This window comes from Acinonyx jubatus, chromosome B3, assembly GCF_027475565.1.
Source record: "Acinonyx jubatus isolate Ajub_Pintada_27869175 chromosome B3, VMU_Ajub_asm_v1.0, whole genome shotgun sequence".
NCBI lineage: Eukaryota > Metazoa > Chordata > Mammalia > Carnivora > Felidae > Acinonyx > Acinonyx jubatus.
The window spans coordinates 119,491,332-119,633,137 of record NC_069386.1 but is presented as its reverse complement, the minus strand read 5'-3'; the positions used below and the strand labels follow the sequence as shown (position 1 = coordinate 119,633,137).

At 48.9% G+C, this 141,806-nt stretch overlaps 3 protein-coding genes and 3 long non-coding RNA genes across 34 annotated transcripts in view; 4 read left to right on the top strand and 2 right to left on the bottom strand.

Annotated features, from left to right (window-relative positions):
• The window catches only part of TMEM63C (transmembrane protein 63C), an 82,914-nt gene extending 39,300 nt beyond the window's left edge, over positions 1–43,614 (bottom strand). For 2 of the 12 annotated variants that reach the window (XR_008299557.1, XR_008299558.1), the window contains exons 1-3: positions 29,279–29,660; positions 14,092–14,235; positions 1,742–1,804 (exon numbers count right to left, since the gene is read on the bottom strand). The gene's annotated coding sequence lies outside the window, so the exon portion shown is untranslated. The other 10 variants (XM_053224770.1, XM_053224772.1, XM_027066252.2 and 7 more) reach the window with 10 other exon arrangements.
• An 18,868-nt stretch (positions 43,615–62,482) lies between these two features.
• Positions 62,483–72,689, top strand: ZDHHC22 (zinc finger DHHC-type palmitoyltransferase 22). Of its 4 annotated transcripts, none has more exons than XM_027066265.2 (3): positions 62,483–63,063; positions 64,957–65,496; positions 70,427–72,689. In XM_027066265.2, exons 2-3 carry the CDS (start codon positions 64,971–64,973, stop codon positions 70,690–70,692), a joined length of 792 nt encoding a protein of 263 aa, XP_026922066.1. In that variant the 5' UTR covers positions 62,483–63,063; positions 64,957–64,970; the 3' UTR covers positions 70,693–72,689. The 4 variants fall into 4 exon arrangements, with proteins under 4 accessions (XP_026922066.1, XP_026922068.1, XP_026922067.1 ...); XM_027066267.2 differs by lacking the exon at positions 62,483–63,063 and adding an exon at positions 63,210–63,479; XM_027066266.2 differs by lacking the exon at positions 62,483–63,063 and adding an exon at positions 63,500–63,652.
• An 8,002-nt stretch (positions 72,690–80,691) lies between these two features.
• Positions 80,692–87,512, top strand: LOC106974378 (uncharacterized). The gene is made up of 3 exons (XR_001430138.3): positions 80,692–81,043; positions 83,522–83,600; positions 85,037–87,512. It is a non-coding gene; the product is annotated as an uncharacterized LOC106974378 (long non-coding RNA).
• Positions 87,513–87,662: 150 nt separating this feature from the next.
• On the bottom strand, positions 87,663–107,531 carry CIPC (CLOCK interacting pacemaker). 6 transcript variants are annotated; one of them, XM_027066258.2, is made up of 4 exons: positions 107,327–107,531; positions 100,787–100,976; positions 94,890–95,059; positions 87,663–91,338 (listed from the first exon to the last, which is right to left on the bottom strand). In XM_027066258.2, exons 2-4 carry the CDS (start codon positions 100,920–100,922, stop codon positions 90,445–90,447), a joined length of 1,200 nt encoding a protein of 399 aa, XP_026922059.1. In that variant the 5' UTR covers positions 100,923–100,976; positions 107,327–107,531; the 3' UTR covers positions 87,663–90,444. The 6 variants fall into 6 exon arrangements, with proteins under 6 accessions (XP_026922059.1, XP_026922062.1, XP_053080751.1 ...); XM_027066261.2 differs by lacking the exon at positions 107,327–107,531 and adding an exon at positions 106,937–107,292; XM_053224776.1 differs by lacking the exon at positions 107,327–107,531 and adding an exon at positions 99,080–99,237 and having other exon boundaries at positions 100,787–100,915.
• LOC128316085 (uncharacterized) lies at positions 95,049–98,636 on the top strand. The gene is made up of 2 exons (XR_008299562.1): positions 95,049–96,155; positions 98,541–98,636. It is a non-coding gene; the product is annotated as an uncharacterized LOC128316085 (long non-coding RNA).
• Positions 107,532–107,679: 148 nt separating the features above from the next.
• Positions 107,680–136,746, top strand: LOC106974399 (uncharacterized). Of its 10 annotated transcripts, XR_003422649.2 has the most exons (11): positions 107,680–107,829; positions 111,266–111,456; positions 120,047–120,157; positions 127,390–127,546; positions 128,706–128,823; positions 129,424–129,769; positions 130,813–131,024; positions 133,885–134,301; positions 134,987–135,327; positions 135,669–135,775; positions 135,877–136,746. It is a non-coding gene; the product is annotated as an uncharacterized LOC106974399 (long non-coding RNA). The 10 variants fall into 10 exon arrangements; XR_003422648.2 differs by lacking the exons at positions 133,885–134,301; positions 134,987–135,327; positions 135,669–135,775; positions 135,877–136,746 and adding an exon at positions 131,425–131,752; XR_008299560.1 differs by lacking the exons at positions 133,885–134,301; positions 134,987–135,327; positions 135,669–135,775; positions 135,877–136,746 and adding an exon at positions 121,547–121,612 and having other exon boundaries at positions 130,813–131,752.
• Positions 136,747–141,806: the final 5,060 nt, after the last annotated feature.

Sequence of the window (141,806 nt, the reverse complement as noted above, 5' to 3'; positions counted from 1 at the left end):
GGATGGTGACAGGTGCTGGGGGTCCACGGAGGTAGAACTGTCAGGTACCACAGTCTGTGAGCCGACACGTAGGACGTGGCTGTTGGAAAATGAGCTGTGTGGCACTGAGATTAAGAAGGGATCGGTTATGGGTAGAGAGAAGGTCTAGGGCATGAAAATAGAGTCAGTGACTGAGTCGTGTCAAGGAACTGGGAGGCTGGAATGTCCTTTACGGACAGGTGGATCTTGAAATCGGTAAGAATGAAGACGGGAACAGCACTGACGTGACGGTGAGGCAAGAACTGAACTCTTCTGGGAAGGAGGGGAGTGATCTGGTGGGGGGGGAGTCAGCGCCTGTACCAAAGACGGGGAGCGAGATGTCTAGGCTGACACCTTGGGTCCAAGATGGGAGCTTCAGCAGGAAGGAAGGAAGAAGAGTCTGGAAGATGCACAGAGGAGCAAGGAATACATCTCTCTTGTCCCCAGGCCTGAGAGGGTGGTAAGGGAGGCCCTGTCCTGGGTAGTCTGTTTCAGTTCCCAGTGGGCAGGCGAGGTGCTACAGGAGCTGGGGGTGTTTCTGGGCATCTTGGGCTCTGTGGCACTGAATGCCAGTTCCAACACTTACTAGTCACCTCGAGCAAGCTACTTAAGGTCTCCCTGCCTCATTTACTCATCTACAAAAGGGGAGTGGTGTTAGTAACTAGTACTCACTTTGCAGTGCTATTAAGAGGGGTAAGTGGGGGCATCTGGGTGGCTCAGTCGGTTAAGTGTCTGACTCTTGATTTCAGCTCAGGTCATGATCTCATGCTTTGTGAGGTGGAGCCCCATGTCGGGCTCTGAACTGACAGCATGGGGCTTGCTTGGGGTTCTCCCTCTCATTCTTTCTGCCTCTTCCCCCTCAATAAACAAATAAACATTTTTTAAAAAAAGATGGATAACTGGGTTAAGATTTGTCAGTCATGGAGAGCAATGCCTGGGACACAGAAGTATCACACAGACACTTGTCAAATGAAAAGTGGGCGCAGAGCTCCAAGGGGCACAGCGGAATGCTGTCTGGAGTTGGGGAGGCTTTGGAGATGGGGACAGAGAAGGGAATAAAGAAGAGGGTGGTGTGCAGGACGGGTCCGGGGCTCCCTGTGCTAACTCACAAAAATAGGGAAACACACGAACTCATCCTTCTGTTCCCCTCTCTTTCTGCAGGGGCTGCCCACGGTTTTACTACTCCAGGTCACTGCTTAACTCATTGACACAAGCATGTTTAGCTAAATATAAACTTACAAGGATTTACACTGAACATGGTACCTTTTTTTTTTATAGTTTTTTTAAAATGTTTACTTATTTATTTTGAAAGAGAGAGAGCGCATGGGGTAAGAAGCAGAGAGAGAGAGAGAGAGAGAGAGAGAGAGAGAGACAGGAAGAGAAAGAATCCCAAGTAGGCTCCACACTGTCAGTGCACAGCCCTGACACGGGGCTCGATCCCACGAAGCGTGAGATCATGACCTGAGCCAAAACCAAGAGTCGGAGGCTTAACCCACTGAGCTCCTGGGCGCCCCTGAACGCGCTACCGTTTAACAGCAAGCCTTCTGCCGGAAAAGCCAGAGTAGCCCGAGGAGCGTTTCTCTTGGCATCTCTGGCAGCTGCGGCACCAAGGTACAGTTCTGCTGGTGGCCACCTGGGGGAGCCCGCGCTGAGAAGCCGCGGGGGAAGGCGGGGCGCGGGAGGCGCAGGCGTGATCTGAAGGCCTTGGAGGGCCGTTCCCTACCTGCGTCAGTTCTCCAGAGAGGGTCTAAGTCAGGCCTGGGGGCTTCGCTCAGCTACCCGGAAGCTGCAAAAGAACAAATGCAATCTAAAGACCACAAGGCCTAGGGGCCCAGGCCATCTGCCAGGGCGGCATCATCTCTCAGGGCTCCTGAACATCTTTATGTTCAGGATATACGTCCTTTATCATGTGTATTTTGCAAATACTTTTTCCCAGTCTGTTGCTCGTCTATTTGTTTTCTTCATGGTATCTTTGAAGCTCCACCGTTTTGGATTTTGACAAAGTCCAGTTTATCAAACGTTCTTTTATGGACATTTGATGCTTTGGGGATGCTTTGGGGTGCTTTGGGGATGGTGATGGTGTCTAGGAAATCTTTGCCTACTCCTATGTTTTCTCCTAAAAATCTTATAGTTTTAGCTCTGACACTGAAGTCTATGATCCATTTTGAGTTAAAGTTTGCAGACGCTGTGACGTAAGTGTCTAAGTTCATCTTTTGGCGAGTGGCTATGCACTTGCCCAGCACCCTTTGCTGGATCTCATCTTTAAAACGAGGGGAACAGCTGGGAAGCCCCTGTCAGGGCTGTCTGGGGGCCTGGAACCAGGGCAGGGATGTGCAAGTGCTTGGTGACCAGCAGCACAGCCAGAAGGACGTGTGACTTTTATTTGGTTAATACCATACATGATGAGGGAAGGGGGTGGGCCGGGCTGGGAAGAGCTCTGCCTTCCATCTGGCTCTAAGGAGGTTTGAGTCCTGGATGCTGCTCTTTCCCACTTAACTCCTACACACTCATTTTCTCTCCTTCCAAAAGCACCCCCCTTCCTCCCTCCCTCCTCCTCCCTTCCTTCCTTCCACAAAGAAGGGCTGAGTACCTACCATGCACCAGCCATCATGAGAGGCCCTGGGGGCCTGGCAATTCCGTTTCTCACCAATATGAGTCTCCCAGACTCACTGGGGAGACCTGTAAGCACGCCAGGCACGAGCCACCACACACTCTGGCACACTTTGGTAACCCAGGTAAAGGGGGTCATGGGGAGGGCCCACCTTGAGCGGTCAGAGAAGCCTTCCGCAAGGAAGTCACCTCTGAGCTGAGAAGCGAGGAATTCGAATCAGCAGTGTGGTGGGGAGCATGGACAGAGGGAACCATGTTGGCCCAGAGCCAGAGGGGGCACAGAGCATGGTGTTTTGGGAATGTGAAAACGAGTAGTCATGGCTCGAGTGCAGGATGGATCACTGGTTTATGCTTTCATTTGTTCATTTGTTCGTTCAACAACAATTCGTGGCAAATCTACTCTTCCCAGGAAGTACAAACACAAGTTCCTCTTCAGGGGGTGCCCAGTCTTTGGGGTTTGGGGAGACGACTGCTGTTGGGAGAGGCATGGCCCAGCTGCCGTTCTGCCTAGGAGGGCCTCCAGACACAAGGTCCGAGCCTCTAACCTGGAGTGGGATGCAGTCCATCGGCAGGGTTGGGCAGGTGCAGTCTGCAGGAAGGTGAGGCAGGTGAAGGAAGGAGGCAAAGAAGGAGGTGAGGAAAGAGAAGAGACAAGAGAGCCTCGCCCCCATCTCAGCACCTTCCTCAGCTTCCTCAGCAGCAAGCAGAGGCAGTGTCATGGAAACCCAGAGCATCGTCCTGCCTTTTGTCCTCACCCCTAAACCACGACTGGACCTCCTTTCTGGAGAGGTTTCCTTCTTCCTTCTTTCTAGCTCTTGGGTGTGAAGAAGAGGGGTAGAGAGCTTTCTGGAGATCAAAGTAGCAGCAGTGGAAAGAATGCAACTTGAAATCTGAGGGTTATAAGGGAACACAGAACAGGGGCACCCACCTGCCCGGTGCAGGGGCATCAGGGAATTTCTCTTCAGGCATGGATTTTAGGGAGGCATGAACACAGGGAGGTTATTCAGGGCGGTGGGAAGAAGTGGACTGTCTGCAGCCAGACTGTCTGGGCTTAAATCCCAGGTCCACCCCTGTTCACTGTGTGACAGCACTGTGAGGACAGTGACCTCAGCTCTCTGGGTCTTAGTTTCCACCTCTGGAAAGCGGGGATAATGGCACTGCCTCACAAGGTTGTTGTGAACACGGAATGAGTTAACTCACACAAACCCCTTTGCAAATGCTTGAGAAGCAGTGCCATTAGCCAGTACTACCGTCACTGGCACCAGGTCATCTGCGACGTGCTGGTGAAGGGCCCAGACTGGACCATTCCTGGTCTCCTCCCGCCTACTCTGTTCCTGAACAGACCAGGGGAGGACTGTCCAAGACCCCACAAACTGCAGCCTGGAGGTTGCTGCCTCTGTTCTTCCTATGCATGAAAAACGAATGTCAGCCTGGCTTTTTGGGCCAAGGAGGGGCAGTGAGTGATGGTGGGGATGCCGGCTGGGGGGTCAGGATCCTCAGTCCCCTCCTCAGCTGCACATCTTATCTGACGGGGAAGTGTGTGGCCTTCCTCCCCTCCCATTTCTCCCCGTCCTGGCCTCTAGTGGCAGAAGCTGGAGGCTGGGCAGTCCCAGGCCGCAGGCGAAGTTTGCTTGGGGAAGTGGGCAAAAGCTTCAAAAAGAACGAGTTCTGTCTTTATTAGTCAGTCCCCTGGTCTGGCGCTCACCTCCTTCCTTCCAGACCTGGCCTGGCTTCAGCTACTGCTGTCCTAACCAGCCAGGCCAGCAGGCCAGGCCCTCCTCATCTCAAGGCCAAGTCTTCTGTGTGAGGAGCCCAGATCCCACAGCTAGGGCAGCCCAGGAAGCCCTTGGTGTATGTGGGAGGGGCACGATCTTATTAATAGCTAACATTTATGGAGCACTTACTATAGGAGAAATACTTCCCATTTAAGTATGTAGCTCTCACAAGTACCTAAGGGTACTAAAATCATCCCCTGATGAGAGGGCAATTAAGGCCCAGACAGGTGAAATCACTTGCCTAAGGTCATGGTGCTAGTAAGTGGCATGCCACCTTCTCTCTTGCCACCACAGGTCCCTTGCATATGCTAGACCTTCCACCTGGAATATTCCTCCCTCCCACTAGTTAACTCATTTTCCCCTAGTTAATTGCAGCTCGGTTTTTGCCTCCATAGGGAAGAACCCCAGACCAGGTGAAGCCCCCACATTCCATGCCTCAGAGCATCTTGGGTCACAGACACAGTATGACATTTAAGAGTGGGTCCCAAATCCTGTCTCTGCTATTTATAAGCTCCATGTCCTTGGGCAAATATCTCAGCTTCCCTGTGCCTCGGTTTCCTTATCTGTAACATGGAGATGTTAATAGCATCTACCTTATTGGCTGGGTGTTAGGAATGTATGAACCAATTCACATAAAACACTTAGAACGATACTGCTATATAGCAATGGCTCAATACAGTTAAGTATTATTTTCCTTGTTTGAACCTAGTACATTTGACGTTCATTTACAAGATGACATACTAAATGGCTGGCTCCAACAGTGGATGCAAAGCTCCTTAATGGCTACGTTTGCTTAGTATTTTCTCTGCTGTGCTGGTTAGAGCTTGGTGCTTTACAAATATTTGTGGAAAGGGGCCCCTGGGTGGCTCAGTCGGTTAAGTGTCCGACTTTGGCTCGGGTCATGATCTTGTGGTTCGTGGGTTCGTGGGTACCAGCCCGGTATCGGGCTCTGTGCTGACAGCTCGGAGCCTGGAGCCTGCTGCGGATTCTGTGTCTCCCTCTCTCTCCGCCCCTCCCCACTCGTGCTCTGTCTCTCTGCAAATATTTGTGGAAGAAAGGAATGACTGGCAGCAGGCTGGGGTGGGTCTCACTTGGCCCCCCCGATCTCCAACCCAGAGTGTCTGGCTGGAGGGGCTCCTACAAATTCTCGAATCTAAGCCCTTCCTCCCACAGATGAGCAGAGGTTTGCTGCAGCCGAGTATGTCCTTGGCCTCCAGTCTCACAGGGCTGGGTGGCCCCTGGCCACCCCATCCCCCCTGGAGCTCAGCTCAATCAGTAGATTGAGGGCACGGTGAGATCTCAGGCTGAGCAGCCACACACACACACACACACACACACACACACACACACACACCTGGCACATCTCTTATCTGAGTGTTGTGGAGCGAACACATTCCCTCCACAAGCTGCAGGCTTCACTTCGACCCTGATTTACTGCCGTAATTCCTGTCTCTGTGGTAACAAGCGGGACTGAGCCTTCGGCTAGCAAAGACTGGGCAAAGGGCTCGTCATCGTCAGGCCAGCACTGTTGTTCTCTCCCCAGCCTCCTGCCCGCTGGATTTCTCTGAGGGAGTCCTGAGTGGGCTGGGAGGGGAGGGCTCCGGAGGGGAGGCACAGCCCCAGTTAGAGCAGGATGAGAGTGCCCGGCAGCAGGAGCTAACAGGCAGGAGGCACTGTTGGGTGCCGTCCCCCTCAGCTCCTGCTGCTGCTAGGACGGCCTCTGGTGGACCGTGGTATATGCTGGGGAGACAGAGGGGCTGAGCCCCAGCCCATGCACACCCAACCCACTGTCGATGACTGGTCAATGTGTAACTAGAACCAGCCTTGACTGGACACCTGCTCTGTGCCCGCACTGGGCTAGGAAGTGGGGAGGAAAGCTAAACTACAATAGACCTGGCCTCAGTGAGCATTCCATGGACCCGGCCTAGTGAGCGGTCTGTGGTCCTGGCCTCAGTGAGCGTTCTGTGGTCCTGGCCTCAGTGAGCGTTGCGTGGTCCTGGCCTAGTGAGCGGTCCGTGGTCCTGGCTTCAGTGAGCGTTCCATGGACCTGGCCTAGTGAGCGGTCCGTGGTCCTGGCCTCAGTAAGCGTTCCATGGTCCTGGCCTCAGTGAGCAGTCCGTGGTCCTGGCCTCAGTGAGCGTTCCATGGACCTGGCCTAGTGAGCGTTCCGTGGACCTGGCCTAGTGAGCGGTCTGTGGTCCTGGCCTCAGTGAGCGTTCCGTGGACCTGGCCTAGTGAGCGGTCCGTGGTCCTGGCCTCAGTGAGTGTTCCGTGGACCTGGCTTAGTGAGCAGTCTGTGGTCCTGGCCTCAGTGAGCGTTCTGTGGTCCTGGCCTCAGTAAGTGTTCCGTGGACCTGGCCTAGTGAGCAGTCCGTGGTCCTGGCCTCAGTGAACATTCCGTGGTCCTGGCCTCAGTGAGCGTTCCGTGGACCTGGCCTAGTGAGCGGTCCGTGGTCCTGGCCTCAGTGACCATTCCGTGGTCCTGGCCTCAGTGAGAGTTCCATGGTCCTGGCCTCTGTGAGCGGTCCGTGGTCCTGGCCTAGTAAGCGGTCCGTGGTCCTGGCCTCAGTGAGAGTTCCATGGTCCTGGCCTCTGTGAGCGGTCCGTGGTCCTGGCCTAGTAAGCGGTCCGTGGTCCTGGCCTCAGTGAGTGGTCCATGGACCTGGCCGCAGCGAGTGTTCGTTCCATCAGGTGGGAGAGGCCCCAAAACATGAAAGCAGGTAATCGGAATAAAGAGTAACAGATGCTCTGTTGAGTGAAGAAAACAAGACACGGACGATGGCGCAGGGAAAACGCCCTGCACGTCTGCCTGGTCTCTGGAAGGAGACCCAGGACATGCTTAAGTGGTTGCCTTCTGGGAAGGAAACTAGGTGGAGGCTGAAGCCTCCTGAGGAAGACTTACTTTCATTATATTCTCTTTTTCGCTTTTTGAATGTTTTACTGGGCACACCTAACCAAGCAAAACGAACAAACAAACAAACAAAAACCAAACCAAGATGAAAAGCCGTGCCGGGGTAAGGGCCATAGCAGGGTGTGACCTGCATTGTGCTGGTTCCAGAGGCGGGGACTCTAACATCGAGGACTCTTCTCCCCTCAGGATCTGAGGGTTCTCATCTGCCAGGGCTCTGTGTGTGTGCGTGTGCGTGTGCGTGTGTGTCTGTCTGTCTGTCTCCATACCTGTGCATTTGGGAATGTGTGAATGCACTGGATTGAATTCCTGTCCACTTGGAGCCACAGAATATGACCTTATTTGGAAATAGGGTCTCTGTGGATAGAACTAGTTAAAGTGAAGTCGTACTAGATTAGGGTGGGCCATAAGGCCACCGCCTGGTGTCCCCATACGAAGTCTTCATGGAGACACAGACAAGAAGCCACGAGAACACAGGCCAAGACAGAGACATGAAACCACACAAGTCAAGGTACAGGGGTGCCGGCCACTCCCACAAGCCAGAAGCGGCCAGAGAGGCTTCCCCCCGAGAGCCTGCAGGAGGGCACAGCCCCTGCCAGCACACTGGATGTCACCCTTCTGGCCTCCAGAACTCTGAGAAAATGAATGTCTGTGGTTTGTGGCCGCAGGGTCTGGGGTAATTTGCTACAGCTGCCCTCAGAATGGATCCAGTGGACCTACGCATTTATGTTTGTGTATTTTGAGGTGTATCGGTGTATTGTGTGTGTGCATCTGCGTAGAGGGAGTGGCATTTGGGTGTGCTTGGGAATGTGTTTATGACTATTTGGGTTTTGTGTGCTTGTGTGTGCTTTGGGGAGCATGCATGTTTATGTATTTGTATGTGGGCATGCTGAGTTGTGTATGTGTGTGTGCATGTGTGTTGGGGGGCGGGAGAGAACTCATGGATGTAGCCAATGCTCTCTAGGGTCCTTCTTAGCCCTAATATTCCAGAAGTCTGCCCTGAATTTTGCTACAGGGCTGGCCTCAAAGGGCTGCTGGTCAATGGCAGTGGGGAGGGCCTAGCACCAAGACCCGGTTGGACCCATTCTGGTCTAGTGCCGCTTGGGAAAGGAGAGGTCTGTGGGGACAGTGTTCTCCCCCGCACCTGCCCTGTCAGCAAAAGGGTCTCAAGCTCAGGAGCGTGGGATCAGCAGGAGCTATGTCCTGGGGACCTAGCCGACAGCTTTCTTGGAAGCCTTCAGCAGAGCAGAGACCCCCGAGACTCTACCTCCTATGGACCTGAGTTACTCTGAAACATGAGAGTGGTTCTCACACTCTGGTGCCTCAGCATCACCTGGAGGGCTTGTTTCCCGCAGATGCTGCCTCCCTGCCTGAGTTTCTGATGTGGCAGGTCTGGGGTGGAGTCTAGAAGTTCCCGGGTTCCTGGGTGATGCTGACATTGCTGAATGGGGCTTCGAGGATCACTGCACTGGGTCATGGGACACGGGGCGGGGTGGTCTTCAGCCTCCTCACCCTACCCCCAGGCCTCGGTGTGGGCATCCTGGTCTTTCAGGACAGGCCCTGGAAAAGTCAGGCCTGGAAGGCACAATCCTATTCTCTCAGTCCGTCTCTCCCGGCTGTCTGTCACTCATGAAACCATTCATTCAGCAAAATAATGGGCCAGACTGTTCCTTGCATTCAAGGTGCTTATAGTCAAAGCACAAGATTCTAGTGGGTACAAAGACCCCAAAGAAACTGTGACAGGTCTGCATAAGTGCACTCCAGAGGCCTGGTGAGGGGGTGCCGGGAGCACAGAGGAGGAGCCCTGGACAATCCAGAAAGGCTGCCTGGAGGTGGTGCTGGCCAAGGCGGCTCTTCAAAGTCGGACAGCAGTAGTCACATTCATTGAGGGCTTACTGCCAGATGTTGTGCTCAGAGTCTGTAAGCGTGGGTTCTTTTAATCCTCACAACTCCAAGGTGGGAACTACTGTCACTAAAGAGAGATTTGAGTCCAGCAGCCACATTCCTAACCTTGGGTGCACATGGGGCTTCTGCCCCGGAGTTGGAGCTGGGGTTACAGCCATGGGAATGCCTTCCCGAGGGCACACGACATTCCTGGAGGAGACCCACAAAAGTGGAGAGGAAGGTGGGCTCAGATTACGTTAGGACTGTCCCCTGAGGGAGTTCAGGTCCCCATATAGAAACGCACCACCCCTTGGGGCGGCAGAGATGGGAAGGACACCCAGCTCTGTTCCCATCTGTCTAAATAGGGCAGGAGCCAGGCTGGCTGCTGGCAGGGGTGGTGGGGGGGGGGGGCGGGGGGAGGCGGTGGTGGCAGGGGGAGGGGGTTGGAGAGAGGTAGAGGGAGAGCCCAGAGCGCAGCTGCTCCAGCCATGGCGGGGAGCCAGATGGCAGAGGCTGCGGGGCTGGCTCACGTGGCTTCACGGGACCTGTGGGACAGAGAGGGCCCAGGGCACAAGTGGCCTGAGGATGACGGTGCTGCTGTAGTGGGGGCTCTCTGGTTACAGATTTGACCATGATGAGGGCCAGCCCTGGAGAGTGGCTGAGGAGTGACGGGCTGGAGCAGCCTCCGTGACATAGGGTGGTCCCCGTACTCCGGCCCCCAAGCAGTCTCTGAGAGGGGTCCTGGCCTCCTCAACTAGAGCATAAACTCCCAGGCCACGGGCCAGCCTCATCGTGACCTGGCTCCTGCCTCTTGGACAGGGGAGTCAAGAAAGTCACTCTGATCCTCACTGAATGAAGACTCAAAAGAGCTCCTTGAATTCAGAGGATAGAACCAGAGGAAATGAGCCCCAGCTGCGGTAAGACGTATTCTAGTTAGACACCAGGAAACACTGGTCTGGGATGCTGAAGGAGGTAGTAGCTATTTCTGGGGAAGAAAAAACCCACCCTCTGTCTCTTGACAACCTGCCTCAACTAGAAGAAACATGGTGGGGAACCTCTGTCCCGTTTCTTCACTAGTACCTCCATCCTGTCTCACCTACATTTTGGTTCCCTCTCTCCTTTCCTGCTCGTCTCCCTCTTCTGCCTTCTTTGTGTGAGTGGGACAACCCCCCCCCCCCCACCACCACCACTTGTCCCAGTATTTCTGGGGACCTTTGAGCTTGGCCATACTCAATTCAGCCAATGTTTGCTGAGCCCTACACCTGCCTCATGGAAAGATCACATAGTTAAACCAATGCCTATACCAAAGGCAGAGAGTAACGGCCATGAGAAAGGTAAAGCCAAGGTAATGGGGCTCAGAGACCACAGCTCCCCAGGGTCAGGGAAGTCTTCAGAGAGGCGGCAGGCTAACAGAAACCATTGAGACAGGGGCATTTGGGGCAGAGAGAACAGATGAGTGATGGAGAGAAGCAGAGAGTGGAATATTCCAGAAACGGCAGGTAGACTAGGCTGCAGAGGTGGGGTGAGCAGGGTCTGGTGAAATAAAAGGAAGGTCGTGAATTTCAGAATGAATGATTTGTACTTAATTGCGTAGGCAATAGGAAACTATTGAAGGTTTCAGAGGAAGGGCATGACATTATCTGGGCTGGGACTAGAAGGGTTTCTAGATTTAGCTCCTATCCTGGGATCTCGTGAAGGGCACTTGGCCCCGATTCTGAGCTCACGGGCTTCTCAGAGGTTCCCGAGGGGAGCAGACAATCGGCGTCTCCAATGTCACCTTTTTGGTGAGGCCTGTCCTGATGACCGTATTTAATAATCAAAATCCCCAGGCCCTCCCATCCCCTCTCCTCCCCTGTTTTTCCACTGGATTTATCTCCTACCACCCTTTGCCCATAGTTTATGCTGTTTATTGTCTGTCCTTGCCCTCATTAGAATGAAGGCCCCATGAGGGCAGGGTCTATGTCTATCTGTCTTGCTGCTGAATATTCCAGTGTTTAGCATACCGCTTGGAATCCCAACAAATTCATTCACTTGTTGAATGAATAAAGCCAAACATGCCTCCGTGCAGGAACCAGCATGGTCTACTGTGTTCCCTCTCTGTCACTTCACTCCTGGCTTCCTGAGCATGGCAGCACCGGTGTGGAAAATCTCTGCGAAAGCCAGACAGAGCTCTGCTTCTTCTCCACCGAGCCTCGCGCCCTTGCCAGGATTCGGAGATTTGGACTGTTCTCTCTCCCCTCCCTTGCCAAAGATACCACCGCTTTTCTTCATCTTAGAGTGGAGGCCAAGCGAGGAGATTTTCAATTAAGGAAAGTGAGAGGCTTGCAGGACGGAGGCAGCTGCACCTGGCAGCTTGGAAGAACACCTCTGACGGACGGAGCAAAATGACCACAAGTTACAGGGTGCCCCGCCCCATGTAGGCACTGTACAGGTGCCCCCTGGGCACTTTGATCCATTTTGGCCTCCCATCAATCCAATGGAACGGGTACTGTTCTCCCGTTTTATAGATGGAAAAATAGAGGCTCAGAGAAGCTAACTGACATGGCCAAGGTCTCCCCACCCAGTGAGGAGCCCGGTTTTGGACATGAGTCTGTCCTACTTCAACCCAGTGCCCGCTCCTCTGTGGCACGAGCCTCTCTTCTGCCAGGGAAGCAGTGAGGTGCAGGATGCGGGGCTTGCCAGGTTTCCTGACCAAGGTGCCATGTCGCGGGTGGTTTCTGCTGGCCTTGGGCTTCCCACCTGAGCTATGGGAGCTGAGGTTCTGGCCACTTCCCAGGGATGGATGAGGACAAAGACGTCGCGTCTGCCACCTGGCTGGAACTCATCCGAGTGTGAGTTGTAACTGCGGTCACTGCCTGCTCTGGCCTGTGGCCGGGCATCCCCTCCTCACTCTGACATGTACCAGGAGGGCTGGAGCCCGAATGGCGCCCCCTGCACGTGAGGCCCCCGCAGCTCCGGGGGAAACCAAATCTGCCCCCTGGGCGGATGCAGCAACAGGCAACCAGGGCTGCTCCTGCCGGGGCACGACGGGGGAGGCAGAAGAGCCTGGATCAAGCCCCCAGCTGTGGGGCTGCCAGGGGCTGTGCTTCCATTCCTTAGGGACTCAGTTCACCCACCTTGAGGGTGGAAACCCTCTCTCTCAGCAAACACTACTGATTCCTTATTATGTGCAAGGAAAACAGTAAAGCTTCTGCTTTTGAGGCCCTTAAAGGACAGGTTAGACACAGTCACTGAATGGGCAATGGGGAGCCATGGATGGTTTTGGAGCAGGGCAGAGAGATGACTGCTTTGCTTTAGGGAGGTTAATCAGGAAGCAGAATGTGGCTTTTGTAATGACCAGGGCTAACACAGGTCAGCACTCACTGAGTGCTGGAGGTTGTTCCAAGCACTTTACAGATATTAACTTTAATCTCTACATCACCCTAGGGGACTGCTGGTATCCCCATTACACAGATGAAAAGACTGGCATACACAGAGATCACAAAGCTAGTGGGTGGTGGCATTGGGACCTGCGCTCTCCTTGCTCCCAAGCCTGTGCTCTCCACCACAATTCGATGCTGCCTCTCGGGGCAATCTAGACCAGGCAGACCAGGGTCCAGTGCGGCCTGGGGGGTGCGCATGGCCAGAAAGATGGACGTGAACTACTCGCCTGTAGCTAAGACTCCTTGACCTGGAGAGCTCTCACAGGCCGGGCCAGGAAATTATAAGGGAGATGTGAACATCAAGCACTTTGATCTGCACAGAAAAGAACTCTATCTATGATCGCTTTTATTGATAATGGCAACAATCACAGTGTTCTTGGCCAATAGCTTACACAGCGGTTAACTTCTTTGGTAGAAAAGAGATTTTAGAGACTCTCAGATAGAGAGATCTTATTACTGTGAAAGCCTGTCTTGACTACCCAATCCCTTCTTGATTTGATTGATTGATTGATTGATGTTTATTTATTTTTGAGAGAGAGCTAGAGCACACACAGGGAAGGGGCAGAGAGGGAGACACAGAATCTAAAGCAGGCTCCAGGCTCTGAGCTGTCAGCACAGAGTCTGACATGGGACTTGAACCCACAAACTGTGAGATCATGACCTGAGTCACCCAGGCACCCCCCTTCTTGATTTTATTAACTTACTTAAACTAGGGAGAAAGCCTCACTGCGATGCTAACTTGGCTTTAATGCCCTCTGCTTGGGATGTCTGATCACTGCCAGTGTCCCTGTCACAAAGGGGGATGAGTTGCTACGAGTCACTGGGTAGGTGGAAGGAGGGGAAAGGACTGGGGGTCCTCCTGGCTGAGGCTGGGCAGGGAGGAAGGGGCTGAACCACGAAGGGCTGCCTGAGACCCAGGGGCTTTCGGTGCTGTTTTGACGAGATTACAGCTGGTTCCTTAGACATGTTCATCTACAACATTGTCAACAACACTATTGATACTATGCTTGAGAGGTTAAAAGAGACTGAGGTTGGATTATATCACTAAGATCCCTTCCAGTTCTAAGAGTCTATGGAGATACCATCTGTCCCAATCCCTGTGTCTGGCTGCGTTCTAGGCCTGTCCCAAACCAGGCTCAGCTGGGCAGGAGCCAGTCGAGACCCAGCTAAGGGTTCAGAGTGGGTGTTTCTTCAAGCAGGGGACATCCTACCGGAGCCAGAGTAGCCTTTGGCCCCCTTCCCAGGCTTTGGGAGTCGAGGTCACCTGGGGCAGTGTCCTTTGGAGAGAGGACTGGGCTTTCCTGTACCTCTTTCAGGTTGTGGGTTTAGGAGGGTTTAGGGAGAACCTTCACCCAAGCACTGACTGGAAAGCCACAGGCCATGGGCAGTGGGGTGGTCACATTTCCTGAGCCTGAGAGAGAGTTGGCACGAGGGTGTTAGCACTGCTGGGTGGGATGGCTGCAAGGGCACCTACCTGGACCAGCAGGTAAGGTTTGTGGCTCAGGCAGATGGGTGGTTCACTGGCCCTCCCTCCACTTGATCGGTCCTCAGGTGCTTCTGAGCGGCCCAGCCTTGTCCCTGCTCAGTTCCTGACAACGAAGGTGGTTCCTCCAAGGCTCTGTGGCATAGGGACAACAAAGCACTCTCAGGTCTCCCCAGCCTCCCCAAGCCAAGCACCCTCACCCAACATGCTCGTCAGCATCTTCTCATGAGGCCTGCCTCAGGGGAGTTCTCCTGGAGCGAGGGGCACCCCAGATGAAGCCATGACCCCCCAGTCTGCCCTATCTCCACATCCAGCTGCCCATCCCTGAGGTGGGTGAGCCAGGAGCCACCCTTCATCCCAGGTGAGCATGAGCCTGGGGATGCACTGTTCTAGGAGTCCAAGCACCGAGGTCCCCTCTGCCACTTCCCTCCTGGTGACTTGGAGCACCCCCACTTTCCCACACGGGGGCCTTCAGCCTAGATACCCAGACACTGCCAGCAGCGCTGAGCTGGGGAGCTCAGGGGGGCCCATAAGAAGCAGGGGATTTCAAGTAGCATCGTAGGAGTCCCAGCTCTGCCCCCAGCCAGGGGCCCTGGGCAGCTGCTGAAACCTCACTAGGCCTCATTTCTTTTGGCGGTATCTCTTCAGCCCTTCCAGATTTGAAATTACAGATGTAACAAGAGGGAACCTACCGAGAAACAAATTTAAAGAGATAGTTCAGGGTGAGGCATTTAAATGGTATTCTCCCTTTCTAATTGCTTTCTTTTTCTTTTTAAATTCTGAAAATAACACGGTTGTAGGGGGAAAAAGAATCAAATGCACCATGAAACCTCCCCCTGCGACCCCAAACCCCTGCTCCACTTCCAAACAGAGCCACACTTCCTGCTGTGCATTTCTGCAAAAATGTTCCCATAAATAATGACAAATACATATGTATGCCTGCCTCTTTATTTTAAACTCAGCCAGGAACATATTTCCAGTACTCTGCTTTGTTAACATACACCACACGTCCCCACATACTAGCACAGACAGAGCCTTCATTTTTGCAGCAGCTCATGCCTTCCGCTGAAAAATGCACTTGTAATTTATGTGAATCCACCCTCGTCGATGGATGCTTAGGTTGTTTCTACCTTTCTGCCGCGCAAAGCTGCAAAAAACGTCTTTGGTTATAATCGTCGTGCACGTGTGTGAGGTTAGCTGGAGGATAAATCCCCAGGGGTAAGGAGCCGAAGGTTAGGTGGGCCTGAAATTCTGAGAGGTGTTTCCAAATTGTCTTCCAAAGAGGATGAGCCAGTTTGAACTGCCCAGCCACGCACGAGAGTGCCTGTTGCCTCCAACCTTGACAACACTGTGCGTTACCAAGTTTTTAAAGTTTGCCAGTGTGAGTGTTGAAAAATGGTTATCGTTTCGGTGTGTAATTCTTTAATTATCAGAAAGGGCAGACATTATCTTCATGTTTATTGATTAACTGGCCTTTGCATTTTTCTGTGAACTGCCTATGTCCTTTCCAATTTATCTTACTGATTTTTAAAAGGTTTTTCTAAACTAAGGCAATGAATTAACTTTTTGTCATGTGCATTGCAAACTGTCATATTCTTTTTTACTTTATTTATGCCATCTTTTGCATAAAATTTCAGATTTTTCTGTAGTGAAAAGTATTTCTTACTAGAGCATCCTAAGAATCATTTGCCCCTGTTTACCACTAGTACTGTTAGGGTTTTCTTTCTTTCTTTTTAATCTTTCCTTCTTTCTAATCTTTTTTGTTTTCTAGAATATATTTTGGTGTAAGGAGTATAGTATGGCCCAGCTTTCTTTCTTTCCCCCAAGGGGCTAGATAGTTGTCCCAAAGTCACGTATGAATAATCTCTTCCCTCCCTCCACCCAGTCACCCTCTTTCTAAATTTAAAATCTCAATTTAACTATGTAGTAGGATGGATACAAAGAGCATGACCTCTGAGTCAAGTGCTGGTTCAAATTCTAGCTTCACTGGATCTAAGAGAATTTACCTAACCTTCCCGTGCCTTGGTTTCCTCATCTGAAAATGGTAATAACAATAGCACCGTCTATTGTGAAGATTAAGTGAGTTATTTCAGGTAAAAGGTGCAGAAAAATGCGAGTATGCGCTGTCTATAAGAGACTCACCTCAGCTAGCTGTAAGGACACACATGGGCCACAAGCAAAAGGATGGGGGATGACCCTGTATGCAAATGGTAACTGAAAAAGAGGAGGGGTGGCCATACTTCCATCAGACAAAGTAGACTAAGAGTCCAACACTGCAGCAAGACACAAAGAAGGATATTACATATTGATGTAAGGGTCCATTCTCCAGGAAGTTATAATAATTATAAATATATATGCATCTAACAGCAGAGCACCCAAATAGGTGAAGCAGACAGACAGAATGGAAGGGAGAAAGAGTAACTCAGTAACAGTAGGAGATTTTAATAAACCACTTTCAATAATGGGCAGAGCAACCAGACAGAGGATCAATAAGGAAACAGAGAACTTGAATATACCCAACACTACAGACCAACTGGTCCCAGCACACAGGTGCAGGACACCCCACCCAACGGCTGCAGAACACACACTCTTCTTGAGTGCACAGACTGTGTCCCAGGACTGGTCACGTGCTAGGCTACAGGTGAAGGGCGTCCTACTGTGCCTGGCACATGGGAACCACTTCGTGTCAGCGATTACTGTCATCCCTGCTGTCTATCAGACGTGCGTGGGTCTTTGTCTGGATAAACTTCTGTTCCATTGATCTGGGAGCCATGCCACCACTTGACAAATATTTATTACCATTGCCAGGCCCTATTCTAAGTGCCGGGGCACCAGGAGTGAATGGCAGTAGTAAGAATCTGCTCTTGCCACCTCTGCTTAGACTGACTTCTAATTATGTTTAGCACTTTTACTGATATTATAAATGCTTTTTTCCATTATATAAGACGCTAAAGTTTATATGTAATAGAGCTATACATTGTTGTCTTTAATATTTATTAGCCGTCATCTTACTATATTCTTTTATTATTTCTCCTAGTTTTTCAGTGGATGATCTTGTTCTTTTTTTCCTTCAGGTGGTCAATCTCATTATCTACAGCTTTAATTGATAAATTGGCCTCCTTTTATAACTTTTATTTTCAAAATTTGTATGGGATTGTTTAATACTTCTAGAGAAGTATTAAAGAATGCTCAAGGTAATAGTGGTCCTTTTCCCCTTGTATGTGTTTATATCTGTACACACACAAACACACATACATACACATGCATAAAATTATGTTAAGGAATATCCATCTACTCCTATTAAATAAGACTTAAAATTGAGACCTGGAGTAGCCCAAGCAATCTTGAAAAAGAAAAACAAAACTGAAGTTATCACAGTTGCACATTTCAAGTTATATTATAAAGCTAAAGTAATCAAAACAGTATGGGACTGGCACAAAAATAAACACATCCATCAATGGAATAGAACAGAAACCCCTAAAATAAACCCAAAATTATAAGGCCACTTAGACTTTGGCAAAGGAAAAGCGAATATCCAATGGTAAATGGTAGTCTCTTCAACAAATGGTGTTGGAAAAACTGGACAGCCACATGCAAAAGATTGAAACTGGACCACTTTCTTGCACCATACACAAAAATAAATTCAAAATGGATTAGAGACCTGAACCATAAAAATCCTTGAAGAGAGCACAGGCAGTAATTTCTCTGATATCAGCCGTAGCAACATTTTTCAAGATACATCTTTTGAGGCAAGGGAAATAAAAGCAAAAATAAACTGCTGGGACTACATCAAAGATAAAAAGGTTTTGCACAGTAAAGGAAACAACCAACAAAACTAAAAGGCAACCTACTGAAGATATTTGCAAATGACATATCCACTAAAGGGTTAGTATCCAAAATATACGAAGAACTCAATACCCCAAAAACAAATAATCAAATTAAAAAAATAGGTTAGAAGTCATGAACAGACATTTCTCCAAAGAAGACATACAGATGGCCAACAGACACATGAAAAGATGCTCAACATCACTCATCATCAGGGAAATGCAAATCAAAACTACAATAAGCTATTACCTCACACCTGTCAGAATGGCTAAAATCAACAATAGAGTGTTGGTGAGGATGTGGAGAAAAAGGAACCCTCTTGCATTGTTGGTGGGAATGCAATCTATGCAGCTACTCTGGAAAACAGTATGGAGGCTCCTCAAATAATTAAAAATAGAACTGCCCTATTATCCAGTAATTGCATTACTTGGTATTTACCAAAACAAACAAACAAAAAACCCAAAAACACTAATTCAAAGGGATACATGTACCCCTATGTTTATTGCAGCGTTATTTGCAATAGCCAAACTATGCAAGCAGTCCAAGTGTCACCCATAGATAAATGGATAAAGAAGATGTGGTATATTTATATGTATACATATATCTGTGTTATATATATACCATTGCAATACATACCATTATATACAGTGTGTGTGTGTGTATATATGTATTCCATTATATATATTACATTGTGTATTTGTGTGTGTATATATACATATATATAACAATATATACATATAATAGTATATATATAATACTATGTGTGTGTATACACACACACACAATGGAATATTATTCAGCCATAAAAAGCATGAAATCTTGCCATTTGCAACGATGTGGATGGAGAGTATTATGCTAAGCTAAATAAATCAGTCAGCAAAAGACAAAATACTGTATGATCTCACTCATATGTGGAATTTAAGAAACAAAACAAATGAGCAAAAGGAAAAGGGAGACAAACCAAGAAACAGACTTTTAACTATAGAGAACAAACTGATGGTTATCAAAGGGGAGGTAGGTGGGGGGTGGGTGAAATAGAGAATGCAGATTAAAAAGCACACCTATATGATGAAATAAACTAAAATGAAAAAAAATAACATGATAAAAACACTTAAAAAGAAGAGTTACTATCAGGGACATATTTTGAATTTGTCATAAAATGCCTTTAAGGCCTTTTTAGCATTTATGGAGCTGTTTATGTGATTTTTCACCTCTTTTGACCTATTGCTTTGTTTAAGATATTTGTTTGTGGTGTATTTTTCTTAAACATAACACTGTATGATCCTATTTGTTAATATTAATTTATGAATTTTGCACCAATATTCATAAATTCATTTTTTTCCAGTAATTTTTATCTTTTTCTGTGTTCTTTGTCAGTGTCACGCTGGCTTCATAGAATAACTTGGAACCTCTTCTTCTCTATGGTCTGGTATGGTTGGTCACCCTTAAATAATGTAGAATCATCCCTTTCTTGAAGGTTTGATAAACCTCAGGTTTTGGGGGGTGGGATTTTATGAAAACTCAGTTTTCTTCATGATTATTGGTCTGTTGAGGCTTTCTAGTTAGTTCTTCTGCTGGGGTCAAACTGGTGATTTATATTTTCTCAGAAAACTATCAGTTTCAGCTTGTTTTCAACTGAATTTACATGTAGCCTAGGACAGTATCCCCCAAGAATTCTTTCTCTGTTCCCTGGCTTAGTGGGTATTTCCCCATTTTAATGTTCAATTTTATAGATTTGGATCATTCCTCCCCAACCCCCATTAGATTACTTAGACTTTAAAAAAAAATCACCAAATTGACACATGCTGTTCAAGCAGTAGCCTACTGACTATGCACGCAGCCCAGAAATAGAGGAGCTGGAATCAGGAACGAGAATGAGGAAGGGAGGGGCAGCTTGACAAACACAAGTTATTCAACAAACATTTAAAACGTGCAGAGTGATTCCTATCAAAATAACACCAGCGGTCTACACAGAGCTAGAACAAACAATCCTAAAATTTGTATGAAACCAGAAAAGACCCCGAATAGCCAAAGCAATCTTGAAAAAGAAAACCAAAACTGGAGGCATCACAATCCCGGACTTCAAGCTGTATTGCAAAGCTGTAATCATCAAGACAGTATGGTACTGACACAAGAACAGACACTCAGATCAATGGAATAGAATAGAGAACCCAGAAATGGACCCACAAAATGTATGGCCAACTAATCTTTGACAAAGCAGGAAAGAATATCCAATGGAATAAAGACAGTCTCTTCAGCAAATGGTGCTGGGAAAACTGGACAGTGACATGCAGAAAAATGGACCTGGACCATTTTCTTATACCATACACAAAAAGAAACTCAAAATGGATGAAAGACCTAAACGTAAGACAGGAAATGATCAAAATCCTCCAGGAGAAAGCAGGCAAAAACCTCTTTGACCTTGGCCACAGCAAAATCTTACTCAACACATGTCCAGAGGCAAGAGAAACAAAAGCAAAAATGAACTACTGGGACCTCATCAAGATAAAAATCTTCTGCACAGCAAAGGAAACAATCAGCAAAACTAAAAGGCAACCAGGGAATGGGAGAAGATATTTGCAAATGACATATCAGATAAAGGGTTAGTATCCAAAATCTATAGAGAACTTATCAAACTGAACACCCAAAAAACAATCTGGTGAAGAAATGGGCAAAAGACATGAATAGACACTTCTCCAAAGAAGACGTCCAGATGGCCAACTGACACTTGAAAAAATGCTCCACATCACTCATCATCAGGGAAACACAAATCAAAACCACAATGAGATACCACCTCACGCCTGTCAGAATGGCTAACATTAACAACTCAGACAACAACAGATGTTAGCGAGGATGCAGAGAAAGAGGAACCCTTTTGCACTGCTGGTGGGAATGCAAGCTGGTGTAGCCACTCTGGAAAACAGTATGGAAGTTCCTCAAAAAATTAAATATAGCACTACCCTATGCCCAGCAATTGTACTATGAGGTATTTATCCAAGGGATACAGGCGTGCTGTTTTGAAGGGGCACATGCACCCCAATGTTTATAGCAGTACTATTGACAATAGCCAAAGTATGAAAAGAGCCCAAATGTCCATCGACAGATGGATGGATAAAGAAGATGTGGTGTGTGTGTGTATATATATATATACATACACACATACATACAATGGAGTATTACTCGGCAATCAAAAAGAATGAAATCTTGCCATTTGCAACTACGTGGATGGAACTAGAGGGTATTATGCTAAGCATAATTAGTCAGAGAAAGACAGAGAAATTAGAGAAAGACAAATATCGTATGACTTCACTCATATGAGGAATTTAAGATACAAAACAGATGAACATAAAGGAAGGGAAGCCAAAATGATATAAAAACAGGGAGGGGGACAAAACAGAAGAGACTCTTAAATATAGAGAACAAACTGAGGATTGCTGGAGGGGTTGTGGGAGGGGGGATGGCCTAAACGGGTAAGGTGCATTAAGGAATCTACTCCTGAAATCATTGCTGCACTATATGTTAACCAACTTGGATGTAAATTAAAAAATAAATAAAATTTTTAAAAAATTACAGAGAGTGGCTCAGTCGGTTAAGCACCCGACTTTGGCTCAGGTCATGATCTCACAGTTCATGAGTTCGAGCCCCACATCGGGCTCTCTGCCGTCAGCATGGAGCCCATTTCACATCCTCTGCCCCCCTCTCCTGCTTGTGCTATCTCTCTCTGTCTCTCTCAAAAATAAATAAATAAACTTTAAAAAAAAGTATTAAAAAGTGCAGAGAGGGGCGCCTGGGTGGCTCAGTCGGTTGAGCATCTGACTCTTGATTTTGGCTCAGGTCATCAACTGCCCTGACAGCAAGGATTCTGCTTGGGATTCTCTCTTTCTCTTTCTCTCTCTGCCCCTCCCCTGTGCTCTCTCTCTCTCCTTAAATAAATAAACATTTAAAAAGTACAGACAGCCCATGCACACATACCCTGTCCTTGAACACTCTGCATCTCCTTGTCACAAGTCCCCATACCTGGTAGAACCTGACAACCCCCACCCTGCCTTCAATGCCCAGCTGTCACCTCCTCTTGGAACCTTTCCTGGCTTCCCTGGGAAAAGCTGACGCCTTTCCTCTGACATTCAAGATTACTTTTTTTTTTTTAATTTTGACATTTTTTTTAAAGACTTTATTTTTTTAAATTAATCTCTGCACCCAAGGTGGGGCTCAGACTCACAACCCGGAGATCAAGAGTCACACTTTCCTCCTGCTAAGCCAGCCAGGCATCCCTAATTTTGAAAAATTTTAAACACAGAAAGTTAAAAGAATAAAACCAATGGAATTAACCAATGGTAACACTCTATCATTTTTGCTTCAGATCTTGTTTGTTCAAAGCAGCATTACTGACGAATTGAAAGTCCTTCCTTCTACCCGCCAGCACCAGTTCCTTCTTTGCCTTGCCAAAGACCACAAGTGTGAATATTGCAACATGTTTGTATCCATAAATCATAAATAGTGTTATTTCCATTAAAATTAAATGTTCATGAACGGCATTATTCTGCAATTTCTTATTTATTGCAATATTGTTTCAGATGTACTTGTGTTAACACAGATAGTTGTGTGTATTTATTGTGGTATAAGTTACAAAACATAAAAGTCCCCAATTACATATATTTTAACTGCTGCCTAACATCACAGTTGTAGTTGTCTACTCCATTATTGAAGATACTGAGGTGGAGACCTCTTTTGTGTTTCCAACATCGCTGCCCTAGATGTCCTTGGGACTGTCTCCTCACGCACACATGTGAATTTCTCTAGGTAATTATACACCTAGATGCAACACTGTTGGCCATCAAGTGTGTACATTTTCAGCTTTAAATGCCATTGCCAAAATGTCCCCTGGAGCCTTGTCCTGCCATTATTACAGCATTTCTGCAGCTGTCGTCATTACCGGTTGACTTGCCTACCTGCCCCCTCCCCACGAGTTACTGGAGGGCATGTGTGTGCCTGGCTGGCACTCAGTGAATGCTTGACAAATGAAAGGGTGAGCTCACTGTCTAGCACAAGAGACGGACTCTAATGGGACAAGTGCATTAAAGGCCATGAGACTGGCCCTGGCTGGGATCCAGTGAAGGCTTCATGGAGGCAGTGGCATTCGAGCTGGACTTTGAAGGGCAGGGGGGGCCTGACCAGATGAGGATGGGGATGAGGCCAAGGACTGGGCTGGGAGGAGGGGGTGGGTGGAAGCTTTGATTTGCCAGGGTGGGTGGTTCTTAGCTGAGCTGGGTGAGCGGGAGTGGGGAGGAGGTGTACAAAGCCAAGTGTGTGTATTTGGTAATCTTCAAGGTGATCGGAGCCATCCCCTACCCCGTGCAGGAAGAGACTCTGAGCCAGAGCAGAGTGTGTGGGAAGGGGGAAGGAAGCAGACGGGCAGGCAGAGAAAGGTAATTTGGGTTTAATCCAAGCTCAATCTTCAATGGCAGGCTCCTGGGAGCCAGTAAGAAGTGACTAGGTCAGGGGCGCTTGGGTTCAATGGGTCAAGTGTCTGACTCTCGATTTCATCCTAGGTCATGATCTCACAGTTTGTGAGTTCGAGCCGGCATCCACTCCGCGCTGAGCCTGCTTGTGATTCTCTTTCTCCCTCCCTCTCTGCTCCTTCAGCACACACACACTCTCTCTCTGTCTCAAAATAAGTAAACGTAAAAAAAAAAAAAAGTGACTAGGTCAGAGCTGGGCTCAAAGATGATTCCCCTGATAAGCAGGCATATAGCTGTGATACCCAGGCCCTGGAACAGGCTTGCTCCACCCAACCTCTCTCCCTCCTCTGTCTCTGGGGACAGATCAGGCCACCAGACCTGGACTTCCTCCCCAGACCCACAGGACAGCACTGGGACTTGGGCCCCTCCACCTCCTCCACTCTGTAGCTCTGGGAGCCCAGGCCATGGCTTCCTGTCCCCTCCATCCGGGCTGGTCCATGCCGGTTCCCCAGGCCAGGGGGCTGGGGAGAGCCTCCAGGAAGACAGGAAACCGAATCTGCTCTCCCTGACTCACTCAGCCCCTCTGACCAAGCCCACTGTGTGTCCCGGGGCATGAGGGGAGGGTGGAGAGGGCCTCCCTTTCTTCCATTTCCCCTGCTGTCCTTCAGCAGAGCCCAGCTCTGGGCACCCTGCCCGGAGTGGAGGGGAAGGGGAGAAACGCACGACCTTCACTTCCAAGTCCTTTTGTCTTTTTTTTTTTTTTTAATTTTTTTTTCAACGTTTATTTATTTTTGGGACAGAGAGAGACAGAGCATGAACGGGGGAGGGGCAGAGAGAGAGGGAGACACAGAATCGGAAACAGGCTCCAGGCTCTGAGCCATCAGCCCAGAGCCCGACGCGGGGCTCGAACTCCTGGACCGCGAGATCGTGACCTGGCTGAAGTCGGACGCTTAACCGACTGCGCCACCCAGGCGCCCCGATGACCCAAGTCCTTTTGTCTTAAGCTACTTCAGCAAAACCATGAGCAGCAGCAAATAGCAGGTGACCAGAGGACGTGCCGGCTGTGCTCTGGGGAGAAGAGACACTCCGCTGGAGTCAGACTGGCCTGGAGCCACTTTGGGTTCGGCGCTTTTGTGCCTACGTGTGGGTGTGTGCAGTTGTGGCCATTAAAACCTCTCTGAGCCTCAGTGTTCTCATCTGTCAAGTGGGCTCCTCACACCTGCTCTGCCCCTCCCCCGGGGCGTGCAGAGGATTAAAAGGAGTAAGGAGGAATGTGAGGTTACTGAGTGGCACCAGGACCTCAGAGCGGGGACGTGGTTCAGGCTGTTGCTCTGTTGCCTGAGAAGCTCTCCGAAAAGCCTGGCCCAGTTTGCAGGCCTGCGCACACGAGGTCCCAGCTCAGAAGGGATCCTGGGCCCAACAACAGCTTGTCTGCGGTACCGAAGGACAGACATTCCTCCACGCCTGCCCCCCACACCCCACACACACCCTCTGCTTCTGAGAAGACCTCCCCATCTGCCAGCTCTTTTGGAGGGGACATCTCAGTTCAAACAGTGCCAGAGGCAGTCAACACTGTTGATCAGCACTGTCACCAAAGCTTGGCCAGCCAGCCCAGAGTCCCTGGGCAACCCACCACTGAGCAGGTAAAGGGGGAGCACACGGGAAGAAGGGGGCTCCCGGTCACTAGGCATGTGCAGGCACGTGCACCTTTCTCCTTATGGCCATTCATCCTCCAGCTGGCCCTTTGCAGTAGGGATTATTTCACTTTGCTGTGAACACAGAGGTGAAGCGAGCAGTAATGAAGCAGGTGGAAACTCAGCTCCCAAGTGCCCCCTGGACAAGATGTCTGTGTGTGCCTCGTTCTCATGCTCCCATGCCCCCTGACAAAGCAGTCGGTTTCCCCATGGGGCTCAGCTGACCTCTGAAGCATTTCCAGCCTATTGTCAAATCATTGCCACTCAGACGCCTGAGGTGATGAGACCTCCACATCAAAAAGCAACCAACAGCCATACCCCTGCCAACCGGCCATCTTGCTCATCTGTATCTCCAAAGACCTCAGGACGCCTTTCTCTTTTGACAGGATCTCATGGCCTGAGGCCAGCATCCCTCTGGCGGGCACAATCTAAGGAGACTCAGCCAGAGTGCAGAGCGGCCTCCTGTCTCCAGGGTCGCCTTCCTTGCCGAGGCCATTCGGTGAAGGGAGCACTCGTCTGGCTTCCCACTGGAGGCTGCCCTGGCCCCTCCGCCCCTGGTCCTCTGGATGCCAGAGCCCTGGCTTGGCATGAACAGGGGTCTGCAGGCACAGGGCCGTGCCCTACCTCAGCCACCCCCAGCCCAGCTCTTCTGACCCCGTCTTGAGGGTGTTCATGCAAGACAGCAGAGTGAAAGGGTGGGAAAAACAGACAGTGGGAGCCCAGGACACTTGGATCCTGGTACTGCAAGCGGGTCCAGGCTTCAGTTCCCTTTCGGAACATGACGAATCACCAGGAGCAGGCAGGAGGTGAAAGCGGGCATCCCCTCCACCCCCGCCCAACCCTGCCTCCGCATGCTTCAGTAACAGCCACAGGGTGCTGGGAAGGAACATGGAGGCTTGGTTGCATTCCGTTCCCTAGAAACACGGGACACAGAGCTCTGGCCAACGGGTGCTCTTCTGAAGGGCCACCCTTGGTTTGCCCATGGGCGTCTAGACAGATCTAGAACAAGGACACACACGGTACCTCATGAGCTGCCCAGGTTCTCATCTCAGCTCCCCCTGGGACCCAATTTTGCACCAGTTCCACCCGCCAACTCATGGCAAGAACAAGGAGTCCGGTCCACACCACCCGTGCTGGCGTGTGAGTAGGCCAGGAAAACCAGTCTCTCCCAGGAGAGAGAGGAGGAGAGGACACGGGCCCCATCACAGGCAACACAGTGCACTAAAAGCTGCTGATCTCACTTCCTCAGAGTGCTTTCATTACGGCGGGTCCCAGAGCGAGCCTACCCAAGGCCCTAAAGGCCCCCCGTGGACTCTCGCACCCTGGACGCTGTGTGCAAAGAGCTCTTATGCCTATTATCTCCATAGTTCTTCCACCAGCTGCTTCCCAGGAGGAAGCAGAGCTGAGAGTCTCTGGGATGTGAGAGTCAGTGGGGAAGATACCGGCCGGCAGCAAGGTCTGCTGTGCCACCAGTCACCAGCATTTTAGTGCGTGGGAATCCTGTTAAATAGCACAGGCAGTCGAGGAAGGGGAATGGAGCCTTCAAGGGCCAAAACACAACTTGAGGTACGTTGGGGAGGAATGGCCTGCCTTCCAGGCCTTAGAAGGGTGGCTTCGACTGGCCACGGGGGAGAGGGCGCCCTCCACAGAGGAAACAGCCACATTTTCCCCATAGGGGCTGGAAACAGATAGCTCCAATCTATACCACAGACTCCAGGAATAACACCGCCCATCCATAATACATGCTTGACATGTTTCCAGAGCCCTCCCACCCAACTGGGGAAGGTGTTTTCATGCCCAGTTGTCAGGTAGGAAAACCAAGGGCAGAGCGCCAGCCAACAGGGACTCTGGTCCAGAACCAGGTGCCATGCTCCTCTGCTAGTGGTTCTTCTGCCACGAGCCAGGAGCCTCTCTGCAGCCTGCCCCTGCCCACCAGCTTCCCAGGACTACGGAGCAGTGGCCTTCCTCCTGGTGAAGGGCTGGAAAGGACCCTCGGAGCATCCAGATGCATGGCGGGTCCTCTTCTCTCTCTGGTATTGTACTGTCACCCCATGGACAGCTAGTTCTGATCCGGTTTACTGGGAACATCATCCCTTCCCACAGGTCGCCCCAGTGATTGCTGGCAATTGATCATCAGGTAGCCCAAGGCAGAATCACCAGGGGCCAGCTTCAGGGGTCCTGTGCTCAGATAGTGTATTCAAAGAGCAGCAACTCATGAGCTAGGCACAAGGTAACTCCCTTTCACGCAGAATAAGGCTGGGTTGGGCAGAAACTCCCTTCCTGTGATGAGAAGTAACTGAAGGCACTGGCCCCATGGGTCATCTCCCAGGGGCGACCACAGCTGCTGGTACCAGGGCAGGCGGGATAGCTGCACTTGGCTCCAGAGGCCCAGAGAAATGGTGTCTTTCCTGTGGGGGCACGATGGGAAGGCAACCAAGTGACTTTGGCTCTTCTAGCTGCTTCTTTTCCAAGTAACTTGAAAACATCTCATAAAGGAGAAAGTGCTAAAGCTGTCCCCTCTCCCTGACACCCCCTTCACCCCTTAGGAGGTACTCACAGCCTCACCCTACCAGGGCTGGGGGCTGGGGGACCAGAGGAGAGAGCAAGGGGCCTCATCCACAGCCCTGTGGTGGGCCAGGGAGTAAGAGACCTGCGTGTAGGTGAGAGACCTGGAGCAACTCGCTGCACCCTCTGTGCCTCGGTTTCCTCACCTGCACCATGGCGCTGGCTGGCTCCAGCTCTGAAATAAAACACAGCTCTCCCCCTACCTCAGTTTTCCCCCAGAGAAAGTCATCTGCCTCAGGCAGAAGGAAGACAAGGTGAATTCGGGAAAAGCTCACCTCCAAGAGCCACAGATCCAACAGCAGCCCATCCATTTCTCCTGGGGACAGGAGCTGGGGAGAGGCCAAGGGTGGGATGCTACACCACAGAGGGCGGCGTAGGGAGAAGGCCATCTTACCAACATGGTTCCCCGGCCTCTTCTCCAGTGAGACACAGGCCATCAAAGGAGAAAAAGTCCATCTCTTCATCCCCTGTCCTTCCCACTGCGGCCTGGGAACGTGCAGGTTTTCATCAAGGCCGGTACAGAGACTAAAGCCAGAACCAGGTTGCCCCCTCGGGCCTTCCTCTCCCAGAAGCCAACTCTCCTCTCCCTGAACCCACGAGGATAGTAGAGGCCCACAGTTCGGTCTGCTCAGATGAACGTTTTTTGGGAGTAATTTTCTCCCGTCCCCAGACAATTCTTATCCCTGCGCTGTTCACACCCAGAACACCCCAAGCCCCATACAGAAGTTGCAACCTCCTCCATTCTCAGGAATGGGGCAAGGGGGGCGCTGGGGTGGGGCGGTGCTCCCCAAATTGGACCAGAGATCTAGAGAGCAAGACTGGCCCCTGCCCCTCCAGAGGACATCAGATCAAGGCAGTGCCTGGGAGGCCAGCTGTAGGACCTGCTAAGTGACCTTGGTGAAGCCACAGCACCCCAGGCCTCAGTTTCCCCAGGTCCATCGTCCAAATCCGAAGCTCCTCTCTCCAGGCCAAGATAAGGATGGAGGCAAGAACCTTTCTTTGGAAGAATATAAGGTGGCACCCTCTACCCCCGGGCCCAGGAGCCCAGCCCACAAGCACAGAATGAGACCTCCACCCGGCCGCGCAGCAGTGACGCTGTCATAACTCATAACGGTGAAGTAGACTGCGGGGGAAGCGCACACCGCTCCCAGCCCAGCCAGTGGGCGGCACAGCCCCGGGGAATCCCTGGGTGGGGGTGATCCAGAGAGGCAACCCCACCTGGCTGTAATGCAGGCGGCGGCGGCGGCGGCGGGGGAGGGGGGGGTGCCTCCTGCCCCACCCTCCCCCCAACCCAGTGAAGATGGTCGACCAAGCCACGGCCCTCCCGGATACACGGCTCATTCCACCTTTCCCTGGGTCCAGGCCGGCAGACAGCCTGCATGGCAAGGGAGTGTGGCGCAGTCTCCCCCACCCCCACCCCTCCCAGGCCGAGGTCCCGGAAAGCTGAGGGCAAGCAGTCCCTCCCCACCCCCTCCCCTGTCCAGGACCCGGATTCTGCGCCCCTTCTCCCGGCCGGAGCACTCCTGGCTCGTACCACCAGCGTGCTCACCATATCTGCGCCCTGAGCGTCACGACCCAGCCCCAGGCAGGGTGCACCGGCCGCCGGGACACGGTGACAGGCAACACGCTCCTTACCTGGGAGGAGACAGCCAGCCGGTCCTCGTCGCGGGCCTGGTGAAGCCAGCCCCACCTGGCAAGGGACTGTCAGCAAATTCCCCTCTGCATCACCGCGGGAGCGGCATCCCGGCTCCTCCCCGGCAGGAGCCAACCTTGGCTCCGCCCCAAGACTGCTCTGACCCACGGGGGAACCCAGGCTGGATTATCTTATACGAAGCCCCAGGCTCCGCCTCAGAGACCCTGTAGCTACCAGGAACCATCTGCAAATTACCATTGCAAACGCACAAGGCTGCCGGTCCCTTGCTGCAATGGCTCCAGCACCCTCTGTTGCCCTGGGCCTCGGCAGCCAGCCGTCTCGCTGCTCTCGGCCCACCCTACGACCTCACCGCCACTCCAGGCTCTCCTCCGAGGCTTGTTCCCCTCCCCACGGATGCCAGCCAAAGCCAGAAAAGATGCACAGCCACACAAAGGTAGCAGGGTTCTGCCCCGCCCAGGGACCAGCTCCTGGCGCCTAGTGCCTGGTACCCAGTTCTGCCTCCTTCCCCAGCAAAGGAGAGGTCTACAGATTGGCCACAGCCCTGCCTAGGAGACCCAAAAGGAATGGGCTGGGTCATTTCCAGTGTGCTCGAGCCACAGTCCTGCATGTCTCCAGTTTCATCCAAGTCCTGGCTACTCTGCTGGAGACAACTGCTTAGGGGGCCTGGAGGCAGATACCAGTGTTTGAATCCCTAAAGATCGGTATACAGAGTGAGGGGTAACAGTGAACGTGGCCCTCACTTGCCCAGGCAGGGGCTCAGGCACATTAACTTAATAGACATTATCTGCTATGGGTGCTTTCGGTGCAATAGCTAATGGGTGAGGAGGGCTACGGACCAGTCTCTGAAAGGGACTCTCCCCAGTTTTATGACACTAAGATATTGCTTGGCAGGACTTGCTGGCAACAGGCAGAGAAGGCCATAGAGGAAGCAGTTGAATACAAGGCTGGAGGGATGCTGGAGGGAGGGTAGCTGTGCTTCCATGGACTGGTTACCCCTAACATGCTGCACAATGGCCCCCTCCCAGACTGGCGCACCTTGGCTATGTCCTTCCCAGCCACGCACCTACTCCCCACCTCACAACTTGGTTCTTCTTACCCAGCCACCCTGTGAAAATCCAAAGTGAGCCACTAGACAGATTCTTTCAACATCTATCCATTTCTTCACTCACTCATTCATCCGTTTTTCATTTATGGGACAGGAAGGCTTTGGGACATCTACTGTGCAGTGTCAACAGGGCATCAGGGGCTGGGGTCCAGGCCCAGGCTCAGCTGTTAGTGTGCTGTGTGACCTTGGGTAGCTCACTCAGTCCCTCTGACTTTGTTTTCCCCTCTCATCTGTAATCCTGAGAGGGCTGGGCTAGCGGGAGTCTAAGGCCTCTCTGGCCCTAACACTTCTGGGACCGCTTCTAGGATAAGGGCTGGTGGGAACAAAGATTAACCCCGATAAATCCAAGAGCAGTGTTGAAGAGGCCTAGCTTCCTGGATTCGAATCTAAATATGGGGCTTAACCTCTCTGAGCATCACTCTTTACACATATAAAATGAGGGAAATAATAATAACCTTAAAGGCTGGTTGTGCGGACGACATGAGATACTGTGTACAAAACAGGTGCTCAGTGAAGAGTAGTAGTTGTTGCCATTGTTATGGTGCTGGTGCAGAGAGAAAAGCTTGCCCTCTCTTTTCTCTGCTTCCTCATCACAGAACTAGTGTCTTGACCCCAGGATGGAAGGACTAAGCGTCTTGTGTAATGAGGCTAATAGCTGTTCCTTTAGAAAGGTCCTGTGTTAAGTGGGAAAAAACATGGTTTTCAGACCCAGTTGAACTTTAGTTCAGAGCTGAGCTTTGTCTCTTACTCTGTGACCTTGTGTAAGTTACTTAACCACGCTGAGATTAACTTCCCCATCTGTCAGAGAGGTGCCCGGACACAAATCAAAGGAGCCCCATAATAGTACCTACTCCCATAGAGTGGCTAGGAGTATAAAGTGCCTGGAAGGTGCTTAACTCAGTTTTTCACATACAGAAGACCTGAGTCAATGTCAGAAAGACCCAGATGAAAAGAAAGGAAGAGACTACACTGAAATTCCCAGGCCTCCTGGACCGAGTGTCCTGTGAGGAAACAGAGTTGTGGGTATTCTAGCCCAGACCAAGAGCTGTTTCAGGTCTCCAACCCCTTCACCAAGGTGCCACCCACACAGAATCGGTGCAACCGGCCTCCCTAGATGAGCCTGACCCTGGACATGCCCTCTGGTGGGAGCTGAGGCCAGAATGGAAGGCTGGAAGCAGGTCTTCAAAGGCCTCCAAGACAAGGCACAGAAGTTTGGATTTTACTTAGGCCAAAGGGAGCCATGGAAAGTTTTTGAGCAGAAGCAAGGGATAAGACTGATAAGACCCAAGACCTGGAAGGCATCACGGATATACCCGCAAAGAGGAGGAAGGAGGACCCAGGAAAATGCCACATGGCCTGTGTGTGATACAATCAAAGAGATGACCCCAATGTCCTAACCAATTGAACACCAACCTCCTAGATGAGTGTCAAGCCAGTAGAAGGTACTCAGTAAAGGTGGATAAGAATGAATAGCTGAGACTTTGTGGATTTGGGAGGCGTTTGAAGGAGAGGTGTTTCCAAACCGTGGATGCTGAGAACATTTTTCATGCTCTCATGTGGATTGAGGTAGGTGCTCCCTGAAAGACAATAACTGTTATCCTATTGTCTTTATGATTGCTTTGTTAACCTCCAGCAGCTTGTCTGGAGACATAATCCAGAACAACAGCAAAGAAACCAAGGGCCTCTGAGCAACCCAAACAGTTGGGGTTGGAACCGTCAAACTGTCAACATCGGGTGCTCTCTGTGCAGAAGAGCACCTTGTATCTTCAATGCAAGCCCACCTACATTTACTCTACACACAATTTTAACAGACCCAGTGTAGCAGAGACTGCCAAGGGCCCCCTTATAATCTCTCCTTCCCATTTCCTTTTAGCACTAGAGCTTTCAAGATTAAAACTTGCATTCATGGCTCCCCTGCCAGAGACTACATATCCCAGCCTCCCTTGCAGCCAGGAGCAGCAATGGGACTAAGTTCTAGCCAATGAGATATGAGTGAATGTGCTTTGTTTCACTTCTGGACATTCTTAAAAGGAGGCTGCCTGCTCCCAGCTTCCTCTTTCCCCTTGCGTAGACTGGGCCATGGGCGTGGGGATGGAGGTGGGGGGGGGGGGGCAGCTTTGATGAAGCTGACAAGAGCAACATCCTAGGGTTGGTCAGTCAATCAGACACTAAGAACCTGTTTCATGATGACCCGGAAGAGAAGAGCCCTGGACTGCTGACCACAGAGACTGTTGTCTCTGTGACAACAGCTGAACCAATAGCTTAACTGATAAACCTAGTCTCCTGATTTTCAAGCCCACAGCAGAGGGGCAGGAAGAAGAAAGAACTCATAAAAAAGCAAGCACAGTGAAAGCAAGAGTAAGAGGACATAGAACAACTGTGAAACAAAGTCATTTAGTTCAGGGTTGCTCCAAGAGGCTTGGGGACATCCTTGTATTATAGGGTAGTGTTGGAAATGTGCTGAATCATTAGGGAAGATTAGTTCTGAGCAAATATTTTATTTTAAAATGGAAGCAATGGTCTATTTAGAAAGTATTTCTTTTTATTTTTAATGTTTATGTATTTTTGAGAGAGAAAGCAGGGGAGGGGCAGAGAGAGGGGGACAGAGGATCTTAAGTGGGCCCCACACCGACAGCAAAGAGCCTGATGTGGGCTCAAACTCATGAACCATGAGATCACAATCTGAGCCGAAGTCAGATGCTTAACCAGCTGAGCCACCCAGGTGCCCCTAGAAAGTATTTCTAATAAAAAATGGTTAACATAAAATAAAATATACGCTTAATGGTTGGAACCTTCATTATCCAGAAAATTCAGCCATCTAAAATGATAATTTTCTTTAAGAGTCAGAAAGCAGGAATTTTGATTTTTGATACATTCTCTCCCACTAGATTATAAGTCAGATTATATCTTTTTTTTCTTTTTATTCCTAGTATCTAGCACAGTGCCCTGACTCAATAAATACTTCTTAATGGCAATGGGGGTGAAGTCTGTGTTATCTTATCTTATATCCCCGAGCTTAGCAAGGTCTTACTGATTTGGATTATTAATCAGTGACATTTCTTGAGGTCCTTCACCATTCTCATGAAGGGGTGCAAGCACATAGCCCTCACCAGAGTGTTATGGACTCATGGTGACTCTGGGACCTCCCCACTGTTGTCTAGAGATCATTGCATCCGAAACATTCCCCTGATAAAGGCCTACATGCACAAGGATTTCAATGGCAGAATTGAATGTAATTGCTAAAAACAAACGCAACTACACAACCTACACAACTGTTCATGGCCTTTCTGCACTGCCCTGATGAGATGTTCAGGAAAACTCGAAATGACAGGAAAAAGGTGGGAGACCCAGGAAAGAGTCATCTAGGTGTGCTCACTGCCTGTTTTTAATTAGTTTGACTCTACTGGTTTTAGGCTTCAAGGCAGGAAAGCTACACTAGAGTCCCCATCACCCCAGGCCTGGTGTGAGTTTAAGACTGCTGGGTGCTAGATAAGACTATGAGGGAGTAAGCAGGGGAGGGGGGCAGCGGGTCCAGAGGTGATGGGCACGAGACTCCACAGCTTTTGCTATAAGACCCAGAATGTAAACTCATTTTAAGGCAGAACCACATCACTATTCACACTGTAAGTGACAATCAAGATACTCTAGGGTATCCCCTGTCCCCAAGGACCAAATCAAAGCTCTCTGAGAATGTGAGTCCATTTTTGGAACTTGGGTTTCTGTCACACACTCTAATCTGCTTTTCTGAAGAGAAAGGAATTTGCTTTCCTGTGCAGAAGGCAGAGGAGCACTGGGGAAAACTATTTTCCCAGTGTCTTCCATCTAACCAGACATAAGGTTGTAGATTTCAAGATAGAAAAAGGTCTCAGACTTCAGTCCAGAAACATAGCAAAAACCCCTCATTGGAAGCTGGCATTCCCCAGGTTGGTGGGGCCAGAGTAGAGAAGCCAGGTCCCAATAACAATTTGGCCCTCCAAAGCAGAGAATCTAGGCCTCCCCTGTGCTGGCACAGCCTGGCCTCCCTGCCCTCCCCTCCCCTTAGCCTCAGGCTGGAGCCCGACTCACCAACGCCCCACCAGGTAGATGCTCTTAGCTAGTAGCAGCCTCTTTTACTAGTACTTCTCTCCCGGAAGAGGGGAAATTCATGACGGGAAATTCATGACAGGTGGGAGGTCACTTTCATCCACCACCAACAGCCACTACCAATTACCAATATTAGAAACTTCTGGCGGCCCGGTCAGAGGCAGATGTTGATGATGTCACAAAGGAAGCACCTCTGTTGTGCTGGAACTCTGGAGGCATTTGAGAGGGAGGGGTCTCTAGAATTGAAATAAGCTTGAGCATGACCAGTCAGATCTGAGTGTTGGAAGCCTGTGCAGATTCACCTCAATTCTGTCTTGAGTCTGGCTGAGGCCCTGCAAGATTAGGTCGATAAGAATACTTGAGTCTTCATGTTGATATTAAGGCTAAAGACCATCCAGGTGGATCCTCGCAGGATGGAAATATGGCTTTCCTATTTTTTCTGGGCTACAGAGAGAGGATCCCCTCTTCATTTCGAGGTTCTTGAAATCAACTCTGTTATATCCATTCCACTGGGAGTTGGCATCTGTTTCAGTATACGAGCCCTTTTTTTTGTTGTTTTATAGCCTTTATTAACTTCATGAAATATAATACACATACAAAAACGTATATATATATATAATATACAAATGAGCACTATAATGATTAATCGTAAAGCAAAATTGTGTAACCACTACCCAAATCAAGAAATACGACATTATCACAAGACATTTCTCTGTGTTGCTTCCCAATCACGCTCCTTCTGCCTCCATCAGACCTCCATCCAGAGATAACCAACCCTATCCTGACCTTAAGGGCAATCCTGTTTTCTCTTTCTTTCACTTTTGCCATCTCCAATCCATATAGTTTGGTTTGGTCTTTTTTTTTTTTTTTTTTTTAAGTTTATTTATTTTGAGAGCAACAGAGTGCGAGCGGGGGAGGGGCAGAGAGCAAAGGAGGATCCCAAAACGGGCTGGAAGTGCTGTCAGCTGTCAGTGCAAAGCCCCGACACCGGGCTCCCACCCACAAAACTGTGAGATCATGACCTGAGCCCAAATCAAGGGTCCAAAGCTTAGCCAACTGAGCCACTCAGGTGCCCTGGTTTGGTCTGTTTTTTAAGTGAACATTAATGGAATCAGAGTCTCTATATACTTTACATTGGGCTTCTCTTAACATATCTCCATGTTTTAGCATGAAGTTGTAGTTTATTCATTATTACTGTATAGTATGCACTGAACTCTCACCGTTGGCTGCCCTTCTGGCTCTGTGCAAGCAGAAAGTAAAAGGTAAAACAGAGTTGTAAACTGCCTGGCTGAGTTTTGAAGGATTGCCCCAACACAAACATAGAGTCCATCTCCAAAGACTGGGAGATGTTTTTTCTTGTTGTTGTTATTATTCCAGATGTTTAAATAAACCTCCATCAAATCACTAGCTTACCACAAAGCTACTGGAATAGAGACTTCAGTGGCCATGGAAAACAACAAATATAGATTTTGCAAAATTAGTTCAGAAAAGACATTAGGCAAACAACTTCTACATCAACCAGCAACAACACAACCCTGGAGAGAGAAAGCCTCTAATTCCCAGATGTGCCACATTATAATATTCAAAATGTCTAGTTTTCAACAAAAAAATTATGAGGCATGAAAAGAAACAAAAAGGTATGGGGCACCTGGGTGGTTCAGTTGGTTAAGCACCAGAGCCAAAGCTCAGGTCATGATCTGAACCCACAGTTTTGTGGGTTGGAGCCCTGTGTTGGGCTTTGTGTGGGTAACTCAGAGCCTCGAGCCTGCTTCAGATTCTGTGTCTCCCTCTCTCTCTACCCCTCCCCCACTCATGTTCTGTCTCTCAAAAATAAATAAACATTTAAAAAAAAAAAAAGAAACAAAAAGTATGGCCCACATACAAGAAAAGAAATGGTTGGTAGAAATTGTTGCTAAGGAAGCCCAGACATGGAACTTCCCTCAAAAGATTTTAAGCTGACCAATTAAAATATGCTCAAAGAGTAAAGGAAGCCATGAGAATGATGTGTCACCAAAAAAAGAGATAGAAATTATAAAAAAGAGAAAAAAAAATTTTTTAAAGTCCAAATAGAAATTCTGCAGTTGAAAAGTACAATAACTGAAATGAAAAATTTACTAGACAGGCTCAACAGGGTTAGGGTTATGAGCAGATAAAAGAAAGAATCAGCAAATCTAAAGATAGGTCAACTGAGATTATCCAGTCTGGGTAGAATAAAGAAAAATGAATAGGGGCACCTGGGTGGCTCAGTTGGTTGAGCATTTGACTCTTGATTTTGGCTCAGGTCATGATCAGGTTTATGGGATCAAGCCCCACATCGGGCTCTGTGCTGAGCATGGAGCCTGATTTAGATTCTCTCTCCCTCTCCCCGCTCTCCCCTGCTCATGCTCTCTCTCTCCCTCAAATAAAAAAGAAAAAGAAAAATGAATAGACCCTAAAAGGCCTGTGGTACACAATCAAGAATACTAAGGTGTGCATGATGGGAGAGCCAGAAGAAAAGGGTGGGGGGGAGGGTGCATAGAAAGAAAATTTGGAGAGATAATGGCCCCACACTTTTCAAATCTGATGAAAAACAATCTACACATCCAAGAAATTCAATGAAGTACAGACAGGATGAACTCAAAGAGATCCACACCAAGGCATGTTATAATGAAACTGTTGAAAGACAAAAGAATTTTGAAAACAACAAGAGAGAAGCAGCACATCATGTACAAGGAAGGCTTGAGAAGATTAATAGCTGATTTACTGTTGGAAACCATGGAGACCAGAAGGCAGTGGGATCGCACATTCACAGTGCTGAAAGAAAAGAACTGTCAATCAATATCTCTATCCAGCAAAATTATCCTTCGAGAATGAAGGAGAAATAAGACATTTCCAGATAAACAAAAACTGATATAGCTCACCATTAGTACACTTGCCCTTTAATAAGTGCTAAAGGAAATCCTTCAGGATGAAATGGAAGGACAGTAGATAGTAATTCAATTTCACATGAAGAAATAAAAAACACTGGTAAATGTAACTGTACAGGTAAATATAAAAGTCAGTATTAATGTGTTATTGGTTTATGTAGCTCCTTTCTTTATTTGATTTAAAAGACAAATACATGAAACAAAAATTGGAAATCTATGTCAATAGGTACATAATATATAAAGATGTAATTTGTGACAATAGCAACATAAAAATGGGTACAGAGCTATATGGGGCAAAGCTTTTTGCATACTATTGAAACTAATCTGAGCTAGATTATTCTAAATTAAGATGCTAATTTTAATCATCAGAGCAACCACTAAGAAAATAACTCAAAAATATATAATAATAAAAATGACAAAGAAATTAAAATGAAAATAAATGTCTAACACAAAAATGGTAATGGAGAAAATAAAAAGAGCATAAGGCATACAGAAAACAAATAGCAGATTAATGGAAGTATGTCCTACCTTATCAGTAATTACTTCAAATGTAAGTGGATTAAACTCTCCAACCAAAAGGCAGAGACTGGGAGAATGAATTAAAAAGAAATATCTGGGGGACCTGGGTGGCTCAATCAGTTAAACATCCGACTTCAGCTCAGGTCCTGATCTCCTGGTTCATGAGTTTGAGTCCTGCATCAGGCTCTCTGCTGTCAGCACAAGCCCACTTCAGATCCTCTGTCTCCCTCTCTCTCTCTCTCTGCCCCTCCCCTGCTTGTGCACGCACATGCTCTCCCTCTCTCAGAAAATAAGTAAATGTTTAAAAAAATAAAAAGAAATAAAAAGAAATATCCAAGCATATGCTCACAAGAGACTCACTTTAGATTCAAAAACACAAAGAGGTTGAAATTAAAAGGATGAAAAAAGGTATTCCATGCAAACAGTAACCAAAGAGAGCTGGAGTGGCTATACTAATATCAGAAAAAATAGACTTTAAGACAAAATTGTTAGAAGAGATGAAAAATGACATTATATAATAATGAAAAAAAATTATATATATAAATATATAATAATAATATATAAAAAGGTCATTCTCTCAAGAAGATATAAAAATTGTAAACATATATGCACCTAGCAACAGAATCCCCAAAATATATGAAGAAAAAACTGACAAGATTGGGGGAAGTAAACAGTTTGACAATAATGCCAATTTTGATAATGGCTACAGCAACTAGATGCAGATCAGCGAGGATACAGTAGACTTGAACAACGCTATAAGCAAGCTAGACCTAGGAGACAACTATGGAACACTCCACCCAACAACAGCAGAATGCACATACTTCTCAAGTGCACATGCAACATTCTCCAGTATAGACCATAAGTTAGGCCACAAAACAAGTCTCAATATTTAAAAAGAATGAAATTATGCAAAATATGTTCTCTGATTACAGTGGAATAAAATTACACAAATCAATAACAAAGAAATCTGGAAAACTCAAAAACATGGAAATTAAACAATACACCCTTAAATAAACAATGGGTCAAATAAGAAATCTCAAAGGCAATTTAAAAAATGATTGGAGATGAATAAAAATGAAAATACAACTACTACATCTTACAAGATGTGGTGAAAGCAATGCTCAAAGGGAAATTTATACCTGTAAGTGCCTCCATTAAAAAAGAACAAAGATCTCTAACCAATAACCTATACTTCCAACTTAAGAGACTAGAAATAGAAGAGTAAATGAACTCAAAGAAAGTAGAAAGAAGGGAACAATAAAGGTTGGAGTGGAGATAAATGAAATAGACAGTAGAAAAACAACAGAGAATCAACAAAACCAAAAAATAGCGCTAGAAAATGATCAACAAAGTTGACAAACCTTTAGCTAGCCTGAACAGAAAGAAAAGACCTAAATTACTAAAATTAAAAAAAAAGTTGTGGGGACATTACTACTGACCCTACAGAGATAAAGAAGGATTATAAGAGAATATTGTGAACAAATATATGCCAACAAACTAGGTAGTTTAGATGAAATGGATAAATTCCTAGATGCGCAATCTACCAAAACTGACTCAAGTAGAAAATATGAATTGACCAATAACAAGTAAAGAGATTGAATCAGTAATCAAAAAACTTCCAACAGAAAAGGGAATCCTTGTGCATTGTTGGTGGGATTGTAAACTAGTACAGCTGCTATGGGAAACAGTATGAAGGATCCTCAAAAATTAAAAATAGAACTACCATATGATCCAGCAATTTCACTTCTGGGAATATATCCAAAGGAAATGAAAACACTTGAAAAGATATCTGCACCCCCATGTTCATAGCATCATTATTTACAGTAGCCAAAACGTGAAAACAACCTAAGTGTGTGTCCATTGACAGATGAATGGATAAAGAAAATATATATACATATATATGTATATACATATATATACACACATTTGTATATATATACCCATATATGTGTATATGTGTATACACACAATGGAATACACACACATACACACACACAATAGAATATTATTTAGATGTAAAAATGAGGAAACCCTGCCATTTGCAACAATGTGGTTGAAACTCGAGGCATTATGCTGAGGAAAAGAAGTCAGACAGGGAAAGACAAATACTATATGATTTCACTTATATGTGGAATCTAAAAAATAAAACATGAATAAACAAACAAACAAAAGGCAGAAACAGACCCATAAATAGACAGAAAAAAAACTGATGATTGCCAGAGGGGAGGGAGGTGGGGAGATGGGCAGAATGGGTGAAAGGGAGTGGGAGGTCCAAGCTTCCGGTTACGGAATGAATAAGTCATAGGGATAAAAGGTACAGCACTGGGAATGTAGTCAGTGGTATTGTGATAGTGTTGTGTGGTGACAGACAGTTGCTACACTAGTGAGCACAGCATAACCAGTAGATGTTATATGCCTGAAATGAATGTGACATTACATATCAATTATACTTCAATTTTTAAAAAGTGTACACTTCAATGGTTTTTAGTATCTTCACAGAATTGTGCAATCATCACCACAATCTGATCGTAGAACATTTCTGTTATGCCAAAAAGAAATCTCATGTCAGTTAGCAGTCATTTCCATTCCCCTCACCATCCCTCCCTCAGCCCTAGGAAACTACAAAATACTTTCTGTATTCATAGATATGCCTATTCTTTGCCTTTCATATAAATGGGATCATCCAATAAGTGGTCTTTCAAGACTGGCTTCTTCTACTTAGCGTAATATTTTCAAAGTTCATCCATGCATTCCATTTACTTTTAATATCATTGTTTATGTGGTGGGGTTTAAGTCTACCATCTGGCTATTTCTTTCTTTTCGTACCATGAGTTCTTTGGGTTTTTTCCTCCTTTCCTGCCTTCCTTTGGATTGAATATTGTTTAAGAGTCCATTTTATTTTTAATTAAAAAAAATTTTAATGTTTATTTTTGAGGGAGAGAGAGACAGAGCGTGAGCAGCGGAAGGGCAAAGAGAGAAGGAGACACAGAATCCAAAGCAGGCTCCAGGCCCTGAGTTGTCAGCACAGGGCCTGATGTGGGGCTTGAACCCACAAACTGTGAGACGAAGACCTGAGCTGAAGTCAGAGGCTTAACCGACTGAGCCACCCAGGCGCCCCAAGAGTCCATTTTATTTTTGTTGGCTTAATAATTATTTCTCTCTCTTTTTTTAGTGTTTGCTCTAAAGTTTGCAATATGCATCTTTAATTTCTCACAGTCTACCTTCAAATAATATTATACCACTTCACAGATTACAGAAGAAAATTACAACACTATAGCTCCTTCTCTTCTCTTGTCCTTTGTGTTTTTTGTCATACATTTTACTTCTACATATGTTATAAACTCTATAGTACACTGCTACTTTTTTTGCTTTACATAAACTCTTATTTTTCTTTTACATAAATTTTTTAATGCGGGGGAAACATCTCTTACTTTTACCATGTCTGGTATTTATTTCTTTCCATTTATTTCTTTGTGGGGATCTGAGTTTCTCTACCTGGTATCATTTCCCTCAAGCCTTCAACATGCCTGCCATCAATGAATTCCCTCAGCATTATCACTGGCTACAGAATTCTGGGTTGACAGTTTTTTGTTCCATTCAATTAAATCTTAAAGATTTAGGGGCGTCAGGGTGGCTCCGTCAGTTAAGTGTCCAACTCTTGATTTTGGCTCAGGTCATGATCTCACAGTTCATGAGTTCCAGTAGGGCATTGGACTCCATGCTGACAGTGTGGAGCCTGCTTGGGATTCTCTCTCTCCCTTGCCCTCTGCCCCTCCCCTACTTGTGCTCTCTCTCTCTCTCTCTCCAAATAAATAAATAAATACACTTTAGGGGTGCTTGGGTTGCTCAGTCGGTTAAGTGTCCGACTTCGGTTCAGGTCATGATCTCACAGTTTGTGGGTTTGAGCCTCTCGTAGGGCTCTGTGCTGACAGCTCAGAGCCTGGATCCTGCTTTGGATTCTGTGTCTCCCTCTCTCTCTCTGCCCCTCCCCCATTCACACTCTGTCTCTCTTTCTCTCAAAAATAAATAAACATTAAAAGAAAATTTTTAAAAAACTTTAATTGGTTAATTAATTAAAAAATGAATAAGTCTTAAAGATTTAATTCCATAGTCTGCTGACTTGTATTATTTCTAATGAAAAGTCAGAGATTATTTTTATATTTTCCTTTGTGTATAATGTCCCTCCCCCCTCCCCTGGCTCCTTAAAAAATATTTTTCAGGGGTGCTTGAATGACTCAGTCTTTTGAGTATCTTACTCTTGATTTTGGCTCAGGTCATGATCCCAAGGTTTTGGGATCAAGCCCCTGTGTCAGGCTCTGTACTGAGCATGGAAACTGATTAAGACTCTCTCCCTCTCTCTCTTTCTCTCTTCCTCTACCCCTCTACCCGCCCCCCCCCCCGCGCTCTCTCTCTGAAATAAAAAAAATTTTTAAATCTTTTTTATCATTGATTTTCAGCAACTTAAAGATACTGTGCCTTGGTGTGATTCTCTTCGTGCTTGGCATTGATTCAGCTTTTCAGATCTATGGGCTTAGATTTTTCATCAAATTTGGAAAATTTTCAGCCATTATGTTTTCAAATGTGTTTCTGCCCAGCCCCCAGAGTCTAATTACATATCTATTATTCCAGTTGGTATTGTCACAGGTTACTGACATTCTGTTCCTTTTTTTTTCAGACTTTTTTTTTTCTCTCTCTGCTTCTCCTGCAGCCTCTCCAGAAGTCATCCAAACCTGTAGGCCTTTAACTGGAACTCAAATCTTTATAAAGCAACTTATCCTTTCCTTTGGATTTATTTGTGTATTTGAAAAAGTAAAAAGAGTGCAAGGACATAATAGAATAGTGGTTCCCCACCCCCCCCACCCCCCCACCCCCCCGCCACGAGAAGAAGGTGGGGAAAGGAGACAGGAAGAACACACCAGGGCAAGTTTAACTGTATTGGCATGTTTTGTCTCTTAAACTGGTGACAGGAACATGGGGTTTTTGTTGTGCTATTCTTTATATCTGTTTGTTTTAAATATTACCGAATTTTAAAAGAGCCCAAGGACATGAATCTGTATGTGTTAAAATCTCTGAAAGTGTAATGAAAGCGTTGAAATAAGATATTGGGGCACAGAAAACATTGGGGTCTAGATTTTGGCTCCTGTCCCTCCGAGATGCATTTGGTTCTCTGCCTCAGCTCTCTCTTTCCTGAAGCAGCTGAAGGGGGTCCCATGATGGAGCGAGCAGGGATACAGGCGGTGGACACCCGTGGGTCATTTGTTGACTCTGGTGCCTCGAGGCTGGCACTACTCGCTTTCTAGTATATTTTACTCCTGACTTTATTACCAGCATATTATTAGAATGCAGAAAATATGGCTAACACATGAGTGCCTTTATGCCGTGGCAAGGCGACTCTTTCCCCCAGATTTCATTTCCTCTTTGGCTGAGCAATGCTTCATACTCTTAGCTCTGTTCACTGCAGCCTTTCAGATGCTTCTAGTCCTTGCAGAATCCTCCCTTTCTTCTGTGCCTCTCGGTCTGATGGGCTGGGGACCCAGCTCCCTCCCTGCCCCAGCAATTCCCTCACTAGCCTACATAGCAGCTAACCTTTGGTAGACTTCTTAATCTTCATGCTGACCCTACGTGGCAGATCCCATTCTTCACAGTTCTCGTTTGATCCTCAAAATATCTCAGGTAAGGGAGACATCACGGTTCTCATCTAGAACACTTTATGGATGAGGAACCTGAGGTTCAGTAGCTTGGTCAAGGTCACACAAGCAGGAAGTGGCTCAGCCAACTCTGGACCAGAGTTTTTCTCTTTCTAGACTCTGTGTTTCTCATGGATGGTCGGGAGGACCTGGGCAACCTGTAGGATAATGAGAAACAATAAACCGTGGTTGATTTGAGCCACTGGGTTTTTGGTGGTTTTTTGCACAGCAATATTTAACTAAAACAGATGCTGAAGATTAGATGGTAGATGAAAATTTTCTCCGTATTTACAGTGTGTTGTTAAGCGAAAAAAAGCAGGCTATAAAACAATATATGCAACATGATTTCACTGTTGTGGAAAAAAAAAAGGCACTTAATCTGAATCTATTCAATTCCTGATTTGGGTAGTGTGTGATGTGGAAGGATGCTTGTATCCCTAACAGGATGTTGATTAGTTCAGATCCTATTTGCCTGGGAGATGATGACTGGACACCGAATGGGGGGTGGGATGGGGGGTGGGGAGTGGGGCTGGCATGGACAGGCTCCCTCACTCCCAGGAGAGGGGGAAAGCAGTGAGGCATGTGGCACTCCCCAGGCATTTACAGGCTCCAGAACCAGCCCTGCTACTCCAACCAGAGCCTCCGTTCCTCCCTCTTTCTGCCAACAGATGAGGATGGTCTGAGCCCTCAAGTCCCAGGTGGGATCAGCTCCCTAATTCTTGATGAAATGAGTGGCTCCTTGTTTGAAAGTTACTAAGAATTTCAAGACAGCAGAGCATTAGACCAAGCATGGGGGGCACTGATGGTCCTGGGACTCTGTGTGACTGCACAAGTCACATGACCCCAGGCTGGGGCAGGAGTGCTCCAGGGGTTCCCCTTCTACTTTCTGGGAGTGCAGGGGGGCTGCTAGAGATTACTCCCCGAGTAGGGTACCTGTGATGGGAGGACTGGCACCCCATGCCTCAGCTGGGTACCCACCCATAGCCTCCTGGGAAGAAGAATGGACAGAGAAGCAGAGCAGAGCTGGGGGCAGTGCAGGGCACCCCACCCCCCACCCCACATGCCTCCATCTGGCCAGGCAAAGGTGCAGGAGTTTCCTGTGGGAGCTGTAGCTGGGGAGGAATTCTAGTGGTGAGCCTCCAGGGGCTAGAGATGACAGGGTGTGTTGGAAAAAGTCCAGGCAGAGGGGCCTCTCCCCAGACAACTCAGCTGCACCCCACTTGGAAGCCTGTCCCCAGGAAGCACTGGTCATCAGGGAGTGTTGGCCAAGGAAACAAGACCTGTGACTGTGCCCCTCTCCAGCTCTCATCCCCCCACCCCCCCACCATCACATCCCAACCTCAGACCTTGGAGGTAAAAGCCTTCTGATGGGGGCAGGGGAGGAGAATCACCCTAGATTTGCATATGCTGTTTAATTTTTAATTTTTTAATGTTTATTTATTTTTGAGAGAGAGAGAAAAAGCACAAGTGGGGGAGGGGTAGAGAGAGAGAGAGAGAGAGAGAGAAGATCGGAAGCAGGCTCCCTGCTGACAGCAGACAGCCTGATGTGGGACTCAAACTCACCAACCATGAATGAGATCATGACCTGAGCCAAAGTCAGATGGTTAACCAACTGAGTCACCCAGGTGCCCTGATGCTTAATTTTTAAATTGGACTGGATTAGCCTGGGCTTTTAATAATTAAACAAACAAACAGGAAGTCTGATCAGAAAACTAGGAATCTGCCTGGAGTATTGTTCAGGGCCAGAAAAGATTTAGCAAATCAGGTTGAAGGCTGTGGTTAGAGAGACAAAGCAGACACATTTCCTGTTTGGATCCTGTCAGCCTCAGACTTTTCCATAAACCAGGTGCACATGAATAGAAATATGTCTGGAAGGGTATAGAGCTAGGTGTTAGACCACTGTTGGGTTTGGGGATTTTGTACTAAGACAAAGAGTCACTTTCAATGGAAGGAAGCATTAGGTCCTCCAACCAGCCCACCCTCCGAGCCAGACCCTGCTTCTCACAGGCTGCCCCGCCCCCCCCAGGGCCCAGCTGGTGCTGGCTCTGGGGGCAGGACTCCAACCTTAGCCTCCTCACCCTCGCAGTGTGAGTCCCTCTGGACCCAGGGCCCCAGCCTCATTCACTTCTGTCCCCCACAGTGTGGGACAAGTCTCATAAAGGCCTGTTACATCAAAACACCACCTCAGAGGCAGGAAGGCTTCTCTCCTCTGTGAGGTGCGATTTACAGGTAACCCCGGGGCCAGGGGACAGGTGCAAGATGAGGAGGGGAAATGAGATGGACAAGCCCGGGGATCAACTTGTCCCTCATCCTGGGCCATCCAGGATGGCTAGTCACCCTAGGGGCAGGGGTGGGTTGGATGGAGGAGAAAGCTGGTAGAAATGGGGTAAGGACAGAGAGAGGGGTGGAGAAATGGCTGCTGAGGGACAGGGGCCCTGGGAGCTGCCTTTCCTTTGTCTCCTTGGCTTTTACATCTTGTGAGGAACAAAGCCTCTCTCTGCTGGGAGGGGTTCCTTTTTCTAAGCCGGGAGAGGTGTATGTGCGTGTGTGTGCGTGTGTGTGCGTGCGCGCCTGAGAGCTCTCACCACGATAGAGCTCTCTCTCTCTCTCTCTCTCTCTCTCTCTCTCTGGAAGCAGGCCTGCCCCCTCCTCCAAAGCTCCAGTGGGAATGACTCAGCAGGAAAGCCAGGCCTGCCCCTCACTCTGGCTCCAAGGCAGTAGCTGGGCCCCCAGCCACTCATGGCTTCCTGCCCCCTACTTCTCCCTGTGGCACCCTAGGTATGAATCTCCCTGACCATCCCCACCCCATCATCAGGGCAGGGGACTTCCCAGGCTGAGGCCTGCTGCCATCTAACTTGGTGGCCTTGAGGAGAGGCACTGGGCAGCCTCCTAGGGGGCAGCTGGCCCCTACTCACCCCATTCCTACCCTCTCCTCTCCCCTCCTCAGGAGCTAACACGTCTGGGTCCCTGAGCCAGATGCTGTGCTAGGCATTCAGCATGCTGATTTCATTTGGTCTTCACGTGGTGAGGTCGGTGTTCTAACTATTGTCACCTATGGATTCAGAAAGTGAAGTACAAGAGGCGGGTCCCTCCTTCCTACCCAGTTCTGAAGGATACACACACCCACGCAGGCTGAATTGTACAGGCAGGCACTCACTAAAGAACTGTACCCTGTAGGTAACAGAGACACCTGACTGGCTCAAGTGAAAGAGCGTGAGACTCTTGATCTTGGGGTTGTGAGTTTGAGCCCCACATTGGGTGTAGAGAGTACTTAAATAAACAAATATGTAGAAAAAAGAGGGGCGCCCGGGTGGCTCAGTCGGTTAAGCGTCCAACTCTCGGTTTTGGCTCAGGTCATGATCTCGCCGTTTGTGAGTTGGAGCCCCACATCAGGCTCCCTGCTGACAGCATGGAGCCTGCTTGGGATTCTCTCTTTCTCCCTCTCTCTGCTCCTCCTCTGCTCGTTCTCTCTCTCTCTCAAAATAAATGAACTTAGAAAAAAACTGTGGATAACAGCTGGAAACAATTCATGCTCACCTAGTAGGGCGCATCAAATAAATCATGGTGTATCTGCACGATGGGACACCATGCCCCCATTAAAAAGGCTGAGGTGCTCTGTGTGTCCTTAAACGTGAGCAATCACCAGGTACAGCAATCGGGCTGGGAAAGGGTGCTGGGCAACTGGCAACTTAGCAGCTTGGAGGGCTGGTAGACAGACGCACCCGGCGTGGCCCAAGTGGTGCATTTGCATAAACAAAATAAAGCAGAGTGCAGAGCAGTGCGCCCATGGGCTACCCTGTGTGTGTGTGTGTGTGTGTGTGTGTGTGTGCGCGCCCGTGTGTGAGTGAGCAGCCTTATAGACTCTCATCTGCGAACGAGCTCTGGAAGGCGACACAAAGAAGTGGTGACAATGGCTGTCCCTGGGGAGGGGAACAAGAGACTGGGAACAGTGAGGGGGAGGAAGACCCTTCCTTATTACATCTGTGTGTGGTTCCAATTTCGTATATTGCCCTCTGAAAATGAGAAGTCATTGTTTAAAAACCACAATGCAGTATATAAGAGCAAACTTCGTATGTGACTTCAGAGCTCAGACTCTGACACCCAAGAGTGTACTGTCTTAGAAGAATTTAAACTAAGGGTCCCGTGCACGTGTGTGTGTGCAGGTCTGTTTGTGAATGTTGGAGTACAAGCATGTTTGTGTGCACGAGTAAGAGTGTATTTGTGGGAGCAGGGCTATGCAGATAAACTAGCAGGACATCCAGCTCTTGGGGGCCTGGCTGGCTCAATCAGTGGAGCATGTGACTCTTGATTTGGGGATTGTGAGTTTCAGCCCCACATTGGGTCTAGAGATTACTTAAAAATAAAATTTTAAAATAAAACAAAACAAACAAACAAGAACATCCAACTCCCAAACAAGAACATCCAACTCCTGGTCCCAAGTGGGTTTTCCAGGATGTGGGCTGAGATGGCCTCCACCCCTAACAGCCTCACCCCCTGCCCCCTCCGGGAGGGAGTGCTGCACAGACTGTGCCGATAGAGAAGCGGGCCACGAGGACAGGCCTCCATGTGCAGACTGCAGAGTTGGCTCTGGGGGAGGCGAGAGGGCGCCCTCCCCTCTACGGCCTTCTGGAAAGTTCCAGGCACTTCCCTGATCCAGCAGCCCTGGGACTGAGATGCAGGGAGGGAGGATGACCAGCCTGCGGGGAGGAACAGGGAGCTGAATGCAAGGGTATGTGGATGTGGCCTCCTTTGCTGAGCAGAGGGGTGATTTTTCTGGGCCTGGAGGGATTGAAGAGGGGGCAGAGCCAGTGTCCCTGGACATCAGGGATCAGGGTGTGGGCAAGATGCCCGGGGAGCGTGGGGCAGACAGGCAAGGGGAGCGGGCAGCGGTGCCCACAGCAATCTGTGTCCCGTGACCGCTCAAACCATAGGCCGGGCCCGTGGCTTTTTGCCAACATTCCCAGCTGGGTCATATTTTCTCCCCTTGCTTCAGACGTCCCCCTGAAGAGCTGGAGGGGACAGTCAGTACAGCAAACACATCTGACAGTCTGCTTAAAATTCCGCCATCAGAACCCTACCTGGGACGCATAACTCACGAAGATGCAGTGGCTTGGGAGTCACAGAGCTGGTTCCAGTCTCAGTGCTTCCACCATGAGCGGGCTGACCGGGGCCACTGCCTTGCGGCCCTCGGGCCCAGAGGTTGGATCTCTCAAATGGGGATGAGGCTCCTAAGGCACAGGGCTGGCATGAGGGTGCAGGGAAAACTGTTACTGTCCCCTTCCTCATTCCTCGCCCTGGGGCGTCTGAGGGCTTGAGAGCCCCTTCTTAAGGGAAGAGGTAGTCAACGGGCAAATGAATATTTCAAAAGGGTGGCAGGGGGAGATAACAAGGTGGGACCAGGGGGCCTCAGCTCCCAAGAAGTTCTCCTAAGCCAGAAAGAGTAGGCGGTGGCGGGTCAGGAAAACACATTTAGCAGCATTCTAGAAACCTCTGCCCAGCTCACCAAGGCAACCGCCACCGCTCCTGTGCTGTCACAGGGCCTCCCCGTCACTGCGCCCCACACCTGCTCTTCAGCCAAACTCCACTCTAGGAAGGGAGGAGGGGCAGTGTCGGGTGCATGGGAGGGTTTGTCTCAGGGGTAGGGGAAGGGATGCTAAAGCTGAACCTGCAGGAACAGGACTGGGCAGCTGAGAGCTGGGGGTTTGCGGTGCTGAATGTTGGCAACAGGGATATGTAAACGGTATTTACACACAGAGAGGAAGTTACGTCGTTACTGTCTTTCCATTATTCTTGTTCTGTGATCTTATGGTTGTTGAGTTATTGTCCTGGTTAATCTATGCCAGGGACCTCCTGTAGGCAGGAATTGGTACTTCACAGGTAAGATGTGCTGGAGAATTCTTAGGGTTCCTCAATAACCATGCTCTTTTTCTCCCTTAGGAATTGAACACATCTGAAATAAGGACTATTTCTTAGCCTTCTTTGCATCTAGATCCGATCATGTGACTCCGTTCTAACTAATGGGAAATAAATGGAAGTATCATGAATAAGTTCCAGGGAGCGTCCTTAGGCAGAGAGGGCATGTCCTTGCTCAGTTGTCTTTCCTAATTCCCGCTGGTGGAATGTTGACTTGATGGCTGGAGTTCAAGCAGCCATTTTAGACCATGAAGTGGGAGCTGCATGCTACGAATGGTAGGGAAATGTTATAGAAGGGGCCTGAGTCCTGATATCATAAGGGAAGGGCTTTGCCAGCCCTGAAATGCTACCTCCACCGTGAGGACTACCCCTGACAGATGACAGAACAGGGTACTGGAAAGAGCTCGAGTCCTTCCTGACACCATACAATGGCCATGTTAGCTCTGGACTGCCTGCCTCTAGACTTCATTTACGTGTGAGAGCAATGAGTGTCTATCTCGTCTAGGCCACAACTACTTTGGGTTTCCTGTCTCTTCACAGCCAGACCAAACTGAGGCGAAACCCATGGTGAGTTTGTTTGCTGCTTCCCAAACCTTGCCCCATTATGAGGGGGGCACGGAAAACCCCAGCTGAGCCTCTCTTGGTCTGGACCTCGGAGGAGACTTGTGGTGGTTGGGGTCAAAATGGTATTTACAGAACCCAGTCATTACGTGGCCTAAGAACTAAACAGGGTGAGACTGGGCAAGAATTCTTTCTTCTTAGAGTCCCAGAGGAATGGGATGGGGTCTGATGACTCAGGAACAAGATGGCAACTATACTAATTTTATTGCCCGTCATGCGACCATAAGGGAGTAGCGGGCAGAGACTGGCACAGAGCCCGGCCCATAGTAGGTGCTCAATAAATATTTGTTCACTGGCCTACTGACTGTGACTCTACTAAGGAGTTTGGAGCGGAGACTGCAGTGGTGGCCAAAGCCCCTGAAGGGTGATGGATTGGTGCTGGAGGCTGGGAAAGGGATTCCCTAGGAGAAGACGACCCTGTGGGGGGAGAGCAACAAGATGGGAGTCACGTGGCTTGTGACACACCCCCGCCCCAATATATCCTCCCAGGGTAGTGTGAAGAGTCCAGCGTTTTATCAATGCAGGATACTCCTGGGCAGAGGTGCGTTACCGGTGGTGAAGCGTGGGCACGTTCAGGGTAGTGTTTGTTCTTCACAGCCTCAGGGGCAGGGATGTTACTGCATTCTGTGCCGAAGAGAAAGCTAAGTCCCAGAACCGCAAGGTCACTCGCCCCAGATCACTCACTAGGAAATACAGCAGCTGGGACTTGAGCCCAAGGTTTCCAATCACGAACATTCCCTTCTCTGGAGCAACGGGTGCAGGTGGGATTTCTGACTCTAATGTCAGAAGTTCTGCTGAAGTTCTCAGGCCAAAGCTGAGGTCCTGGGTGTGGTTTTGTAAAACCTTGAAGCGAAGAGGAGGAGGGACAAGGCTGGGAAAGGGTGTCAGGCAATTTCTCAGCAGATTGGAGGGACGGGAGACAGCTGCACCCAGCACCACAGATAGCCCAAACAGTGCATTTGCACAAACAGCAAAAAGCACCCTTAATTTAAGATACTTTACTGCCATCTGCTGGAAAATTGTTGCAATAACCACACAGATCTATGAAATGTGAAAAATGTGCCCCCGGAATTATAAAGTACAGAACCTGAACAACTGGACAGAGCGAACTTAGATGTATCTTCCTTTGCCGGAGAGAATAAAAGACAGGGTCACTGCTACCATGATAGTTCAAGTCCTGGCCTCTTCTTTCCTGTTTGGGAGGCTCTGGTTCAGAGAGTCTATAGTGGTCTGTCTCCCACAGGTACTCCATCCAGACCCGTGTAAGCATCCATTCATCCTCCCTTCAATTCTGCTATTCTGTGCACATGTCCTGAACATCTACCCTGAGCATCTATCCACTGGGCACTGCGGGTACAACATAGGCAGAAGCTAGTCCCTGCCCTTCCTGAGCTCACAGTCCAATGGAAGACAATCAACCAGGCCATTAAAACTTGGTACGATATGGTGGTAGGACATGTGTCAGCTGGACTTGGAGGCTTGGGAGAGGTTTCCTGGAGAAGCATGAAGCTATGTGAAGCATAAAGTGTGAGCACAATAAGGCAGACACAGGGGCAGGAAGTGTGTTCCAGGTGGGGCCACAGCACATGCTGTGGTTAGTCTGAAGTTTAGAGTGAGTGTGCAGTCTACAAGACTTTGGATAGGATCTGGACCCACCCACCCAGGTGGGTCCTCGGAGCTCCAGGGGTCCCAGGACGCTGCCCAGGACAGGCTCCTTGCATAGGTGGGGACTAGAGAGAGTCGGGGGCTGGCTTCTGACTGAGGCAGCAATGGGGTGGGAGCCTTTGCTCACTCAGTCTTATAGCCACTGATGAGGAACGATGACTCTGCCCACATTCTGTGATTTAAATTGAGCCTCAGAGAGCAAGTAACTTTCTCAGGGTCACGTAACTGGAGAGTGACTGAATCAGATCAGACCCAGGTCTGTTTGACTCTGGGGTCTGGCTGCCCACAGGTGCTGTGTGTGTCTCTGCTGATGGATGCCAGTGAGGACAGCAGGCTGGCTCCTTCCTCACCCCCTCTAGGCTTTCAGGTCTCAGTTCCCGGGTTCCAGAAGTGGAAAAGGGAAGGAAGGAGGAGGCAGGTCCTCACGTGCGAGGACAACACTCCTCTGCCACCACCCACGCAGCCCAGGCAGTTCTGCTTCAGGCTAGAAGGTCGCTTGCAGCACCTGCCCGAGGCTGTCTACCCTCGTGCGTCCCCCTCAGCTCGGGGACAGTACATTCTTCCTCCGCAAGGCCTCGGAACAACAGCCTTCCTGTTCCTGGGGGGATTCTGAAGGCTCCTTGTTTCTTTCTCAAGGCTTCAGGCTCTTACAAGGGTTATAGAAATGTATCGAAGTATGTTTTCCTGTCTGGATCAGAGAAAGTATGTGCATCTATCCTGGATTATTTGGGTCCTTCGCCATTTACTAGCTGTGAGCTCTGGAACATTTCCTAAGCCTCTGGTTCCACCTGCGTAAGATGTAGATCCTATCTCACCAGGCAGTTTGAGACTTACATGAGATAATGTATAGCAAGTCCCTGGCACGTGGTCACTCTTTTTACCCCGTCCCCCCAAATGGTCAGCTGCCAACCTGTTGTGGTGGAAGTCTCAGTGGCCAATAATCTTGACCTGCTCCTGGTGCTGTTAGTCTGTTACCACACACACACACACACACACACACACACACACACACCCCAGACAGACGGGCAGCTCACTTGGGGAGGGCAGACACTCGGACCCAGTTTCCCTCAGCAACAACCAAGAAGCCCTGGATGTGAATCCATGTAAAGTGCCTAGCACACAGCCAAGCCCAGAGCAGAGGCAGGGTTCAGTAAGCACTGGCTTTCACCTTTCTTCCACGTTCAAACCCTGGCTGGAAATGGATACAGCCAGGAGGACTTGGGGACTCCTCTAGTTCCCCTGGGGTTGAACAGCTGGGGTCATGCGGATCGCACCTTCTAGTCTTCATTTACCTACAAGAGAAGGCTTTCAGACTATTGCTTCGTCAGGCTTCTGGAAACTCCCATCAGGGTCAGGAGCAGGGCCACCCAACCCTTGAGATTCAGTTTCCTTATCTATAAATTTAAGCCAGCAACATTTACTTTTCATGATCGTTATGACCCAAAAAGTCCAAAAAGCACCCAAGGAGTCTACCATAATGCCAGAGAGAAGATAAACACAAAATGAATTACAGCTGTAATCACAATGATGGGGTCCAGAAGGGTTTGGAGCCGTCTGAAGGATGCTACTCTCAACCACCCAACTGCCAACCGCTGCGGGAGGTTGAAAATGCAGGTGCCGTAGCTGATGAGGAGCCAGGATACAATCTCTCCCTACTCCCCTCCTCTTGCGGGAGGCAAGTTGGTGCAAACTTTCTGGAAGGTAGTCTGGCAATAGGGATCCTTTTGATCCAGCCACTCTACTCCTAGGAACCCAGCCAAAGAAATAATCATAGAGCCCCATGGAGTTGTTTGTGCTAGGACACTCATTGCAATGTTGCTAATAATAGTGAGAAACCGGAAGTAATCTGAAGTTAGAGATGCGCTCAACACACTTTGGCTGGATGCCAGGTGGCCGAGTGTTAAGATCAGTATTCAGCCGAAGTCTAGGCCAATGCCTACGAACGCCTTCATGGGGCAAATATTTTTTGATAAAGGAGTACGTCTAAAATTTTATCGGAGACTGTTCCTGATGATAACTTCGTTATTCATGAATTGCACTGTCAACGCTGTGCAGTTTAACACGACAGGGCAGGTACAATTGTCTCCTTGTACCTGTAGTTGCTGGCTTGCTCCTACGCTGTATCTTATAGACATGTTTGTGTCCATAAATCAAAGCTTCCTTTTGACTGATGATGGTGAAGGAGTGGGATCCTCACTTTTTCCAATAATTTCTTCTTCTCTTCAAAGTCTTTATATTCCTCTCCACATTGGGTCAAATATGATTCACCATGGATATTGTTACATGTGATAGAGGCTTTCTTCCTTATGAAATTGGGAGGTTGATTGACATCCTGTTTTTATCTTTACAGATATCTTTTAGTTTATCTGTACAAGACAAATTGTAAAGATATCCACAACTGGGCTTTTTTACTAAAGCCTTATGGCCTAACTAGAATACAGTAACTAAAAAATTGACGTTTGTAAAGATTATTTTGTTCAGTGTTACAAATGCTAGCATCCCAAGCAATTCTACAAAGATGAGAACTATTATATAATCTAATTCCCATTATCTGCTTCATATTATTACTTTAATGTTTTATTGTTGTTGCCCCAAAAAAGTATCTTCTGAAAGCATCTTCTGAAAGCATGCATCTCAATATTTGTATCAGTTTTCAATGTTTCCTTCTATATTTAACACTGGAAAAATTTTAACATAAAAGGGACAGTGTTTATAACTGTCATAAGCAATACAGCATTTCACCCTTGTAATAATAAATATACATTTAAGCTTTAGCTGGCTGATAGGATTTCAACAAATAAAGCATAAAAGAAGATATTCATTACAAGCCACATGTGGAAGGTTATCTACATTTGAAACTAATTATTAACAGTAAATCCAAGTGACATGCCATGTGTGTATAACAGAGGTTATTATGTTTCTTGGATACAAAGATTATGTAATATGGTCACAGGATCATGAATCGTACACAAGTCTAGGGAACTCAGAAATGACACTGAAGTCTGAACTTGAGCTATTCAGCCTTTCAAAGACCAAGACTGAAGCTGAAGCTGAAGAGTATATTTTGACGAGACACTAAGTTCAAAGCCAAATTTTGGTGTATCCCTACTAAACTGTGTCCCTTCTGTAAGAGAAGCAATCAAGCTGTCTGTTAAAAATGATGTGGGAGAAGTGTGTTTATCAACATGGGAAGATTGTCTTACTACTGTGGAATTTTACTTATTTTTAAAGTTTATTTATTTATTCTGAGACAGACAGTGACAGCATGAGCAGATGAGGGACAGAGAGCAAGGGAGAGAGAGAGAATCCCAAGCAGGCTCCATGCCATTAGCACAGAGCCTGACGTGGGGCTCAAACTCAAAACCTGAGATCATGACTGAGCTGAAACGAAGGGTCAGACGCCTAACCAACTGAGCCACCCAGGTGCCCCACTATGGTGGAATTTTAAATGCTGGTTATAAAAGAGGATGAAGATGTGAGCCCAAATTTATAATTAAAAGGAAAAAAATCTGAATAAATAGAAGACTGAAAGGCACATACAGAATATTAATGATCATTATCTTTAGGTTTAGGATCAAAGGATTTCTGACTTATTTTTAATTAAAACGTCAAATTTTCATGCAAAAAATGTTACTCATAGGTTGTTTAAGTCTACTTATTTATTTTGAGAGAGAGGGAGAGCGTGTGCCTGTGGGTGGGGGAAGATCAGAGAGAGAAGGAGAGAGAGAAACTCCCAAGCAGAATCAGTTCTGTCAGCACAGAGCCTGATATGGGGCTTGATCCCACGCATGTGAGATCGTGACCTGAGCCAAAACCAAGAGTCAGACGCTTAACCCCAGGCACCCCACTCATATGGTTTTTTTAAATAAAAAAAATATTTAAAGTACATCCTTTCTGTCTCTCTCTGTATCATCAGGGTCAGATGTCCTGCTTGCTGAGCTGGCCAGATGGCCTAGGACACTGACCATAGCTGCCTGTAGCGCCCATTGTCTGTGTTCATTTGAGGTCAAGCCTTTGCCAGGCTGGAGCTGCTTTTCCTGGGCTTGTTTCTATGAGGAGAAATGCCCAGAGGAAGGCAAGGGTCAGTGGGAGGGTGGGAAAAGGCAGAGGTCGTAGCCCCATTTGACCAATGAGAAACCGGAATCTTTTTAAAAATGTATTTATTATTTTTGAAAGAGAGAGAGAGAGAGAGTGAGCAGGGAGGGGAAAGGAGGGGGGGCGGACAGAAGATCCAAAGTGGGCTCCCGGCTGACAGTAGTGAGCCCGATAGGGGGCTCAAACCTACAAACCGAACCCATGAACCATGAGCTCAGGACCTGAGCCGAAGTAAGACACTCAACCGACTGAGTCACCCAGGGGCCCCGGGAAACAGGAATCTTTAAGTGACCGAAAGTGCCAGGAAACTCTTGCTTCTGTCCCGGGACTTGGGGGACAGACAACTTGATGTGTCTAAACTTTTCCATAGTAGAAGACGAAATCTGGCTTTGAGCTTAGTGTCTGGTCAAAATATGCTCTTCAGCTTTACCCTCAGAACTTTTCAAAAGTTGGCCCCAAAATTAATTTTCCTTTTCCTCTTTATCAATACAACTCAGAAATGTTAGCTGGTTACATAGGTACCTGTAGCTAGGTGTGACCACGTGACTAAGTCCTGGCTGGTGAGAGGTAAGTGGATGTATTCTAACTTCCAGGAAATGTCCTTGAGGAGAGGGCTATGTCCTTTCTCTTTGTCTCCTTCTTGCTGGCTGGAATATGGACATGATGGCTGGCCCATTCTGGGCCATGTGGCAGGAGGGGACATCAGGATGACAGGGCAACACAAGAGAAAGAATCTGGGTCCCACATGATCATGAAATGTCCATAGCAGCCTTGGACTGGCTCCTTTAAACTTCATTTATGTGAGACTGAAGTGAACTTCCATCCTGGCTTACACCAGTGTTTAATTAATTAAGATTAGGTACAACGGCTATCACTTGTTTAATACTTACTACGCCAGCCACTATCTATCGTAAGTGCTTTGCAGATGTTATCTTGTTTAATCTGCATGGCAACCCTATGAGGTGGGAATTACAATTAACCCTGTTTTACAGATCAGGAACCTGAGACGCTGAAAGGTCAACTGACTTGCTCAAGGTTGCACAGGTGACTAGTGGAACTGAAATCTGAACCCAGATCATCAGACCCCGGAGACTGTCTTCTCACCGCTCTTCTGGACACCCTCTCCTTTGGTTCCCTTTTATCTTCTGGTCCCATCAGACCCTCCCACGCCCTCCTGCAGGCCTGTTTGTATTAACTCTATGCCACATCCCACCCCAATCCCGATCTCCAGACAAAAGCCCATTCTCTCTACGCCCTGTTTCACTAAGAAAAGATTTTGACTGGCTAATTCATGCGAAAGAGTAAGAGATGAACATCGTAAACATCAGCATAATATGTGACTCTGCCATAAGGAAAACAGCCTCTGTATTTCTGTCAGTGTGAGGGTTTAGGGGTGAGAGACAGAAGAAACCCCATTGGGTGAGACTTGGGCATTGGAGTCATGTGACCTGGATTTCATTTCTGCTGCCAGCGAGCTTTGCAATCTTGGCAAATCTTGTAACCACTCTGAGTCTCCATTTCCCCTCCACAAAATACGTAGAGTCAGACTTCCGTGAGGCAGAGTTGTTGCAAGGATTTAATGAGTTAACCAATGCAAAGGCACTTGGCCCCCTCTCAGCCTGACACATAATGAGTGTCAGTAAAAATGAGTCTTTATTAGTTGAATTCTGTTGATCCATTGCTCCCTATAGTTTATTTTTTAAAGTCAGGGGGCACATGGGTGGCCCAGCCAGTTGAATGTCCGACTCTTGATTTTGGCTCAGGTCACGATCCCAGGGTTGTGGGACAGAGTTCCGCATCGGGCTCTGTGCTGAGTATGGAGCCTGCTTGGCATTCTCTCTCTCTCTCTCTCTCTCTCTCTCTCTCTCTCTCTCTTTCTCTCTCTGTCCCTCTCACTGCCCACCCCCCCCACACACACAGTCTCTCTAAGATAAAAATAAATAAATGAAAATAAAGATCAGATATTAAGGGTATAATTACATACAGTAACATCCACCCTTTTGACAGGTACAGTTCTATAAGTTTTGGTAAACATATAGTCATGTAACTATCACCACAATCAAGGTATTTTTTACACCCCACGTCAGTCCCTCATGCTTTTTGTCCCCCAGACTGTCTCTTATTTATTCCAATATTTACTGAGTACCTACTGTGTGCCAGGCTCTGTGCTGGGTCCTAGGTACAGAGGCAAAGCTAATGGGTAAGTCCCTGTTCTAAGGGGTTTATAGCCTATCAGATGAAAAGAAACGGTAAACAAGTAAAGAAACACACAAACAAGATCATCGCAGAGGCAGTAGTGTTAGGAAGCATGCAAGATGATTCGGTAGTTGGGGGGATTATTTAAGTAGAAAGCCCAGGGCCTATTGAGTTGGCATCTTTGTCATGTAAAATTGATGACAAAAATGCAAGTTAACGGACAGAGAATTTGAGGCTCAGAGAGGCTAAGGAAGGTGCTCAAGGTCACACAGCAAGTAAATAGGAACACAGGGATTTAGGCCAAGGCCAGCGGACACGGAAAGCTCACACCAAATGCTCATGGTTGTTTTTTTTTGTTTGTTTGTTTGTTTGTTTTCCAATCACACCACACTGCCTCTCTCCTGGGCCCTGGGCCCTGGGCCATCTCTGCTGGAGCACTGGGGGAGACGGAGGCAAAGGGGTTCAGGGATGTGAGGTCTGGGCTGCCCGCTTCTCTACGACCATTACAACATATCGAGAGTCTTACAAGCAGCCAAGGGCACTGCAGTGCCTCTCCTGGTCTCACCTCCCTCCTCCTCTGATTGAGATGTCAACCTTCAGCCTCATTCCCTCCCATCCTGGACACCTGGCCTCGCAGCGCTCTCCATGGAGACAGCGGATCTCCCCCCCCCCCGCGCCCCTGAGCATCGTCCATCATGAAGACATACTGAGGTTGTGTCAGACAGATGAGTGTGCTTTCTCTCAGCCCCTCTCCTTTCCTCTCTTTTTCTTCTCCCCTCTGCTCTCTGCCCACCTCCTCTTTTCCCTTCCTATGCCCCCTCTTTCTCCCCCTCCACTCCGCTCCCCGCCCCCCACCTCCTGCACACTTTGAGACCAAAGCGCCAATTAATCCTGCTGCCACCACCTTGGCTAAGCTGCACACTGGCCCACAGGCACAGGCCTCCCTACCAGGACCCGGAAACCATGCCTAATTGGTAAAAGATCACATTTGTTTTTCCACAGCCTGAACACTCTAAAGGAGGCGCTGTCAAGCCAAGGCAAGAATTCCACTCTTAGGCATCAATCACCAGGGAGACTGCCGGGGCTACCCGTCACCCCAAGGGTGACATTCAGACCTGCTGTTCCCACCTTGACACGTAGGCTTTGCCGAAGAGCATCACGGCTCCTAATTCCATACACGCTCTCCAGCACCACAAACAGCAGAATGCTTGAGAACATTTGATTAATGTGCTGCGGGCTTACTTTGCCTTATTTTATTTATGTAGCCTTATATAAATATCTCACGTAAAGGAAGATCATTCAGGTCTTTTATTCTGAAGGACTGTGTCATATACCTGCTTCCTTTATGCACTTGAGATGTTCCAAAAAAGTTGAGTATTAGTGAGATTCTTGCATGTTGAGTCACATTTTAAATCAAACATAGGCAAGCCTTGCAAATTAACACGGGGCAAGTCTCTGAACTCAGTTTCCTCCTAAGAAAAATGGGCTTAATAATTTTTGTCCCAGCTAGCTTACAGGGCTGTTGAGAGACTCATAGAATAAAATTTTAATTTTGTGGATGTACTTTGCAACCTGCAAAGCACTTTATTACATCAAAGTAACGTGTTATTGCTAAAATGAAGACATCGTCGGCCAAGTACCTTACCCCCTCCAAATAGAAATTCTGTGATAATCCAAATTCCATGTATTGGGTTTGATAAGACAAAGATGACCCTTATATGCTTTTTGGATCCAGGCAGGCAGGGATGGTGTCTCACTAAGCCTTCTGAGACTCGGGGAGCACTTTGTGGTTGCCCCTGGCTATGACTTGCTATCTGCAGCAAAAAAAACATCCTGTCTGAGGATGTCTATTAAAATCTTAATTTCAGGGTACCAGTTAACCTTAAGACCCCAGTTTATCTTCACCCTAATCAATACGATATAAGGGTATGAGAATGAAGGAAAATCCCCACGGCCTCCTTCCTTGTGGCCCCTTGCATCTTGGAATGTTTTCCATCCCAAACAGCTGGGAGTTATAGGGCCAGATACACATGTGTGTGGGGTTCCCCGCCCAGGGGAGATGCCGCTTGCTGCACAGAGTTCCTCTCTGGGTACACAACATTTTGAGGCAAAATGGAAGATAGCCACTTGGGAGGGAATTCATTTTATTCAAATAATAGCACCAAATAGCAAGATTTATGGCACGTATTTCTCGGAAAGTGCTCGGCAGCTATCAGATGGCTGTCTTGTTCCCGCTCCCTTGGGCCCGCCCGCAGATATAGTCATAGCTTAACTCTAAGAATATATGACAAGGGCAATGGAGAGTGTAGTTTATAAATTATTTTCTGATGCTGTTTATGGACGATGAGACCATAGTTGGGGGGGGGGGGCGTGGGTAGTGGCAGGACGCAAGATCAATGGCGTCTGTGTCCTTAGCAGATATTCCAAAGACCTTGGAACACAGCTTTTCCTCTCAGAGAGAGACCAGTATCAACTCATCAGTCAGTACACTTTTACTCAGTGTCTCTGCGGGGCAAATAATCATTTTAGGAGACATGGAAGAGACCCCCAAACATTTCCAACGTAGAGAGCTCTCATTTTAGCTGGAAAGGCAAGATATTCTTGCGGGTAGAGATAAGGGCCCAGAAGAGAGATAGGAAGAGAAGAAGCTAACGTGTCCAATCTCCTGCCAGGACAGACGTGCTTAAATTACATTATCCCATTTGATCCTCACCACGAGGTAACATCTTCATCCCATTTTATGGGTGAGAAGACTGAGAACAGAGGGGTTAAGTGACCTGCTCAAGGTCCCACAGCTGGGAAGTAGCAGTAAAGTTGTTCATTCTTGGTCTGCTTAATTCCGATGGGTCCAGAATCGAGGTGAGGTTTTCAAATTGACTTCCCTATTGATTTTGTCAGGGATAAGCACCAATTTTAGAACAACAAAATAACATTTGGCTGTACTTCCTCTTACTCAATTCACTAAGGTGGGGGGCACTGAGGAGATGCTAGCTGGAGATCTGAAGCTTTAATGTCTTCTCCTGTTGATAAACTATATTTCTACACAAGTAATTGTTCTTGCCCATCTGCGTTTCCACAGCCAGACTCTTTCCTGGCTGAGTGCTCCCTTCCCCCACTGACATCTTCTCTCTCTCCCTTCCTCCCCACACACCACACACACACACACACACACACACACACACACACACACGCAAATCCAGACGCACACCTTCCCACCACACACCCATATGCAAAATAAAATTAGAAATACTGCGCGACTCTCAAGGTATTTAAGGAATGGAGATCTTCAATCAATATAACCCAAACCCAGCACTCCGGCCTCCCTCCCTCCCCAGCCCGTGGCGGGGGCCAGCACAGCTTACAAAGAGGGCCCAGACAGCCATGATCTCTACACAAAGCAGCTCTAAAGGGAAAAAGGCTATTTGTGCTTCTCTGTGTCTGCCCTGTAGCCCCCGGAGTCACAGGGCTACCAGATTCTCAGAGACCAGCCCTTAGCAAGCTAGGCTTTTGCTTACATGTAAGACCCCTTCAGAATATAGAAAGGTTTCCTGGCCCCCTTTTTATTTTGATGTATACTGATAAAACACAGAGAAAACGGTGTCTGCTGATTCAAAACTATAGGCCGAGCTGATAAACATATGGTCCTCGTTTTGAGGGATTGCCCTTGTTTTAATCAACCAGATGAAAAAGCAATAAACATTTATTTATTAATTTAGCCTTCACCCAGAGGAGAGGAATAGGCCAGATGAGTGGGCTATGACAGCCCAGGAAATTGGGGTAGTGGTGACACCATTATGCCTGCAGTGTATCTAAAGCTTTCTCTGCTTCCTCCTCATCCCCACTGAAATGCACGGGGCCAGATGTCCCCACCCCCTTGGTGCCTCTCAGTACCCACCTCAGAATAGTGGAGTCAGGAAGAGGAAGGACATAGGAACAGGGGGCAAGGGGTGGGGCTCTAGGCATGAGCTTCTGGTCCGGATAAAACCTTCTGCTGTCCTCCCTTCTCCCAAATGAGAGCTCCCCCTGGGTCTCAGGGTGATTCCGGGTGTCTAGAGGCTGAAGGCATATGCATTAGTTCGAACCCAGGCTCTGTCACTTCTCTGCTGTATGACCTTGGGTGTGTGACTTAGCTTCTCTGTGCCTCAACCTCCTCATCCACACAATGGGGATGGTTGAACTTCTGCTGAGGATTAACAAAGCTGTCTTATGCTAAAGGCTTAGCACAGTGTCTGGTACGTAACAAGAGCCCAGTAAACAGTGGCAGTAATTATGAACTAATACTCAAATAGAGCTTGCCACGGGCAGGCCCTGTTTAACGGCTTTACATACATTGTCACATAATCCTCACATCTCTGTTTTACAGATGAGGAAACTGGAATGTGAAGATCACACGGCTGTGGATGGGGGATATTCAGACCCAGGCAGACAGGCTCCAGAGTTGGGGCTCTCAACGCCTCTGTGCACAACAACGTGGATCATTATGGGTGTTGCCCCTGGCAAACTGAGCTCTCAACACCCCCCCCCCAGGCCTCCCTCCTTCCGAGAGAGTGGGGAGCAGGGAAGGAAGGAGCAGATGATGGCTAACACATCCACATCAGCGCTGAATCCAGATCCCCCAGTTGGTGGCTGAAGTCCGGCAGAGCGCCCCAGCCCACTCCAGGGGAAAAGGGGGGGGGGCAAGTCTACGATGCTGAGAGGGGTGGCCAGAGCGCCGCCCCCAGGAGAGGAGGGAGGGGTGGCGGGGTTGAGGGGTGCCCAGCTGCCATCCCCGCCGCCTCCTGGCCCCCACTCGCTGGCGCCCAAGTGGGAGGACGGCAGCTGCCCGCTCCCTCCTCCCCACGTCCCCGCTACCTGCCCAGTCCCCGAAGCGAAGCGTGAGGAGGCTGCGAGCCAGCGGGGCCGAGCCCACAACTTTGCAGCCTCGGGGAGCGTGAGAGCCGGCGTCCGGGGCTCCTCTTGTCCGCGACCCGAGCTCGGTGAGTTCATTTCCCCACCCCTCTGCGGCGGTGCGGCGGCGGCGGCGGCGGCGGCAGCGGCGGCGGCGCGGGGGGCGGCTTCCCCGGCGTCCAGGAGGCGGTGGCCGAGACGCCGGCGGCCGCCCGCGCCGCCAGCCTCGCTAGGGCTCCCGGCCGTGCCGCCCTCCGCCGCGGGCGAGGCGGCCGCCAGTGCGGAGCGGACAGCTCCCCGCGCTCCCGGACCGCCCGGGCGGTCTCCGCGCTCCCTGATCAGGTGCAGGGCGCGGGGGCCGCCGGCCGAGCGCCCCTCGCTCCCCCAGCCCCTATCCGCCTGCCAGGCGCCGCGGCGCATCTGGAGGCTGCTCCCGCGCCCCCCTGGCGACCGGCGTGGGGAAGACACTTGCTTCGCCGGAGACCGGAGCCGAGGGCTCTCTGGGGTGGGCAGCGCCGCCGCAGCCCCCGGGGGCGCCTGGGTGGGGGCGGTGCCCGGCCTCTAGCGACCACCCCCGGGCTTGCTCCGGGCTGAGTTCCTGTCGAGGAGATTGGCTCGCGCTCCCTGTAGCAGCCGCAGGTCCCCGGGGGCACTGGCACCTGCAAAGGGGACTCCAAGGTGATCGATCGCCCAATCCGGACGGGACAGCCTGGACGGAGGCCTCGTGGCCTTTGCCCATCCTGGGTGCAGCCGCCTTCCCAGAACTTTTCCTGCGCCTAGGGCTCGCCGGCTCCTTAGCCCCTGGAAAAGTTCTCTCGGGCGCCGGGAATCCTATTTCCCGGTGGCTTCCGAAGCTGGGCAGGAACCAGGGCTTTGGGGGGCAGGGTAGAGTGGGGAATGAGGTGGGGGTGTTCGGCAGCAGGGGGTAGATCCGCCGAAAAGGCTGGCCAAACATCCACTCCTTCGCCCAGGGCGGGCTTGTTGGCATCGAAAGGGTTTCGGCGCCATCGGGGTTGTTTGGGTTCTCGCTTCAGGAGGGTGGGGGGAGGGCGCGAAGGGGGATTTTAATTTCGTCGCTTCAAATGAAAACGCTCTTTGCAAAGAAATAGCCAGGGCAGCCAGCGTCGGGGAGATGGGCTGACCAGGATCGGCTGACACAGGTATTCCGACTGCGCCCCCCTTCACCTCACCTGGTGCCTGAGCGCGTGTGTGAATGTATTGATTGTTTTAATTGATTTTTTTTCTAAAAGCCAGGTGGCAGCGGCTGCGTGTGTGATACACAGATATATACATACACAAACACAGATACCCAGGCACACACAGATTACACGGACAGAGTCATGCACAAGGAATGCCCCCCACATATACACACACATTCGCCACACCACAACCACCACCACACGCGCGCGCGCGCACACACACACACACACACACACACATCACAGACCTATAAGCACACATACCTCCAAGGAGCCTTAGGTTAGGGGTGTGGTCCCTGAGTATTGCCCAGCATTGGGGGAGGGGGGTGGCCAGAGGGTCAGAGAAAAGGAGGTAAAGCAGGACTTCCAACAGGTCATTTCTCTCTGCCCCACTCCAAATTCTTTGCTTTCTCCTCCAAGGGAGTCTGGAGGAGAAATCCCAAACCTGGGCTCATTTCCACTGCCATAAAGGAGTGGAGTGCTGGCCCCACGCCCTTCATTCCCCCCACCCCCCACCCCCCAGACTGCCTCGTTGTGCCTGATTCCAGGGTTCTAGAGCCTCAGAGGTTGCTCAAAAACCAAGCGGGCACTGGGAGATAGGGCCTGACCCCCAGAGGCCAGTTGGGTCTTGGGGTTTGACACCTGCTTGGGCTCGGATTGGGGAAGAGAGGAGGCGTGATCCAAGGGACAGGGGTGGGGAGCTTGGGTTTCAGTGGGGCGGGAGCGACCAACTGCGCCCCCTGGACACTGCAGTAAGTCTTCCTCTCACCCTGGGCCCCTTAGGAATGTAATCGAGGATGCTGGCCCTGAGGCTGCTCAACGTGGTGGCCCCCGCCTACTTCCTGTGCATCTCCCTGGTGACCTTCGTGCTGCAGCTCTTCCTCTTCCTGCCCAGCATGCGCCAGGACCCCTCGGCCGCCTGGCTCTTCTCTCCCGCGCTGCTCCACGGGGCGCTCTTCCTGTTCCTCTCAACCAATGCCCTGGGCAATTATGTCCTGGTCATCCAGAACTCCCCGGACGACCTGGACGCCTGCCAGGGGCCCTCGACCAGGAGGGCCCCGTGCCCCCCGCCCAGCACCCACTTCTGCCGCGTGTGCGCCAGAGTCACCCTGAGGCACGATCATCACTGTTTCTTCACCGGCAACTGCATCGGCGGCAGGAACATGCGCAACTTCGTCTTGTTCTGCCTCTACACCTCCCTTGCCTGCCTCTACTCCATGGTGGCCGGGGTGGCCTACATCTCAGCAGTCCTTTCCATCTCCTTCGCCCACCCCCTGGCCTTCCTCACGCTCCTTCCCACCTCCATCAGCCAGTTCTTCTCCGGTGAGTGGGCCTTGGCAGGCAGGTTGGGCCCTACATAGGGACCCTCCACCCCAACCCCAAGTTTGCCAGATTTAGTAAAGAAAAATACAGATGCCCAGTTAAATTGTAACTTCAGATAAACAATGCATAACTCTTTTAATATAAGTATGTCCTAAATATTACATAGGGCATACTTATATTATTTTTAAAATTCTGTTAACAGGGTGCCTAGGTGATTCAGTTGGTCGAGCATCCGACTCTTGATCTTGGCTTAGGTCACGATCCCAGGATCGTGGGATCGAGCCCCGAGTTGGGCTCTGTGCTGATCGTGGATTCTCTCTCTCTCTCTCTCTCTCTCTCTCTCTCTCTCTGCTCCTCTCCCCTGCTCATGCTTTCTCTATAAATAAAGAAATACATAAAGAAATATTCTGTTATGTAGCTGAAATTCAGGTTAACTGGGCATACTGTATTTTACCCGGCCACCTCCCTCTCCAACCGCTGCCCCCCACCCATCCTCATTCATCATCTCCTCCTTCTTTGCCACTATTTGCTCATAGAATTGTGTGGCAATCCAGGCAGTACACTTGCTCTGTGCCAGACAGGGCTGGGTGCTGGCCATCCCTCCATGCAGTTTGTGAGGTACACCCATGCTATGACCTTCCTCTGCCTGGACTCCAATCCTGTTCACACATTCCCCCAAGGATTTTGCCTTCCAAAGGTCTCGCCAACCAACCACAGTGAGACTGACCAAGGTGCCAGGCCAGCCCCCGCAGAAGGGTAAGCCCTACCCTCCTGCCCACTAAATTTGTCCCCACCAGGCTGTTCTCTAGCCTGCAGATGGCGCAGAGCAGGGGCCACCCTGGTTAGAGACGCAGCCGTGTTTAATGGCTCCACCTTCACATCACAGTGCTGTGGCACTGGCGTGCGATTTGACCCTCCAGGGAGACTCTCACGCTTGCAGGAGCCAGGCATGTGGGCCTTCACACCAGCACTCTGTTGAGCACCCTGGGGACTGTACTTTCTATAGTGTGCCCCCAAGGAGAGCTCCATGATTCCTGGCACAGAGGGACCTGGCTCCTGGCAGTTTACCTGGCCTTGAAATTCGCCCCTACCTCATTTCCTTCCATTCCATCCCTACCCTGGCCTTTGACTTCAGCTGACTTGTTTCTTACAGTTGCTAGCATGCATGCATGTGTGTGTCTGAGATTGTTATCTCCACCTCCCAGATGAAGAAACTTAGGCTCATATGGGATTGAATGGCTTGCCCAGGATCTTACTATTACTGACTAGCAGCCTCTGCCCTGCCCCCACCCCTGCTCAGGTGTTTAAACCACCCCCAGCAGCACGGGGAATCTAGCACACCATTGGCCTTTCAGGGACAAAGACAGACATTGCAGCTACATCCATTGAGATCCCAAGATTAGTTAGATGTACCTGGGCTGGACCCTCATAAAAGTTCTGCTCCATTCTGGGGGAAGCCACCATTTTGTTCTTTGTTGGGTCTGCAGCCCGGTCCTTCACAGGAGCAGAACTGTTGTGTCCTTGGGTAGTGGGAACTCAGAAACTCAGGAAGGCCACAGCTGTGGGGTTGCCTTGAGGGCTGGTGGCTGAATTTGGCCCAGAACTTGGAACTCTGGGGCCTTCTGGATCTTGGCAGGGGCCTAGGAGGCTGCTGGGACCAAAATAACCAGACCGGGGGAGGGGAGGTGGGCGGGCTAGGGGGTGGAGTGTGAGCACAGACAGGTGGAGGGATGAGGAGAGCCAGAGAGCCTGATTACACTTTCTTTTCCAAGTAGCATCATCACATCAGAATGAATGGTTCCAAAGGGAGGATCCTGAAATGGTTTGATTTGAGATAAGCCTGGGCTTGAGGCCTGTCCATATGTGCTAGGTTTGGGAGACAGGATAGAAGGGAAGAGGGGCTCTTACTTTGATCTGGGGGAGAACAGAGCCAGTCAGTGACTACCTTGGGGTCCAGATCCTTGTTGCAGCACCCCTTTTTACCTCCTCCCCATACCCACTGGGAAGAGGGGGCCAAGGTTTCTAATCTCCAACTCTCCCGTCCTACCCATCGTCCTCCTTTGCTGACCTTCCTTCTTCCCCCTCACCAGACCTTCTCCCTCCCCACCCACACATGCACCTGACCCCATCAGTGTCTCCCTTCCTATGTCTTCTCCTTCTATTCTCAACCCGAATGGTTGCGGGCACACCCTCTCTCATCTGCTCAGGGGGGCAGGTGGACAGGAGGGAAGAGGAGGGGATAAGCTGTTTAATAGATTGAGCTGTCCACAACTGTGGTACCGACCTGAGTCAGATCTGCCACAAGAGCACAGCATGGCTGGGAGTGTTGGCCCTCAGTTTATGCCAAGGAGGTGGGAGACTAGCCAGTTCAATTTTGGAAGTTGTCCTTTCTTTGGGCTTCAGGGGGGTTGGTACAGGTTGTGTCAGCCCTCTGAGTCTCAGTCCTCTTATCTGGGAAATGGAGATGACACCATCTGACCTGTGTCATTGGGATAAGTGTGCCAGAGTGGTGGGTGCCACCAGAAAGTCCAGTAGAAGGGAAGGGGGACTAGCATTTGCTGAACACATAGTATGTGGATTATCACATCCATTTTAAAGGCTCAGGAGCCAAAAGCTCAGCAAGGTTAAGTTGCTTCCAAACCACACGAGTGTGACCCCAACCCAAGATTTGGACTCAGAGCTGCTAGCCTCCAGAGCTCATACTCTTTCCACTGCACCACACTGCCTCTGGAGCTGCTTCTTGATGAACGGGCTACTTTGGGTGGAAGAGAGGTTCTTGTCCCTGGCTGTCTATTAAAGATGCTGGGTGATGATCTGTCAAAGGTGTTATAGATGCTTGGTAGGAAGCAGAGATGGAAAGATTGGATGGTGTGACCAGTCAGGCCTTTTAGGAAAATTCTGTGATTTTCTAAAAGAAGAACTATTATTAAATAATTCAGAGGAGCTGAGGCAGCTAGGCTGAGCAACTTCAAACACTTCAAGAGAAAGCAGGTCCCCAGAATAGCCTTTTGTAGCTGCTGCAAGGGGCCAGAAAAAGGCCATGAGGTCTTTTCCGAATGTCTTGATTTAGTGCCAGAAAAAAGCCTATGGAAAACAGCTTCCATCAACTCAGGCTTATCCTTGCGGCTGAGTTGCAAGGCAGACCCTGCACTTGACAGCTCTGATGTTCTCACATCACAGCTTGAGGGCCATCTTTGCCTGTTAGCATTCCTGGAGCCTCGAGGGCACCATGGTCCCGGGATCCTTCATCCTGCATGTGGCTGCCTGAGCTAACCTGTGCTGACAAGGAAGAAGTGGGTCAGAGGGATGGAACAGCCCTATGTAAGCCCTGTCCCAATGCCGCCCCCATGCCAGCTGAGGGGCTGCTCCAAATGCCAGCTGGAGTGAGCTCTCCATCCCCTGGGCAGCTGGACTTATTTGTCTCCAACTTTGCAAGGAGAAACCTTTCAAAGCTTCTAGGGCTGAGGGCAAGACAAGGCTGTTAATGAGCAAACCTGAATCTGGCCCACATCCTCCTGGCTGCGGAGTCCACCGCTGCTCAGACTGGACAAATTTTAAAAGCCCAACCCTCGGGGGTCTGGAAACTGGGGACTGGGGAAACCAGGGAAGAGGTGGGTTGGAGCCAGGGGAATGCTGGAGAAGAAGGATATGGTTGAGATTTGCAGAGGCTGAATAGATTGTAAGGTGGGGTCTCTGGAACAGACACCCTCATCTTGTTGGAAGGGGTGGAGGTTGGCTTGTGCTGCAGGGAGAGAGGGGCTGAGGAGGGCTTTTGAGTTCTCTCCTGGACCCAGTGCCCTAGCTGCTAGGCAGGTCAAGGTAGGTGTCTCTACCATGGCTGCCAAAGCTGCAGCCCATCCGGGACTCAAAGCCCTGGAAAGAAGGAGAAAGCTGGCTGGTCTTGGGAGTTAAATGTGAGCCCTTCTTGGATGTAGTCTCCTCATCTATAAATGACCCTCATCAGGGAGCACTGCACGGAGTGTGAACCAGAATGCTGGTCACTTTGTACACCATTTCCCTGAATCATGCAACCTTATGGAGTCATTGTTATTATGCCCATTTTACAGATGAGCAAACTGTAATTTGGAGAGATTAGATAATTTATACAAGGCCACAGAGCCAGGAGAGTCAAACTTAGCATAGACTGACCACCCCAGTTCTGACGAAGAGTGTGGGATCTCTTATTCAGTGGATGTTTAAAACCAATGATAGAGAATGCTAGTTTGGAGGGGTTTGGAGAGGTCCTGCCCAAGGCAGGGAGCTAGACTGATGATCTTGGGGGCCTCTTCCAGCCTTAGCAGGCCCTGGCTGACAGCTCTGGCCAAATGTTCTCGTGGCCATACTGTCCTCTTGTTAGCATTAATGACTGAATTATTTTCTAAGTCAGCGCTCTGCACTGCCCTTGGAGCTTGTGACTTCTTCTTGATGACTAGGCCCTGTTCTCCATCATGCTGTCATTTTCCAGAGTCCTCCCCGCCAGTGTTCCCAGTTCTGTAGGGAGATGGGGCTGCAGTCAAGTCAACTGCCCAGGAGCCAGCTCCCTCCCTCGCATCCTCAGCTCACCCCCCTCTGCTCCTGAAAAAACACCTTCTCCCTGTTTCCAGATCACAAGGAGAAGGTAGAGCAAGACGGCGTCTCTGACCCTAAGGAAATGGTGGCATCTAGGCACTGCCAGGAGAAGAAGCTACCTTCTCTTCTCCCCCACGTCCCCCAGTTCTCCCCTCTCACTCAGGAGCCGTGGGCACTAAGAAAAAGTTAGGGCAACTAGTTCATCCTTCCTTCCCTCGCTGCAGCGCTGAGATTGCTACAGCATATAGCTTCAGTCTCATTAATCTCCCTCCTTCCCTAGTGGAAAGCGCCTGCATTGATCGCAGTTCAGTACTGGGCCTTTGTGTAAAGCGGTTCTGGTCTTTCCCCTCCCCCCCTGCAGGAGCTGTCCTCGGTTCTGAAATGTTCGTCATCCTCATGCTCTACCTCTGGTTTGCTATCGGCCTGGCCTGCGCGGGCTTCTGCTGCCATCAGCTGCTGTTGATCCTCAGGGGGCAAACCCGCCACCAGGTGCGGAAGGGGGTGGCGGTGAGGGCCCGACCCTGGCGCAAGAACTTACAGGAGGTCTTCGGGAAGAGGTGGCTGCTGGGCCTGCTGGTCCCCATGTTCAATGTTGGAGGTGAGAGCTCCAAGCAGCGTGACAAATAGCAGGCATTCCCATCATTTCTGTGTGTGTGTCTTAACTCCTCCTGAACATAAGACCGTGGCACTCTTGTCTCCGCCCATGACCCAATACAACCTTGAGCCAGTAAGGTCCTAGCACCCACCCCTGGTCTGTGACATATAGAGAACAGTGTTGGCTGGTGGATTGTGGCGAGAAGGAAAAATGGCCACTCAGGCATTGCTAGGCTCCCAAGAGCCAGCCAACTGCTAGGAGGCCTCTGCTTTTGTTCCTTCCCCCCTTGGAGCCCCTGCTTTCCCCCTCTGCTGGGCTCATCCACTCTCTCCCATGTCTCATGTCATCACTGCTATTGGCTAGAGCTCTTCCTCTCAGACCCATGTTAGGATGGAGAGTGGATTCTTGCTGTTGGTATGATGCTCCGAGGACCTAGAGATAGGCAAAAATGTTTAAAATTACCATGTGTGAGAGATAGCCAAGTCAGCTCTGCCAACTGCTAGGGAGGTTGAAACAGGAGAGGTGTGTTCTTATTCTCTCTGTGGATTTGTGAGCAGTGGAAGGGAAACTCAGGAGCTTACTGCCCCACCCCCAAGTTGCAAAGCCTTTTCTCTGGGAGACAGCAGCCAATGGCCTGGATTTTCTAGGTGCCGTGTCTGTCCATCTTGCTCCATATGGCCACCCCAGCCCAGTCTGGGACCTGCCTTGATGCTTCCTTTCCTTGGCACTCTTGTAGCTTTCTCTCTGATGTCTAGTCTTTGGGGTTTTTGTTAGATGTTGGGAAGGCAAAAAGGAAGGAAGAAGGAAAGGAGAAATACTGATAAATGGGAGAAGCATGTGGCTGCATGACCATACAGAAGGGGACGTGTGCATGTGTGTGTGTGGGGGGGGGGGTGGTGGTGAGGAGTGTTGTGAAATTAGAAAATGCTTAGAGGAGGGGAGGAGAGAGGTCACACAGAGGCTGGGCACTGGGATATTTGGGAGATGAGAATGAGAGGGGAAAATGGGCTCATTTCTGAAGGACATTCTAGCATCTAAAGCTGTTCAGAATTTGAAAAGCTGCCTGGGGAAGTAAAGAGTGTCCCACTGGAGGTATTCCAGCAGGGACTGGTCAGTCATCTGGCAGGCATGCTGTGGAAAGAATTTCTGCACAGGGTCAGGAAAGGGAGGATCTTTTCCCACCCCCAAGAGTCTAGTGACTCTTGTGACTGCCAGGTCCAGAGGCAAGATCTGTAGAGATGCCTGTGAATTATTGGCTTTCACGAAGCAGGAAGAAGGCATGGAAGGGTCTGAAAATCATAATGCAAACCTTCAGGACCCTACTTTGCCACTGAGGAGGGGTCTCTGGTGAGACAGGACAGACTGGGTGTTAATGCTAGCCGAGGGGGTTGGCATTTGAGGAAAGGGAGATGGAGCAGTGTCAGGGGCAGGTAGGGGCTGTAGCGGGAGAGCAAGGCTGGAAGGTCAGGCAGTTGTGAGGCCAGCCTTGGTTATCTAATTGGCTCTGGATGGGGGCACTGCTCTGTGTTCTGGGGCCCAGAAGATCAAACCTCTGGGGCATATTTGGGAGTGGGGACAACACAGTGCCCCTTCTGACTGGATCCCAAGGCCAGTCTACCACCCGTGCAGGCAGCAGAGCTGAAGCCCACACCCTACAGTGTCCAGCTGGCGGCCGCAGGCACCCCAAGCATTGTCACACAACAGTATGAGTTCTTGAGCAGAGCTCAGGAGCACTTTACCTTGGTCCTGCCTTCATGCCCCCTACAGGGCTAATGTAGTAATGGCACCACTGGCTCACACTCCCTCCCATTTTCATTCATTCGTGCATCCTACATATATTTCTTGAGTGCCAACTCTGTGCCAAGTCTCTTCCGGGCACCAGTATACAATGATGAACAAGGCACACTTGTTGTAATGAGCACTGGGTGTTATATGTAAGTGATGAATCACTAGATTCTACTCCTGAAACTAATATTACACTATATGTTAACTAACTGGAATTTAAATAAAAACTTGAAACAAACAAAAATGATGAGCAAGACAATAAAATCTCTGCCATCAGGGGCATCTTGTCCCTGCCCCCACCCACTGAATCCCACCCCTTGGAAAATGGTTACTCTGCTATCTTGGTGTCAGCAGGGCAGATCACTTGGAGGGGAAGGATATTGCAGAGAAGGCTGAAGAGGAGCCGGGCTGGCTGGATGAAGGAATCATTGGGGAGCATCTTCACCCCCTACTTCTGGCCATACTGAAAAAGTGGGAGTGGAAGGGGAGGGAAGAGATTCCCTGGGCAATCCAGACCTTGGCTCTTCCCTGACTGCAGAGCTCAAGCTTGGAAGCTAGCCATGCCATTCCCAGCCTCCTGGAGGCTCAGCACTGTGAGACTTGACATGGGGAGAGGAACTAAAAGGGAGACCTGCAGGAGTCGGCTTCTGGCCGATTGGTCAGTGGGTGGTGACGGTGGGGGGGGGGGGGCGGGTTGCCAGGTGTGGGACTTGAGTAGCATTTGTACACATGTCCCTGTATTGTTGATGAAGAACATCAATAAAACATGTGGTGTTAAATTGGATTTGATGTGATCACACGGGCACTGTGGTTGGTAGCAGGGCAGGCAAGGCTGGAATGCACCGACACAGTCAAACAAGCTGTTGAAATATTTAAGGTAAGTATTAAAAATACTTCTGTTCTAGTAGGTAAGTAACCATTGTCCAGACTCCCTGAGAACCCACTCCTGCTGCCCCAGCTGCTCCTGTTCCTCCCCTGGACTCCTGGCTAGCTTCAAAATCCAGCAATGAAAAGGGCAATGCCTGTTACCTGCATGGAACCCTCAGGAGTTTATTCCAACCCATCAGCCAGTGTCCTTTGTGACTGGTCAGGGTTTGTGCTGTGTGGCTGGTAAATGTGTGGATACCACCCCTTGTTGGTAGCAGGTCTATGTGCTGGGATCATGAACCCATGGGGGCCAGGGGTAGAATGTGTAACATAGGAACTTTCCTCTTCCTCCTCCCACTCCTTCCCATGTCAGAGGACAGGTGGGGAGAGAATGAAGAGGAGAAGCCACTTGATCCTCCATCACAGGTAGAGCTGACTGCCCCCTGAGGATCAGCCAGGGCCCCCTGACCTCTCAGCCCCTACAAAACTTGAAGAATTCAGGCTGCCCAGTCCTGAGGGCAGCTGAGAGTGGGTTAAACCCTGCAGGGAGGGAGTGGTCCCTGAGCAGATGAATGGGCATGACCTCTGATGCATCCTAAAGATGAGCAGGCCTGGACTAGTAGAGGCACAACTACAAAGTGTTAGTTCTTCTTGGGCTGTTGAAGAGCCTTCAGCCTAGGCCAGTGTTGTATATAGGTCTGCGTTCCCTGGACACATGCCAACGAGCAACCAAAAAGACAGACCCAAGATATGCCGGCGGTGGGGTGGGGAGGGGATGAACGGAGCTGTGACTAATCTTCGGCACATTGTAGAGCATGGGCTGTCTACACTCCATGGGGCAGACACACCTGCCTTTTCACCATTGTATCCTAAATGCCTAGCAGGGGCTAGGCATATAGTAGGTGCTCAGTAAATATTGACTAAATGAATGCTTAGATTTTGTGCTCATTTGCTCACTCCACATCTCTTCTTTGCTGTGCACACTGTGGGGCTGGAAGACAGATGAGACAACACTGTCCTCCAGGGGTTCACATCCTGGGAGAGGTTGCTGGGAAGCCCCAGAAGAGGAAGAGAGCATGTCCAGCTGTAGGGACCAGGGAGCTTCCATGTGTACAGAGCTTGGAAGAATGGATGAGATTTGAGAAGGCAGACATGGATAAGAAGGCTTTCCAGGAAAAGGGAACTGGCCTGGAGCCCTGGAGTGATCATGGGATGGTGAGCATAGCGGCCATCATGGAGAAGCAGGTGGAATTAAATCTGGGAGTTGAGAAATCCTTATCAAAATAACACCAGCATTCTTCACAGAACTAGAACAAACAATCCTAAAATTTGTATGGAACCAGAAAAGACCCCGAATAGCCAAAGCAATCTTGAAAAAGAAAACCAAAGCTGGAAGCATCACAATCCCGGACTTCGAGCTATATTACAAAGCTGTAATCATCAAGACAGTATGGTACTGACGCAAGAACAGAGACTCAGATCAATGGAACAGAATAGAGAACCCAGAAGTGGACCCACAAAATGTATGGCCAACTAATCTTTGACAAAGCAGGAAAGAATATCCAATGGAACAGAGACAGTCTCTTCAGCAAATGGTGCTGGGAAAACTGGACAGTGACATGCAGAAAAATGGGTCTGGACCATTTTCTTACACCATACACAAAAAGAAACTCAAAATGGATGAAATCCCTAAACGTAAGACAGGAAATGATCAAAATCCTCCAGGAGAAAGCAGGCAAAAACCTCTTTGACCTTGGCCACAGCAATATCTTACTTAACACATGTCCAGAGGCAAGAGAAACAAAAGCAAAAATGAACTACAGGGACCTCATCAAGATAAAAATCTTCTGCACAGCAAAGGAAACAATCAGCAAAACTAAAAGGCAACCAGGGAATGGGAGAAGATATTTGCAAATGACATATCAGATAAAGGGTTAGTATCCAAAATCTATAAAGAACTTATCAAACTCAACACCCAAAAAACAATCTAGTGAAGAAATGGGCAAAAGACATGAATAGACACTTCTCCAAAGAAGACATCCAGATGCCTAACAGACACATGAAAAAATGCTCAACATCACTCATTATCAGTGAAATACAAAACAAAACCACAATGAGATACCACCTCACAGCTGTCAGAATAGCTAACATTAACAACTCAGGCAACAACAGATATTGGCGAGGATGCGGAGAAAGAGGATCTCTTTTGCACTGCTGGTGGGAATGCAAACTGGTGCAGCCACTCTGGAAAACAGTATGGAGGTTCCTCAAAAAATTAAATATAGCACTACCCTATGCCCAGCAATTGCACTATTAGGTATTTATCCAAGGGATACAAGCGTGCTGTTTCAAAGAGGCACATGCACCCCAATGTTTATAGCAGCGCTATTGACAATAGCCAAAGTATGGAAAAAGCCCAAATGTCCATCGACAGATGAATGGATAAAGAAGATGTGGTGTGTATATATATATATATATATATATATATATATATATATATATATATACACAACGGAGTATTACTTGGCAATCAAAAAGAATGAAATCTTACCATTTACAACTACATGGATGGAACTAGAGAGTATTATGCTAAGTGAAATTAGTCAGTCAGAGAAAGACAAAAATCATATGACTTCACTCATATGAGGAATTTAAGATACAAAACAGATGAACATAAGGGAAGGGAAGCAAGAATATATAAAACAGGGAGAGGGACAAAACGTAAGAGACTCTTAATTATAGAGAACAAGCAGAAGGTTGCTGGAGGGGTTTTGGGAGGGAGGATGGGCTAAATGGGTAAGGGGCATTCAGGAATCTACTCCTGAATCATTGTTGCACTATATATGCTAACTAACTTGGATGTACATTAAAAAAAATCTGGGATTTGAGATCTGAGCAGAGGGGGCCTTGAATGGCAAGCTAAGAGATCTGGACCAAAGTTGACAGGGGAACCATTGGAAGTTGTGAGCAAGGAACTACATGATTAGAAATATATTTCAGAAAGTAGGGCTTTGGTGGGTAGACCAGAAGTGGAGATGGTGGAGGGACTCAAGAGGAGGCATTTGCTATGAGCTGAGGGTGACATAACCAGGGTTTGGGTGGGAATACTGGCTGTGGGCTGGTAAGGAAGGGAAAGTATCAGAGCCATTTCACCAACATGGAGCATGACTGGAGGAGTCCTGGGGAGAAGGCCCAAGATGATCCTGAAGGTGAAGACAGAATGGTCAAGGTGACCTCAAATGAAAGGCCATCAGGAGCAGAGAAGATCATGACCCTGGGATTCAAGGTAACGGGGATCACTTGGCCTCTGTCAATGGCCCATCAGTTGGTGATTGATGCTATTGTTCTTAACTAACCACTCCGTAACCTTGCACTGGAGGAAGAGATTCAGGGCAATCTGCACATCGCGCCATGCAGCACAACCTTCTGGCTGCCAAAGCTGGGAGAAACCATCTGCCTGCAGCAATAGAGGTCATGAGTCCTTGAAGCAACCTGAGCCCCCACCTGCTATAATGAAGAAACCAATCCTTAGGTCCCAGCAGCCACTCTTTAGCCAGTCTCCTTTCCCAGGATCATGGTTGTATTGTCACTTCATGAATTTGGTCCTCCTGGCTCCTCTCTGTACTCAGAATCCTGCAACTGGCCTCACTGCTCCCCGCATCTCCCTCCTCTGGGCATGCTCTCAAGGATGCTTGGAAGGCAGCTCCTCCTGCTGGGGAGAAAGGGAGGGGACGGGTAGGGAGCTAGGATGCATTGCTCCTGCCTTATCTGAGATGCTTTGGAGATAAGGCAGAACCTTGGACCTGGTCACCAACCAGGGTGAGCCTGTTGGTGGGGTTGGGGGGGTCTGGGATAGTTCCTGATGTTGGTTTCTGCTTCTGTCCTCATTCCTCTCTCTGTGGGTAGTGCTGGCCCAGCTCCTCCATTCATTCCTCAGGCATTCATTGATGCCGACTCCATGCCAGGAATGATGCCAAGAACCAGGAATGCAAAGATTAATGAGACCTATTACCTGACCCCGGGAAGACCAAAGGGATGAGGACCAACTGTGGACAGTTATGAGGGAGGACAGGGTGCCACAGGAGGAGGAGAGCACCCTCTCGGCGGGTAGGCTGGAAGACTTCCCAGAGGAGGCAATGTCAAATTTATACAGGATGATTAGGAGTTGCCAGACAGGAAAGCAGGGCTGTAGGTAGGAGTGCAGTTAGAAGGGACTGTGCAGGGGCTGGAATGCCAGATGATTCCTGGGAGTTGTGAGTCGCCATTAGGAGTGATAGGGCATGAGCAAGCATCCTGTGGTCACAGTCAGAGCTTAGTGTTCAGGCCACGTTCCCCATGGACCTGCCTCTTCCCTCTGATCGCTTCTTGCAGGCTGTCCTGCTTGGGTGAGTCAAGCACAAACTGATGTTTACTTTTTTTCTAATGATCAGCACGATCCTCCACATTAGAGACCAAAGGCAGAGGGTCACATTTATTTCCCCAGGGTTCAATTCAAAGCTGTTGGAGAACTCAAACTGGGGACATCAGAGACACTTGGGCTCAAAGAAGAGCCTCTGGGAAGAACTCCCCATCACTCTTTCCTTCCCATAGAACTTCAGCAAGGGGGCTAGAAGGAAGTCGTTTCTACTAAGATGGCTACCAGGGGCTCAGGAAGAGGGGTGACCTTTCATGATGTACAATCCTCTCATCCTGACTGGCGAGGCCCATGTTCCTTTCATGGCCCTCTGCACCGCCCTCTCCCCACACCATCACCTAGTGGCCCCCGCATGTTTCTTCTGTTAGCCCTGACTGGTCCAGGGAAATTGTCCCCCCTGTATGGGTTTTGTCTCCCAGCTGAACCTTGGAGGGCAGGAATGGCAATGGTGGAATTCTCTGGTTTCCCCTAGCACCTAGCATATAGTATACAGCACTGACACCATTGTTGATGCATGAGTCACAATGAGTAATAATGACCAACATTTGCTGAACATTCACTATGTGAATAGGCCCTTGTCATACACACTTTACCTATAGTAACTACTTATTCCTCATAGCAACCCCTCGAGGTATGCTTTTTTATTACCCCTATTTTCCAGGTAAAGAAACTGAGGCCCAGAGAAGTTATATAAGCTTCCCAACGCCATGCAGCTGGTAAGTGGCAGAGCTGGGATTCGAACTCAGGCTGTCTGCTCCTGAGTTAATCTTGTGAACCCAGACACCAGACTGTCTTTGTATTGTGGACTATTGTAGACATCCAATAAACTCCCTGCTGACAAGTAACAGTTAAGTTTTCATTCATTAATCCATTGATCGATTTATTCATTTAACCTACTGTTATTCAGCACCTGGTTTTCAGTAGGCTCTGGTGGGTCCAGAGAAAGGAATTAGGCACAGCCTCTGCCTTCACAGAGCTCACAGTAGCTGCTTAAGGTGACTGTGGGGGCAAACAGGCTGGCTTCAGGACCCTGGGATCCTTGGGATGTATCTGGTCCTTCCCAGGCTGATGATTATGGGCAAGTTGCCCAGGATGAAGCAGCTTCTTCCAGAGGCTAATTGTGGACGTCTGAAGACAGTCCCGGCTGGGGACCCTACCCCAGGTCACAAGGATGATGTCTAACCAGGGAAAAAAAAAGGCCTGAGCTGTTTCTGGGCTGCTGCCTTCCCAGGCAGTGTCAGGGTGCCCGCAGGAGGGGACCAGACACTGCCAGAGGCCTGAGCACAGCTGGCTTGTCTCTACACCCACCCCCTGGAGACCAGGGCATGGGGGCCACCAAAGACCCCAAAATGGAGCAGGCTCTGAGGAGAAAAACATCTGCCAAAGCTCATCTATGACATATGGGAGAAGAGAGGCCTCTGGAGGGGCCACAGCGATGGCTGGTGAAGTGGGATAACGTGTTAATGCCCCTCCCCCAATTTAAGCAGCATTAGCACAAAGCTCTGCTGGCAGGGAGCAGGGCACTGACCTGGAACCCTGAGCTGAGAGCAACAGAGAACCGGCCGTGAGGCCTTCTGGGGAGGAGGCAGTCCCATGTGTGGGCTTCTTCCCAGAGTCCCTGTCCCCAAATGCCCCCTTTCTGGCCTGCTTGTGATGCCTGAAATTCCCACCAGTAATATCTCCTTAAAAATAGCATTGGTCCCCCAAACTCCTCCTTGCAAATTCTGGGATTTGCCTGAGCTGCCTTCTTCCTCTGCCTGACAGCTAGTTGAGAATTGGGCCAGGAGCGGTGTGCATAAGGGATTTCAGATAGAGAGTAGGGGAGCATGGCATCCCCCCATACTCTGAGGGGCAGGGGGCCCCCATGAGCAGAGGGAGGGGTGCAGTCCTGGGACATTTCTCTGCAGCGTGGGAGAGGAGGAGCAGTAGGAACTAGGCCTCAGTGGGCAGAACTGAGCAGGGGGCTGCACATCCCCGCCCAGGAAGTGGCATCTTAGAAAGATGACCACACTGAGTCCAGAGTGCCCACTGCTGCTGCTGCTGAGTCCCTGTCACCCTGGGCAAGTCACTGCCATCCTCAGACACTGGACTCCCTCTTAGACTTAACCAAGAATTGGACACTCTTGGCCTTCAGTGGGGCATGATGTTTGAATCACTCCGGAAAGGGCAAGCCACTCTGCTTTGCCACAGACCCCACCCCTCCCCACTACCCCACAGAGGGCAACCCCACACTCTTCCCTTGCCTGTTTGGCACCTGGAGGTTTCTGACTTTGTGACTCTTGAGAGATTAAGCTTCAGGGGAGCCAAGTTCTAGTCCCAGCTAGGCCCTACGTACGCTGTATGACCTTCCCCAGGTCTCTGGGCAGCCTGGCAAAACTGCTTAGCGTTTTGTGCTGTGGACGGTGGGGGAGAAGGTAGGAATAGTGCTGCAGAGAAAAAAGCAGTGAGGGGTAGGATTCAGAGATGAGAGGACAGGGAACGTGAAATAACATGAAGTGGATTTTGATGGATTCCCAGCCAGCAGAGGTCACCAGTGGCAGGGAAGGGCTGTGCCCGCTTTTATTCAGGCTACAAAGATTGCTCGCATGGTCCAGGTGGAAAGGGAGCCAGGAGACCCGAGGAGGGACGCCCGCCGAGGGGGCAGCCAGGTGAGCGGCCATCGAGGTCCCTCCACCTGAGCACCCGCAGCCCAGGCAGAGAATGACTGAGCTGCTGCGGGATAGTTTAATCAACAGAGGAGCAGGGGAAGGGACGCGCGGCTCGCCGGAGAAAGAATTTAATTAGCAACGCTTTCAAGAAGAAAATTAAATTACAGGAAACAGTGGTGCACTCTGAGGAACACGAAACCCCTAAACCGATTCCCCAGACCCCCATGTGCGCCGGGACCACAGCAGGTGGGACGCGGCCGCGCGGGGCGGGGCCTCAACCGCCTCTCCCGCACGACTTACCCGGCGCCTGCGGCCCGTCACCCGCTGCGGTGGCCCGGCTCCGCCGGAAGGGGGCGCCGCCGGGCCACAGCCCTGTTCTCCAGGCGCCCGCGCTCCCGCGCGCGGCAAAGGTGGGCGCGGAGAGGACTAGGCGAACCAAGCCCGGGACTGAACGGGCTGCTGGGTGTCTTGCCTCGCCGAGCCACACAGGGCTTCGCGGGCGCGAAAGGGCGAGATTTGGGTCCCGTGCTAACAGTGGTCTGACCCGAGACTCATCCAGGGAAATGGAGTCACAGAGTTCGAGGACCGGGCAGCCTTGTCCGCATCCCGCCCCCTCCCGTGTGCAATTCCTCAGACAGGCCCAGGAAGTCGCCCAGGAACACACAGCTGGTAAGTCATGACACTGACATCACACCCCAGTGGCCTCTGAGTTCTTCTCCAGCAGGGGAACACCGGGTTTTGATCCCCAATCCCTATCATGACGCTTCTCTCCTAGTAGGCACTCAGTGAGGATTTGCTGAATGAATGGTAGGTGTTTTCTTGGTTGTCAGAGCCGGTGCTAACAGCTGAGAGGCTGGGAAGATGAAATGACACCGTGTGTGTAAAACACCTGGCACCACACTCGGACCACTGTGAGCATCTAGTCAAAACTGGTGCCAGTGCTTCTCAAATTTGCCAGTGTGTGGGAATCACCTGGGGATCCGGTGAAAACTCGGGTTCGGAATCAGCTGGGCCTATGATTCCACGCTCTGACAGACTCCCAGGGGATGGCGCTGCTTCTGATCACTCACTGATCGCACCAGGAGGAGAGGGCCAGCTGAGATGGTCTGGGTTCGAGGTCAGCTGTTCACTTTGTCCTTACGGACAGTGAGCAGCAAACCAGCACGGCTCCCAGCCTGCCTCCACCGCCCTGCTGCACCCAGAACAGAGCCCCCCCTTGGCACCCGCACTAGTCCCTCCCCCCCACCAGCCCCGAGCCCAATATCAGTCCCGTGATAGGGAGTCCCTGCGGAGTTCGTTCCAGCCTGGTTTGCACATGTGCAGTCACCTGAGGAGCTTGAAAACTTACTGATGGGGGTGGGAAAGGGGGAAGTCCTACCTCCTGGAGACTCTACTAGGATTCGTCTGGGGTGTGGCCTTGGCATCTGGATTTTAAAAGCTCCCGAGAGGCTGCCACTGTGCAGCCAAGGCCAGAGAGCCACTGCAGTGGGGTGCCTGAGGAGGGCAGCAGTGCGAGCAAGTGGGGCTTTACAGAAGTTCACCTGATGCAGCATGGAAGGTGGACTGTACTTGAGCCTGGAGGCAGAGTCACCAGCCAGGAAGCTGGGCCAGGTATGAAATGGAGGCTCCCGGTGAGGGTGGGGCCGACAATCAATACTCCAGATTCCTCTATAGCTCCCCACCCCCTGACTGTGTAGCCCTGAACAGGGGTGAGGCTTGGGACAGGCTGGGGAGAACGTGTTTGTCAAGTACTCTGCAGGGTGTGTACTTCAGGAGGGGCTCTGTTCTGGGTGCAGCAGGGTGTGGGAGCAGGCAGGGAGCTGGCCTGGTCTGCTGCTACTCCTTGTGCAAAGTGAAAGACTGACCTTGAACCAAGGCTGGCTCAGCTGGCCCTATCTTCACTCCTGGAGCTTCACGTTTCACCTATAGTAACAATCTTATGAGTACTGTTTATTGAGCACCCACCATGTGGGGCCACTGGACTAGATACTTTATACATTATGGCATAATAATCTTTGAGAGTAGATCGTAACCTAACAAATGAGGAAACGAAGCCCACAGAAGTCATCTAACTTGCTAGGATCATACAGAAACCAACAGGATCCAGACCCAGAGCTATGATATTTCCATCCCACCATGATGCCTCTACTCAGTCTCTTTCCTTTGCCAAAAATGCTGGCCCCTTCCTCTCAGGTAATCTAAACTGTACCATATGCCTCGACAGGGCTCAAATCTCAACTCCCCTAGAGTTCCTTTTCAGGCCTTGGAGTTCCTTTTCAGGCCTCCTTTTCAGGCCTTTTCACTCCTGCAGCTCTGGTCTGTAGGTGGCCTTGGGCACCAGGCCACACTACCCAGTGTCGCTGCTTTCCCGGTGAGTCACATCTCCTGGCTCAGCTCTGAGGGCTCCAGGGCCGGGACCTCATGTGCCTTTCTGTGGGCCCTGGGCCTTTGTAAGTGTTTGGCGCTGCCAGGGCCGGGACTAGGGTGAGGCAAGTGAGGTGCCTATGGTACAGAACTTCGGAAGGTGCTCACGCTTGGGGTCACGTGAATGTTCCTGCTGGCCGCAGCTGCGAGAATGCAGTGAGAATGCGGACGCAGGTGCTATTGTGGGTGAGCTCAAAAATCTGGGAATGTGGTGACAGATGGTAACTAGACTTGTTGTGGGGATCATTTCATAATGTATAAAAATATCAAATCACTATGATTAAACCTGAAACTAACAGTATATTGTGTGTCAATTATACTTTAATTAAAAAACAAAAGATCTGAAGGTGAGTCACCAAACAGATAATCCACTTGTGAGAACTCTCTCCTAGTGTGCCTGGGCGGGTGTTGGGGTGGACTTAACTAATATATTGTGCCTGTATCAACACTTCTGTTCTCAGTTAGTAGCTTAACGTTAAGGACCCTTGCCCTAATCGGAGGATGATAAACCCCCAGGTTATCAAAATGTTAATCTTTAAAATAAAAGTAGAAGTGAGTAGGACATATCACCTTGCCCAGATTTACACACCCAACTTTGGATCCATGAGACCTAGTGAGACCCAAACCAACAAAGGGATGATGGACTTAATTGATGGTCATTGCTGCCCTCCCACTAGAATATCAGCAGAGATGATGCCTGTTTTGTTTACCACCCACAACTAGGTCAGTTCCTGGGACATAAACGTGCTGACAACTTTATGTATTTGTTACTCTGAAGTAACCATGCCAATGTCTACATCAGGTAAGCTTCAGGAATCATTAAAACTTTCACAAGAAGCAGAAATGATCAGGGTTTGAGAAAAATACAAATTTGAGGGGAGGGAGGAGCAGGAGTGACAAATCAAGTAGTGAAGACCCCAGGTTTGAGGATTTTTAAAGGTCCCCAAAGTGGGACCTGCCTCTAGGGCGGACCTGTGATGTCAGGGGCCTGCTCACTTCTGAGCCTCAGGGTCCCAGAGCCCTTTTCCTCTCAAAAACCAAAATCAAAACCAAAACATCAGCATGGCAGGCATTTACCATTGAGTGTGAGCTCCCACAATGCCCCCAATCCTGCAGTTGGCGGGGGCCAGGAAGCCAGACCTGTCACCGTGGCCCAACCCGACTGGTACAACCGGGAACATTAGCAACTTAGTAGCTAAAGGCTTCACAGTGTAACTGATGCTTGGAAAATGCTTCAAGAATGAAAGCAGCATAGACTGTGAAGCACAGACTTCCAAATATATCTTGAGTAGACAAGGATCAACTGAAAGGCTTTGAAAAAAAAAGGGTTTCCACCTTCAAGTTATTCTGGCCCTTCCCGGGCCTGTTGGAGCGTGAAAACCGTCAGTGAAAACCCCACGTCTAAACGCTGCCTTAGCTTCCCCGTCAGCTGTGGGCATCCTGGGCTGTTTGTTTTGGCGGTTCACTGCCTCTCCTCTGTGTGTTTTGCTTAAGGGAACCCTCATTTGCATTTCCTGAGCAGCTCAGTAATAAGAAGCCCAGAGCCTTGCTGAAGAACAGAGGGGAGCAGGAATTAAACACTGGCTAGAGGACCGCTAGGCCTCCGGAACCAGGCCTTCCCGCATTTGTTAAATATGATGCAGGGCCCGCTGAGGGTGCAGGTTTTTTATTTGTGGGCATCTTTAAGTGTCTCCTCTTCCCTTGACTTTGCAACAGATTATGCATTTGTACATGGGATGGGTAAAGACGGGTGATTGCAACCTGGCTGTCGTAGGGGTGGTTCCCGTTTTGCCATCTACAGGTAGCAGCAGCTCTTGGTTTCTCAGCCTCACACCCAGCAGCAGCCGTGCTCTTAGCCCCGAATGGAGGGCAGGCTCCAGGCCAAGTGCTCCTGTCTCTCCCCCAGCGGTCAAGGCTTTTGGTGGGGGGAGGGTTGCCGGAACAGTGGGCCGCCTGTTAGACTTCCACCGGAAGTAGCGAGCCCCTCCTCCAAGCCACTGCAGTTCCTTAGATAGTCTTTAGGAAAACTAAAGGCAGCTATTTTCACTCCTGCTCTCAAGCCACTAGGAAGGCCCGGCTCCAAACCCTAATCTTCCAAGCTGCCTGGGCCCTCACGCGGGCTGGCCTCGGGATCCTGCTTCCAATTTTCAGTCCCTTCCTTTCCTAACGGCTTCCGCCCACTCGCTGCATTAACTTCCTGCTCCACAGGCTTTTCTCTTTCTTGCTCATCTCCTCCAGCTGCTGTAATTTGAGGCAGGAACCATACAGACTGTTCTTCCAAGCAATTCTCTAACGGTTTGCATAACTGTCCTTCCGAGAGAGAGGGAGGAAAGCCACGTGCTCTAAGAACGAGGCAGGAATTCTGAGTGGAAAAGGCCGGAGTGGGTCACAGGACGCCAGGGACCCACAGAATATCTCCTTCCGGGAAGCCAAAGGCTGGGTTGATATTTGCTGTCTTCCCATTAGTTGGAGATGAGACTTTGGTAAAAGACAGTCATAATTATTCCAAGCAAATGACAACTCGTAAGGGTGTAATGCCCTCACTTGCATTCTGCTGATGGGTCCAAGTTGCAGGAGGCTGCCTGGCTCTGTGTTACGATCTCAAAACACTTTAGAGACGGCACTGTTTTGCACCTCACCAACATCTTGGGATGCCAAGCGAACACAAGATCACACCCTCCTATGATAAAGGAAACTGAGGTAGCAGAGATAAAGGATGCTTCCTACTGCCTCTTCCTCCTGCCCTTCTGATCGGGCTGCCTCCAGGAGGACCTCATCTCCACCCCTCTTCCGCGCAGATGCAAGTGATACCCAGGAGGCTGGGAACAGAATAAAGTCCTCATCAAGTACGACCTCATTTACATGGTCTATGACTATTACCTTAAAAACAATGTTAAGTCAACCTCAGACACTCCTTATAACACTCACAGAAACATCTTCCCTGGTTGGGGAGAGAGAAATCTGTACTGAAATAAAAGCTAATTGACATGCCCTCCAAAATATATGAGTTATCCTTCATTAGAGATGAAAGGAAGGAGCCGTTTGCAGATGACTGACTAGGAAGGCGGTGATTTGATTTAACCCCAAACAACTCTGCTATGGGGCTCGTAATCTCTGAGAGCAGGCTTTTATATGGGAAGTAGTGAATCCATTTTAGCTGCAACCAGGCAATCATAAGAAAGGCAAAACCAAGGCAGACCAGCAAAATGCTTCTCTTAGAGCCACACGGAAGTTAAAAATCCGACGGAACACTTTATAAAGTCATCAGAGCACTAGGGAGCTACTTTGTAGGCACCCCAGGTTTTTAAAAATCTGTTAATTTTATGGCTCACCTATAACACAGCTAGAGATCTTTCGACCGGTGAGGGCTGGGAAGAACCATGGAGAACCAGTTACAATTCTTTATAATTCAGCCAGGAGGAGTGACACCTAGAGAGGCTTAGTGACTTACCCAAAGCCACCCAGCTGATGAGTAACAGAGGGGACAGGTGCATGCAGGTCTTTAGACCCCATCACACTGGGCTACAGTCTACCGTGATGCCATCCACAAGGTGGACCAAACAGATGTCCTAGGTGGACAGATATTTCCCTGTACAGGAATCAGGCCAAGGGACCGGGGCCACAAACTCAAATAACCTCACTTACCTTAGCCTCCTGAGATCCACTGTGTGTGGTCTGCCTCTCTCAGTGCCACTCAGATGCAAGGATGGCTGTCAGTTTCAGGAGGGGCCTCCTCTAGCCATCTTGACATTTCATTTAAAGGGTCGTATAGCCATATAAAGTTACTTAGAAAATTGTGTAGGACAGAAATAATGCTCTAAGAATTAGACTCTGGCATCAACCCTCTAGGCCTTTACATGAGGATAAGCTCGTAGTTTTGCAGCGTCTTAAAAATCTGGGGAGGGACGGCTTGACTGGCCTTGGGGAACAGGGAGGAGCCGAGTGTTAGGAATGAACTCTAAGAAGCACAGAGGGAGGCTTGGAGTTGTACTTGCTAAGGACTTCTGTTGTAGGAAGAACTTCATTGCATGTGGTTTTAGTTTATCCCAGCAGGCAACTGTAGTTTTGACATTTGTGAAAGTGTCAGATCAGAAGGAGGGGCGCCTGGGTGGCTCAGTTGGTTAAGCATCTGACTTCGGCTCAGGTCATGATCTCACGGTTCGTGGGTTCCAGCCCCGTGTCAGGCTCTGTGCTGACAGCTCGGAGCCTGGAGCCTGCTTCAGATTCTGTGTCTCCCTCGCTCTCTGCTCCACCCCCACTCACACTCTCTCTCTTAAAAATAAACATTAAAAAGGAAGAAAGAAACCACTGGACTGTATTCTCCTCTTACTCCTCCCAACCTACCCAATATAAACTTCTAAGATGCCAGGTAACATGGGACTTTCATACGCATTAAGATCGCCTTCATTTCCTTTTAAGTTCACACCGGTTCAGTATCTGATCCCAACATTCCCAAATGACAGGAGTACATATGTTTGAAACTTAAATCAAATACAGTTGAGCCTTGAACAACATGGGGCTGAGGGGTGCCGACCCCCCCGCAGTTCAAAATCCGCGCATCCCCCAAAACTTAAATACTAAAAGCCTACTGTTGACCGGAAGCCTTACCAGTAATAGAGTCGATTAACACCTATTTTATGTGTTATATGTATTATATACTGTATTCTTACAATTAAGTAAGCTAGAGGGAAGGAAGTGTTATTAAAACCACAAGGAAGTGACATTTGCAGCACGGTACTGTACTTATCGAAAGAAATCCGTGGGTAAGCGGGTCAGTTCAAACCCATGTTATTCAAGGGTCAAATGTACTTACTCTAGATTTCGCTTAGTATTTTTTAAGCAGTTATAAAGCAAAAAGGCCGGATAGTTTTCAAGTAAGTGACTTTTATTTTTCTCTGACATTTCACAGTCGATTTCTACAAAACTTCATACCTCCTCAAAAGAATTCACATTTGGTAAGTAAATCTCTACCCTAAAGAATTCATAGCAGGAAAAACACTTCAATATATGCACAAGGGTTACTTTTCTGTTGAAGGACTCATAGTAAAGTCAGACAATACTATAATCAATAAAAAGCAACGACTGTAATAAATTACAAATGTTATTAAACTCCATTCCCATAGCCAATTCAACCAGCAGCTTTTTCTAGATGTGTTTCAACACGGCCAAAAAATCTGCCAAAAGTTCTCTTTAAGGGTTGGTCTGAACTAAGAATTGCTTCTCGCCTTCAGAAGCCAGCAGCCCTGCCACAGTAGTTCATACCAGATCAAAGCATGCTCTCTAAGACCATTCCTACTTACAGCCGTGTGCAACCAATGGAGATCTTTCTGGTCTACTCCGAGGTTCCTCCATTTGCCGATCTGGCTTCTGGCCCCAAACGTCTGGGAGCCTCAACGGACTTCTTCTTCCAAGAACTAGCTTCCCTATTTGGCTTCATCTGCTTACAGCTCCACGAGGGAAGGAACACCCATGCTAACAGCCTAGAGCGACTTCCAACACTAAGTCACACGATCAGAGAAGAGCCGGGGAGGTGCTGCTTCGCCCTGCCACTCAGCTGTGCAGATCGATGATGGCTCTCATCATCTTTTACCATAACAGGAAGGGAAATGCAAACCCTGATCTAGGAAGAAGAGTCCAAGAGGCTTATAGCTCCACAGAGGGTTTTTCTGACGGAATAAATTTGGTTCTCAGCAAGTATGTTCAGATTTTTGACACTCAGTAAGACTCATGACTGGTGCCCAGGCTTTTCTGAATCCACCTGTCTCTCTAGCTTTGCTGCCAACATATTCTGCCAAAAAGGAAGCTTCCTAGCATGGTGCGCAGAGCAGGGCTGTCGTAGCAGCACAGATTCAGGGGAGGCAAAGGGAGTGGGCCAAGAGGAGAATATTCAAAGGAGCCGAGGGTCTGCTTAAAGACACATTTGCTGGGATTTTGAAACTCTTTTTCAGAAAGTAAATGGCAGGTAGTAATTCTGCACTGGATCAGGAGAGTGTAGAGATTTTACCAAGCTATTTCTAAATTGGTCAGCCGTATGTAAATCATACATGGTGGACAACAAAGTGTGGGCAATCTGAAGTCTTGTCATTTCAAAACTATGTTACAGTTAACAACTACCAGGTAAATCTGAGCATTAGCTTCTGGCCTTGGTAAAACTTCAAGAACATTTTGGTGCAGAAAAGACGAAGCTGGTCATACAGAACTTCTTCTTAAGATAATTTGTACATAGATTTTTCAAGATGATTTTTCAACATTTCAAATTTCAAGATTTGAAATTTCAAAATTTCAAGATTTTTCAACATTTTTAGATGAAAGGATAAAAAGTCTGAAATGCTACTACTTAGAAATCCCATTTACCTTTAGCACGAAGCCGAAAGAATCGGGATCATCTGGAAATTCTTATCACACCCTCCATTTCTAGATGAACTTCAAATAACCAACACCACACCTCTGGCTTTGCTGCCGATATCTAATGCATGTAGGCAACACAGAAGACTCCGCCCCACATCGCTCCATGTCACTGTGACAGGCGACAAACGAAAACTTTGGGTATGAAAATAAAATCGGTACGAAGAATGGTCTCCAATATTTTGGGGACTTCTGTGTCATGACCTCAGGATGGTTTTAATTCAAAGTTTACCAAGCTCGGTAATCATTTCTTTCCTGTTTGACAAAAACAAAAGGAAAAAAAAAAAGTGGCAGCAGAGGGGTTAACTTACATCCATTCTTAGGAACCACAAAGCTACCTTGGAGATTTTCATACATACAACAGGTTGCACTGTTTCAAAAGAGGGGGTGGGGGAAGCACAAATTTCCAGAATCTTCCAGCTCCCAATCAAGAGATGCTGGCCATGTCTACTTTCTTCAGAGTCTAAGTCAAAAAAAAAAAAAAAAAAAAAAGAAAGAAAAAAAAAAGCAATTCAGCAATTATAATTCCAGATGGTACCGAATCTATTCCATACTTTAAAAATCTGAAGTATTTTGCCTACCAGTTTAAGTGAAGAGAAATCTGGCTTGGAACTAAAGTGTAAGAGTTCAATGGTGCTACCCTTCTCTCCCCTTGACTTTCCAGTTGAGGAAGACAAAGCTTCACATGATTAAGCGCCTACATCCTCGGCCCATCCTGTGCCCATGGCATTTTAGTTTTCACCCAAATGGCACGATGCCTCGTGGAACATGAGCACACCTCGTATTTTTCTCTGTGCATAAGATATCCATGAGGAGATCCACAAAGGGATCCTTATGTCACCTACTCCCTGTTTTGACAGATGTCACTCTGTGGACTCATCCCTGTCACTGTGCCCTTGATCACAGTGAGTGAGTGGGATGGTGGGAGGTGGCAGCCAGAAGAGCCCCACACAACCAGCTCGCCTGCTTTGCCCCGTGACCCATCTACCAGCCTGCAGGCTAAGTTAAGGGGGACTTGAGGACACTCCGCATCTGAGGTCCTCAGAAGAAGGGAGACGTGTGTGAACTGTGCACAGACCACAGGTTAAGACAGCGAGGTCCTGGCATGTGGCTTCGTAAGTGAACTGCCAAACGGTTTAAGTTTAGAAGGAAAAGCTCTTACATAAGCTCTGGGAAACAGGAGTAGAAACCGCAAGAGTTAAAAAGAACCGCTCAAGTAACAGGGAAATACGCCTCCTGTGTTACATGTCTGGGTGGTCAGAGAACGCTTCTGGGTCGCTGCCGGCACGACTAGAGCCCGATGTTAACGATGCCTGCAGCTTGGCCCAGGCCTGAGGAGCCCTGCTCTTGGTGGCCTCTATAAACAGCTGGGTCTGCTCCTTCAGCTGGTCTAGCTCCGCCTGAGTCGCCTGGTTCTGACGAATCAACTCCTTGGTTTTCAGAGTGATCTCCAGCAGACCGGACTTGTGCAGGACCACCAGGGTATTCTGGAAGCGCCTGTGCTTGCTCCGCCGCTGCTCCGCGAAGAGGTCGGGGCTGCGGCACAGGTGCTCCGCGGCCCACAGAGGCGAGCCGTAGCTGGCTGACAGCGGCGACAGCGGGGAGCTGCTCTCCAGGCCATGCAGAGTGCTGTCTGACGCGCAGACGGGGCTGGCGGGGGAGGCAAAGGTCAGGCTGGGGGCTTTGGCCACGTGGCTGCTGGACACGGGCTGAAGAGTCTGTGGGCTCCCGCCTGCCACCAGGGAGGGCACACCCTGCGGGGCAGAGTCTGCGGCGAGCTTGGCATCTGGGGGTGCCGGCGCGGGGGGCCCGGGTGGCGCGGCACCAGGCTTGGTGGGCTCACTGGAAGACAAGCTCGGCCCAAGTCTCTCCGTGCAGACTTTCTTCTGCACCCCGTTTTCCCTTCTTTCTTCCGGGCTGAGGGAAAGGCCCCTTTTGCCCGGGTGGGGGGCTATTTTGGTGTAAGAATTTAGAATGGGCAAGTAGTTCCTGGAGTCCGACTTTTTCTCGCCGGCGTGACATGGGCTGACGGGAGCGGGCGCGGGCGGATGGAGGAACAGCAGCTGTGGCTGAGCCGAGATCACTTCGAAGGAGGGCTGGACGGTCCACGACTGGAGCTGGGACGAGCTGCCGCCCTGAAAACAAAGGAAAAGAACGGCACGCTACTGTGACCCGCCGAAAGGAGAGGGGCTGCCGCCTTCTGCCGGATGCTTGTAATTTCAACTACAGGGCTTCCTCACGTGGGGGGGTGGGGGGGCAGCCCTTCTAGAGAACCCGACCGGAAAAGTGGCTGGAAAATCCATCTGAGTCTGCTATCATTGGGCTGTTGTTTTTTAAGCCTACTTACGGGAACACTGAAGGAAATACCGGTTTTTATTCAAGTGCTATCACTGAGAAAAAGAAATTGTAGGTAGGTGAAGCCATGACATGGTTAAGGTCACAACTGAGGCAATTATAATATGGGCAAGTACAACTGCCTGGCGTAAGCTGAAGTGTGCTAGTCTCAAGCCTACAAATGTGTCTTCAGGCCAAAGTCTGTCTTCATTTGGTTATACCTGGAACCTCTTCTACCTGAAACCGACTTTTTTTTTTAACTTTTTTTTTTTTTAACGTTTATTTATTTTTGGGACAGAGAGAGACAGAGCATGAACGGGGGAGGGGCAGAGAGAGAGGGAGACACAGAATCGGAAGCAGGCTCCAGGCTCTGAGCCGTCAGCCCAGAGCCCGACGCGGGGCTCGAACTCCCGGACCGTGAGATCGTGACCTGAGCTGAAGTCGGACGCCCAACCGACTGAGCCACCCAGGCGCCCCCTGAAACCGACTTTTGATTAGAAAGTTACACGTTGTCAGGGCCCCTGTTTTTGAAGTCAGTGATGCCCCAGCAACCAGAAAGCCACTCAAGCGAACAGTGCTTACCTGGTACTTACTAGGGGTTGGCACTGTGTGTGATGGTTTCTGGGGGTGCTTCCATTTACTGTCCCTAAGAACCCATGTGGTCCTTACTGTCTCCTTTCATAAATAAGAAATGGAAGCTCAGAAAGTGGAAACGGCTTGCTTTAAGCCTCCAAGCTACTAAGTGACGGAGCTAGGATTCCATCCTGGGTCTGACTCTAAAACCCAGCCTAACCATTCTCTACTCTGCTTTCGTTGTTACTCCTCAATCATACACTTTTATTCTTCAAGTACTGATCCGGATGGAAGCCTATTAAAGAAGGGCATGGCTACTTGTCTCTAATATTCAAAAGCCAGTCTACTTCCAACTTGGTCCCAAAGATAGGAGTGGTGACGTGGCTAGGAAGAGAGAGAACCCGACAAAGGTTCTTATCCCTGGTGGGGTCATTTGAGTTATCTGAAGAAAGCTATGGACTGTCTTCCCACATCTGCCCACCATTTTGCACACGTTTCAGCTTCTTGGATGCCTGGCTAGGAACTTGAGGCCAAATTCAACTATAGTTCATTTGTACAAAGGCTAGGATTACCCGGAGAGCCCATTCTGGGGCCCACTTGGTGTTCAAACATAGCCGGGAGTATGTGTAAGCAATGCTAGGCCCAGCAGCCACACTTCCCTGTCAGAGATCCAAAATTAGGGGTCTTCTGAAGTAGAGGTCAGCCTAGCCCAGTCAGAAGCAAAACTTCAGGCTATCCCACTAGTCACTCGTGCCCTAAGAATAGCCCCACAAGGCAAATGGATCCAGACAAGATCTAACTCATTGCTTTCCCAAGATGATTTCAGTGGATGGCTCTTACCGCTGCTGTATGCCCACTGCCCTACTAGATACTTAGCTCATTTGTCCTCATTCTTAGATTTTACAATGTATTATTCACGTTGAAATCATCTGAGGAAACACAGGACAAGATTTTCAGCTTGGATAGGATCTCAGCACATTTCACATAAAGCCTCCACGTTAAAGATGAGCAAACTGAAGTCCACGGTGGTTGAGTAATTACGTGCAAGATCACATGGGCAAGCGGCAGAAATGGAATCAGACCCTCAAAAGAAAAATACCTAAAAGCAAGCAGCAACAATCAAGACATTACACAATATGAGGAGATTTTTTTTTTAAGCGTATAATTATTTTAATTTTGGAATGTGCCAGATTCTAGCACGTACGAAAAAACAACAAAACAAAACTCCTAGACTACTCCACTAGGTCAGCCTGCCCCCTGGGCCTCCAATCTCCTGATCCAGCCCAGCAGCCTTCCCGGAGGTCTTTGTCCTGAAGAATGCAGCTCTGCCGGAAAAGCCTACTCACTCCTCACCCGTGGGCTGTTCTCAACTCCGGGAGCTGCCAGCCTCGCCTACAACAAAGAAGGCGTATAAACACAGACACACCAGAAAGAGCTAAGGGAACAAGAGAGGAAGGCAGGGAGAAAAAGAGCCCCGGAGAAAGGAAGCCCTGAGAAGCAGGCGGCACTGGTGGGGCCTGGACAGTCTCATTTGGGCTCCGTGTCATGTCTTCATTTTCTCTCTTCATTTCAGTAAGGGGAACTATGCTTCCAGCTGAGATACGATCTGCCAAGTAAAAATCTTCAAATTCTTTTCCCAGAGTCACTAGGTTGCCTTGTTGAAAATCAGTTTGTGTTCCTCTGTAACAACTACTATGTAAACAGTTAAGATCTTAGGGTTTCCTGTGAGGCTCTAGCCATGTTCTTCTGCCTAAGGTGGGAAGGTCCACAACACAAAGCCAGATTTCAAACGTCACTAGTTTCAAGCAGCCTCATCAATGAATGGACCCATGCGAGAACTGGTATGTTTTAGAGCAAAGGAGGGTAAGGTTAAATGTTTTTTAACAAAATTCACATGATTGAATTCTCTGTTTCAAACACTGGGTCTTAGCTTACATTGTCATCTAAATCTTCTCTTCTTTCATATCCAGACAATAATCACACAATATGCATAGTTATATAATAAAGCCCAAAGCAGGGTATTTTTCAATGCCACAACAATGCTGTGTGGAGGCTGCTGGGATGGCCATACCCAAACCAAAGAGCTGCTTTCTCACTAATGACATGGCTTTGGGAGAACATGGAAATCGCCTCTACTTCTCAAACAAATAAATACACCTTTCATTCCTCAATCCAGGGGCAATTCAAATTAAAAAGAGATTCTTTTGTTGCTACCCTCACTTCTGTCAAACGTTAGAATGCACCAGGAAAGTGACAACAGGGGTGCCTGGGTGGCTCAGTCGGTTGAGCGTCCGACTTCGGCTCAGGTCATGATCTCACAGTCTGTGGGTTCGAGCCCCGCGTCGGGCTCTGTGCTGACAGCTCGGAGCCTGGAGCCTGCTTCAGATTCTGTGTCTCCCTCTCTCTCATGCCGCTCATGCTCTGTCTCTCTCTGTCTCAAAAATAAATAAAACATTAAGAAAGTGACGACATTTCTGCTTGATTCCTTTATCTGTGACTAAAGAAAGCTAGGGTCCTTTTGGACAAACTAGGAATATAGAAATGAAGTAGGTCTGCTGTCTGGAAGATGGGAAACACGTGTCATGACTGCTGTGGTCCTGCGGAAAACACTGTCAGTAGTTGAAAGGAAACATCGTCTCCCAGGACAGAAGTGTGCATCGGTGTAGCACTGGCGGTCTACTTCTAAAATCTCTCCTGGGCAGATAGGGAGAGGCAGGGCACGCAAGAAGCTCGGGAACATTCCCGTGCAGAGACGGCAGGAGATAGTAGTCCCCCTCACCTGTTTGACCAGCACGTTCTTCATGACAACCATCGGGGACAGTGCAGGGAAGGCACTGCCTGCAGTCTTGGAGTTCTGCCTTGGCCTGTCTTCCCGGCCCCAGCCTAAGGCGCTCAGCATGTCCTCGGATTCCATCTGCTCTGCCGAGCTCAGACATTCTGAGCTCCCATCTGGTGGGCAGAAGAGTGGTCAGTTCACTTAGGATCTAGGCGAGGGGCTCTTAAGCAGACCTTCCAAGGAGTCAACAGACTTCTTGAAATGGAATAGAACATTTGTGATAGAAGTTTTTGTGAATTTTTCTGAATGGGTCTTTAGCTTTCATTGTATTCTCAGTGGAATCCCTCCTATCCCCAAAGATTAAGAATCCCTGCCCTAGGACAGCAGGCTTCCTTTCTAACTCTGTTACAGACCAGAGCTTGCATCAGTTAGGGTGTATGTGAAAGTAACCATCACCACCACAGGAGAAATGGGTTGAAGGCTTCAGAGTGAGAGCATTACCTTCAAGAATCTGTTGCTGAAAGGGGAATGGAGTACATGCGTGACCTGGGGCAGGATTAAGACCTTTAGAGGCTCTGGGCACCACAAAATAGAGTTACGATAATAAAAACAAAATGAACCTGTAAACCTCCAAACTTACATCCATGCTGAAATGTAAACAGCTCCATCCTAAGTTTTCTAATTGTACACTTCTGGGTAAGCTCATCAGAGCTGAAATTTGAAATGTGTCTTTGTTACCCACCTCCACCCAGTTAAGCACCTCTCTTGTGGGTGTCCTAAATGCATGCTGAGTGTGCCTCCTAGGGACCCTGCACAACTGGTGATAGACACTGCTCTCTACGGTAAAGAAGATAAGGCTGCCCTACGGGAAATCCATACAAAAAAGACTTAATTAGCTACCTGCTAGAGTAAACCAAGAGATTGCTATAACCCTGCTAGTGAGGAGTCTGGGAATACACTAAATGCTCATCAAGAATCTCAGAGTAATTTGGATGAGGCAGGACCGAAATGTGACTATAATTTAAATGTGTGTAACTGTCAACACTTGCATTTAATCAGAATCTCTCATGATGCTTTTTAGAATTTACAGATGTCGGGGTCCTCCCCTCAATCTGCTGAACTGATTTATCTGGTGCCCAGGAAGTGGATTTTCACAAAGCACAAGTAATCCAAACGTGTGCCTCTAGTTAAGAACCATGGCCAGAAACAAAGGACCTCAGAAGCAAAATGCATACCTAGTGGATGGATCTTGGTTTCTAAATGTCACAGGTGAGTTCAATTCAAGTCTTTGGCAGTAAAAAGTACAAGATGAGCCTGGACGTCTTATTGTCCCCAAAAGCAAGGAAGTGTTCAAACATAAATGCGGTCAAGTCAAAAAGACACAGGAACTATCAAGAAGGAGCTTCCACTGGCCAAACTTGGGACAATTTGAGTATCAAAAAGAACAATCATATAGGATTGACAGACTAAATTACAAAAGAATTCCATGTATCTATAGCGATACTCAAAAAAGGAGGACAAACTCTTCTTTACAGAAGAGTGTCAGCTAATAAAATGTACAAGGAACGATAAAATCAGATCACACTTTTTAAGCCACAAATGTAGTAACTGATTCAGCTAAGGATAATCAGTGGTGGTTGCAAAAACCACTGGTCAAGAGTTTTGGGGAAACAGCAGAGTCACACAGTCTCCAAGTATCATCTCATAAATTACGTTCTAATTACAAAGAGAAAAGGATACTTTTATGATAGAGAAATCTGGTACAGGCTTACACACTACCTTAAACAAGTGATCAGCCAGGGCTTCATCAAGAATAAGACAAATTTAGGAGTCTCATCATGTGTTGCGATGGGAAGGATGTAACATCAAAAATGTAGTACTCTGGGGGCGCCTGGGTGGCTCAGTCGGTTAAGCGGCCGACTTCGGCTCAGGTCACGATCTCACAGTCCGTGAGTTCGAGCCCCACGTCGGGCTCTGTGCTGACTGCTCAGAGCCTGGAGCCTGTTTCAGATTCTGTGTCTCCCTCTCTCTCTGACCCTCCCCCGTTCATGCTCTGTCTCTGTCTCAAAAATAAATAAACGTTAAAAAAAAAAAAATGTAGTACTCTGGTAAAAAGGAAATGTTTATCCTGATTCAAATAATGGGGAAAACACCAGAAAAATCCAGAGAGTGAGACATTCTACAAAACAACAGGCTATCTCATTAAAAAATGTCACTGTCATTGTAGCGCCTGGGTGACTCAGTTGGTTGAGTCCGACTTTGGCTCAGGGTATGATTTCACAGTTTATGGGTTTGCACCCCGTGTCAGGCTCTGCACTGAGAGCCTGCTTGGGATTCTCCCACTCCCTCTCTCTCTGCCACTCCCCTGCTCATGTTCTCTCTCAAATAAATAAAATAAACTTGAAAAAAATGTCACTGTGATTAAAAAAGAAAACAAAGGAAAGAAGGGAAGGGAAAAAAAGGCAAGGCAAGATGAGAAAGCTGTTCTAGACTACATAAGACTAAAAAGGACAACTAAATGAAATGCCCAATCCTCAACTGCATCCTGGATCCAAAACCAACAAATACACAAAAAGACAAACAAAGGACATTATTGAGACAATGGGGAAAATCTGAATATGGACTATAGCTCATTAATAACTACATCAAGGTGAAAATTCTCGGTTATGACAATGATATTATAATTATACAGAAGGTTATTCTTTTTGGAGATTTGTACTTAAGTAGTTACGGACAAAGGGTCAAGTGTTTGTGACTTACTTTCAAATAGTTCAGTACATAAATACATTTTTTACACATACACGTTTAGATTATATTATATATATATATTTATGTGTGTGTATAAAGAGGTGTGCTTGTGTACAGAGAGAGCAATATGGCAAAATGATATCACTCAGTGGATCTGAATGAAAGCCATTTGTGACATTCACTCACTTTTGTGTAGATGTGAAGTTTTTCAAAATACAAAGTTGGGGAAATAACTAAAGTGGGAATAATTAAATATGGAAAAGTAATTACAATGGGAAAAACTACCTTGGTTTTACAAATCACATCACACTCCCAGGTAACTGGAACAATAACTCCTTGAACTAACTCACTGGCACCTGGCCCAGGAGGGGCCGGAGGCATCCACTGGGGCCATTTTCGGGGGCATAATGAGTTAGATTATTTTTAATATCATCTTGTGTCTGAACAACTCAATGCTTCTGAAAGCACTTCTACATAGACAATAAGGAAACTATCAGAAAAACTATGCCCCAGACTTTGGGACATACTACCGAACAACCGGCCTGACAAGGTTGAGGTTGTCGAACGGTATCCTGAAATGTCAACATATTGGGAATAATAGGTGATAGGATTATGGAGAATGTTTCTTCTTCGCATGTTCCTAAATTTCTAAGCTTCCTCAATGAGCACGCATTACATTCACAGTAAGAAAAAAGGACGAAAAACAAACATGATAATAAAAGTAAGAGGTATTAGGCCTACGATGTTTCCCAAACCAGTCTGATCACAGAAATCACCAGAAACACTTGTAAAAAAATAAAATAAAATCCACCTTTCCTGAAGGCCCTCCCCCAGACCCTTGCTATCACAATCTCCAGGAGAGGGGTCTGGTGATCAGTATTTTCTTTTTTTTTTCCTCTCTCACAGCCCCGAGAAAATGAACCCTGTCCACCAGGAACCATGATCTTGGACTTCTCCCCTCCAGAACTGTGAGACAATAAATTTGTTTTCTGAGCCGCCCAATTTATGACACTCTGTTGTGGCAGTCCTAGCAAACTCATACATTATCCTAACCAACAGAAGTCTGGCTGGAGTAACCTCAGCTTAATCCAGGACAATATTCTTACCATCCAGATAACAGAACTACACACATTTTCAGGAGCCCACCCAAACTTCCACCATAAGCTTAGCCCATTCCCTGATCGGCAGCTTTGGCTAAAGCTCAGTATGTATGGAATGCCAAAGCAACGGAACCTTCTGACTGTCCTATGGAAGTACAACTTTATCACACAGCAGCGTGTTAGTCACACCAAATGTAGGTTTATTTTAGTCCCCACACAGAATATTTGCATTCCAGTGTCGCAACTGTGAGCATCCCAGCCAAAGTGTATTCCCCATCACTGACTACTCCTAATCAATCACTGAGTGAATAAATGATAAATGAGGTGGATTTGGCTGACACTGACCTAAAGAATTTCACCAGAGCTTTCCAGAATACTGGGCAATGGTGTCGAAAGGTAGGGCCTCTGGAAACACATGTCCCTGGATTCAAATCCAGCTCTACCACTGACCAGTTGCATGATCCTGGAAATTATGTAATCTTTCTATGCCTCAGTTTCCTCATCTGTAAAATGGGGAACATAATACTTTCTCACAGGATAGTTATTATGATTTATTGTATGTGAACTGTGATGTATGCAGCGATGGGCTGCAGCTGGTTCTTACCAGCTCATAAGGACTGGTGGTATACATCTTTTCTAGTTCCCCAAATCCTCCCATCCCCATATTCAGTAACATCTTATTAGTAGCCTGAAATTAATTGGTCCTGGTGAGAGTATACACATCATGGAAACTGGCAAACATTATTCATCAGGGCCAGCCATTGGTTATATAGAACTTCTATGGTAAATTCTATATAAATATTAACGTCATTATCATTACTCAGGAGGTACACCGATTCCCTTGTGAGTCTGAGAAGGCATGCTGTTAATTAAATAAATAACACTGATGAAATTCCTTCAGCAATTGATTACCTCAGGGGAATCAGTATATACCTGGATGGTGGTGACTGGTATTTTTAACAAGAACCTCAGATGAGCCTTGTGATGAGTCAAGCTTGGGAAACAATGCTGAGAGAGAAGAAAAACCCAAAGGGCTATAAGCTGGCCCTCCCTTCACTGGACTGTCCCTATTCTAGTCCTTCGATCGGCTGGTGCTCTGTTCCTCTCTGAGCAACTGTCTATTTATAATTTGGCTTCTCGTGCAGCATGCCTACAGGCAGAAAACACACCCCTCTAGGGATGAGAGAGTTCTAATTTTCCTAACAGCTGCATTTCTCACTATAAATTAATAAATCAACAAGATGGATTGATAAGTCTCTGTGAAGCTGGATAACATAAATCTTCCTCTCAGGGAGGGCTCTGCTCTCAGGATGCTGACCCAGAATCCCCTGGCCTCATCTCTCTGCATCCTCTGGACCAAAAATGTTGCCCCCAGAGCCGTATTCAAGTCACTGAAACACTCAAATGTGGAAACAGAAGTGCCGGGCACAAAATTAAATGATGCACTGCATATGCAGCTAGCCCTTTCAGATAAGGTTTGAAACAAACTAATGAGGAAAACCGTTCTACTTTCTTGTCTCTAGTAGATTCTCAAGTTTGGAACTGAGGCTCTCCAAGCCCAAATACAAACGCACAGGTACTGGCGGGGATGGGTTGTGGCGGGGAAATGTTTTTAAACACGGCAAATTACTTTCTTAGTAAAAACAGCTGTCTTAAATCACATACTCCTGTTTCATTTGCTACATGGAGACAGCATGCAGCAGTACTTTTTTTCCAGCAAGGTAGCTGTTCCTATGAAAAAGGAGCTCAGACAACAGAATTACCAGTATTTAAATATTTTTTCCCCACTAACTTTGCAACGGCTGGAAATGTAAGGTTTAAAGTTGAGAGTCTGCACTGGAAAAAGATGTCAGATCATTCCTTCAGAACTAACCCCAGTGACTCTGCTGGGTAAGTGGCCCACCATGTGGCACCAGAATTACCATTTTAAGAGATCAGAGACTTATCTTGTACATGAAAGCTTCCCACCTTTATCACACAAATGAGTTCTAGGGAGGGCGTTTTTCAGGCAAATCATTCATCACAATGTGGAAGGAATAAGGTATTTTTAACCTGAAAATCCAGAGTCCTTATCTGACTCAGCAGCTGCCATGCCGTGCTGACGAGCCACTTTCTTCATCTCTGTGCCTTTGCCCAGTTTGGCCGAGAGTCTTCTGGGGCTCTCTCTGGGTGGGTTTTTCCTCTCCATGTTTTACCGGGCTAGAAGTGGATTCATCAAGTCCTGTCTTTCATCTGGATTGCCCTGTGAGACACAACAATTACATAAGAAGACACTGCCTGGAGAGCTGAAACAGGTGATCCAAACGGTGAGGAAAGGAAGGGCAAAGAACACTGGCCTCGCCCACTTCCTCTGAATTTTCCCAGAGGTCTCAGCTTACAAAGGCTTCAAGTTTGCTAAACACTAGAACGGTTTCCACCCAAAAGAAGGTTCACTGTCCTCTCCTGCCCTCAAATTCCATTACGAATTCAGGGCACACAAACCACACTCAGTGGAAGCTTTGTAAACTGCGAACAAAGGCACACTTGATTAGGCTTTTTGGAAGGGGCAACTCCCCCTGCTCTCTGAGGGAGTGAGGAGAGGTAATGCCCACCTCGGACAAGGCTTGCTTTCCCAGCGTGCACTGGCGGGCTCTGGGCTGCCACCTCCCGTAACACAGTTGCTCCAATGAACCTTTCACTTCTTTGGGTGAGGTACTAAACAGAGTAAACACAGCTCCTCATACAAGCTACATACAAGAACTTTTCTGCACGAAAGTAAGATCATATATAACTGTGCTTCGATTCTACGCAAGTCCACACACGACATTATTGCTGTTAATGTCCTCCTCGGTTGCTATTCCATTTTACAGAGAAGGAAGGTGAGGCTCAGCTAAGTTATACTCAGTCGTTTAGAAATACTTATCAGGTGCCCACTATGAAGCAGGCATTGGGCTAGGACCAGTACAAAGTGAATAGAACAGACATGGTCTCTGCCTTCCTGGAGCTTGCGGTCTAAATAGCCAGCCAGACATTAATCAACCAATCCCACAATTACTTAATTACTATTTGATAACAGCTATGAAAGGGAGGGGCTGACAGTCTGAGGGGACTGGGCAAAAGAAGGCTTTCCTGAGGAAGTGACATGTAGCCCAGGATCTGGAGAAGCCAGGGAAAGGGGGCTGGGTGGGGTGTAGAAGTGAGAAGGCCCTAAAGGTGCAAAGAGTCTGACACATTCAAAGAGTTGAGAGGCCAGGGAGGCCAGAGCACAGTGAATGGTGGGGGGGGGGGGAGGGGGGGAGGGTTGAAGGCCATGCACTTGTGCCTCGAGGGATTGGTGAGGGCCAGACAGGCAGTGCCTTATGACCCATGATCAGGTCAGCATCTTAAAAGCATTTTGGATGCTGAACTGAGATTCAAGTGGAGAGAGGCAAGAGAGGCGCTGAGGTCATTCGGATACTGCCCCGGTAGCCAGGTGGATTAAAGTGGTGGCAATGGAAATGGAGAGAAGCGAACAGACCGGAGACGTATGCAGGAGGAAGACTTGGGGCTTGGTGACTGCATGTTGGGGGTGTAGATGGTGGTACCACTTCCTAAGCTAAGCAGCCCAAGAAGAGCACAAAAGAGATTGGGTGGGGTGGCTAGGCTGTTCCAGTCTTGGTCACATAGAGTAGTGGCTGTGGGCCATCCAGGTGGAGATGCCGGGTGGGCTGTCACATGCACAAGTAGGAGCCCCGAAAAGCTGAAGAAGCCTACACTTGCCCCACTGACACACACCTGGTCCACAGCAGACCTAGAACTTGGCTACCAGTGCAAAGAATGAGACAAACGAGCCCTTCAAAGGTCTGGCAGAGGCTGGAAACATTCCAGATATTTTAACAAGGCCGCCCGAGTCCCCACAGAATGGCAGGGGTGAGGATGGCATGAGAGGAATACACAAAGGATACTTCAGGGATAAAGAGAATGGGGAAAACGACAATAACAATGAAAACTGGGGAGGTGCTATGGTCTGAATGTTTGTGTCCCCCCAGAATTCCTATGTTGCAACTCTGACCCCCAAAGAGGATGGTATTAGGAGGCAGGGCCTTTGGGAGGTGCTTACATCATGAAGGTGGACACTCACGAATGGGATTATAAAGGAGGCTCCGGAGAGATCCCTTTCCCCTTCCACCACGAGGACAGTGAAACAGACTGTGACCCGGAAGAGGGCCCTCACTTGAGTGTGCCGGCACCCTGATCTTGGACTTCGAGCCTCTAGAACTGTGAGAAATACGTCTTTGTTGTTTAAAAGGTACCCAGTCTGTGGTATTTCGTTACTGCAGCATGAAAGAGATGGAAACAATGCCTGGTGAAGTTTTAATTCACAGTCCATTTGCCCTTCTGAGTGGAGAGAGACACAAGCTCCATGCCAAAGGGCACCGTATCTGGAATACCCTGAAACGCCAGGCCTGAACGCTTCTCTAGCAGAGGATCTAGTGAAAAAGCAGAGGAGCGATTCAGGATAAAAATTAAAAACAAAGGTATTTACAAGCATCCTTGAGCAACCCTCTTGCTCATACTTTTGCATACAGAGTGGACTGAAGGGAACAAATCTGAATGAGACTAAATTTTATTTAAAAAAATTGTTTTTAAGTTTATGTATTTATTTTTGAGAGAAAGAGACTCTGAGAGGCAGAGAGAGAGAGAGAATCCCAAGCAAGCTCTATGCTGTCAGCTCGGAGCCCAGTGAAGGGGTAGATCTCACAAACCCTGAGATCGTGACCTGAACCAAAATCAAGAGTCAGTACTCTTAATCGACTGAGCCATCCAGGCGCCCCTGAATGAGGCTGAATTTTAAACACAACTACAAGTAAAAATTATTTTGTACCATAGCTAACTCATGTAAGGGGACTGGCTTCCCCATTCAACCCATGTCAAACCAAGCACTCTTCCACAGGTCCCAAGTCCTATGAACGTAAAAGATAAACAATGCCTCCCCCCCCCATCTCGCATAGCACCATCTTGCAAAGCAATGTCTCTATTGGGTGGCTATGAAATTTGACAGCATGAATAATCCAGTTTAAAAAGTAAACCAAAATGTAAAACTGTATTTCTAATTAAATCAGGATCCTTTTGTATGGAACCCAACAAATGTGCAGTTTCTTTTCCCTGAAATAATACCATCCAAAAGTGAATAGGAAGCTTATTCAAAAGGGAAGTAGATATAGCTTGTGGATGGGCAATCACTTATTCAGGTCTGACTTTCTTACTTATTATTACAGGGCGCACACGAGAGCTGATTAGGAGCAGAAAGAGGGAGAATCCCAAGCAGGTTCCATGCCCAGTGCAGAGCCCAATTTGGGGCCTGGTCCCACGACCAGGAGACCATGACTGAGCCACCCAGGTGACCCCAGGTATTTTAGATAAAGCATCCCAATTTAGTCTACAATCCTTTTGACAATGAAAAATGTCTTGCTACTATTATTAAAGTGTAGCCAATACAGCTACAGAAGATACACAGGAGGGGCACCTGGGTGGCTCAGTAGGTTAAGTGTCTGACTTCGGCTCAGGTCATGATCTCCCGATTCTTTAGTTCGAACCCCGCATTGGGCTCTGTGCTGACAGCTTAGAGACTGGAGCCTACTTTGGATTCTGTGTCTCTCTCTCTCTGTTCCTCCCCTGCTCATGCTCTGTCTCTGTCTCAAAAATAAACATTAAAAAAAAAAGATACATAGGAATTTTCTGGCTCATTGGAAATGTGCAGGACAATACTAATTGTGGAATCAAAACACAAATGCTGAAATAGGTTAAAAGAGAACAGATGCAAAAATACTAAGTCTTAGAGAATAAGTGGTCGTTGGAAATAATGCATAATCCACTTTAGAATAGCAAATTGAGGGGTGCCGGGGTGGCTCAGTTGGTTAAGCATCCAACTCTTGATCTCAGCTCAGGTCATGATCTCATGGTCTCTGAGATCAAGCCCCGAGTTGGGCTCAGTGCTGACAGCATTAGGACTGCTTGGGTTTCTCTCTCCCCGCCCCCCCTACCCTTCTCCAGTTTGTGCACACGTGTGCACTTTGCTCTCTCTCTCAAAATAAACAAATAAACTTAAAAAAACAAAAAGAATAGCCATCGACTACTTTGGATGTGAAAGTGACTAAAAGTATGAAAGCTTCTGCCCTAAGTAATGTTCTTTTTAAGCAACAGAAAGCCTTAGGGTCTTAGGAAAGTTCAAGCGGGATGGACGATCAAAGGTTACATCATCCCACCTTGACCTCTCTTCTCTGCGAGGAAACGTACTTCCTTCCTGAGAGTGGCACCAGGGACATCAATTAGCCAGTGAACAACAGACCCACTCATACACAGCACCACGAGGCCCTCGGCAGGAGAGAAGCACACAGAGTGATGGCATTTACTACCGCTGTTGTCAAACCCAGGGCCATGCAAATGGCAGTCTGAAAACCTTAAGATTCTTTTTCCTCCTCAATATTATTTTACCACAAAGTCAGATGCTCATAAGCTGACTAGCAGTCAAAAATAGGTTACTAAGCCCTTACCCACCATGCCGTCCCCTGCTTCCTGGCACTGACTGGAAACCACTAATGCTGCTTTACAAACATCTGAGATCCTCACGTGCCGGACTCCAACTTAAGTTCCCCGGATTGTCAGAATCGACCCTAATCGAACCTTTGGTAACTGCGTATGTAACATATTATCCAAATAGTTCCCAGACAGAATAGTACACATAAAACTCATAAGGGAAAGTGAATCGATAAAATACATAAGTTGATATAAATAGGTATAAGGTAAAACTCTAACTAAAGTGCACCATAGCACTTCTATTTTTATACTTCTTACATTGGAGTCTAGTTATTTGTCTCCTCAACCTCAAGAGTTGTTTTTTTTCATCTTTGCAACTTCAGCCCCCCCCCCCCCATTAATGTGTGAGGTACTCAACAGAATAAAACATTCCAACAAATCTTCCATCCTGCTGAGTCTTGCGGACAGCCTAGCAGCTTAGCTGTCACTGAAATACCTGAACAGCTTGAATGAAGGTCAAGACTGTGCATCTCCAAACACCGTGGTCACCTCAAGACCTACCTTCCAGACCCAACTTCCTTATTCTAAGGTGAAGCCTTAGGAATAAATCCACCCACCAAATTAAAACGTTGTCTAATCCACAAACAATCTTTATGGCGATTTAGGCTTATGATAAAAAGGAGACCCAATGTTTACAAGGATTTGAAATGCTGCTCTCGGGTCTTTCCTTTTATAGACACCTGGCAACTTTCCCAAGAGCTCAAGTTCCCTTTAAAATGTGTCACGTGCATAGCATGCGTGCATGGACAGAGGTGTGAGGTGAAAGCCCAGAGGCTTAAATACAAAAAAGGACAAGGCCATAGAAAACCAAGACCTTACCACCCCCAAAATCATGAGTAATCCCAGTTAGAATTATAAATACATTACTAGCTTTTCTTTTGAGGTTTGTTTTCTTTTGGTCTCCAAAGATACCATTCTGGGGAAATGTCTATGTGTTTTAACAGGGGGCTGTGGGGGACCGACCCATCTACCTAAAACCTAAACCTCAAATATTCATTTTCCCCTTGGCATCCATTTCCATTCTCCAACTTGGCTGCAAATTTATGTCAAAGATCCTGAACCCCAATTCCATACAATGTCCTCTGTTTGGAACCAGATATGGCTCACTCCATCTCCTCCTTCAAAGAGGAGATGAGATTAGAGAATTTCTCCAAATCCCCTGCTTCCAGAAGGGTTCACAGTAACAGTGCCCACCTCCCCATTCGCACCAGCCCACGCTGCATCTGTGCCAGACAGCAGGAGCACCCTCCAGGCATCCAACAGCCTGCCAGCTCAGCAGGGCAGAACTGGGCAGACCCTAGGACTGTGCTGTGACTGGCATACCACCAGGCTCCCAGGGCAAACGCCCAGGCAATGCATACTGCCAGGACTTGGGCAATAACACGGAGTCTGGCTGCGGCCTGTGCCCTGGGCCTGGATCAGCGCTCCCCGAAACCCACCCACTAACTTCTTACTTGGCAACACCCACCTTCTCCTCTACCTCCCCACCCCCTGGCACCATACCTGGCGAGCTGGCCACCCAGGGGAAATAACCAGCCAAGTGGGTGACAGCACACCTGCGTCCCGGGCCCAGGGCCGGGCACGGTGTCCACCCGCAAACTGGAGGCCCAGGACTCTCACCGGCTCACCAGCCTCGCGCCCACTCACCTGCCCATTCCCTGCCCCTCTGCTCACAGCTCTGCAGGCCTGCACGCTCTCCGCCCGCTGCCCGGACTCTCAGCAGGGTTAGACGGGGGCCCACCCTTCCTGAGTGCGTACCCAACTCGTTCCCCACACAAACCCTCTCCCCACACACAGCCTCTAGGCACCTGCGATCCCCTCTCCCACGCAGCTTCGCCCCTCGCAGCAAAAGCACCAACTATAAGCAGAACAGCCGCACCGCCTCCCGCTCCCACCATTTGGCCCTCCAGTCCCCTGAAAGTCCGGGTGCTCTCTCTTGCCTACGTCGCTCCCCTTCTCTCTCTCCTACTCCTGCCTCCTTTCCCCACGCTCCCCGCGCAAACCCTCTGCCCCCGAGCCCAGCCCTCCCTCTCTCACCTAGGGCCGAGGTCGCCTCTCCACGACCGGACCCGCGGGTCAGGTGGCGCATGCGCGAGCCCGGCCCCGCGGCTCCATGACAACCCCGTCGTCGCCCAGTCTCAAGCTACCCCTCCACCTCCCGCCCATTTCTCCTCCCCGCGCCTCCTCGGCTGAATTCTCCAGCCACGTGACTCGGCTCGGAGGACCCGGCACCATGGAGACTGTCGGCGGTACTCCTAGAAGGGCCCTCCGCCGGAAGGCGAGGCCGACACCCCTCTCCGAGGGCCGCGGACGTCCCTAAGAGGCCTGCGCGCTCTCCGAGGAAGGCGGGCGTCTCTATGGTTGATTCCGCGCGTTCGCCGCCATCTTGTACAGGGGACCTTGAACGAGGAGCCGCGGGGGTACTGCTTTGAGGCGGGGTTTGGAGGAGCGGCGGGTGGGCGGGCTTCTAGCAGACGGCAGGTGGCGTGATTCTCCTGTGGGAGCCGGTGGAGATTGGCCAGGGGGAACTGGCTCTCTCGGTGTGTACGCGGGGACACCCTTAGGGTTGGGGACCGGGACCCGCCGGGTGACGTGCACGTGAGGCGGAGGCGGTGGCGTCAGGCGTGGGAGGAGGGGTTGCCACCCTTGCAGACGTCTGGGCCCGGCGGAGGCGTGTCTGAGAGCCCCGCGCGCGAGCTGCTCACGTTTTTGCCACGCCTGCCGCGGCGGTTGGCTCGCGTTCCAGTCTACCTCCAGAGACAGGCCTCCACGAGGCAGGGACGCAATCAGTATTTCTGTTGGATGGTTTCATGTCATTTGACGTCTGAGTCCCTTTGTCTGGTGCTACTGTCCGAGCTCCTGGGTTGTATATGGGTACAGGCTCTCCTGCCAGCTTTTGGTGAAGTGCCACGATGAGCACACGTGTAACACCTAAAGAAAAGATAAAGGGGGGGGTGGGGGGGTGGGATCGGTTCTCTTGCGTCATCAGTGAGGGTTACTAATTAGATTAGAAAAAAAAAATCATTCTCGAAAGAAAGAAAAACATTCCTTCTCAGGTGAATTTAAAGAGACAGGTGGAGGCAAGTTCTAGAGCTGTCCGCTAGGGTAGCCACTAATGACTAGGGGACATTAAGCTAGCCACATTTCAAACCGTCAATGACCACATGTAACGAATGGCTACCTCATTGGACAGCGCAGATTATACTACATTGCCAGCATTACAGAAAGTTGTATTCAGCGCCGCGGATCTAGATCCCGGGACGGGGAAATCGCCCTGTGTTGGTAATCCAAGCCTTTTTGTAAGCGCTGCTAGGTCATGGTTAATCACGTTAGTCCTCTAGACACAGTTCATGCTAATGCATGTTTACATATGAATGTTTGTTAGCATAAGCCCCATCAACAAATAATAATCGCATGTAAAGCTTTTGTTTAGAGGATGGAGGGAGTGGAAACAATAGTTAACAATTATCAAGTAATTAAGAGCCAGCCAGCCTTACATGCATTCTCTTATGATGCTTCTGCAAATTTATAAGGTCGGTGCTGGTATTTGCAGTTGATAGATGAGGGCACTGAGGTTTATGCTCATGATGACACAAACTACTAAGTCCAAGATCTTAACCATTAGCTATATTACTTCTTTGGGGGCGGAATAAAACATCCTTTGTCTTCAGATAGCTTAGAATCTGATATGGGGAAGACATGCTGTAATTATATGAGAATGTGATAAATGCCAAAGGATTTGGAATAGAATCTAATTAATAAAATCAAGGGAGGAAAAAAAAACCCTCAGCTTTTTGTTTGTTGTCAGAGGAGGAAGAGAGCAGGAGGTAAAGCTTTAAGAAGGACAGATAACAGTTGGATTTACAATAATGGAAGTAGATGAGGGCATAAGGCATACCAGCCAAAAGAGAATAAATGAAATAAGCCAAAGCATGAGGATAATTTTAGTCCTCCAAAGGTGCAAGTAAACCAGACTTCTCTGATTTTACCTATCTTATGAGCAGACATCCATGCTGTATCAATGACTTGAACTTCAAAGACACGTTTGCTAATGGAACCAAATGAATTAGACCAATTTACTGACAGACTTAATTTTTATTGAGTATTGTTCTATATAGTCATACAAAATAAGCCGTTCATGAAAATGGGTAATATTTTTATATAGCCAGACCAATGCAAAAAAATTGCCTGACTTTGTTAATTCACCAGGGTTTATAGCATCTTTGTTGATAATTTTCTGGTGCCATGAGTTCTTTAATCTTTGCTGATAGGTGAGCCTAAATGTGAGTTTAGGTTCCTGGGACAGAGAGTGGGTTTCAAAGCACGGTTTCTTCTTGCAGAAAAGTCCTTTCCAATTGGAGTCCTCAGTGCCAGCTGTAGTTCAAGACTCATTTTGTCACCACTGCTGCCAGCAGGGGGAGTCCTGCTCCCTTAAATGGTATGCTCAAAGGCTTCACAAACTGGCTTCTTATCCTTTCTCCTGTCACAGAGTGCCAGTCTGGAGGCAGAGGCTGCACTTTGACCCAGACTGCTTCATTAAGATGTTACTCCCCCGTCCACGTGAGGGCTTGCCTTTTGAGTCCCACATCCTATAAGGATGCCATGAAGAGTCAACCTTGTGCTGAGTTTCATTTGAAGATATTTTCAAGTATTCAATATGGCATATAACTTAAAATATTTATAAATAGTTTTTAATACATATTTTAATATTTAAGGTTGAATTTAAAATTAAAGTTCGGGGGCACCTGGGTGGCCCAGTCGGTTCAGCGTCTGACTTCACCTCAGGTCATGATCTCGCGGTTCGTGAGTTCGAGCCCCGCGTCGGGCTCTGTGCTGACAGCTCAGAGCCTGGAGCCTGCTTCCGATTCTGTGTCTCCCTCTCTCTGTGCCCCTCCCCTACTCATGCTTGGTCTCTCAAAAATAAATAAACTTTAAAAAATTTTTTAGTAAATAAATAAAATTAAAGTTCGTTTAAACCTATTTTAAAGTAATTAAAATAGTGTAATAGCAGTGAAAGTATTCAATAGATCGAGTTTCAAATCCCAGCTCCTGTCAATATCATTTTATAAAAGAAGGGCATTTTAACATTTTCCCCCACATATATACAGGAAGGAAGATAGGCCATAATCTCATGATTTAAAGACTAAATAATTTCTACCTTATGAAGAATTCATTGCATGATTCTTACTTTTCAGAATTTGCTGAGGATCAGTGAAAACATCATCCCAAGGACTAGCATTTGAGAACCATCTATTTTATTTTTCCAAACCTAAAGTAGTTACCCTCTAGTCTGAATCTAGCATTATTAGCGCTGACCACTTCAGTGTTATAAGAGGATTTGCTGGGATGGTAGGCGTGTGTATGTTACGGAGTCCCAGAGCCGTGAGTCAGTAAGAGAAGAGGTCGGGGGCTCCAGCCTGTGCATGGGCAGAGGGATCCAGAGTTCCCAGGCTGGCAGGGGCAGAAGTGGGTGAGAGCGGGATGCAGACTCCTTTTTTTCTCGGCAGTCAGGTGACTAGGCCCCCATCAGCCAGGCTGGTTTTGGGCTCATGTTCTTAGGGGCTATCTGGAAGAGTGGGAACCACAATGGATAACATTTTGGTTACAATCAGGATGTTAATACACAGACACAGGTTTGATTTCAGGGGCAATGGAAGCCCCTCCCAAATAGCTGTCCATCTTCTGGTTGGTACCTGAAATTCCTTTAAGTAAAATTGCTCAACATGCAAATACTCTAGAAACCAAGACAGAGTTTTTCACAACCGCTAACACAGAGTGCTTACTATTTGCCAGACACTGTCTTAAGTGTTTTGCCTAGATTTACTAATTTAATCCTCAGAGTCCCATGGACCGTTACGGTATTATTATTCTCGTTTTACAGAGGAGGAAACTATGGTAAAGAGACCATGTCACTTGCCTAGGTCCCTAGTAGTAAGTAGCGGAGCAGGGTTTGAATTCCTGTGTCCTTGCTTTTAGCCATCCTTCTAGAGCGGCTCCATGTCCATGTGGAAGCGGTACCGCCACACCCTTTCCTGCTGTGGGGAGGCCAGTGGGGAGCCAGAAGGCACTTGTGTGGGAAAGGATGCCAGGAATGGAGACTGGCCACCACAGAGGCGAGCTTTGCAGAAAACACCTCCATCTGGTCCTCTACTCTGCACGGGGTACAGGTATTTGGTGTGGGGTGGGGGTGGGAGGTCATGCAGATTTCAAACCACATGTTTCCAAACCCCTCAGCAGCTGCCTTTTACCTATTAGATCTCCTATCTAGGATCCTTTTAGTGGAAATATTTTAAAAGTGTCCTCTTCCCCCCCCCCACTGAATGTGAAGTTTTTGACTTACACTCACAACTTCTCTTTTGCTAGATGGCCCAGAAAGCCGTTCAATTTCCCCCTTTGTGTGGAACCATTTGATTTTTAACTTGTAGGTTCTCCTTGGCCACATCTCCTATCTTGCCTTATCGACTCTCCTCCCTTCTGTAAATAGCCCTCGGATCCCAGCTGTGTTCCCCGGCACGGGCTTGCCAAAAGGCAGGGCACACAGGCCACCACAGCAGAAAGCCAGTTGGAGCTGGGGCTTTTAGTGGAACCTGACACTTCAGTAATAGGAAGCTGGCTACAAAGCCCAAGATCAGGAGCAGCTCGACACAGACAGTAGTAGTTATTCCCCAGAGTAAACACTTGCTGTCTCTTAGGACTTGGTCAAGACTGGTTTGCACTGTAATTTCTTGGGTACCTGTCTCTTCCCCACTGGAGTCTAAGCTCCTTCAGGGAAGAGATTACATCTAATGTTTTTCTCCCAAAAAGCAAAAAACACTACATATTAAGTATTCAGACGAGTTGTCTTCAGTGGGACCCCAGATGCCTGAAAATTTAACAGTGCACTCACATGTCACTGACCAGAATCTAGAAAAGGAAGACTCTACCAGCCAGGGAAGTGAGTCACTTAGGTGGCCACCGGTGCAAGAACAGACTGGAGATCTCTTGTCGGTTCCCTGACATGCTCTGCTGTGCCCCACCTGCAGGCCTCTTGCACACAACTGTATGTGTCACTGGGGCTTGTTGAAAGGTGGAGTGAAGGTTGTTGCTGGTATGTTCTGCTCCACACGTAGTAATTCTGGCAAAGAAATTCCAGAGCCTTCAATGTTCCTACTGTACTCCCCAACCCCCTCCCCATTCATTGGAGGTCTTTTCTGTTCTGGGCATTTGCTCAAGAATACCCTTGAATCCTGCCTGAGGTTTGACTGAGCTCTATTGGAATGGCTGGTTTTAGTTGGAGTTCCACGGAGAACCTCATAAGACTCAGTAGTCAGTGGAGATGACCCATGTAGTGTCTTTACTTTGCAGACCGAGACAAGCCCAGAACCTCACACACCACCACTCCTTCAGGCACTGGATGTGCACGGCTGATGTTTTACTCCACGGGGTTGGCCGGCTGGGCTTAAGTCAATATCACAACAGGTTGGATAAATGGGCACCAGATGTTGGGTTGAAGGCTTACCCAGCTGTTCATCAAAACTACCTGGTTGATTTTATCTCAGTTCAGAATCTCTTCTCCAACTGATTGCCTGATCCCAGAGTCAAAGATCTTAAAATTCAATCTTAAACAGGAGACTGAAAAGCAAACAATTTCTCAAGAAGTTTCAAATATATTTGTGGGAGTTGGGAGTGGACAAATATTCTTGTTTTTTTTTTTTTTTAATCTAGGAGGTGGTCCTTTTGAAACTTCACATGAAAAAGATGAGTACTCTTGGCCTTCCAAATTTGAAGTGGCATTTAAACTTGATTTCCATTTTTCTTAATGCCAGAGAAGCTTTGAGGCATTTCTTATTCATTCTCCAGGGCTTCACTGGGTTTTCAGCCTATTTCAAAGATAATGATGTCACTACCTACAGTGGAGTGAAGTCTTTACAAGGCAACTCATTTGCCTAAAATGTCTGGGAAGTCACATCCAGACAAAGAAATTACCAAGAGCATTTTCTTCAGGTATAAAAAAGTGTAGTTTATTCACCCAGAACTTTGGTTTCTTTGAGATGTTGAGTGTCCCATTTTAAGACTTAAAAGACTGCTTTTATCTGGTAAAATCTCATCCCAGCTGGAGTTACAGGACATGCTGATCTGGAGCCTTGACTGAATTGACAGCCATCCACACGCAGAACCGCAGTGCTTTTGGTCTCCTGCTTTGTGGACAGGGATAAGAGGGTAACCCACAGGGTAAACCCAAGAAAATTCACCAGAATGTCTTGTGCTAATAGTTTAACGAAATTCTCCCTCCAGCACTTTCTGACAGGGCATGGGGATTTTCTCGTGTCATCAGACTTCAGGAGTGATTATGTCATCCAGGTGCAGGTGTTCTTGGCTGTCCTTTACCTGTTGTCTCCTCATGTCACATATAGCCAAGAAAGCAGATGACAGGTTCATCTCTGTTACACACGGAATTGCCAAGTGGTTGCCTAGCAACTCAGCACAATCAACATGGTCTCTGTTATGGAATGTAGAGTGGTTGGCTTTCAAGAATGACTGTATTTGCATATTTCTTTGGGGCCTCCAGAAAAATAGGTATGTTTTCCTGGATTTAAGGTTATTAAAATGGCCTTTTGTATTGCTTCACCCTAGTACTCATTTTATAAAGTGACAGTCATCTAATCAAACTGTTAACATAGCAATTGCTTCGATTAAATTCAATTCAGTAAGCATCTTCTATATACGGGATACTATACCAGATACCATAAAGAGTTATAAGGAAGAACAAGTGTGGTCCCTGTCTCAGGGAACGTCTGTGTTTAGTAGATGTGTATAAATCTGTTGTTTACACGTGTGAAACAGACAGCTATGATGTGTATGAAAAATAAAGGTATTTTTATTTGGAAGGGTTCCTTTGTGTTTGATCAAAGGATTTTTCACTTTTATTTAGATTCCTTCCTTTATAGCTTATAGCGACGATCCGTTCAAAAAGCTGCAATCAGTTCAAAATCACTTTTAAGACCTCACTCTTATTGGCATCTCAGTAATTAGCAGCTCTTACCCAGCTCGTGTTGGATGTGACACCGCCAGTGTTGTCGGCTGGCGCGGCGCTGCCCTGCGTCTGTACTGCGGTCTTTCTGCATAATTGCTGCTGAGATGCTCACAGCCTTCCCACCTCTATTCTGCACATTCCAGTTTAAAAGAAGCCCCTTGCCTTTCTTTGTCTACTTTGCAGCAGTGCCATCAGCCTCTGTCCACTTAAGGAGGGACTTTAGAATGTTCCATATCTTGCATCAGGGAGTCTTTTGATCACTCGAGCGAAGTTCTTTCCCACCGGAAAGATGGTTGCTAGACAGAGCCTGGGGTTTGACCAGCCCCTTTCCCTTGAGTTGGTTTGCTTGGTGGATTGGTCTCGCATCTTCCTCAAGAAGGCACCAGGGCCTGGCGTGAAGGAACTGTTCCTGACGGCTTTGGTGCACACCCTGTGCACCCTCATTAGCTGCCCCTCCTGAGTGGACTCCATCTGGAATCCACAAAGAAAAGAGGAAGCCTTTGAGGGCAGCTGGGCTGTGGCAGCAGCGTTCTCCTCCACTACCTTCTGTTAGCACACTGTGGTTTCTGTGCTCGCCTTCCCCAGATCCAGTGCGGGACTGGTGTCTCGCTCATTGTCTTCACCATCTAGTTCCCTCGGATCTTTTGCCATTCTCAAGAAATCACCCAGACCTCTTGTGTTCACACAGGGCATCTGACCTTTGCTTCCAGATCCGACGGCAGGCAGAAGAAAGGGGGCAGAAGGGAGAGGAGGACCAGACAAAAGGAGACACTGTATTGATGTTTGCCTTCTTGTTCTTGATTTTATCCTCACACGTCTTCTTGTCTTCTCGGTAGCTCCTGCTGGCCCGCTCTGCAGATGAAACTCCAGAAGTGCTAATACCCACCATTCTACTGAGCATGAGCATATTGTCCCAAGGCAGCTCTTCACTTATGATCAAACCAACCAACATTTACCATGTGCTGTGTGTCTCCTAAGGGTCAGGGACATGGTAAAGAATAACACAGTTTCTACCCCTGAGCAGGTCACCAGTCGGTTCTGTTAGGTGCTATAATGAGGACTGGGAACAGAGACAGAAGAGCAGTGAGTTCAGGTAGAGGGTGGGAGTTTAGGAAGAGATGTGTCTAACCCTTCAACTAGACCCGGGAGGCTGGCGGACCAGGGAGGTCTCTCTACTTACCTTTAGGAATGGGCCAAGAGCAGAGCGTCTGTGTCCCTTTGATGTTAGGAAATCCTTTATTGCTCTGATCTAAATCCTTTCCCCTGCAGTTTATACCCTGTATTGCCTCTCATTCCAATGTCAGTTGAAATAGCAAAAATCATTGCCTAGTAACCTAGTCAGTCAGAAGCCTTTAGTAAATCATCTCTGGTACTCTACCTTAATACAGGACAAAACCTATTTTCCTCCTACCCCAAACCCTGCAGCTTGACTTCTCCAGCTGCTACCCTGGGGAAGAGTTTCTGAGAGGTGCCCCCCATTAGGGTGCTTCCTGGAAAGGTGGGGGGAGACAGGGCAATCAGCTATGGAGATGCATGCCCCAAATAATTGCACTTAGAAGAGTCTGCACTGTAAGCATGTTTCAGGGCATCTTCACTAAAGACAAAATTTTTGAGGTTGAATGACAGTAGAAGAATAAAGTCCAGTGTTTACAACATCCCACTACCAGCCTTCACCAGCCTGTGGGTTGTCATATTGACATCCAGACGTAAATTTCCTTAGTTCTGAGCCCTCTTGAAGGCCTATAGAACTTTCTCCTGGTCCCTTCCTCCTACTAACTCACCTTCAGTGATTTGATGCCCCTGAGGGATCTGGTTCATGGCAGATCCAAGATGCTCTCCCATTGCAACCTCCCCATTGGTGGTCTATTCTTCACAACCCCTTACAAAAGGGTACCTCATCAGCATGTGTGTCCCCTGTGAGAACAGTGTTTTTATAATGGTCACTTGTGCTGGGCACAGCCTTCTCTCCCAAGTCACCTGCTGGGCACAGCCTTCTCTCCCAAGTCACCAACTTGCCAAAGTGGAGGGCAGGATGGAACACTGGGGAACAAATGAACTTCTTGATGATTGGCTGTACTTTGTTACCTGTGTCCCAAAGCAAAACTGTTTGTATGTTCAGTTGCTCAAAGTCTTAACTTGATTACTCCTCTTTCATCCAACCTCATCTCTCACTGGGGCTAGAAAGGAATCTCTCAGGCCAACATGGCCAACATGGGGGTTGACAGTTCATCAGTTCCTTCCTTGCTCTTTCTCCACAGGGAGCTCCTCACCCAAACTAACCAGCTCACACAAAACAAAACAAAACAAGCGTCTGGGGCACCTGGGTGACTCAGTTGAGTGCCTGACTTCAGCTCAGGTCATGATCTCGCGGTTTGTGAGTTCAAGCCCCACATCAGAATCGCTGCTGTTAGCATGAGCCTGCTTTGGATCCTCTGCCCCCCTCTCTCTGCCCCTCTCCTGTTTGCACTCTGTCGCAAAAATTAAAAAAAAAAAAAAAAAACCTTCAAAAAAGAAAACTCAAAACTTTTCTATTTTAATAAAAAATAACAAAAGTGTGCCAATCGATGCAAACATACTAATACTTGAGGGGACTGTTGGTTGTATTCTGTAAACTCCATCCCATAATTAATAAAACTCAGGAGTATTGGTTTCTTGTATAATTTGAAAATGAGGTAAAGACTTTTCACCCCCTTCTTAAAGGCACCTCTTATTTCCATAAGGGGTATAATGCATGATAAACTCCCATCTCATGGGCAATCTGTGAGAATGCCATTTTAAGAGAAATTAGCAATGGTTACAGTTCAAACTTTAGCATTGTATTGTTAGTTAGGGTTCTTTATAAGAATTTTCTCTGTAGACTCCAAGAAGCATCCATACCATCATCTTTCTCCTCCACCTCTCAAAAGTGAACACAGAACAAACTATGGTTGACCCTTGAACAACACAGGTTTGGAATGCATGAGTCCTTTTATTTATTTGTTTATTTCATTTATTGATTTAAGATTATATTTTTTAAAGTAACCTCTACACACAATGTAGGCTTGAAATTACAACCCCGAGATCAAGAATCCCATGCCAACTGCGCCAGCCAGGCACCCCTGCATGAATCCATTTACACGCAGATTTTTTGGATAAATACAGTAGAGTACTATTAATGTATTTTCTCTTCCTTAAGATTTTCTTAATAACATTTTCTCTTCTCTAGCTTACTTTATTGTATGAATCCTGTATATAATACATACAACATATAAAATGTGTTAATCAACAATTTGTTATTGGTAAAGCTTCCAGTCAATGGCATTGCTATTACTAGTTAAATTTGGGGGTAGTCAAAAGTTATACTTGATCTCTGTGCAGGGGTCGGCACTCCAGCCCCCTCATAGTTCAAGGGCCAAATGTATTTAGATCTAGATAATGAAAAAAACAAAAATAGCAATGGGATTGCCCTAAAAGTAGACCTTACTGTGCAGCGGACAGAGCCCAAGGTATGGCATTAAAGATCTCACTTGAATCCAGGCCCTGTCACTTACAAGCTAGGGTCCCCTGAGAAAGTCCCTTTACCTCTCTGAGCTTCTATTTCTCATTTATAGAATGAAGCAATGATGATGTCTGCCCTCCTTTCCAGGGTCGTGAAAATGGAATGGGATAAAATAAATGTAAATAAAAGTGCTTTGCAAACTATAATGTGTCTGTTATTCCCTAAAGGGAGAGCTGGAAGAAATCACAGAGGCTCAGTCACGTCAATGTGGTTTTCGTAGGCTGGCGTAGTCTTTCTTGGGAGTGGTTCTGTGCCCGGACATCATGCCACCTTGTGTCTCCAGCATAAATACGAGCCCTGGAACTGACAGAACACATCCTGACGTGCCACCTTGTCCTTAGTTACAGTGGCAAATTCATTCTGATGAAGCCAGTTCTAGAACCAGAGAAAATGGGAATGACAGTGACTCGGTGGATGTGCTCACTGACATCTAGCATCAACCAAATCCCCTTTTCCATTGGAGGCTAACTCTTCTGAACCTCTGCTCATCTCAGAATCATTGCTGTTTTTCCCAACAATATCATTCTTCATACCAAGAGCACTCGTGATGCAGCATATCTTAAAAGAGTGTTTCATTATTATGTCTGGGATTTTTTCCAAGCCATGGACACTCTTTCTTCAAGTTTGTTGCTGGCACTTTCTTGATCTTACCAGAAGGACCCCTCATATGCTGGGAGTGACAAACAACAGCACTGCTGAAACCAGGAAAAGCAGGGCTCCTACTCCTGCCCGCAACCCACTCACCATTGGCACAAAAATATGACAACAAAAGGCATGTTATCTTTCCTATCCTTGGAAAGTCCAGTGGGTGTCACTAAATGGTCATGACTTTGGCATTAAGAAGGTTTGGTGGTGCGATTGGCTGCACCAAAGATCCAACCCCAGCAGCAAAGGCTACCCTCAGGTTAGGCAGCCCTTGCCCATCTCCCAAACTTTGGGCTGGATCCATCTAAGAGGGAGAGCTTTGAAGCGCTGTGTATTGGATGATGATTGGAGTTACAGTAGCAGATGGAATAGCTTTTTTTTTTAAGATTGGCCTTAAATTAATTGTGATATAAAGGGTCTGTTGACAGGCTGCCATTTCTCACTTAGAAACTTGTCTCTTTTGCTGTTTCTTTTCTTTTTTAAAATTTATTTATTTATTTTTGAGAGAGAGAGAGAGAGAGAGAGAGAGAGAGCGAGCATGGGAGGTGCAGAGGGAGGATCTCAAGCAGGCTCTGCTCTGAGCACCTGAGGCGGGGCTCAATCTCACTAACTGTGAGATTGTGACCTGTGCGAAAATCCAGAGTTGGATGCTTAACTGACTGAGCCACCTCCACTTTTGCTGTTTCTGTGTAATATTTATCCTGCACATCTTATGGACTGTTGCTCACTCACCCATGGCTACCTTGCTGTCCCCCTAGCTCATGGTCTCTCAGCAGTCCCCAAGGTGAAGTTCTTGGCCTGGTGGGGGGCATCATCCCCCCCACCCATGTTCTGCTAGCTAGTCATACTGTACCTCTCCTCTGTTGCACCCCATCCCTCCCAGGCTCTTCTCATCCTCTTCCTCCTTGATGCCCAGGCCACTCATTGGCCCTGTCCCACTGGATGATGTGGACCTAAGGGCCACCACCTGGAGCACCCAGAGCACTATATGGGGTAGGGAGTAGGGGGTAGGGGGTAGAGGTGTGGTTGGGGAGGACTGCCCAACTGCAGGTGCGTGTGTGCAGGCACGCTGGCACAGCAGTCTCCAGGACTGAGGCACAAGGGTTGGTGGCTGCAGGCACTTGACCCTCAGGCTGTTGCCTTAGAAAACATGATTCCTCTGCGTTGGGTCCTACCCAAAGTCTGGAAAACAAGTCAGCAACTCACTTTATATCTTCTTCATATGGTGAAAGAAACTGTAGAAACTGGCTCTTGTGGTCTAAGTATTTTCTAAGTTCAAAACCAAATGTTCTGTTACCACTGTTACTTGTTCAAGCCAATGAGGGTGTCTGGGACCGGTAACTCATAGGATTTCTATCTAATGAACACAAAACGTCACTTCTACACAATATGCAATTTCTAGAAGGGAGAGGAAGCCTCAATAAACATTAAAAAATCAATAGTATGTGACAGAGGCAGGTAAAGGCTGAAATAGAGCGTGGATACAAGTGTTCTTAAAAGGTAATATTAGGTACCCAGTGTTTAATCAACGTAATGATACATTGCTATTGTTTTCTCATAGTGGTGGATAGGAAATTATGAAGAGATGGTTTCTGGATCTCAGCACGAAGAGATGGTGCCTGGCCATAAGGAACCTTCATGTGCACTGACTGGACAATAAATACACAAGCAGGTATTCTCTACCCATTATTCTAAATCATTGATAAATCACTACACTGCATATGGACTTATGCATTTTGTAATGCACTGATTTTAGTTCATTTTTTGTATAGACAGGAGCCCCATGAAAATATTTTCCTGGGGCCTGACTTAAGGTGGTCCCGGAGGAGCACTGCTATATGGCCAGTGACACAATGAATTTCAGAAGTATTAGAATATGAAAAAAACTTGATCACAAAATAGATGAAATGCAATAATTCAGTGGCTTAGAAAAGACAGCAACTTTTTTCTCACTTGGGGTAGTCTTCATTCCGGGCTGGAAGGGGGCTCTGCTCCACATGGTGGTTCAGGGATCCAGGTACCTTTCATTTCCCTCTCTCAGCCCCTAGGGCATTCTTCTCACTTGCATGGTCAAAGCTGGGTCTCAGGCAAGTTCATGTTCTGGGTTAAGGGAAGGGGAAAGAGTGTCAGTGAGGCAAGCCCACTATCTTCAAGCATAGGTCTGATGGTCCCTTCTATTCAGACAGTGCAAACTTAATCACGTGGTCACACCTAGCTGCAAGGGAAGCCAGGAAATGCTGTCCCCAGCTGGGCAGCTATGGGCCCAACTACAAATGTGTTACTATGGAAGAAAGGGAGGAAGAATCTTGGTGAAACTCTAATAGTCTCCATTTTAAGAACCCATTTAAAAAATTTTTGTTTAAATTTATTTTTGAGAGAGAAAGAGAGAGAATGTGAGCAGGGGAGGGGCAGAGAGGGAGGGAGACACAGAATCTGAAGCACGCACAGAGCCCGACGCAGGTCTTGAACCCACAAGCTGTGAGATCATAACCTGAGCCGAAGTCGGAGGCTTAACCGACTGAGCCACCCAGGTGCCCTAAGAACCCATTTGAATGAACCATGTCAGTTGCTACTTTGTCCTAGAGACATGTAAGAAAGCTTTTGTTTGTCACCTGGAAGTTGATTCAGACAACTGTAGCACAAGCTTTGTACTGCCATTCAGCAACATCGTCTTTACACTGTTATCTCTCAATTTGATGTATTTACCAACAATGAGCTTCTTTTTAGTATAAAGACTGCTACCTATCTGTTGCCCTTTGCCATCCCAAATCCTTTCACCTGTCCTCTGGTAGTTGTACCCTGATTCTCCTGTTGGGAACCCCCACGTTTCCATCTTGGATGTCCTGCACACAGAGCTGACTCCACCCCTAGATCCAGAGGGGGTCATGTGATTACAGCCTGACCAATTAGGTCATCACATTCCCCAGCTATTGTGTACTGCTTGGCGATGGACCCACGACCAAATCAGAGCAATGAAGTACAATGGGACTTTTGCTGGGAATACAGAAAGAAAACTACTTGGCATTTTTTCCTCCACAAATCTCAAACTGGGAACATACAGGATTGAAGCACTGGTGGCCATCTTGCCCACATGAGAAGAGAATATTCAGAAGAGCAAAGCCAGGAGGTAAAGATAAAACCAAGTCCCAGTAAGATTGTTTGAGTCCCTGGTTCAGATTACGCTTAAGCCAGTACTATGCCTAAGTCCCTGGTCTTCTCAGTTACAAGAGATGACCTCCACCCCCCCCCCCCTTTAAGTCATTTTGAGTTGAATATTCTGTCACTTAGTGCAACCAAAAGAGTCCTGATACAAGGACCATGAAGACTTGGTCTTTTGTATGTAGAGTGAAAATTCTCTTGGGCTGTATGCAGCCTACTTCTTCCCTGAATCTCTGGATTCCAGCCAGTGGTTCTCAGTCAGGAATGGTTTTGTCCCCAGGAATATTGGGCAATGTCCAGAGGTGGGTTTGATTGTCAAAGTGAGGGGGAAGGGGAAGGAAGGGATGCTACCGGCTTCTTGTGGATGGAGGGTACATCCTAAACATCCTACAGTGCACAGGGCAGCCCCCACAACAAAGAAGCATCCAGCCCCAAATGTCATCAGTGCTCAAGTTGAGAAGCCCCGCTAACCCCATGCAGAGTTCAGACACTCTGAAGGGACTCCCCAGTCCAAACATACTCGGGAAAGTGAGCTCCCAGAAAGAGCTGTGTTCTCACCAGGGAAGGCCTCACCCTGAGACCCTCCAGGGCTTGTTAGCTCCAGGCGAAGTGACAGCAACTTGTTCATGATTAAGCTCTTTGGGAAACTGATCCAAAGAGGGCAGCCATTGCCTGGTGGGGGTTAAGACTGCTTCTTGGCACCCAGGAGAGAGAAATGGGTGGCCTGTGACAGATTTTATTTAAGGCCTAGCATCTTTTAAAGAGTGTTAGGAGCCCTCTCTCCAACAGACTGAAAAATGAGACTTGTTTAGGTCTGAAATACCGCTGTTATCCTTAGCCTGCAGGGTAAATGCTTTTTTACTGAAATATAGAGAACCGGGGATCTCTCCTCTCTCAATCCTCTGTGCTGGGGAAGGGGGGCTTTTCCAGAAGCCCTGATTGTGGAATGCCTTTGCTTCCAGGCTCACATCCCCACTTGCATTGCAGCCCACGCCTCTGCTCAGCGGGGTCCTTTCTAAGAGCTTCCTAGTGGGTGTCTGATCAGCAGACCAATGCTCTGAAGACCCCCGGACTCTTCACAGACCCCCAGCTGCTGCCTGGTCCAGGTGTCTCTCTCCAGGGCTCACCCTTCTTTACAAGCCTGCCTCCTATAAAGGGACAGAGCCACCCACCCTTGCTGCAAGGACAGTGAGAGAGGGGGGGCTCAGAGACAACTTTATTCCACCCCCCCCCCCCGGCCAATAATAACAAATAAGACCCTTCAAGCACTGATCAAATTACGGCTCCAACAACCCTGGGGATTTAGATATTTTTTTAGAGGAACTTTCCCCCCAGATGTTCAGCCTGGCTTTGCCCAGACCCCTCCCCCACTTAGTTGACTGCACAAAGCTTTCGAAAAACAGCTTTTGTTTCCAGGCGGAGCTGTATCCTCCCAGGAACCTTTCCTCCAGCACGCAGCCTGCAGACCTCATGCCTTGCCTCCCCCTCCAGGGTGAAGTCAGGCCAACACACGGTGAAGAATTCGGAGGGTGTGGGTGTTTGGCTGGGGACAAGGAGTCCCTTCTTTTTTTTTTTTCTTGGTGTCACTTCCAGACAGATAAGAAGGGGAAAAAAAGCAGTAAACATTCTTCACTTATGGACAAAAGTGGAGATGGAATTTTCTCCAGGACCCTCTCTGTGGGTCAGGGCTCTGCGGTTGGGGGTGGAGGGTAGGGAACGGAAGACCCAACTTCCCTCGAGAAAGTTTGAGTCCAGTGAAACCAATCCCTCGAATGTGGGTGTAATCAAAATGTCACTCCATTTTGGCCTCTCCCTGGTCCACGTGAACTGTTCAGCAAAGGAGGCACGTCCCCTCTGTTCAGGCTCAGGTAAGGTCATTCCACAATCCATTTAGAGACTAAAAGCACTTGGCTGGCTCAGTCAGCGGAGAGTGCTTATCTCAGGGTGGTGACACCTTATCTTGTGAGTTCCAGCCCCACGTAGGGTGTAGAGGTTACTTAGAAAATAAAATCTTAAAACAAAAAAACTCATCTCGTCATAGATATGACACTTGCCTCCCTTCAGAGAAAAACATCTTCCTCCTCCTGCTCTAAGGTCTGTAGTCTGGCCTGCTGGCCTTCAGGGACTGGTCTGTGGCAGAATTTTGTCTGTTTTCTCACCTGACTGCCTCTCCTTCCTTGCTAATGGCGTCCAAGGTCTAAGTGGGAGGGATTGTTGGGGGAAGAAGTGAGAACAGAGGAAAAGGGCAATTCTTATCTGACCGCAGAGTTGCCAGCCCTGTGGGCCCAGCAGATGGTAAAAGCTGTTGGCTGGGGCATCTCCCAGATTCTTCAGGGGTTCCCATCTCTGAGGCTCTCTCCTGAGGGTCCCGATCTGCATCTCCCTTACAGGTAAACCACTTGTGACTCGTCTTCAGCCCCCTGGGGAGTCCAGCATCCCCCTCCAACTTCTCCCTGCTGAGATCCCTTTGCCCCTTTAGGAGGTGCTATGGGGCTTAAAATGGCCCCATGCTGGACCTCTTCCCCCACAGGCTGCATCTGGTCCCTGGAAAGCACTCACAGGGCCCCTGCCCCAATCCCAGTACAATGCATCCTGTTGGCACAGACCCGTGGCGGCCCACAACTCTGAATGGCTTCGTGGGAGCCCCCATCATGAGGCTTGAGGTGAAGGTGGTAGGGCCCCCACCTTGTTGAGGGTGGAACTCACAGGATAGCTTTACTCTTTGGGAAGGTTTCTATTTCCAAACCCTGCTGTTCTCTATACTCTGGCCCTTTTCATATCCTTGATAGGCTGAGGGGCCCGAGTGCTGTGCAGCTGGGTCTCCATTGTTTCCTTTGTAAATACTGCATAAGGCATGTGTCTCCTGCTCCGTCTGCTATCTGACATTGCAGTAGCCAGCCTCTGAGATGGCCCCCAGTTGTCCTCACCTCCTGATTTTCTCACCTCGTGTGGGCTCTCCCTCCCGAACAGGGCTGACCCTTGTAACCATTTGCTATGACAAACACGATGGTATGTGGCTTCCGAGGCTAGGTCGTTGTGTGGGCTTAATTGTGTATTCTATGAGGATACGTTGAAGCCTTAACCCCCCAGTACCTGTGAATGTGACCTTAGTTGGGAAGAGTCTTTACAGGTATAATCAAGGGCGTAATGGATTAGGACAGGCCCTAAATCCAATGACTTATAGGAAGAGAGACACAGAGCAGACGGACACAGGGAAGAGGCCATGTGAGGACAGAGGAAGAATTTGGAGTTATGCCAAGGCTACAAGCCAAGGAACACCTGGGGCCACCAGAAACTAGAAGAGACAAGAAAGGATTCTCCCCTAGATCCTTTGGTGGGAGGACTAGAACTAGGATCCAGACTCCCCACTTCTGGTCTTGGATTGTGTTTCCTGCCAACACCCTGACCTCAGCTTCTGGCTTCTGGAACCGTGAGAGAGTGGATATCTGTTGTGCTAAGCCACCCTGTTTGTGTTACTTTGTTACAACAGCCCTAAGAACCTAATACGGTCATAAAAGACATTGTGATTTCTTCCTTGATCTCTCTTGAATCACTCATCCCAAGGGAAGCTGGTTGCCAGGTCACGAGGTTACTCAAGCAGACCTGCGGAGAGGTCCACAGGGCAAGGAACCAAGGCCTCCTGTCCACAGCCAGCACCAACTTGCCGCCACGCAAGTGAGAGGCCTTAGAACCAGGTCCTACAGCCTCAGCCAGGCCTTCAGACGGCTGCAACCTAGCTGACATTTGCTGACATTTGCTACTTCTCAAGAAACATGGAGCCAGAACATTAAGCCATTCCCTAGTCCCTGGCTCACAGAAACTGTGAGGTGTTAAGCGTTTATTATTATATGAGCTGCGGATCATTGAAGTAATCTGTTATGCAGCCATAGATAACTAACACTGATATCTATATATTGGGGCTTCGGTATAACCTCAAACAGGAAGAGGTGCTCTGTGGAATCCTCATACATCACTTGGAACGGTCAGGGGCCCCAGTGCCATTCTCTTCAGGGACATTTCCAGCAACGGGCTCCCAGGCCATCTGTGGTTAGGCGTCCCAATTAATCATTTACCAGTGAGCACCTTCCATGCGCTAGGCACTGTGTTAGGGGCTGGGGCTATAGGTGTGAACAGTCTGTTCACGGCCAGCTGCCATGATGGCCGTACCTCTGCTGGTAGACGGGTATGAGCAAGAAAGACTGCACTCATCTGCAGAGCCAGGGGGAAGAGGGGACATGGAGGCCTTAAGAGGGGAAGCCTTCAGCAGTAAGATCCTTCGAAGACAGGAAGAGCACTAAGTTCCAGAGGCCACAGAGTGGTGGGAGGTAGAGCTGGAGCTGGCATCTCGACTCCCCACTTGGGGTCTTGGAGTTGTGTTTCTTAAACAGCACGGAGGCTGGTTCGTGGCACCAGGGTCTCTGCAGATCCTCGGAGGCAGAGACTCAAATCCTGTGGGGGATACTGTTCTTTGGATAATGGTGTCTCTGTGGAAAGATGGGAGCCCAAAGTCCCAGGATCTTGTTTCTGCTCTGCCAACTTGGCTAAGTCCCTCCCTTTGGGGATCCTTTGAACCATGACACATCAGCCACTCCCTCTGAAAAGCCTAAGGGTGAGAAGGCTGGCCCTTCCCAGTCCTAGCCCTCCTTACTGCTATTTTCTAGAGAGATTTAGTCAGTTTTTGCCACCTACAGAAACCTTCCAGGCTGGTCCCTCCCAAGGTCAACTTGCATACCTTGCAGATAAGGATAACCACCATTTCTGTAGCATCTACTCAACAGCAAGTGATTCCTCTCATCTTCACAGCACCCTCTAAGGCAAGGACTTATGACCCACAGTTGGCAGTTGGGGATAATGTCCCACTTGCCTCTCACTGCCCCAGAGGGTGACTCAGAGGCATTCAGTCTGAGGATTAAAGCCAGGACCCTAGGAACTGGGACTTTTTCCAGCCTCGAGGGATTACCGTGGTGGGTAGACACGGGGCAGTGAGGTTGCACAGAGTGGTGGTTAAAGAGAAGGAGTCTAGGGGAGCCTGGGTGGCTCAGTCGGTTGGGCGTCTGACTTCGGCTCAGGTCATGATCTCACGGTCTGTGGGTTCGAGCCCCGCGTCGGGCTCTTTGCTGACAGCTTGGAGCCTGGAGCCTGCTTCAGATGCTGTGTCTCCCTCTCTCTCTGCCCCTCCCCTGCTCAGAGTCTGTCTCTCCCTGTCTCCCAATAATAGATAAACGTTAAAAAAAAAATAAATTAAAAAAAAGAGAGAAAGAGTCTAAGGCCAGACTGCCCAGTTTGCAGCCTAGCTTCCTCTTATGCTCCTAGCTGCTGATTCCCCATCTGAAAGACAGGGATAAGAGCTCATACCTCCTTGGGTTGTTGGGACGGTTAGATGAGATGACGTGTGAATTCCATGGCAAGAGTAAGCAGCCCACGACGTTTTTCTTCCTTTGATATTATTATTGACGTGACTGTTCCCCCCCCCCCCCCATGGCCACGAGACTCTTCTAGCAGGGAGATATTTGAAAAGGGACGAATTTAAGTGAAACGGATATAAAGCTGGAGGCTGATGGAAATTTGTGGCTGGAAGGCTGTTTTCTGCTTTTTGGAGGGATTCTTTTCCAGCTCCAAGACAGCTCCCTGTGTAAAGTGATGAGTGTGATTAACTGCGATCGGCTCCTCTCCACATAAGGAGGAAAGCTGGACGTCACCTGTGGCTTCCATCCAGGTGAGTGCAGTTACCCATCATGTCCACAGGATGTCGCTAACAATCACACTTCGACTACCTGCAGCCACACCAAGCTGTTCAGGGCTGGGAACTCAACAGCAGACTCCCGTTCAGGGAAAGACGTTACGAGGGGCTGAGCGATCTTCGGCAACACCCTTTGAACCCTTCTTGACACTGCAACACACTGTGAGTAGAAGGGTGTGTGGTGGCCAGGAGTGACTTGGCCCAGGTGACCCGGGGATGAGGTACAGAGCTAGTAGATTACCAGGGCCTCCCGCCTCCCAGCTAGGTGTGCCGACCCCACACCTGTCCTGTGTGTGCAAGAGGCTCGGTGGGAACAGGAGCCTGGTTTCTGGGTCTCGAGGGACAGCCACCTTAGGGAATGTGATTTGAAGATGGGGGTTCAGGGTGACATGGAAGGGCCTGTGCTCCTCTCCCTTGAGCCCTAGGCCAGCTCTCAGGGCCCTCTAGGCTGCCTTCTGATTTCTGCTATTTTAATGGCAGGAACAATGGAATTAGCAATTCATCCTTAAGGCAGGTGCTCACAGAGCCAGCCCCTCAGGACAATGCTGGCTCCGAGCAGAGGGTTCTTTAAGGCTCTTGGCAGGGGTGGGGATGGTGTCGGCCAACACAAATTTCTCCCTCCAGAATCATTTTTAGGAGCTCTGACTGGAAGTGAAGCACCAGAGATGCAAGGAGTTATAGCCCGGGGGCGCCTGGGTGGTTCAGTCGGCTAAGCTAAGCTTCCGACTTCAGCTCAGGTGGTGATCTCGTGACTCAGGAGTTCCAACCCCACATCAGGCTCTGTGCTGACAGCTCGGAGCCTGGAGCCTGCTTCGTTGTCTCCCTCTCTCTCTGCCCCTCCCCTGCTCGCTCTCTGTCTCTCTGTCTCTCTCTCTCAAAAATAATTAAGCATTACAAACATTAAAAACAAAAAGGTCACAGCCCACTTGCACAAAGGGAAGGCTGCTCTGAGGGGTGAGGGCGAGAGCATTGTCTGTGGAGGGTCCGTTGCATGTACAGTAGTCGTAGTCATAGTAGTAGATGCTCAGGAAGCTCCATTCCCATCCTTCCTCGTTTCCTCCTAGCCTTCTGGAAGGGGCCATCCTAGCCCCATCCTGAGGCACTGCTCTTTCTTTTCTGATGATCGCAAGCTCTGTGATTTCCTTCCCCTCTCTCTTCATTTTGCCAGAATTCTCTCTCTGCCTCTAGAGCTATTTGCCCTGGGGCTCCAATCTGCAGGACCCAGAAGGCATTGCCTCTGAGCTCCTTGGCCTCAGGGAAGTTGGCTCAGCCTGGGAAGCAAACATGTAATAGAAAGTAGAGCATTTTCTCCTCCGTGCAGGGTCAGCAGGAGAGAGGGAAGACGGCCTCGACCACCGTGCATTTGGACTGAGGCATCGCATCATCGGGGCGGTCGAGGGGTGCAGCCTTCACACCTCCCCTTGGTCTACCTGGAGCAGGTAGGGCCAACCCCACTTTTACTGAGATGTGGAAATGATGGGAAGGAAGGGAAGACCCAGGACTAGGAAGTATGGTGTTTTGTTTTTTGTTTTTTCAGAACTGTTGGTGGTAGGGACAGGGACAGGGAGAAGTACAATCGGCCCGGGATTGGTTTATTTTCATTGCTTTTAAAAATCATGTGAATAATACATGTTCATTGAAAAAAAAAATAGAAAACACAGATAAGCCAAGAGAAGACAAATCATCTGTTAACATCTTGGCAAATAGCCCATTTCTATGCTTAGATCACAGAGAATACTTTTGTTTCATCAGTAAAATGTTTTCTTGCTGTACGTTGCTTTAAAACCTGCCATCTTGGGCTCCTGGCTGGCTCAGTCTGTGGAACGTGTGACTCTTGACTTCGGCTCAGGTCATGATCTCACTTTGTGAGATTGAGCTCTGCATTGGGCTCTGCGCTGACGGCACGGAGCCTGCTTAGGATTCTCTCTTCCTCTCTCTCTCTGCCCCTCCCCCGTGCTCGCTCGCGCTCTCTCTCAAAATAAATAAATAAACTTTTAAAATAAATAAATAAAACCTGCTTTCTTGTCTTTTTTTAACAGAAAAATATACTAGGACATCTTTTCAGGCCAGCAGATAAGTATATTTAATTTGCATGGATGTTATGGGCTCTGCGGTATTAAACTAGTGGTTGGGACTTGCCCCCGTCATTCTGTCTTTTGTCAGCAGCGAAAATGACCTGGGTGCCTGCACCAGGCTTGGGACTGGACATTGGTCCTTGGGCGGCTGGGGAAGGTTAAAGTCTAGCAAGGCACAGAGCTGTTGCAGAATAAGGACATGCCTTCCCAACAGAACCCTGATGATCTTGACCCCTTTGGCCCCTGACACAGCAGAATACCAGCGGATGAGGCGGGGACGAACAGAGGGCAAGGCCACATGGAGAGAGAGGTACAAGTGCGGTATGTGGGAGCCAAGGTTGCACAGTGGCTAAGCCCATAGTCTCTGGAGTCTGACAAGGACCTGGCTACCAATCCTGGCTCTGGTACAACCAGCTGTGTGATCTGGATCAAGTTACTTAACCTCTCTGAGCCTCCATTTTTGCACCTGTAAATCATAGTGGCACATATCTTATCAAGTTTGTGAAAATGAAGTCAGATGATACATGTAAAGCACTTGGCAAATTGCACTGCATGCACCCAATTGATGGTAGCCAGAGTTATTTTGATCATTATTAGGTAAGTGGGCCTGGAGAGCTGGGGGACAGCTGCACATAGAAGATGAATGTGTATTTCCCCCAAGTCCACAGCTATGGCTGAGTTTTTTTGTGTAGGGCCAGGTGTGGGTGTGGGTAGTTGGGATCTAGAGAGGAAGTAATGGGGCCGGGGGTTGGAGAGTGAGGGCTTATAATCATAGCTCCTCTGAAATCAGGTAAAGGCTCTGGTCACCCTTCCACTTAAGGAATATGTTGGATTTGTCCATATCGCACCTCCCTCCCTGATACTGTGCTTGTAAAGGTCCCCGGGGTGGGGGTGGGGGTGCAGGGCATGGTTCTCAACCTGGATAATAAGAACAGAGGTCGCGATGTCTGCACCTGTGTTTGTGCAGGTGAGGGAGAGAGGGTTGTATTCAGCAGGAGGACCCTGGCGAAGGGACTAGGTGGAGAGGGCGTGGTGATTGGAGGACCACAATCTGCCTGGCTGCCAGACCACCTCTCCAGTGAGCAGAAGGGCACTGTGACCTTGAGCAACTAGGGACCTGATGGTCAACTGGATCCACCCTCCCGGGGAGCAGGTGCCCCGCTGGCCTTGCCTGCACACCGGCAGCCTGGGCCCTGGACCAGCACCCCCCACCCAACCCCCGTCCCTTTCCCGTATGGCTACTAATGAGGAGCAGGTTCTCCAAGGGCAGAGGGCTGTGCTCTCAGCAGTTGGGTTGGTGGTAGATGATCAAGAGTGAGAGTGTGTCTGCCTGTGTTCTTTTAACTTCTCCAGAAAGGTCACCAAGGGGTCTCCATTACAAGCGGTCTTGAGCCCAGTATGATTTTCTCCTACAATTGAATCTACTCCCTGGATGGCCTCCAGTGTTCAAGCTGATGACAATCGCCTGTCTTTGCAATTGATTTCCTGGAAGCGGCTGGCCAGCCAGCAGCCACATGATGGATATGTGCTGGGGGACTGGTGCGGCCGAGCGGGGCATAGGAGCTGTAAGCGACCCCCCCCCCCCCCACCACACACACACAGACACACATCATGGCAGGGTCTGTCAAATGTAGGACGCCTGTACTTCTGCCCACTCACTCCGCCTTGAGGTAGCAATGCCCAGAGAACTATTCACACATGTGCACCGAGAGGCATGGGCAAGGATGCTGGCTACAGAATTGTTTGCGTGGAAAAAAATTGGAGCCGCCCTTATCTGTTCATGCGGGATGGGAGGAGCTGCCACATTCTGAATGTGAAGGGCATCCCTTGGGATTGTGCAGAGGCACTATTTACCATAAAATCCTTTTGACTCCTGCTTCCCAGAGTTGGGCGGGCAACGGGGACCCTGAGTGAGGGTGTGAGTGGAAAGGGTAGGATTGAATCGGCTGTGTTACATCCATTCAGACAATATGACGCAGACGCTTTTAAAAAACAACCAACAAGGATGCCCCGTGTATGTTGACATGAGAAGATGTCCAGGATATACTGTTATGGGGAGAAAATTGCAGAGTGATATGGTCAACAGGAGAGTATTTGCGTAAAAGCAAGGAAAAACAAAGATCCTGGCACCCTGCACATGCGTGCATGGATGTACCTGCGCGTGTGTGTAAATGCTTAGTAAAAGCCTGTGATGACACACAGCAAACTGCTAATACAGGTCACTGCCAGGGAAAGCAGTGATAATTGATGAGAGATGGGAATAAAAGGAACTTTTCACTTTTTTCTTTCTTTACCTCTGTGTTCTCCCCCCCCCCCCTTGTTTTTTTTATGGAAAGCAAAAAGGGTAGTGTAAAAAAAAGTGCCCTCCTTTTCTGTGTGCTGCTTGCCTAACTCACTCATACACCACAGCCTCCACCAAATTCCTGTTCCCTACCATCCTCTTTGGGACAGTGAGTCCCTCCAAGGTCCCTCAGCTTTTCCCCTCAAAGGGGAAATCCTGGGCAGGAGACCTGGGCACTGCCTGGACTCCCATCAAAAGGCCCCCGGGACACTGGAGGGGACGGACAGGAGCCCGACATCCGTCCTGGACCTCTGACCCAAGTCCAGTGGGGGTCATGTTTTCCAGGAGACACTGCAGACACAGCCCATGGAGATGTGAAGACCCTTCTCTGCAGATGTGCAGCAAGGGAAACACGTGGGAAGGAACCCAACAAGGCTGAGGGGGCTCAGAGGGTAGAGCTGTGTCAAATAAAGCCCCTTTTTCTGGGGGGGGAGGGGCGCGAGTGTCAAGCCAGGCCCTGTATGCCCACCTGGCCTACTTGTAGGCCCAGCCCCCAAGCCCAGAAGGCTTTGCTTCCTCCCTCCTGTTCTTGAAGGAAGCACAGGGAATGAGGGCAGGACACATGGATCACGCACCTCTTCTGTGCCAGGAGCCTACCTAGGTTCTCAACACTTAGCTCATTCACACCTTTTCACCACGCCACCCGTAGATGAGGCCCACAGACACAGGGGTGGGTGTTGCTTGGCCACACGGCCACACAGCAAACACGGGGTTAAGATCTGCGTCCAGGTCCCTCTGGTCCCACCACACCTTGGTGCAGCCTCACAGCTCAGCAGGCTTCAAGGAGGGTGTACTTGGCACTTACTCCTGGAGAGCAGAGAAAACAGTGATGGAGGGAGCCAGGGATAAGGACCTAGGCTGGGCAAGGAGCCCAAGGGGGAAACCGGCCTCCAGGGTCTCCTGAGGGCTCCTGGAACCTCTCTACCCAGCTCAAGGGGGTTGCTTCCAGGGATCCTCCTGGCTTGTGCTGGCTTCACTTACCTAGCTGAGACCCTGCTCCATCGGAGGTGGGGCAGGCCGGGCTTTGCCCGCCTCATGGATTTACCAGTCTTTCCTCTGGCATCCCCTTTCCTGGACACATGGGCAGGACCCCTTCTTCTAAACTCTCACCCCTTCCTGCCAAAACCTTTTAGCCAAGATTGGGTTTTTCCATGAGAGCAAATCAGCAAAATCTGATGGCTAGTATGGCTCAGATCCCAGTTCTGCCATCACTAGCCATGCGACCTAAGGGTGTCTCTGAACATCTCCACACGTCAGTGTCTTCCTCTGTGAAATGGGGATGGTGGTAGCGGCGAGGGTTTTCGCCAGCATCACCACAAGCCAGTACTCAGAACAACTCCTGGCTGCCGGTTCGTGCTCTGTATGTCTTCACTTTTACTGTCTCTCTTCCTCCGTGGGCCTCGTGAAGGGTAGGTCATCCTGTAGACCCAAGCCTGGGCGGAAATCCGAGTGGGCTGGATGGAAACTAGCCCATGGGCCTAATGAACTGCCATATGGTGCTTTTCTCAGAGCCGTATAAGGGAAGAACAAGTTCATATGCCAGGTGGGGAGATGATGGAGGCCAAGAAGGGAAATAACAGAGACACGTTTTAAAACGCTCCGTTTCTTGCTCCCTATCTTTCTCCAAAGCTGTGACCTCCCATAACTCCCTGTCAGGTTTGTGGGACTCCACCCGGGGAGGGCAGAGAGGTGGGGTCTTTCCTATAGGCAGCCGTAGGAAGAGGAATTCCCCCCAGCATCTTGTGGAAAAGCCCCACTGGGAGGGGGTGGGGCAGCTGGGGGAGGGGGAGGAAGTGGACAATAGCCAGCCTGTCCTCAGGGAGATGCAAAGGGCCTGGTGCACTCAGTAGCTCAACCACCAACAGGTCCTGCAAGGATGCCTGATAGCAACTGTGGGCAAAGCCAACGTGAACATCTCTAGCAGCTAGCTTTCTTTCTCCCTGCAAGAGGCCCTTAAAGAAATGACGTGTTTCCTAGTAAAAATAATAATGATAACAACAACAACAACAACAACACTCAGAACTCTCACAGCTGGCCCTAATCCCTTTTCTGGAACATTTGTATTGATTTGCCTTCCCCACCAGGCTGCCCCGGAGGATGAGACTCTCTGTCCTGCTCACCACCGTGTCCTGATGCGCTGTGCCTGAACAAACGATTGATAAGTATTTGTGGACAGAATGATGGAAGGAGGGATCTGAAAACCTAGGAGCCCTCCCTGAGGGCTCCCATGTGTGAAAGGGCCTCCCATTATATGCTTTGATGGCACTTGGCTCTTCTCATGACTCTCATCGCATTTTGCAATTACTATGAATCTGTGGAAATACTATGTTGATGCCAGTCTCTCTCTGAAGCCTGCGTCTGTTTTCTCATTGCCTCCCTTGTGCCTGGTACAGGGTCTCGTACAGAGCTGGTGCTCTGCGAAGAGCAGCTGTAGGAGTGAATGAATGAATGAAGACAAGGCAAAGGCCCTCGGAGGCTTTCCACGGTCACTACGGGCTCAGGTGACTCTGGCTCTTTTAGAGCAATGAGAAGCAATGGAATGGGAGTGCTTTGTGGCATGGCTTCTGGGGTTCAAACCCAGTCGGTTGTCACTAGCTGTGTGATCTTGGATTGGTTACTTAACCTCTCTGTGTGTGGCCTTGCTCATTTGCACAGTGGGAATAGTAATAGCACTCACTTCATAGGCTTTATGAGGATTAAATGAGTCATATATGGAGAGTGCTTACAGGGATGCCTGCCATATGTTAAGCACTACCAAAGGTTATGTCTTATTGTTACCAGAGTGCCTAGCAATGGGGTCCCTCTTGCTTGAACCCTGGACTCTGTCCAAGGATCAGCTTCTGGAGAGTTCTCGCTAGTATACTTGGGTAAGCACTAGACCCAAGGAAGTAGCCCAGGGTTTCCATTTGGATTGACTCTCCCAGGATTTGTCATCCCACCTGCCGGAGGCCTCAGTGATGGTCACATGCAGTGTGCATTCAGGGGTCTGGCTCCCACCTGGCCTGGCTCCCACCCCTCTGCTCCCCACCGCAAGGAGCTGGCACTTCTGGCCTTCCCTCACCACCCGCCTGGCATGGAGCTGACTCACCGCCAGGAGGGGTGGTGATTAGCATGCAGGGCAGGTACTGGGAGGAAAGCTGTCTCCATGCAACAGCTCTTGATGTGTTTCTCTGATTAATGTGGCAGAGAGAACATTGCAGCTTTTTCCTGAATGGTCGCCACGTGGAGCCGGAGTCATTAGCATCACGTCTCCCGCTTGCCATGACCTGCTGACCACCCTAAGTAGATAAAAATGAAAATGGCCAAGACAGCTGCAAGGCTCAGAAACAAACTGCCTGGTGGCTCTGCAGAGTCTTTTATGTGGAAGCTTTCCGGAACAGCCCCGCCTTCCCCATCCTCTCAAACCCCTGTAAAGCCGTCCTGAAAGTTTCTGCTTCTCTAACTGCTGGTCCCCGGTGAGGGCAGAACCCCTTTCTCGGGAACAGAGCCCAAGTGTGAGCGGCCCCCACCACAGGTGTGCGCTCCAGGTGAAAGAAGATGGGAGGAGGGAAAGGGCTTCTAGGCAGAGGGGCCAGACTGGGCAAAGGCTGGGAGAGAGCTGGAGCCCTGAGGCATCTGTGCAGGGGCAGAGGAGGTGGGCGGGGTGGAGACTGGGGACCCAGACTTTATCCTGAGGGCAACAGAGAGTTAGCTGGGGTGGAGGGAGGGTATCTTGCACAGTGTGCAACGGGGCATTGTAAAAGTCCCTCCATCCCAGCGTGATGGATGTTGGGGGCCCAGCGTGGAAATGGGAGAACGGTTAGGAGGCTGTTGCCAGAATCCAGGCAGGTGATGATTCTGCCTCGAATTAACACGGCACCTTCCTCAGTGCTCTTCCCCCAGTCTGGGAGTTGGAGCATCGATCCGCAGTTTCTGGAGGACAAAATCTGAGACAACCGACGGCCACCTGACAGCCTCCCAAGGATGGGAGTGATGGTAGGAGGTTTGTCTTTGCTTTTGCCTCGGCTCTGTGGGGTGGGAGTCGGATTGCCATAGCATTCTGAGTCACCGGTTTTGGCTTTATTTTGTTTTCTAAGCTGCCCCTCTCCTTCTCCGGGCCTCAGTTTCCCCAGCCAGGCCGTGGGGGTGGGGCAAGGAGCCGGAGACTGGCTCCCGGGCTCCCTGGGAAGAACTGTGCTCAGCAAGCGGGAGCCCATGCCAGCTCCACACCCCATCACTGCACCTCTGCCGCCGCCCCCTCCACCGTCAGCCAGCCCCACGGCAGCCGCTTGCCAGAAAGCAGGCCCGTGCACTCAGCCCAGGCTGGAAGGGAATGAGCAATGGCCCTAATTGCAGAGCCGGCAGGAGAGGCCGGGAGGAGGCAGCGGAGAGAGAGAAATCATCTTGCGCTGCGCCAGTTACTGATCAGCTGGGACATAATTGTGGGGCTGCCATCCCGGCTGCTGGAGGTACCAGGCCTCCCTCTCGTTAATCAACGATAATCCAGAATTACGACCCTTAATGACTTGCAAAGACACTTATGCACACACGCACACATGCTCTCACACGGACACAAGTAATTGATAATCAACCATGTAATTTGAGGCAATAATTCTGTCCGGGCCAGATGACAGGCTCCACCCTGCCAGCAGAACAGAACCCAAATCACAGCCCCACCGCTGCGATGGGGGGCAGCCTCCCTGGGGAAGGGAGGCTCCTTCCTGTCTCTAGAGTGGGTGCCGAGGGGGCCTCCAGTTGTCTCTAGGCCGTAGGAGTACAGGGAGGTTTTGTTTGTTTGTTTGCTTCCCACTTTTACTTGTCTGTATTTTCTAACTTTTGCACATCATTAGTTGTAACATTTGCAAACCTCATTGCTGCCGTCATCCCTCACTCGTGGCCCTAAACCAACGGTCTCAAACTTCAGTCCACGTTCACGTCACCTAGAGAGATGGTTAAAAATGTGGACTTCTGGGCCCCACCCCAGGAGATTTAGACCAAAACATGGTGTGGGACCCAGGAATTGCATATTTAATAAGTGCCCCAAGTGATTTGGGTACGACAATCCACACACCATACTTAGAGAACTAACACTCGAAACCAGTGACTCTTGATCCTGGCTCCACGTGGAAATCACCCCGGAGCTTTCAGGAAATTCTGATGCCTGGGCTTGACCTAAGTGGGCTCAGCCGGCATCTGTCCTCCCAACCTGTCCTGTTCTCTTTACCTTGGGAACCGCTACCAGAGTCCTCTCAAACTTGAACATACATATGGACCACTGGGCGTTTGTTAAAAGGCAAAATCTTGGAGTGGGGAGGGGAGCCTTGCGTTCCTAAACACATCCCAGGAGGGGCGCCTGGGTGGCTCAGTCAGTTAAGCGTCCGACTTCAGCTCAGGTCACGATCTCATGGTCCGTGAGTTCGAGCCCCGCGTCAGGCTCTGTGCTGACAGCTCAGAGCCCGGAGCCTGTTTCCGATTCTGTGTCTCCCTCTCTCTCTGACCCTCCCCCGTTCATGCTCTGTCTCTCTCTGTCTCAAAAATAAATAAACGTTAAAAAAATAATAAAAAAAAAAATAAACACATCCCAGGAGATGATGATGGTGCCGGTCCTGGAGAAGTAAGACTCTCTCATCCTTTGCTCTAGGCCCAAGCACGTGAAGTCAGGTGCCAGAAAGTCCTGTTTATGAAGCTCTTCTTCTGGGAAAGGCCATGTGCTGGGTCTGCAAAAGTGAATCTGCCCCCAGTTTTGTTCCGGTGGAGGACTGCCTGCGAGTCACATGTTAGGTTCTTATAGATGCCTGAGAACAAGACAGGCTTAGGCTGATCTGCAGACCGTGCGACTCTTGATCTCGGGGTTGTGAGTTCGAGCCCCACGTCGGGCATAGAGCTTACTTTTTAAAAAGGTGGGGGGGGGAGCGCGTGGGTGGCTCAGTTGGCCAAGCGTCAGACTTCCGCACAGGTCGTGATGAGTTCAGGCACCCCGTCGAGCTCTCTGCTGTCAGCGCCGAGCCGCTTCCGATCCTCTGTCCTCCCTCTCTCTCTGACCCCCTCCCCCACTCTCTATCTCTCAAAAATAAATACGCATTAAAAAGTTGTTTTTAATTAAAAAAAAAAAAAGACAAGCTTAGGCTAACTTAGGTGCTGGGGCCCTAGGAAGCAGGAAACATTGGTGCCTGCCCTCAAGGAAACAAGATACAATAAATTCTTGCAAACACGAAGGTGTCACTGGGCAGGAGGGCCTGGTAAGACAAAACATGGGCATGTGCTTTGTATCAGGGGTCTAGCAGGCTTCATAAGAGTGTCATGGGTCAGGCCCAGGGGCTGAGAGAAAGGCAGTGAGGAGGCTGGGGACGGTAGTCAGTGTCCCGCGATGGCCACAAGCATCTTCCGTTCTGGTACGCGCCCTTCGCCACACCCTTCAGGGGGAGAAATCTGTTTCCCCTCCTCCTGAATCCAGGCTGACCCCGTGACTTGCTTTGACCAGCAGAACGTGGTAGAAGTGACAGTGTGCCAGCTGGCCCCTAAGGAGCCCGGCAGCTTCCGCTTTCATTCCTTTGGAAGCCAGCTGCCACGTAAGAAATCCAACTACCCTGAAGCCACCATGCCGGCCACATGGACAGGCCATGTGGAGGAGGGCTGAGGTTCCAGGCGTGTAAATGAAGCCTTCTGGGCCCTTCCCTCCCAGCCCAGCGGGCAGCCGAATGCAAACGAGTGACCCCAGGTAACTCATGAACGGAGAACCACCGAGGCGGGCCCTGCCTAAATTCCTGACTCACGAAATCACGAGAAAGAATAAACTAACTTTTCTAGTTGATTGTTCCACGGCGATAGATTACCGAAACACTTGGGGTCTCGTCTCAGTTCGGACACTCGCAGGCGAGATCAGTAAGCTTGCCGGCCCTGTTTTCTGGCCTGCAAGATGGCGGGCAGGTGCGATCATGCATCCAAACCCCCGCGCGTGGGGCCTGGCACACTGCTCGTGCTCATACCAAGAATGTATGATTGTTAGCGAGGTGGTGCCAAGATGCCCACATCCGGCTCCACCCTAAGTGACGGCCATTCGGATCATATCGTCCCACGTCCTCGCATGAGTGGCCATCATTCTCCTCTAATGGGAATGGCCTGTCACCAGGGTGACACCTTGGCTAAGAGCCGTGGCTTCTGAGCCAGACAAGCGTGGACACAAGCCCTTCTCTGCCAGTTTCTAGCTTTGTGACCTCACACAAGTTATTTAAAGTCATTGAACCTTGGTTTCTTCACCTGAAAAGTGAGGCAGTCAGACCAGCTCCTTCTCTGGGAAGCCTACCCTGATTAACCTCTCCCCACCCCTTTTCTCTAAATAGAGCTTTGTCATATCCTGCTTATAAGACAGGTGCTAATTTCTGAACTTTCAGAAGAGGGCTGAAATGAACTATATTGGATGGCAAGAGGGGGTAGGGGACCCTTGATCATACTTTGTTCATAAATATAGCTCCTCATTATTGAGTCCAAGAGTTTGCCACTTGATTTGCATGCACTGTCCTCACGGCACGCCTGTGAAGGAAGTCCTGTTACCAACCACTCTCACCTGAGAAGTTGGGTGGGGTCTTGACGAGGATTTGCTTCCGTGTCAGTTGTGTTTGTGTGTGTGGACACCGTTCCTTCTCCCTACATACCTTATGGACTAGAAACAAAATATGCCAGGGAAATATTTACACAAATCAAAGTGGATGATTTCTCGTCTAACTCACCCCCCACCCACCCTACCTTTGGAGTACGTCCAGCAGTGGACACTCTCTCACCAACTTTGCCACCATCACCCTGGTCCCAGCCATCATTTCCTTGTCCACATCCCTCCCATAGCCTGGGCCCCCTGCTCTCTCACTCTTACTCCCTGCAGAATGAGCCTGTTCGAGTGCCAGACAGATGATGTCACTTGTCTGCTCAAAACCCTGCATGGCTCCCAGCTCACTCAGGGTAAACACCAGTGTCCTCCTGATGGCCCTCAGAGCCTGATATCACCCGCCCCTCCTCATTCTCTCTCTGACATATGTCCTATTCTTCTCCCTTGTTGTCTCCAGGACAGCCTCCCTGTCAACAGGCATGTTCTTGCCTCAGGGCCTTTGCACCTGCCATTCCCTCTGCTTGGGACCCTCTTCTACCGAGTAACTACATGCTTCACTCCCTCATTTTCTGTAGATCTTTACTTAAATGTCACCTTCTTACCACAACATTCCCTGACCACGTTACTAAAACTTGGCCCCCATCCTGGGACACACAAAACGCCTCGTCTACTTTGGCTTTCCCCATAGCACACGTTACCATCAAACATGTTTATGCCACTTGTTTATTTACTTCTCTGTCCCATGCCCCCACCACACATGCACACACACACTCACACTCACACACACCCAGGCATGTAAACCCTCATTGGGCAAGGATTTGTGTCTGTTTCGTTTACTGCTATTGTCCCGATACCTCGCAATCGATAGCTCAATAAAACTTTGTTACGTGAATGAATGCAGAGGCACATAAACACATCCTCAAAAAGCAAAACAGACCCAATTTGGGTTCTGTTAATACAGGTGTTAAAGCATCTCTCTAGCCTGGAGGGGTTCCAGTGCTCACCTTTGCTTTGTGTGTGCGTGCGTGCACACGTGTGTGTGTGTGCGCACATGTACATACATGCAGTAAAGGCCACTGGCAGTGGAAATTGCTGATTGTGGTAGTGATGGGAGTGGTCAATAAAAATCCATTGAGAATGTACTTCCCATCCTTGTCAAGCCCTTGCAGCCATTCCCAGTGACAGGAATTGCCCGGTAGTCTGGGAGAGAACAGCTAGCCAGGAGGGCAGGTAGCCCTCGCCAGCCTGATCCTGTGAGGCTAAGCAGTCCAATTAATTCGAGGAGGAATAACCAGGCGTGGCCTGGAATGTGCAGTGTGGGGATTTGCATGGTCAGATTTGCTGTTTGCACAATCCTGCCACGTCCACTCTCGTGGGCTCAAGGAGAGGTTCGGGCTCTGCCATTAATCTCCATCAGAAGGGCCCGGAGCCTGGGCTCAGCCAGGGTACTGGTGGATGGGAGAGCGTGGGGAGCCTGGCATGCCGCAAGAACATGACAGGATCCCTTCTGGATGAACCAAATGAGTGACAGCCCAGGTTCAAAGGGATGAGGTTTCCATAGAGAAGACATGACGGCTTGGGTGGCTTTCCACTCCCCTAAGTGACAGCGTCTCTCCCCTCTGGTTTTGGGGGAAGGGTAGAGAAGACTTCTGGGTCACAGATGAGGACACTAATGCTCAGAGGGATTATGTGCCTTGTCCGAGGTCCCTCCACAGACCACCAGTCCAAGATGCAAGGAGCTTTGCAAGTGCTGTATCCGATACAGATGGCGGTTCCTGGGGTGGTTTTTGAGCTCAAACCCATGCCTGCCTGGTTGACTTCAAAATAAGTTGGCTCCGAAAACCTAGTTTACCTGTCACTCATTTTGCATCCCTCTGAAATCCTGGCTGGTAACACCTGGGGCATGCTCTGTGAATACTGGGTCAATATATATGTCAATATACAGGTCAGTATACAATATACAGCCAGTTGTGCTAGCGAGGATCCCCCTGCATCACCCCCAAGCTCCCTGAGCCCACAGCCCTGCTCCTTTGCTCCCAGCCAGCAGGGGGCGTTGCACACATTGTTTCCAGCGGGCTTCCCACCAACCTCTCCAGGTGCCCAGCCCATTCCCCTTCTGTGATTGAGACATACAGGAGCCCGATAGGAACCAGCCTGTTTCCTGCCCAGAGTCTTCAAATTGTGTGGCCTTCCCCCCGCAGGCAGCCCTCTGGCAACGGATGGGACTAATATGTACTGAGTGGTTCCTCCACCAGGCACCGTGCTAGACGCTTGACAAGCATGACCTCATTTCATCACGCGAGCTACTGAAATGACCAATTTTATAAGTGAAAATACTAAGGTACTAATTTTACCTCATTTTTACAAAGGAGAATACTTAGGTTTGGAGCTAGCAAGTAACTCGTGACCCCTACCCTTGAGGCCTCT

Coding starts and splice junctions, on each gene's coding strand:
- ZDHHC22 (XM_027066265.2), top strand. CDS start 64,971: ATGCTGGCCCTGAGGCTGCTCAACGTGGTGGCCCCCGCCTACTTCCTG. Junction 65,497..70,426: donor CATCAGCCAGTTCTTCTCCG/GTGAGTGGGCCT, acceptor CCCCCCCTGCAG/GAGCTGTCCTCGGTTCTGAA.
- CIPC (XM_027066258.2), bottom strand. CDS start 100,922: ATGGAGAGGAAAAACCCACCCAGAGAGAGCCCCAGAAGACTCTCGGCC. Junction 95,060..100,786: donor TAAGGACTCTGGATTTTCAG/GTTAAAAATACC, acceptor TCTGCCCACCAG/ATGGGAGCTCAGAATGTCTG. Junction 91,339..94,889: donor AGAACGTGCTGGTCAAACAG/GTGAGGGGGACT, acceptor CTTTGTTTTCAG/GGCGGCAGCTCGTCCCAGCT.